This window comes from Aristolochia californica, unplaced genomic scaffold (assembly GCF_029961685.1).
Source record: "Aristolochia californica isolate CCGP_79_NKW_82.1479 unplaced genomic scaffold, dmAriCali1.0.hap1 SCAF_13, whole genome shotgun sequence".
Classification (NCBI taxonomy): Eukaryota; Viridiplantae; Streptophyta; class Magnoliopsida; order Piperales; family Aristolochiaceae; genus Aristolochia; species Aristolochia californica.
In genome coordinates, this window is record NW_027181804.1 from 24,719,117 (window position 1) to 24,848,994 (window position 129,878).

Sequence of the window (129,878 nt, forward strand, 5' to 3'; positions counted from 1 at the left end):
TCCTGATTATAAATAAGGTGGATAGGCCTTTCTAGCTCAGATACCAAGGCAGCAAAACTACCCCTCTTCCAAAACTCTGTTTCTTCTTCTATTTTCTCCACAAATCACATATTTTTCATGGTATCAGAGCAATAATGCAAGTCTTGGGCAGGTTTCTTTCAATTTTGTGGATCTTCTCTACATTTTCAGCAATCTCCTAGAAGGTTTTTTCCAGATTTCTGAATTGGTAGGGTAAAAATTTCAATTTTCCCCTTTTTTTGCCTATCTTAACCTATTGGCTAATGATTACTGCTTCTATTTGATTGATTGTTGGGACTTAGAAGTGTTTGATGATCCTAATTTGAGGAAATTTCTCAAATCTGCCTGCATCATCAACCCAATATTTGCGTCATCATCCATATAGCTTGCATCATCCGGGTTTCTTGCAATTAGGTCATTCTTTCATCGATTTATAGTCTCAATTGCTGGAATTGATCACAGTTGGTTTAAAATTGAGTGAATTGGGTGTTGAATTACCCTAATTGAATTCGGTGGGGGACCTACTTGACTGCGCAAGCATAGAAAATTGGGGAAAGTATTTCCCTTTGGTTAATTGACGGTCTAGTGTGCTGAGTTATGGTGTGTTTGGTGATATTTAATGGTTGATTCCAACACACGAGTTGTTGTCCAAATGACTACTGAGAGCTCAGATGTGAAATTCTCTCAGTTTATTCAGATAACTGCGATCCAGTTGAATGGATCAAATTATGTAAACTGATCCAAAACAGTTTTGATGTATTTAAAGAAGTACAAAATGGAAAACTTCTACCAACACAATCAAAGGAATACAAAATCATTCAACTTACTGGATGGAAGTTCAAAGAGTTGACTGAATATATTTCATTTCCTTCTCGGTGACATTTGAAAGTGAAATTTTTACTTTGTTGTGCATCATCTAAATGATGTACACCAACCCTCCCCTCAATGGATCCCACCTACAAGAGGACGCAACCACAGGGCTCAGAATCTCGAATAAATGTTTCAGCACGTCAATAAAGTCCTCAAAAGTAAATGGAATATTAATCACAAAGATACAGCAGAAAAACTACTAAAGGATTCACAATTTTGAAAGACAGAAAGGAGAACGTCTGAAGTCCCTCTAGTGTAATAAAGGAATTAGAAACAATATTTAAGTGATATCAAATGAAACAGATTACCAGAAAACCTTGCTGATCAGGAAATGCGGCAACACATCTTGTTTGATACTTGAGAGGTGAAGTAATTCTCTTAAACTCATTCTGAAAATTCAGGCACTGATTAGGTTATCATGAATTATACACATAAAAGGAATAGCAAAATAATGGAAATTAGTAAATGAAAGATGATTAAATCCTACTACAAATGAAGTATAAGAAATCAACTAGACAGTGGCAAGAGACTAGTTTCTAAGCAAGTTTGCATACTTACTTTATTCTGTCTAAATCTCAAAACCTAAAAATCTAAACCCCGTAGCATAAATTTCATTTTTATGTAAGTAAATTATATTAAAATTCCACAAATCATAATTACCTGAGGGTTTTGCAAATTATAAACTATCAAATTGCGATCTGCTGTACCAACAACCACAAGAGGATGCCGAACAGTTAAAGCATAACAGCGGTCTGGGAGTGGTTGAGTATGCACAGGATTTGGCTGCCTTGCATCCCAATACCTGATTACACAAAGACAAAGTAGTTATTGTATAGAGCTGTAATTTTCCAATGAATAAATCACCTTTTAAGCCAAATTACCAGGAAGAATGAAAAGACCTACACAGCCTGTGCAGGAACATACTAGCCAGAAAAGGAGGATTTAAAAGCCTCAAAAAGGTCATTAGCATGTCAAGAAGTTAAAAGACACTCGATAGAGGAAGAATGGAAAGGAACAAACTCCAAAAGTTGACATTCAACATGATATAAACTATTTTAAATTTGAAATAAGGAAGCTTCATGGATGAAACTCATGCATCAGTCCAAAATTTTGTTTCCAGATAACCTACTGTAAATAATAAATAAATAAAGTCTCAGTAGATACTGACCAAAACTGACTAGTTTTTCTTTTTTGAATAAATAAAGTAGTGACTCATAAAATGAAAAAGTAAAGAAAACAGATCCATTCAAAAAGGTGTATCCCCCAAATCAATAGAATAAAAAAAAAAACAGTAAAACACATTGAGGCTGCAGAAGATAAAGGAAAAACATCTATGGTAGCACCTCAAGGTCTTGTCCCAACTGCCTGTAACAAGTAGGTTCATTTCTGGAATCCAAGCAACCTCTTTGACAGGTGCATCATGCATGGCAACAGTTATAGCTTGCCCACCAGACATCAATGGCCACATTTTCACTTGCTTATCACACCCTCCTGAAAATACAGTTGCCCCATCATCCTTCCAAGTTGAACATAGAACCTAAAAGGATAAACACAAAACAAAATAAGAATCATTTGGCATGAATATGAGAAAATACAGCCAAGCACATCAGTCTCTATGTACCGGCTGATCATGAGATATAGACGCCTTAGGCACGCTATTTCCGGTCTGGAGAATCTCCCAACACCTAACCTATCATTATTAACAAAAAGAATTTGTAAGCAAAGGCTGCGGAAATAAATGTTACATCATAAACTTGGAAATTTGTGAACAGAGGCAAAATTTAACACAGTATCCCAATAAAAAGAACTTATTTTTCCTTCGTCGTAGAAAAACACGCTAGTTATCCATAATATGAGGAACAAACCTGGTTATCCCAAGAAGTGGCAACAAGGTAATTTCCCTTGGGACTAAAACTTAGGCTAGAAACAGAATCAGTTGGGGGCTGAACAACCTACAAAAAGAAAATTTGGTAACCAATCATCAACCAAGGAATTCAAAAAAAAATGATAAACATATACAACTTCCAGTACTAACAAGCATTATCACCATGATCTTCTGAGCTTTTGATTTAATAAAATTCAGCATCATTTCAAAAAAAAAAAGAAAACATCATCATCATTATCACTTCAAGAGATATAACAAACATGAGCAAACAAATTATAAATCAATTTGACAACAAGGAATCTATTCTGAAGATTTATGGCTATACTGCAAAATCTAGCAACACGATAAAAGGACATGGAACTGACACGGACAAGAAGTATTTGGCTTGGATCCTCAATATTAGAGATGTCAGTTCATTGAAGTACTTCTTAGGAATGGAAGCAGCTCGCTAGGATATCTATCTGTATAGAAGTATGCAACAGATTTCTTGACAAAGATTAGTTCTTTGGGAAAGTTACCACAAGAGACGACCAGATATCAGAGGCTTGTCGATATTTTATTTATCTCTGTGTCACTCCTTCTGGTGTCTCAAATGCAGTGTGAGTGTTGAGCAAATGCATTCAGCAACACCATAAGCACCACAATGAGGCAGTTCTTCACATCCATTGTAACCACAAAGAATGTCTTGCTAGAGACTATTGTTTCAACCACGTGGCTGTTAGCTGATTTCAGGTTTTGTGATGGAATTTGGTCGAGAACTACAAAACTCATCGGTCTACAGTGGACTGAGTCATTGTTGAAGGCACGTAGGATAATGGAAAAGCTCCAAGTACATAACAGTGGCTTGCTCTTTGCCTTCAGCTGAATATAGGAGGTTTTATATAGCTTCTTGTGATATGCAGTGGTTGCAAACTTTCTTCTCCAATTTGGGTTCTCAAATTTCCACTCTGATGCTGTTTCACTGTGATAATAAGGCAGCTATCTTATTGAAGCTAATTCTTTTGCACAGACAGAGCATCCCCAAGGTTTATTGAAACTTTGACAAAAACACGGTATTTCCCAAGTTTAATCTCTGAACCATTTATTCATTCCATGGTCACCAAAAGGAGTTGTTTCTTGACTGCTCAATAATAGATGCAAACAGTTTTTTTATATATATAAACATGAGGAGAGTGTTAAACAATGGTTAAGTTTCTATATTAAGCTGCTTATGTAGTAGGATTTGTAGCTAGAACTAAGAGCTTACACACAATGTGCGACGGCGAGGATAAGGTGACTTGGAGAGCTGCTGGCACCTAGAGTGGAAGTCGACGGCTGGCAACTTTGACGGCAACTAAGATGATGATCCGGCAAAGGTTTCTGCAGGAAAGAGGATCAACAGGGTGGAAGATGACGGGTCTCCCACCTCCATCTCGCACCGACCTAGTCGGAATGGTGGAGATGTCCATCGATTCGAGAAGGGCAAAGCTAGTTCAGGGGTCCCTTGTCCTGATGTCTCGATTCGGGATCACGCGACTGGAAAAGAGGTTTCTTTCAATGCACAGCAGCATGGCGACAACTACAGACGAACCATTCAGGGCAGAGAAAGCGACAGAAGTGATTGGAAGACAGTTCGAGCAAGGAAAACTAACAGAAGAGCAAGAAATGGGTTATCGAAAACGTCGTTTACGTTCGGTGACTCAACTTTATCAATCGGTCGCACTCGGGATCACACAAGACCTTCGATTCAAATTCACTAACTGCAACGCTAGGAAATGAGCTTTCATTTCCTTCCAGTTGATTGAATGTTCGACTTTCCTCAAACAATTTGACACTATTATCTCTAATGGAGGATGCAAAACACAGTCCAAGGACCTTCAAATTGGAAAGATAACTTTCAGTTTTTGCGTTTTTTGCAACCAGGAACAATGGGAATGCAAAATAGTTCAGAGCTGTGGAGAGTCGGTAAGGGCTAGGGTCTATATCCCATAACAGGCGGGATCCTTAAGTTGGTCGGCATTTCGGGCAGCACTCAAGGACTATATTCCAGCCGATAAGAGCCTCCAAGCAGCATCGTCTCCAACTAACCAGCACTTGCTGCCATTATCGACCCTTGTACCCATTCCAAACACTGCTCTACCACATCCCAACCCCACCCTAAATAAATAACCTTTCTTCACCGTCATCTCTGTCCCTAGAGGTCTTTCTCCCCTCGACTCCTTGTTGCGTTGGAGGTTACTTTGTGCTAATGATGCATTGGCCACCATGATCAACCCCAATTGGAACTCTACTAGCCTCGCAAATTGGTCCAGTGCTCAACTGCGACTGGGATATCTTCCGAAGGTCTCATACCTCCTCTAGTATGGCTAATCCCCTTCCTCTCCTGCAACGACAAAGCCACCACTCTGAATACCATATCTTGCCGTCAGACGCCTCTTGCCAGATTCACAGATTGGGACCCATCGACTCCTATCACCCAATATGGACAATGGATATTGATTTGGGGCATCCCAGTCAAAGTTTGGTCAGATAACACTCTTCATTGGATTGTGACTTCATTTAGAAGGCTTCTCTTTCAGGCGCCAAAATCTGCCTTGCTATCTCGCATGGATGTGGCGAGACTGTTTGTCATCCCAAAGCAGCATTGGAGTGGGTTCCATTATCCCAGGCTTTCGGTTGGCGAGGAATGTTTTTGGACAAAGGTTGTCTTTGATGATTTGTCCATTGTCAACAGTGTTAGCCACCGGCAAGGGGAACTGAGTCCCTCACTGTAGTAATTCTCCCCATTGATTCAGACTGACCGAATCATTGCCAAACCGAGTCATGCCCCTCAACCTAGTGTCTGGCCACCTAGCCCCAAGCCTATGACCTCTAGCCCTGTCACTGACGGTAACTTCAATTTTCCTTCATATCCACCCTTCCCCCTCACCTTCAATGAGTCAAGCGTCCCACCACAACCTACCACCACTACTCCCCCTCACAGACCCTCATCGACTCCACCTCTCCTACCTAACCCCCCTAGTACTTCAACCTTCTCCTTTCCTACAGACATTAATCACTCCCTTCAACCCAGTACTGGACAGCACCACTTTACAACTGCCAACCCCCAACCACCCAGAAACTCCCCCATTAGAAACATGGTTCCCTCAGTCCCCCCGAAGTGCCCTCCAGGACATTTCCTACATCCCTATAAACACCCCCCTTGGCTAAAGCACTCATCATCCCTCATCCAGTCCCTGTCCTCCCACCGAAATGCCCATACCGCTCTCCTCTCCAGCTTGGCCTCACCTTATCAAGATCTTTCAAATTCAAAGTCTACCACTGCAACATTTACTCAGCATGCTACTACAGTCCCCACCGCGAGACAGCTAGGGAGATCATCCACCCCTACTCTGGCCACCTATCAGAAGCATCATCAAGCTCCTGCTCAGGCATCCCTACAAGGGGAATCTATTGGCCGTCAATCTTGTCGGCCTGACCGCTCCCCAGTGCGCACTCAGCTTCCTCCTCCGATGCTCGTTAGGACCAGTTTATTGTCGCCCTTCAGTCAAAGAGGCACCACTACGACGAAGATACCTGGCAACATATGATAGCCAAACTTATGGGAGTCGTCTCCAAAGGTTATCTGCCTGGTGATGAGACTACAGGAGTTCGTAAACCACCCCAGAAATGATTGTAGTTTCTTGGAACATTTGAGGAGTTGGTACGCCTAAGGAAGAGCGTTGTAATTAGCCGTTTTCTCACTTCTTGTAAGCCCTCAACTGTTATCCTTCAAGAAAAGATGTGTCAAAATATGACTGCCTCCATTGCTCGTGAAATTTGGCCTTGTCCTACTTCAGATTGGCTTGCCATTGATGCGGTGGGCCACTCAGGTGGTCTGGTTACCCTCTGGAATTTCAGCAATGTGGACCTTCTTGACCTCTGCCTTGGCCAATTCTCTATTGGGCTGCAGTTCCATGACTGTTGTTGCAGTGGCATCTGGGGGCTGGCTGGGGTCTATGGTCAACGCAATTCCTTTTGGGAGGAGCTATATGATCTTCTCTAACTCTGGTCAGTGCCTTGGCTAATTGTGGGGGCTTTCAACGCAATCAGATTTTGTAATGAGAAATCCCCACCAACCACCCATATGTCTTTTTCCATGTGAAGATCTGCGGATTTCATTGAAAGTTGTGAACTTGTGGAGATTCCGATGTCAAGAAAGACCTTCACTTGGTAGAATGGGCAGAGGCAACCCATACTCTCAAAGCTTGATCGGTATCTTGCAAGTACAAATTGGCTTCAACTTTACGACAATGCATCAGGCAAGGTTCATAATCGTGTGGGATCTGATCATTGGCCAATCCTCCTCTACCTCTTTTGGAAGATGGGGACCAGATCCCTTCCCGTTATGAAAACTCATGGTTGTTGGATGTTGATTTTGATCGCCTTTTAGCAAAGTGGTGGTCAAGTTTTAATGTTGATGGTAGATCTAACTGGTTCCTCCATCAGAAGTTGAAACTCCAACTTGGGCTTCTAATCTGATCTCCACTTTTCGTACTGAGAAAGACTCCCTCCTTTCCCAGATCGATATATTGGACCAGACTGAAGAACAAAGACACCTCTCGAATGCTGAATTTTCTTCTCGAAATGACCTTCATATCCGCCTCCAAGCTATTCTTCACTTGAAGAAAGTGCGATGGTAGCAATGTGACCGTTTCCATTGGTTGATGGAAGGGGATGCCAATATGAAATTTTTTCATGTCGCGAGGTGAAGGACTAACCGAGTTACCTCATTATGCATTGACAATGAGGTTACCTCGGATAGATCCTCCATTACTGATGCTTTGATCAAGTTTTATGCAGATTTTTACACTGAGGAGTGCAAATGTAAACCAAGATTATAGCACCTCCACTTTGCCAAAATCTCCGTTGTTGTTGCTTACTTTCTCTCATATGGAGATTGAGAAGGTTGTTCTGGGTTTGGCATGTGACTATGCGCCTGGCCCCAATGGCTTTAATGGTGACTTCTACAGTAGAGCTTGGCCCACTATTAAGTAGGACATTACTGATATGGTTTGGGGCTTTCACAGAGAGGGCATTACATTCCGGAGCATGGGGGCCTCCTTTATAACCTTGGTCCAAAAGAACGCTAATGTTGAGCATTTGGGTGACTTCCGCCCCATTAGTCTCATCTCCAGTTCTTACAAAATTATTACTCCGCTCTTGGCTCGTCATCTGAAGACCTTCCTTTTGGTCATTCATCATGTTCAAAGTGCCTTCCTTAGGGGAAGAAATATTTTGGACTCCTCCATGGCGGCACGTGAACTTTTTGATCACTACTCCCGTTCCAGCACCCCTCGTTTTGTTTGAAGCTTGATCTAGAGAAGGCCTTTGATAGGGTTAATTGGGATCTCCCGGATGATCTATTGGGTCGGATGGGGTTTGGTGATCGATGGCGGCTTTGGATTATGAGTTGCATCTCTTTGGCCTCCTTCTCCCTCCTTATTAACGGGACTGTTTGAGGTATCTTTAAAGGGACCCAGGGAATAAGACAGGGACATCCGTTGTCCCCTCTTTTATTCAATATTATGGTTGAGCTCCTCTCATCTATGATCTAAAAGGCTAAGAAGGTTGGTTGGAGCCGATTAGCAACATTGACGCATTTCATGTTCCCCTCCTTCAATAATCCCTAGATTATATTATGAAGATCAAGGTTTTGCAGGGATTATTTGAAATTGCTTCGGGTCGCAATTAAATCCATAGACAAGCCATGCATGCATTAGCATTGTCATGGAATGACAGCATATTATTTATTATTTGGTAGCATAGACACTGTGTGCAAGCCTTTTAAAAGCAAGCAGCTAAACAGATACATTAAACTGCCTACGCACTGTTTGCCATGCAGGCATTAGCACCGCCATGGAATGACAGCAAATTATTTCTTGTTTTGTTGCATAGACACTTTGTGCAAGCCTGCTCTTTTAAGAGCCAGCAGCCAAGCAGATAGGTTAAACCGCTGTTTGTTCGGAGTTCCAATAGAGCAAGAGACCAGCTTATGCTTCATCTTTCAAGCTCACTAGAGAGTGAAATAACAGATTTGCAGATACACTTACCAAAGGTTGAAGAAGAATGCTGCAAGAATATGACAACTTTAATACCATCATACAAGTGTTGGTGATGCCTTATAATCGAATTAACCAATAAAATACACCATATGTTTATCATCTGATTTGCAAAAGGAATTATAGAAAAACGCAAAGGATGTTTTCGAAGCAAAATACGAAGCACAAAAAAAGTCCTCCCAAACTAAAATTCAAAAGTTTCACAGTGAATTACCTCAAAGGATTTGTTCGGATTTGGATTCGTGGAAAGTGTAGCCATTACTCTTCCCCGGAATATTCTTCCTATAAAACACAATGGATTAGATTATTAATTAGAGAACCCAGGCCTTGTACCTTCATTAGGCATGAAGGAGAGTCAGAAAATCAGATATACTAATAGAGAAAAACCCAAGCAAATGTGCTTCCTGTTTAAGTGCTTTTAACTGAGAAAACGGAAAGACAAAAAAAAAAAAAAAAACTTCGCAAAGATGCCTCGAGAAAGAGAGTCCTGTTATGATCATAGAAGTTGCGCAAGTGCAGCACCTTAATGGAGCTGAGCTCTGAGAGAAGTGTCAATGTAAAGCAGGGAGAGATGAAACGACTAGCCCGTGATGCTCTGTTGGCCTTACAGTCCTTGAAAATTAAAGCCCTCGTACAGCTTACGAGCTCAGTTTCTGCCACTTCGCGCATTAAAATTTAGAATTACCGAAGAGATCTTCGCCTCGCAGCCTTGCTCGAATGACTATTTGATGGGAAAACGTCAAGCGGTTTAAAAGGAAAAGACCGCTGCGATAAATTGAAAGATGAGCACGGGTCGGGTCGGGGACGGGTTTCTTAAAACTCAAACCCGAACTTGATCTCTGGACCCAAAAAAACGAACGGGGTTGGGAAACCAACTCCGTTCCCACCCGTTATGCCCATAAATAAGGCTTCGATTTCGAAGTCTAATTTTTTCTTCTTCAAATACTTTTAATTAAATTTTTTTATTCTGGGGGAAAATATTTAGTCTTTATTTTTAATAAAATGGTATAAACTTCCACGTGAAAATTATTTTGAAATATTTTTTTCTTAAATACCTCGACTAAAGTTAAGAAATTTTGTATCTTTTATTTATTAAACATCATGTTATTTTAAAATAAAAGAGGCACATTGCAGGTATAAATCTCTATGGGTTGCGTTCGAAGAAAACCGTTCGTGACACAAAACTCGATGAGGTTTATTTTTCATCCCCGACTGCACCCAACGGGTGAAAATGTAACCCCTTCCTCAGTTTTTTTGGGTTGAATTGGGTCGAACCTTTAAGATATGTTCAGCCATGAAACTACCTTGGAAAGTCCTTTTTTCAAGGATATTATACTACTTACAACTGCTAATGATCCTTGAAGCGGCAATAGGAAATAGTTTATTTGATACTAATTCCTTCTAAGCAATTGAAAATTAAATCTCTTTAGTTAGCAAAGCCTTAATGCCTATATATTCATAAATTGAGTTTTGTTACCTCCTATTGTACCACACTTAACCCACATAGACGTTTGGTTTGAGGTCCACTAGAAAGACATGAGGATCCTTTTTTGTCCTAATTCATTTCACAGCCACCTTCTAGCCTTCATGCTCTATAGGAACGTTCATACAAACTTACTTGGAGAGGCAAGCTAAATAGAGTTTTAAGTGTAACATCTAACCTTTGCATAAACATTCTCAAATAAGTATTTTATGTGACTTGTCTTCTTATTAGTACCAATCTTTCAATTCTAGTTTTGACATCTTGATTAGGCAACTCAGATTTTCATTTTCTTTGGTTGAGATTATGTCATTACCTCTTAATTTATGTTGGTAGTTTTTGTACACAAGCAAAAATAGCATCATACTCAATGATTTATGATGGAACTGCTAATGGTTTACCAAATGGCCAATGGTTTAGGAATTCGGCCTTATTTCATTTTGAACACCAATGGTGAAACAAGGTAAACCAATCAATTTTCTACACGAAATTTCTAATAGTCGATGATTATCTTTTAAATCGTTGGTGGTATTAGTCCCGTTGGCTTTAAGTTCATCTAAAAGTTGATGGTTTTGAATGGTTAAATCATACGCTTACATGAAGAAAATAATCTTTGACCCTCATTTTCAATTGACGATTTTTGTTGAAGGCGACTTTTTCTTCCATGATTTTCCTTCATTCATCTAGTAAGTCATCGCCAAATCAACTTCTATCATTAAAATCAAAACCTAACAAGGAAAAGATATAACAATGGTAGATTATCCTTCCTCCATCTTCTAATCCTAGATTTGTGCTTCACTTCAGTGGCAAAACAAGTTCTATTTTTGTTTTCTTTTATTTGGCATCAAATCGAATTTCCCCACTTTTTTTCATTTGTTGTCTCTAATTAGCCTCTCTTGAACCTCATATCTACTCCACTATCTACTTTTTTCGTATGTTTTGTTGTTTCTCTTTTATTGTATCCTCTTCTCTTATTCTTTTATTCCAAGCTCATCTTTGGTTCCATCTTTACCAGGTTTGTTTTTGGTTTACTAGGTTTGAGCAAGTAAGTCTCCTTCATCTTCCTTGTGTTTTCTTCTCCTTCCCTTCATTACCTTCACTCTTCCATTTTTTCCTCTTTATTTCTCTTTTTCTATAAATATTATTCTCACTTCTTCTTTCTTTCTTTTATTATTCTTTTTTCTTCTTTTTGTTTTGTCTTTCTATCCTCTCCATGTCTTGACAAGCCTCATCTCGAACTCAAGCCATAGAACTACGGTCGCACTCAAGCCATAGAACTAAGCCTGAGCTCATCACTACGAGGTTTATAACGAAGCCAAACTTAAGCCTACACATGTCTGACTCAATTCTACTCATTTACATCCCCTTATCAAAGAGTTGATAAATTAGATATTAGAAAATAAATTTTCAAAATAGTCAAACAAAAAAAGTTTTTAGAAAAGTCTTTCCATATCATGTAGAAAATACCTAGCACTTGTATCTTGAGTATTTAAATAAAATGCAAGCAACTACGAAGGGAAACTACGGGATACATACCAAATGAAATGAAAATTATATAACAATTATACCTAAGTCGGCTCACTCACGAGTGACTATTATAATAATCCATTATAAATTCTATAACTAAGCACACTTCCAATATATTTGAGGACAATGGAAGACTAAAACCAAATAATTACATGGTGACATATATTGGAGAACTAAGATCACTCTAGGTTTCTTGTATTCTCTTTGATTTCAGGTTTTGCTTAGTTTTTTATGCAGCCCATATGGAGAGCAGTCTTGTACTTTTAAATTCAAATGGATCTATAAATACACATAATGAGTTTGTAACTAAAACCCTAATTCCCTTTTCAACTTTCTTGCATGTCCACTTTTTTCCTTTACCTTCAACTCTTCACCTCTTTCCTTCTCTCTTTCTCAATTTTGTCTTCCACTATTTTCTCATGGTTTGACAAAGATTTCTTCAAGGTTAATCTTATAGAATCGTAGCACTTAACATGATATGAGAGCAATAGTTTAAGTATTCTTGTTTTTTAAAAAATTTGCTACTCGTTTCTTCCTAGCAATGCATGGTTTATGCGATCTGAGTACCTTAAAACATACAAGTTTCTTGTTGCTCGATTGGTTTTTTCCTCTTATTAGCCATAGTGAGCCCAGTTTTCTTTTAAATTGATATGTTTTGAACATATAACTAGGTTACATGAACTTCTTTGAAACCATAAAAAATAGTTTGTATACGTTGGTTTGTAATCCTTGCAACAACCAAAACTTTGAAATTCTCCATAACATCTTCTTGTTGAATTTTTTTTTTTTCCAAAATTGCATGCTCATGAAGTTTTTTTTATATATATATTTGAAAACTCATTTTCAAGGCTTGCATGAAGTTCTTACATGCATAAGTTACCCAGCCTCCACTACTCAAACTTGTGAATGCGGCAATGTTGTTTTCCTTCAATAATAGCTATTTTTTTCTTGATTGAAGTTTCACGTTTATGTTGGTATTTTTTCATGCCAACCGTATTGAGCATCCATGTTGGTTTGGACTCATATATTGAATTAAATTCGTGCTTTTTTTATCTGTCCTTGCATACAAGTTGCAATTTGAAAGGGACTATGGTGTTCTATTATTTATATTAAGTGGAATCCTAGATAGATTACTATCATTGAGTTTACTAGAAATTAGTTATGGTATTATGTGTTTCTATGTATCAGAGTGAGTATTATGGTAGAGGACGTTTCTACAAATTTGGTTGGCAAAATAGATTTCCACAAAATTACAATCGAATTATTTGACTTGGTCCCAATTAATTAAAAAACAATTTTTATTATTATAGATCTCTTATGGAGGATACCGTTGGAATAAGTTGGTTGATTTATAACACAAAAAAATATGTAGAAAATAATGTGGTTCACTTAGAAACTACTAAAATAATTTGGGATACATGTGCTAAACTTTATTCTAGTTTTGAAAATTTAAAGAAGTTTTATGGCATATTTAAGATAATGTAGACAAAGCAAATAGATAGTTTGCAAGAGTACTTCGTTTGGTTTATGGGGCTTATATGAGAAGGGAAATTGGTTCAACCTCACTTTAATTGACATTGTTATTCAAGAAAAAACAAAGAGAAGCCTTGGCAACCGCTATTTGCCTTGCTAATCTAAAGCCTTATCTAACTATTGCCAAAACATAGATTTTTAGTTCCACTGCACTACCTTCCTTTTAATGACATATGTGCCACTATGCTTCAAGGGTGTGAACCACCTACAATATCCTCATAGATATGTGGTATGTATTCCCTAAGGAAGTGGAAGTGATGGGGGTGCTTGTGGAAACGGAAGAAGTTAAAGAGGCAAAGGAAGAGGGAGAACTGGTAGTGGCAGTTTCCATCATACAAAATTTTATCCCCGACTATGCGCATATCGTGGTACAAAAAATCATGTGGTAAATGTTAAGTTGTGGAGCCTAATTAACGCCCTACGCTGAGTTGGTCATGGATCGACCTGCATGGTCAGGTCGTCGTGGGGGTTGGAAAGGGGAAGGAAGCCCCCCTTTCGGGGGGATAAGGGGCGGATCCCCCGGCCCGGTCCACAATGTATTAACTGTTATTTCATTAAGGGCAATTTGGAAATTTTACTCTTGTATCGTGGTTACCCTAATTTTTTCTTTACAATTGAGGGACGCCGCTATTAGGGTTTTATCATCTTAATCCGAGGAGCATCTCGAGTTGCAGCCCGAGAGGTTAGAGAGAAACACTTGTAAGTGTGAGACTTCTCTTGTAAACTATTTCATCTCCATAGTGGATTACTGCAGCGACAAAAGATAGGACACAATCTCATCTTGAGGCAAACCTGTATAATCTTATTGTGTTTTTTCGTTCTTGTTTTTTCCCTTATTCTTGTTTATTTTTATTGCTCTCGTTAGTTTGGAATTAGGGAATCTAATTCCTAATAAGTGGTATCAGAGTTTTGGTTCATGATTGAGAGCAATAGCCAGCAGAGAAGGATTGGCACTAGGGATCAACAAGTTTGATGGTATGGATTTTTCGTTCTAGAGGATACAAATTGAAGATTATTTGTATAGTAAAAAGCTGCACGCACCACTTCTGGATATGAAACCAGAAGGTCCGAAAGATGATGAATGGAATCTCCTCGATAGACAAGTGTTGGGAGTAGTCTGGTTAACATTATCGAAGAACGTTGCTCACAACATGGCATCGGAGAAAACCACAGTGGGGATGATGAAGATTATGTCTTATATGTATGAGAAGCCTTTCGCAAATAATAAGGTACATCTCATGAAAAAGTTCTTCAATTTAAAGATGACATAAAATACATCATTTGCATCACATTTGAATGAGTTTAACACGATTGTCAATCAATTGACATATATTCAAATTAAATTTGATGATGAGGTTCGTGCTTTAGTTCTTTTGGCGTCTCTGCCAAATTATTGGGAGGCTATGAGGGTTACGGTCAACAACTCTATAGGCGACAGGAAGTTGACCTTTAATGATGTTCAGGATACCATTCTCATGAAGGAATTTTGTAGAAAGGACTCCAGAGAATCGTCGACATCTAATTCTGCCCTAAGTGTCGAAACTAGGGGCAGGAACTTCGAGAGGAATTCCAACAAGGGCAATGGCAGAGGAAGTCAAGGAATGGTAGAAGCAAATCCAAATTTGGAAGAAATGTGGAATGCAAGAATTGTGGAAAGTCTTGTCACATAAAGAAGAACTACAGAGCACCAAAGAATGATGAAAAGAAAAACGATGTTGCAAATGCAGTGACTAAAGAGGTACAAGAAGTTTTACTCTTGTTGGTTGATAGCCCTATTGACTCTTAAGTGTTAGATTCAGGAGTTTCTTTTCACACCACCGCACATCGTGAGATCATGGAGAATTATGTTGTTGAAGATCATGGGAAGGTGTATATTGCTGATGGTGAACCTTTGGATATTGTCGGTATTGGTAATGTCAGTTTGAGGATGTCAAACGGGATAGTGTGGAAAATACAAAAGGTGAGACATGCACCAAAATTGATGCATAATCTGATCTCAGTAGGGCAACTTGATGAAGAAGGTCATAATGTGACTTTTAATGGTGCTTCTTGGAAAGTCACAAAGTGATCCATGGTTATTGCAGGAGGAGTTAAAATTGGAACACTTTACATCACTTCCAGTTGTAGAAACATGGTTGCAGTTGCTAACACTGTTACTGATTCTGATTTTTGACATTATAGGCTCGGTCACATGAGTGAGAAGGGAATGAAAGTGCTTCAGTCCAAAGGGAAGCTACTAGGGTTGAAAATTGTAAATAACAGTTTGTGTGAAGGCTATATTTTCAGCAAGAAGAAAAGGGTTAGTTTTTTTAAGGTTGGAAAGGAGAAAAAGACAACAAAACTGGAGTTAGTTCACACAGATGTGTGGGGGTATTCAACTGTTACCTCCCTTGGTAGTTCTAACTACTATGTGATATTAATTGATGATGCAAGCAGAAAGGTATGGGTTTATTTCCTGAAAAAGAAAAATGATGTCTTTGATACCTTCAAGAGATGGAGAACAATGGTTGAGAATGAGACAAATTTGAAGGTGAAGTGCTTGCAGTCAAACAATGGGAGAGAATATGTAGATGATGATTTCAAGCGGTACTATGCCGATAATGGAATCAAGATGAAGAAGCCCATTCCTAGAAAACCTCAACAGAATGGCGTGGCTGAGAGGATGAACAAAACTTTGAACAAGTGTGCTATTAGCATGAAATTACATGCGGGATTGCCAAAGATGTTCTAGTCTGAGGCTATTAGCTCTGCTGCCTATTTGATCAACAGAAGTCCCTCAACACCATTGGATTTCAAAATGCCAGAAGAGGTTTGGAGCGAAAAAGAGGTAAACTTTTCTTTCTTGAAAGTGTTTGGTTGTGTTTCTTATATTCACATTGATTCTACTGCTAGAAGTAAACTTGATGCCAAATCTAAATTATATTTCATTATTGGTTATGGTGGTATCGAGTTTGGTTATCACTTTTGGGATAACCAAAGTCATAAGGTTATCAGGAGCAAGGGTGTGATCTCCAATGAAGGTGCCTTGTATAAAGACAGGTTAAGAAAATAGTCTGAGAGCACAAGTGATGAAGCCAAGAAGTATGAAGTGATGCAGTTGAGAGATCTTCCAGCTATTGAGATGGAGAATATTGCTCAGAAAGACCAGGAGAACATAACCCTAGAAGTAAATCAGAACATTCCTATGAATGAACTCAGGAGATCTAGCAGAACTAGCAGACCACCATAGAGGTACTTCCTTGCATTTAATTATGTTTTGTTGACTGATAAAGGTGAACCATAGAGTTATGAGGAAGTCGTGCAAGTTGATGTATCAACCAAGTGGGAGTTGGCCATACAGGATGAGATGGATTCATTGTTATCCAATTAGACATGGCAGTTGATCGAGCTACCAAATGGAAAGAAAGCCTTGCATAATAAATGGGTGTACTAAATAAAGGTGAACATGATGGTATCAAACAGTACAAGGATTTCAACAAAAAGAAGGAATTGATTACACTGAGATTTTCTCTTCAGTAGTGAAATTGACTACTATTAGAACAATTCTTGGACTAGTGGCAAGTGAAGACTTGCACTTAGAGCAGTTGGATATAAAGAAAGATTTTCTTCATGATGATTTGGAGGAAGAAATTTACATGACAGGGTTTCAAAGCACAAGGAAAGGAGAAAATGGTGTGAAAACTTCAAAGGAACCTATATGGTCTTAAACAAGCTCATAACTCTCTGGTCTTAAAGTACAAGGCAGGAACTTCGAGAGGCAAGGAATTCCAACCAGGGGCAGAAACTTCGAGAGACATCTAATTCCAACTAGGGCAATGGCAGAGGGAAGTCAAGGAATGGTAGAAGCAAATCCAAATTTGGAAGGAATGTGGAATGTTGGAACTGTGGAAAGTCTTGTCACATAAAGAAGAATTGTAGAGCACCGAAGAAGGATGAAAAGAAAAATGATGTTGCAAAAGCAGTGACTAAAGAGGTACAAAATGCTTTACTCTTGTTGGTTGATAGCCCTATTGACTTTTGGGTGTTAGATTCAGGAGCTTCTTTTCACACCACCGCACATTGTGAGATCATGGAGAATTATGTTGTTGGAGATCATGGGAAGGTGTATCTTGTTGATGGAGAACCTTTGGATATTGTCGATATTGGTAATGTCAGTTTGAGGATGTCAAACGGGATAGTGTGAAAAATTCAAAAGGTGAGACATGCACCAAAATTGATGCATAATCTTATCTCAGTAGGGCAGTTTGATGATGAAGGTCATAATGTGACTTTTAATGGTGCTGCTTAGAAAGTCACAAAGTGATCCATGGTTGTTGTAGGAGGTGTTAAAACTGGAACACTTTACATCACTTCCAATTGTAGAGACATGGTTGCAGTTGCTGACACTGTTACTGATTCTGATTTTTGGCATTATAGGCTCGGTCACATGAGTGAGAAGGGAATGAAAGTGATTCAGTCCAAAGGGAAGCTACTAGGGTTGAAAATTGTAAATAACAGTTTGTGTGAAGGCTATATTTTCGGCAAGAAGAAAAGGGTTAGCTTTTCTAAGGCTAGAAAGGAGAAAAAGACAACAAAATTGGAGTTAGTTCACACAGATGTGTGGGGGTCTTCAATTGTTACCTCCCTTGGTGGTTCTAACTACTATGTGACTTTTATTTTTTATGCAAACAGAAAGGTATGTGTTTATTTCCAAAAAAAAAATGATGTCTTTGATACCTTCAAGTGATATCAAAGAAGAACTTATTATTTTACATTTCCACGTCTCCTAAGGTTGTCAGTGGTGAGGATTTTATTGAGGTAGGCATTCCATAAGAAGAACTTGACTTTATGAGGGGCCATAAGGCGCCAAATAATGGTGACATCGTGCTCACTACGAGGACCCGTCCATCCCATGATGTCTATATAAGTTGAAGACACCGAGAAACGTCCACTGGCTTCAGGCAGCCATATCATTTTATCTTGAGCATGAGACCTGATTTAAACCTTGTTGAGATACCTGTGGAGATGTAGATCCCAAGCCCACACTTCATCCACCATCAGATTATGTCAGGTAGTGAGTTGCTACAACATTTGAAATGAGGTAATAATGGGGCCATTTCTGCAACACCAGTGGGACTAGAAATTTAATGTGCAGCCATTACCCCTGAACAATCGGATTTTCAATCGAATTTTCAAGCGGAATATGCTGAGGAGGTTGAAGATAGATCTCCAAATCAAGGATATATGTTGTCATCATCAAGAATCCATGAAGACCCAAAAGGCCGAAGCTTTGAGAGAACCATGGGCTTCCAAATAGTAGCAAAAATAGAATTTTTCTTCCGTAGCCATTTGAGTAACATGGGCTGCCCCATATCCTTGGTTTGACAGACTCTGAGGCCACCACATATCGTGGGCATACAAAAATCTTTCCCCACTAGGTGACACTTGAATTCATTGTTGGTTCCTCTCCATAAAACCGCTTCTTTATAATATCAATGTGATGACAAAGGGAGGCATGACAAGGCAAAAAAGAGAGGAAATAGTTTGGGCAACCTCGAGTCTCCCTGCCTCAGATAAGAGTCTTCCACTCCAGGAGGACAAACGTCTTTCTATATACTCAATGACAAGAGCCTAGAGTTCCTTCCGTAGTGTACTGTCAATCAAAGGAAGCCCGAGGTAGGTAGTGGGGAGAGTGGCAATAAAGCATCCCAAGTGTTAGGCATAGTGTGAAGTACATCCGGGACAATATGATATCCAAGAATAGTGTTTTTTGTCCAATTAACTTTCTGCCCCAAAGCGAGCTCAAAGAGGCCAAGAAGAGCTTTGAACTGTAAGACTTGCTCAAGGGTAGACACGCCAAAGAAAATGGTGTCATTGGCAAACTGCAATACTGGTATGTCAAATTCCTCCTGATTGGCAGTCCCACTAATCCACCCCTCTTTTTGCATAATAGACTAGAGAGGATAAGTACTCAACAACGAAGTTAAAGAGAAGGGGTGAGAGCGGATCTCCCTGTCTGATGGCCTTAGTTTAACCCCAAACAATACCATTGAGAAAGAGGGAGTAGGAGGCAAAAGAGATGCAACTACGAATCCAAAAATTTCTATTTCGCTCCAAATCCCATATGTCATAATATTATCAAGGAGAGTCCAGTTAACTCGATTGAAAACCTTCTCAAGATCAAGCTTGAGAAAGAACCTAGGCAGCCCTGATTTCTTGAAGTAGTTAAGAATCTCATGGGTGACCATGGTGGAATCCAATATGTCGCATCCACAAACAAAAGCACATTGGCCACAAGGAATGACCACGACAAGGATGACCTTGAGTCTATGATTGAGAATCTGAGCAATGATCTTGTAGGAGCTAGAAACCAAGCCGATGGGTTTGAAATCTCTTGGAAGCTCAACACTTGTCTTCTTAGGGATAAGGGCAATGCAAGAGGCGGCCACACTTAAATGTAATACCACCATTTTAGAAGCCTCAAAATAGAGATATCATTGTTGGTACCCGACCAACATTGCTTATAGAACTCGCCATTAAAACCATCTAGTCTAGGGGCCCAATTAGTGGGGAGACCAAGAACTACCTCCTAAATCTCAACGTCGGAGAAAGGAAGCTCGAGCAAAGCAGCCAACGTAGGGGAGATTGATGGGAAGGGTAGGCCAAGGAGCTTCGGCCAAGTGTGGCATTCTTCCGTATTGAGAGATCTGCAAATTGATTAATGTGAATGGTACTGTGTCTGGATTTTTTAAAGGCACTTGGGCATTTGTCAGGAGGAGCCCCTGTCCCCTCTACTTTTTAATGTGGTGGCAGAATATCTCTCTTCTCTGATTTATTCGGCCAAGGATTTGGGGTGACTTCAACCCACAACAGATATTGAGGCTTTTGACATATCAATTCTTCAGTTTGCAGATGACACTATTTGCTTTGGTGTGGGCATCATGGATCAGTTTAAGAAGTTAGTTGTTCTTGGTCTTTTCGAGTTGGTTTTGGATGAGAAATATAATTAGAGAAAAACCACTCTACTGGGATATTATATAGATGGAACTGAGCTCAGAGGTATGGCTGGTTTCCTGGGATGCTCTCTGGAGAGTACGCCTGCGACATATTTGGGCTTCCCCCACTTTGAGACTCTCCCCACGGATGAGCTTTGGTCCCCCTTTATTGAGAAATTTGAGAGTCTTTGATTTTTCGATTTACATATTAGTCAATTTTTTTGGATTAGTCTCTTGGTAAATTTTGTGGTTAATTTTTCTACTTTCAAGATTTATAGATTTGCCATGTTTCTTGCACATATCTTTTGTAATTTTTTTTTGTCTCTCATTGGTCAACTAATTTGGTGTGTGCCTCCTTCTTGGTTTGAAAATTATGAGTGATGTTGCATTTAATGTACTTCATTGAGTTGTTGTGAAATCTGTAGTATTTCTTCAATTGGTCATATCTTTCATCATTTCCTAACAATGCCTATAGACCCTCTATTTGATAAGAACAGGAATGTGTCTAACATCTAGCTTGAGTCAAGTCGAGTTGGTTTTTTCTTCCCTCAAGTGGTGAAGTTTTTAGCCACATTTAAAAAGTGAGTTGACTCTTTCCTATACCCTTAAAAATGGCTTGTAGACCTTCAAAATTGAGTGGAGCTTTCCAACTAAGACCTATTTTTTTAATATTGGTGTATGGAATCTTGTTGTTTGGCTAGGAGTGATCTTTCTTTGCTCATATTAATTCTGACCAAGTTCAGCCTCTTGGAAAAAGAAAGAGTAATCTTCGGATAAGGGAGACAAATACAAAGGAAAAGGTGTTGAGGAGTTTACAACAAATAATTCCATGAGTTTTGCTAAAAGTTGTTGAATAGTGATCATTTTCAGGTTTTTAAAAGACATCCAAGGGGAGAATAAAATATGAAAATTTTGTAGCCAAAGGTGTTGAAAACAGAGGAAGATTGAAGATTGAAAATTGATAACAAATTATTTATTAATGTCAAACTCAAAAGTGAAAGATGACACAAGACACAAATTTTTGAAGGGTTTTGAACCCACATAAGCCACAGATTGTTTTGAAGAACATTCTATTTGTTGAAGACCTAATTTTTATTTTCTTTTTATACTAAAACTACATACTCCAATTTGAAGAAGAGTGTTACAACATTTAACAAGTTTTATTTATTTTCTAGGAAAGTGCTCTCCCTTAAAAGTTAGATTCCTTAGGTTTGCAAGTTGTAGGGAAATGGATGTAATTTTTTAAATTAAAATTATAAATAGTGAGAGAGGTAAAAAAAAAAAATCTAGCCTCTCTCATCTATTTTCTTTCAACAGTTTCAAAGTAAAACTGTGAAAATACTTCGACTCCATGTGTTTTGCCTATCTTGAAAGCCCAAATGCAATCTCCAAATTGATTTCAAAGTGCATGTGTTCTTGAAATGGTCATGGGAGCCTTAGGAGTCGAGCGGGAGATCATTTGAAGCAAAATCGACTTAAATAAAAAAGTTCTCAATGTTCAAAAATTGAATCATTGAGTTTGGAAACGTACCTTTGTCATTTTGTAAAACTCAACAAAATCTTGACTAAATATTTTGAAAAAATATTTAATTTTTTGTGATGAACTGCTAATTATATGAACCGATCAAACAGTCTTCATTGAACGCCTCGCTCTTCTCTTTAGGGTGCCCATGGCCATCCAAAAACTTTCATTAAACAACTGCTTCTAGCAACTTTTCTCTCTCCTGGCCATTCAAAAGTCTTATCCTGCTAGTTGACTTTCATAAATCTTTCCTTTTTTCTTTAATGTAGTCAATCAGGTGATCAAACTAGTACTTACAATACCTTTTGTCTCTCTTATATGGATTGAATGGTTAGATCAAGTTGCTCCCTTTTTGTATGGGTCATTTGGACAATGGTCCTTTGTCTGTCAAATAAATATGCTGCTAGAAATTTATTTTAGGGATTTTTTACATTACCAAATCATACTAAATGCACATCATTAGTAACTTAAATTTTGTTATCATCAAAATTATCTAAATTCACTGGGATCTTGAGACTAATATTTATTTTAATTTTTATTATTTACACACCAATAGAAAGACATCAATTGATAGTAAAAACATAATTGTGAAACATCAAGTCTACCTTGCTTCTTCAGTATTTTATTGAATTAAGTATTATAATACTTCAAATGAATTTTGAAATACTTTAATCACTTTTTTTTTCAATTGTAGTGTTTATTTTATCCTTTATTTCATATAAATATGTCATTCCTTTGTATTATTTTCATGTTTCACTATTTAATTATTTAATAAAATTAATATAATAGGTGGTTAATAATTTTAGTATCAATCAATGTTTTATTTATGTTATTTTAGAATCAAAATCGGAAGAGCATCTGTGGGCAAGAAAATAAAATCCCTTTGAAATCACTTTGATCCCACAAAGCAATACATAAGAATATAAGACCCTATTAAAGCACTCTCAGAGTAAGTGAAAGTACTTTCACTAGTGAAAATAACCCAAAAGTTATTACTCTTAATTTTATATATTTAATTAAATTAAAAACTCTTAATTTAATCTTTAATTATTTATTAATTTTAAAAAATTGAAATTTACCTTAGTTAATTAACAGAATAGTTAAATAAAATTATCTTATAAAAATTGAATCAATCTGAGTAATTTTATATAATATAATACCCTCTTTTTTACTTATATAAATTGATGATTTTAATATCATATTTTATTTCTAATTTAAGAGTGAGAATTTAAATATTAAAAAGTAAAAATTTGACTAAGTTTTTGGATATTATAAAACTCAGTATTTGTTTAATTATTTTTATATATTTAATAAAATAAATAATAATTTTTATTTTTAAATTTTTTATTATTTTAAAACAAGTTAAAATTTATTCTATTTTAGTCAAATAAAACTATCTAAAATAAAAGTTAAATCTATTAAAGTAATTTTATTTAATAAAATACATTTTTTTATATAAATTCCTTAATTTTAATATTATTCTTAATGACCATTTTAAGAGTGAGAAATTAGATATTGTAAAAGTAATAATTTCATTAACATTTGGATATTATAAAAGTAAGGGTTTTTAATCATTTTATTTTTTATATAATTTTTTTAAATTATATATTAATTTAAAAAAAGTTAAAATATATTTTAGTTTAGTTAAATAAAACTATCTTATAAAAATTGAATCCATAATATTAATTTTTATAATAAAATACCCTCTTTTTTATTTACATAAATTTATAATTTTAATATTATATCCAATTAATATTTTAAGAGTGAGAATTTAGATATTAAAAAGTAAAAATTTTATTAAACATTTGGATGTTATAAAATTAAAATTCGTTTAAGTATTTTATTTTTATATATTTAATCAAATAAATAAATATAATTTAATTTCTTTAACTATTTATTAATTCAGACAAGTTAATATCAGAAAAGTAAAATAAAAAAATATCTTATAAAATCTAAATCTATTAAATTATTTCCATTATATTTCGCTCCGTTGGATATCGTCGAAGGAAGTCGCGACCAGCAATAGCTCTTCCTATCTTCTACCTCCAAATACTTTCTTCAGAAGCATGATCCAGTAAAGAGATTCCACCATCCACTCGCTTTCTGCAATTCTTCAGTGGACAAGTAATCTTTCCGTTCACCTTTTTCCAGAGCGAATTCAAAAGTCATTCATTTCAAATCTTTGGCAATCGGTATCCCATCAACGTTTTATAATGAAAAAGACGAAGTACAAAAGGTGTATTTAAGTTTCCTGATTTTATTTATTATCAAAGATACTGAAAGTGTCATAATCATGGAAGTTGAATTGAAGGAGACGACACAAACCCATCTGGGATCAAATAGAAGACTTTTTCTCATACCCAAAACCTCAAATCTCACAGCTGTTTCTTCCTTTCTTCCTCAATCCGATCAACTCCTTGTTTTTAATCTAAAAAGGAAGGAGATATCTACAAGCAACAGTAATGGATAATAATCCATCAGGTTGTTTGTTGGTCGTACCTGCAAAGCACTTTACATTTGACGACGCTGTTGAAGACGAAGAACCCGGGTGCTACCATAACTCGCACCGTCGTGGGCATCAGCTTCTTCACCTTTTCCCCGACTATCATGTCCTCCATGTACACGCCATCGAACTCCGCACTCTTGTCTACTCGGAAGATTGGCAAGCTAGGGTGCACCGCGCAAGCCAGCAGGTGCACCAGCCACACGCTCTTTGCCGCCACGAAGAACGCCTGCAGCAGCGCCTCTGGCCACGCTCGGCTCCAACCCAACATCGCCACGATCTCGCTCATCTTCCGATCGCAGAATCTGCTTCGTTTTTTTTTTTTAAGTCCAAGTGAGAATTTGAGTCGATAATGGAAGATAACCATTGTGAAACGATGGATAATTGGATATAGAATCATAGTAATTGTTTAGAATGAGAATGGCGGACCTGCTGAATGTTTCACTGAAATGCCGGGTGCCTTTGTTCAAGACTTCGTCCCAGGTGAGCCCCTTGAGGGCAGTAAATGAAGAGAAATTCGCTTCACACTGTTCGATCGGGTTGAGGATCGAAGCCGAGCCGTTCCTCTGAAACCCTATGGACTCGAAATCCTCGTAGAAAGCTCGGTTGAGAAGGGCTTCCAAGTAGAAGAGCAGGCTCCTAGGGTTTCTAGAGATAGAGATTTTGATTTCGTAAGGCTGGAGAAGGGCAGTGATTCTTTCGAAAACCTTGCCGCCGGTCTGCCGAAGCTGAAGTGTGAGAAATCGGCTTAAATGCCGCACAGCGGTTCGAGCCTCGGCGACGGAGAGGAGGAACGGCTCGATGACCTGCTCCTTATTCTCGAGTCCCTTCGTCTTCGCTGGATTGTACGGTAATCGGTACGGGGAGGAGTTGCAAAGCTCAAGGCCAGATTTGAGATCGTCGCAGTAGATTTCAAGCTTGTTGAGCTTCTTCTCAAGCTCAGCCATGGAGTATTTCAACTTCGACGCTTCAAGCACCGCCTCGTCTCTCTTCCTCGTGGCCTGAAGAAGCTTGTGAGAGAGCTCCGTGACAGCCAGTTTCCACTGCTCCTCCCTCGCCGACGCCGCCGTCGGTGCCGTGGACGAAGTGACGCCGGATTTAGGACTTTTCCTAGTTAACGACGAGAAGATAGACTTAAAGAGCCCACTCGAAATCGGGCTCGAAATAGAAGAAACACGCTTCTGACCTCCGCTGCCGTCAACAGGCACGACCGAAATCTTCTCCCGCGTGTTAGGGCGGCACTTGTTACAGGAAACCACCCGGTCATCATAGACATCGTCATACGCATCCGAGGCCCGTCGAGAAGACGCATGAAGCGGCGTGGGATGGTGTTTCGAAGGCACCGCACTTCTCTCAACACTCGAACTCATCCTCCCAGCCTCTATTCCCCCTTCTTCTCTCATTCCGCACTGTCAACAATTGTAATTTGAACCATCAAGACAAAAAACAACGCAAGAACCGAAGAAGAAGAAGAAAAAAAACAAACCAATGGAGATTAACAAGAGAAGTACATAAGGCGACCGAGGCGAAGGCAGAGGAGGAAGAGGCGAAGAAGCTTTCGAAGACGAGGACGCCATCATGATTTGTTCAAAACGATTCACTGATTCATTATTTCCTGAGAGATTTCCAAAACCTGATATATGACAAACGTGGAAAATTTCCCTTTCATCTTCAGCAATTCCTTCCGCACTGCGGTTTTTCATCCGAAGATCATTTTGGGTTCAAAAACAGAAAAAACAATCCGAGTTTAATTTTGTCTTTTCCATGGCGTCTCTCTGACCCTCTGATATCAAGGCCATTTGACCTTCTCAGGCGAAAGCGAAAACCGCGAGGGTGGGGATCAGGCAATAAAGCAAGACTCGCATGGTATTTTGTCTTTTCCATGGCGTCTCTCTGACCCTCTGATATCAAGGCCATTTGACCTTCTCAGGCGAAAGCGAAAACCGCGAGGGTGGGGATCAGGCAATAAAGCAAGACTCGCATGGTATTTATGGTCCAGAGAGCTACCCAACCACCAAGATTTAATGTGTTCTGGACATGTGAAAGGATTTAATGAAGGGAGATGGAAAAGGAGAAGTGGGGCCCACTTTCTGAGTTGTCAAATTGTGACTCGTGTCTCGTGGCCTTCCAGTTCACGTGTTAGTGTTTGGATTCTCTGTATCATGGTCCACGTGGACGGTCGACATTTCGATACGGGATACCCGGAAGAGATCAGATCTGTGGCAAAGATTTCGGTTTATCCATACAGAACCCCCCTAAAGTGTATGAAATTACGTATATCTCCTCAAGAGGGTAAGTTGAATGTGAGGTCGAGTAAGTAGCCCAGATAAGACAAAATGAAGCAATTAATTACAGTTTTGACAAGATAGCTTTCGTAATTTTTAGACTTTAAATAAGGTTAATTAAGTCTAATTATGTGAACTGCAATGAAGTGGTTCGAGAGCTCATATTTAGATTGCTGTGGTGGTTAGAAATCGATGTCAACCATTGTTTTAAGGTCTTGTCAACCCATTATGATGTGGAAACGTTTCATATTTCTAAGGTTAGATGGCTTTTTAATCCATTGATGTCACGATTTTCAGGCAAGTTACGAAAAATAAAATCTTTTACGTGTCAACAAAATGTGAGTCACACATGACTCACATTAATTTTTTTTGAGGGAGATAGAAAAAGAGGTTTTGATTGGTCAATTAAGACATCTGATTGGTCCTTTGCCTGAAATGAGGTCAAAATCTAGTTAATTATGCCGAATTTGCCGGTTCAGTTAGTTGATTTTGGACTAGTCAGTTTGCTCATAGTAATTTGAGAGGAATTTTCCCCTATATTAAACATGCTTTAGAGAGGAATTTGATTGATCCCTCGCTTAAAATGAGGTCAAAATCCAATTAATTAGACCAAAATTTTTGGTTTGGTTGGTTGATTTTGGACTAGTCAGATTGCTTATTGTGGTCTACCAGTAATTCTCTCCTACATGTAAATATACTCTAGTGAGAAATTTGATTACTCCCTTGGTTGAAATGAGGTAAAAATCTAGTTAATTAGGCCGGATTTGTTAGTTTCGGTTAGTTGATTTTGGACTAGTTAGTTTGCTCATAGTGGTATGAGAGGAATTCTCCATTACATGTAAACATGCCCTAGTGAGGAATTTGATTGCTCCCTCGCCTGAAATGAGGTCAAAATCTAGTTAATTAGACCAAATTTGTTGGTTCAGTGGGTTGATTTTGAATTAATCTGTTGATTTTGGACTAGTCAGTTTGCTCATAGTGGTTCGAGATGAATTCTCCCCTACATTTAAACATGCTCTAGAGAGGAATTTGATTGGTCCCTTGCCTGTAATGAGGTTAAAATCCAGTTAATTAGGTCGAATTTGGTGGTTCAATCAATTGATTTTAAACTAGACAGTTTGTTCATAATGGTTTGAGAGGAATTCTCCCCTACATTATTTAAACATGTTCTAAAGAGGAATTTGATTGGTCCTTTGCATGAAATGAGGTCAAAATCCAGTTAATTAGGCCGGATTTGGTGGTTCAATCAGTTGATTTTGGACTAGTCAGTATGAATTTGATTAATCCGAGGTCAAAATTCAGTTAATTAGACCGAATTTGGTGGTTTAATCGGTGGATTTTAGACTAGTGAATTTACTCATAGAAATTCTCTCATACAAGATAAAGAAATAGGGAAGGGGGCAACTACCTTTCTCAGTCCATCTTTGCTAGAGAGGTAGGGAGACCTATACACCGATTGAGGACGACAAAAGGGGGCAGAGAAGAACAGTTCTCCTCCCTTCCCTCCCCCCTTCCCTTTTATTATTTTATACATGGCTTAGGAAGGGACAAGGAAACTAGTGAGAAAAGGAGGTGTGGCCTCGCCTCTTCTAGAATTTTTGCTACTTGTTTGTGGAAAAAGGAAGATCTTGATGTTTAATCCACAAATGGTGAGATCATTGCGGAAATCAGTTTCAAGATTTAAGAAATAATCGTGAACTTATCTAAAATTTCCTTTTTTCTTTATAATTCGATCATTTCGATGCCATATAATAAATATTGTTCATTAATAATCGGATTTCTGTCATTCCCAGTGAAGGATTTTTAACTGGTTTTTTATTCTTTTTTCTTACCAGCCATTTGTTGTTAATGAAGGATAAAGCCATGTCTCAGATGTTTATTTCAAAGCAAGGGGGTGGGGCGGTACAATCCTTCCCCCCTCCTCCTTCGATCGCTGACGTTTGAAGCGTCTGACTTTGCCCCGGGCCCCGCCTCCCCGGCAAGATGTAGTCGTTGGAATCTGGAAGCTTGGAATTTGGAAACGGTGAGCCGTGTACTTTGATTTCTCGATGGAAAGTTGTAACAGCAACGAGCATTTAATAAAGTTAAATATGTATCTCCTTTTCACTCTAATCTCATTTCTGCTTCTGCCTCGCTTCCTCGTTCTATCTTCATTTTTCCTTTTTTTGAGAAAAAAAAAAACAAAATCTATACATTAGGAAAATAATTTCTTCTCTTCTTCTCTTGCTCTATGTGAGAAGTGACACATTTCATTCGTTTGGAGCTTCTGGGAACGGAATTTCACACCCCCTGCGGGAATTTCCAGATTCCCAGGTGATCAAACCCTCCCCAAACCCCTAACCCTTGTTTCAGATAGGTTTAGGTACGCAGAGAACAAAAAGCACAATTTACTTCTTTCTTTCTCTCTTTTTTCTTCCCTTCATTTCAGTACACGATGCACAGATCCGGCGCCGTCATGGCGTGGAACGTCTTCAAATTCTGCACGGCCTTACGTGGTTTGGGCTCGATCATGATCCTCTTGGTTCTTGGTGTCGTCAGTGTTACGTACTACGCCGTGGTATTCACTAATTATGGGCCTCTGTTGTCGAACGGGGGTCTTGATTCTGTTTACGCCTTCGCCTTATTGCTTGCCTTCCATTGCTTGGTAAATTTGCCATTTCTTGTTGTGGTGTAAAGTACTTCTGGGTGGGTTGGGTTTTGGGTGAAGAGTTTCCTGAAATAGTGAATTTTGCAGTTGGTGATGTTACTGTGGAGCTACTTTTCGGTGGTTTTTACGGATCCAGGGGGTGTGCCTCCGAATTGGAGGCCCGTTTTGGATGAGGAGAGAAGTGAAACTGTTCCCTTGACGGGTCCGGAGTTTGCTGGGTCCCAGCCCGGAGCACCATTTCCGGACACTGCTAATCCGAGAATTAGGTACTGCAGAAAGTGTAACCAGTTGAAGCCTCCTCGTTGTCATCACTGTTCTGTTTGTAAGTTCATTTAGATAGTCACCCTTACTTTTTTAACTTGCTCTAAAATTTGTTGAGAAAGAATGAAAAGAGTGCATCATCTGATTGTAGGCCTTCTTGGTTGTAGGTGGGAGGTGTGTGCTCAAGATGGACCATCACTGTGTATGGGTTGTCAATTGTGTTGGGGCTTTGAATTACAAGTACTTTCTTCTTTTCCTGGTATATTCCTCTGGCACATAACCTGATATTTATAAATTCTTCAATTATTTTCATCTGGGTCAGTTGGATTAAGTTTATTATCTTTGGCATTTATGTTATTTACAAAATTTATAGTCGATTAGTTAAGTAGTTAATACACACAATGACATTGATGGCACACAAATTTTTTTATTTGTTTTTTAATTTTTATGTGTCCTTTTATACTGACTAAACAGGGTGTTTGTCAGGACAGATCCAAGACCAAAGTAATAGTGTGAAAGTTAACATATAAATTGAATATAGATTCTGAATTATCATTTGATGTAGGGAGATGGTATATTTGTTTTGTTGATTCCTTCTTTTAAATAACACACGATTTCTTGACATGAATAGAAAAATACATAACAATAGGCATTAAACCTGCGGAGAATTTCACATACTGGAGTAACAAAAAAAAGAAGAAGAAGAAACTAAAACAGATTTGGTGGATGGAAAGCTTCTGCAGCTACTATGGCACAATAGGGCAGTCAAATTTCACTTGCAAAATCTACATTGGATCTCAAAGTTCTTTTTATTTTACTGAGACAACCTGTACAATGTTTTTATATTTTTTGATATATTGTCTTTTGTGTTTAGACAACATGATTTGAAAGAGCAGAGAGCTTCAAGCAACTTAATTAAGAAATTGTTGCTTGAAAGATCTTGATTCAGAAAGACTTTTTCAAACTAATGAAAGGAAAATGAAATTTAATCAGTGCTCCGTTGCTTCTAAGTTTTTTTCCCAGTAAATCAATGTGAGGCTACAGTTATGAAGCAGCTGATACTACTGTTTTCATGCTACTTTAGCTCAGATAGATGCCAAGCATCGAAGTGGTTCCATTGTTTTAGCTTTAAGAAGAGATTCATCAGTGTTTTTTTTTTTTTTTTTTTTTTTTTTTTTTTTTTGTGAAATGATACTGAATTTTATTAAGAGAAGTTAAAATGAGCAGATTACAGGGGGGGTGTTGTGGAGGGGGAAGCCTTCCCAAACAATGAGAGATTGCTGGGAGGTTCCGATTTTTGCCAATTTATTAGCCAAAGAATTGACTGATCTAGAAACGAGGTTCCAATTACAATGAATGGATGACACAATGTTAGCAATACAATCAGCGATAGGCCAGTGGCACCAGGGGGGGCGCAAGTAAGTTTCAAGCAAGAGAAACCGAGATAAATTGCTTCAAAATATATTTTCAAAATAATGTTGGGCATTAAGAGTCTTAACATACTTCTACAAAAACATGCAGTACTCAAATATAATTAAATACCACTGCAGGCCATTAGGAGCCAAGTTTTGGGCCGTCAAAGCAAATAGCCAATACTGACTGGTGTGTCTCCTTGCTCCAAAAGATATGATTACAGCTGTAAACTGGGCATAGTTGGGGCATTGTATGAATGAAGCTAGCTTTGATTAGTATTAACTGACACTAGATCTAGGTCCATCTGAGATCAGATTTGAGGTTACAACTCCAAAACTATTTAATATTTAAATCTGTGTCCTTGTGGGATCCTCGGTTCAATCCTTGAAAAAAATTCAGAGAGATAAGAACATAGAATATAGAGTATAAACTGCAAATTGAATGCATTTTCATTTATCATCTCTCAATTGATGTTCTGATTTTTATTTTTTTTAACTAATTAAATAATCATGCAAGGCATCTTGAAACATTGTCCTGAGTCCTTGGGCTGGGATGCCTACAGATGTGTGGATTCTGAGTTTGGAATGATCCTACATCTGAGTTCCTGAATATATAAATATTACCTAGATAAACAAGATTAGTAGCATGGGTACCTCAGGATTAATGTGTGCCTAGTGTACAATAAAAATCAAGTGATGTGGTGTTCATTGTGTTGCTTGGTGTTTAACCACCAATTAATTTTGGAGCTTACTATGTTAAACACATAATTTCTGATTGGGAGTCTCAACAGTGATCGTATGGACAATTTCTTATGTCAAACACACCTTAAACCATTGCACATTTGGTGTTTCTCTTTTAGCCGTCTCATATTAGTATGGATGATCTAAATGTCTCATCTTAGTTTTTACTAAATTCAAAAACCTGATTCTTTTGGAGATAGGACCCAGTGAACCTCAGAAGGTTTATTCTTTCTTATCATTGAATAACCATTCCTGGAGGGACCATGACAATCTGTTTTTGGCTTTGCATCTATAGCTTCTTGCATTTGGCAGGAAGCAGCACTGACCACCAAGATTTAAGAATTAATAGGTTAATATACTCTTGTGTAAAGTGAGGGTCTTATGTCTACTTTTTTTATGTGGCCATTGTCATACTGTCTTATCACGGTTGTTCAGGCTGTTCTTTCTGTTAGCCAAGTTGAAGTTTGTGCTTCTACAATTGTCCTTCAGAGTTTCCCTCAATTTTTTTTTTTTTTTTATGTCTTGGCTGGAACCTTTCAGACCTGTAGTTATGTCATTTCTTGATTTATAGAAGCCCATGCTTTTGAATTAGACTCTCTTTATAAGTTGAATGGTCAGATATCTAAAGACACTGACATCTAGGACTTCCTCCAAATGTGAGTCACCAAAAGTGCCGCTCTTTTTTTATTCAGAAGTAGAGTGACTGATCAATGAGGAGCTCTAGAGAGGACCATAAATTGTGGCCAAATCTCATTAACTTTGAACTTTTGAATGGTATATATTTGTTTTTGTTCTGTTTTATGTCCTTTTCCTTTTCTTTCTTGATTTTCGGAAAAGAATGTGCTATTAGCTTGAAAAAGAAGGAAGTACCGGGAAATCTTGCCTCAAATAACTGACAAAGGATCATTTAGGAGCAAAGAAACCAAACAAATCTATAGCCAATGGTAAAGAAAAGATTTCTTTGTAATGTCCAACCATTAGCATGCAGGATGACCTGTTGAGAGATTTCATAGCTTAGGGGTTAGGATAGATGTAATGTGGTGTAATCTTTGGCCTTAGATGTCTCAAAGGGGCAGTGATTATTAAAAAATAGAAAAAATTATAATTTAATATGAGCCCAATTTAAAATGAATTGATTGAGCTAAAATCCTACTGGTGTGTATATTTCCTCTAGAAAAAGACAATTTCTTCTCAAGTACTGCCCGTTTTTCTAATTTGATGTTCACTACTGTCTTAGTTTTGTCTGATGGGGTTGTAGGATATAGAAATATGTAAGCATTGCTAGTGTGCAAATTGCTTTTCAGATACAGGTTCTGTTGGTCATGAGAGATTGTACGTTTTTTTTTTCTGCTTTATATCTGATATTATAGTTGCACATTTTTTTTTGAAATATTTGTTGTTGTTACCTGGATTGTTGATATATGTAATGAATAAACACAACAATGTGGCTATTGAATAAAAGGGAAACACAGAAAGAAAAAAGCATTTCCAGATGTTAGTTAAATGAGAGAGGGCTTCCGAGAGAAGATCATTTTTGCAGAGAAATTAGGTTATGCTTTGCTTCTCTGACACCTTTATTTACCATCAGCAAATACCTTTTCTTTCCTCATTCTCAACTTTTATATTTGAAAAGTCTTCTAATTCATCATGTTAGGAAATCAGTGAAAACTATTGTTTATTCTTGTCCTAATTAGGTGTATCATGTGTTTTTGTCTAAGATACTCTCTCTTGACTTGCATGCATCTGGGGTGGACCATCTTTGATTTTGCTTTTAGTGTTACTTTTCTGTGAATCCAAATATGTCCCTTTAGTGACTAGCGTGTATATAGGTACACAAATTCTGGCTAATGGTACATTTTTTAGTTTCTTTTGGCTTTGCATCATCTTCATTTTATCTTGAATTCAGTATCTTTTTTGATATTTGGTTTTTTTTTTTTTTCATCTCTTCATGGGACCACCATACAGTTTTACACATTTCTTGAGACGAGTCTTGTCACATTGTCGTTATTGCCACATTTTATAGCCTTCTTCAGCGATGGAGAGATCCCTGGAACTCCAGGAAGCCTTGCATCTACTTTTCTTGCATTTGGTAAGGATATCCTTTTCTCTTTATTTTATTTTAGTTGCTTTTATGACCATTCTTTTGCTATTTTAAAATTTTTGTTGATGTTGTCCAGTGCTAAACTTAGCATTTGCACTAAGTGTGATGGGGTTCCTCATCATGCATTGTTCATTGGTGGCTGGTAACACTACAACAATTGAAGTTAGTAATTTCTACTATTGACTTTTTCTTTCAAATCTTTTTGGTAGCTGTCAATTGTATTGCTTTAAAAGTAAGGATTGATGCAAAATCATTTCCATAGGCTTATGAAAAGAAGACTACACCGAAATGGCGGTACGACCTCGGTAGAAGAAAGAACTTTGAACAGGTTAGTGCATGCATCCAGTGCTCATGCAAATTGTGGTTATTTATATTGACATTTGACTCTTACTAATATCTTTATTTTTTCCTTTTGCCTTTTTCTTTAAATTAATTGGCTATTTGCTGAGCTTATAGCTTGCTTAAATGACTTCAATAATACTTGTTGATAGCCCATTGCTATAAACAGAATGTAAAATTCTCGTCTTTTATGCCTAGTACTAGTAATGAAACTGGTGTTGGATTTCCACCTTCCCTGCAATACCTAGGTTGTGTTTGGAACATAGAAAGTGGAGAAAAAAGAAAGAGAAAGAGAAAAAGAAGGAGAAAAGAAACTTGTTTGGATGCCTATAGAAAATGAGAGAGAAAGCGGAAGAGAAATATAATTTTTCTTGTTTGGATATACATGGAAAAAGAAAAAGAAAAAAAATTAGTAAATTTTAAACTTTTTATGATTAAAATTTTCACTCAAGTTTCTATTTCTTTTTTTTTTCTCCCCAAATTCCATCATTTTGTGAGAGAATTTATTAACTAGATTTTTTTCTTTTTTCTCGATGATTCTCAGCTGTTAAACAACAGAAAATACCCTTCTCTCCTATTTCTTTTTTTTTTTTCTTTTCCGTGGGTCCCTAACAGACCCCAATTGATGTATTTATTGTTGCCCCATTTTGATGTTTGAACTTTGTTGGCTTCTCTGAAGATTAACTGAGAGGTTTTACTTTACGAGGTTTCTGATTTTCATATATTGGGATACCAGGTTTTTGGAGCAGACAAGAGATACTGGTTCATCCCAGCGTATTCCGAAGAAGACCTGCGGAGAATGCCAGCACTACAGGGCCTTGAGTATCCGTCCAAGCCAGACTTGGATGCACAGGAGTTTTGACCGTCTCGTAACAGTAACTCCTTCACTCACAAAAGGGTCACATGAAAAAGCAAAACAATTCTACAAACTGACCATTTCCAGGATCGAGAAGAAACCGATGCTACTACAGCTTCTTAGCTCCTTTTAGTTGGAGAAGCTAAATAGCCCTGAAGAAATGAAAACTGGCGCAACTCATGGGAGCCTTTTTTTAACTGTTTTAACTTGGGAGCTGATTTTTGTTTCATATGTTGTTTGAATCATAGGGTGGGGGATTAGGAGAAATGACGATATCTGTATCATGGTAGTTTTGATTTCTCGGAAATTTGCTGGAGCCAGGTCTGTTCATAAATACACTGTAAAAGGTTAGTAATATACATCCAAAGACCATTTCTGAAGAAGCATTTCCTGAATCTCAAACAACCCAAGGCTAATTACTTTCACACGAACGAAAAGTCTCCTAATAATGTCTTACAGGTTAAAAAAAACCAGAAAAAAAAACTTCCGGGTAAGAGGCAAATGAAGACTAAGATCCCCACTCGACTTTCGCGCTTGCCTCTCGTCCCTGTTCTTTCTCTCTCTTCTCATTTCGCCTAATCGCTCCCATTTTGCCATTAACAACACATAAGCAAGATGACACGTGTGCTCCCGAGTTCCGCTGAAAACTAGAAAGGTCCCTCCCCTTCACTGCCGCTTACCCATCTCTCTCGCAGATATTTCCTCACCCGGGCGGTCGCCTTCTATTTGCTCCTGAGCCAAATTGGCAAACTTCTGCTACAGATAGAGGGTAACGCCGACGGTCAGGCTCCTATTTCTAAGCGCAGATCGTCCTTCTTGTTTGCGGAGGAAAAAAGAAAAGGTGCGATTTCCTGGCTGCATATTTTAAACTGAATTTGTGATAATTTTGTTGTAACCTTTTCCTTGGATCGGAATTTTCTTTTTTAAAATTATCTGATTGTTCTTTAGAATTGGATTTATGTTCTGTTTGTTTGTGATCTTGCCTGTTTTAGTTTGATTCTGGTTGATTAGATTTCTTTTTTTTTGTTGGCGAAAGGCGGTTAGTTTTGTGAATGTGCCTTTAACGTGTTAGGCCTTTGCTAGGGTTTCTTTTTTTTCTCTTGTCTTTTCCAGTTTGGATGACGTTGTTTTGTATGCGATCTTTGTTCATTTGGTACTGTATGGGTTCTTTCGTTGTCACGACGTATTTCTACTTCGTTAATTCCGACTTACTGATTGTTATGTTGATCACACGAAGCTTTCTTTCATGCATTTTATGTTCATCTCGGATTTTGTTCTGTTTTGACATGCCGCTCTTTCCTACATAGGAACTGAGATAAAATGCAAAGGGGCAGAGGAGGCAGAGGTCCTTTTTTTGATTTTGGTGACCCCTTCACTGGTTTTGGGGATCGCCGAAACCCAATGTCGAGCTTCTTCGGCGGAAGAGACCCTTTCGATGATCCTTTCTTTACACAACCCTTTGGAGGCATGTTAGGCTCTAGCATGTTCGGGCCTAGATTGTTTGGCAGTAGTTTGTTCAGCGATGGAGGAAGCTTCTTTGGTGAGCCGACTCCGTCTGGGCTGATTGAAGATCAGCCTCCTCCTAGATTGTTTGGCAGTAGTTTGTTCGGCGATGGAGGAAGCTTTTTTGGTGAGCCGACTCCGTCTGGGCTCATTGAAGATCAGCCTCCTCCTAGATTGTTTGGCAGTAGTTTGTTCGGCGATGGAGGAAGCTTTTTTGGTGAGCCGACTCCGTCTGGGCTCATTGAAGATCAGCCTCCTCCGTCCAATAACTCAAGAGGACCTATTATCGAGGAGATATCGTCTGATGATGAAGGAGACAAAGGCGACAACGAGAAGAAAGATAATCCTCGAAAGCATTCTAGGCCAAGTAAAGAACCTTTCGTTGAGGACCCAGATGACCTAAATGAAGGTAAATGATAGTCGATCATCTCGTGTCATGCTTCATTTCTTAATCCAACGATGTTGTTCTGAAAATTTCCTCTTTCCTTGCAGAAAAGAAGAGTAAGCACAGTGAGTTGAGACACGGTTATAATAGAAATGAAAAAGGACAGACTCAGCCACGGTCTTTCAGCTTCCAGAGCTCCACTGTGACTTATGGTGGTGTGAATGGAGCGTATTATACTTCCTCTTCAACCAGGAGGATGGGCGGTGACGGGGTAATTGGAGAGACTAGTTTGCTGGATAAGTTTCGTGTCTTGTTTGGCCTGGTTTTGTATTTTCATAGTACTCGTTTGGCTCTTGAGTAGGTTGTCATGGCGGAGAGCAAAGAAGCGGATACGACCACTGGGAAGGCAACACACAGGATCTCCAAAGGAATCCATGAAAAGGTAGCATGAACTTATGTCACTGTTGATCTGAATCCTCGCAGAAGTCCTTTATGTTATCCAGTAATTGATTGTGTATTTTCAGGGACATACGCTTACAAGGAAGCTAAATTCTGATGGGAGGGTGGATACAATGCAAGCGTTGCATAATCTGAATGAGGGTAGGTCCATGTTTCTAATCGAAATTAATGAGTTTTTCAGGGCCAATTGGACTGAGATGTAGTTTTTGTGTAGATGAACTTGATCGATTCGAGGAAACTTGGAGGGGGAATGCACAGAAGCATCTACCTGGTTGGGACCAAGGATTTGATATGAATCGCAATATGGGTAAGTGGGGGTTATTGGATTCGTACTCTGTCACCATGTTTTTTATTTGTTGGAATTTTTGGTCTTTTTCATCTGTCACTTCCACTATCTGCTACTATATAGCAGATGTAGTAGAGATAGCAGGTTTATGGGATTCCTGGGTGATCCGTGACATGCAATTCTGATAATTGTGGCTGTGGGGCAGGCGTTGGAGCGGGTTCCAGCAGGCAAAATAGGCAGGGTGGATGGGCTCTCCCTTCAACCACGAGAATGAATTCCAGGGTGCGAAGAATACCTGTTGAAGATGGTGGCCGTGCAGAGGAGGTGATAATATCCGATGGGCAATCGGAGTTGCGCAATTATGTCTGGGATCGTCAGTCAGGGTAGGCGCGATGCTTTCAAGGGGAGAGCGCGATTAAGAGATGGTCGCCTATGATTTAGTGACAAGTATGTGAAGCTGCGAAAAACAGAATCTTGATATCAATTCGTATGAGCAGAACCCCATTTGAAGCTGTCAAAAGTGAAAGATATATATATCAATAGTCTTGTGCTCTTGCATGTCATGTTTCCCGAGTATAGAAGGTGAATATCTTTCGAATATCTTTCTTGATTTATGTGATTTTCCTTCCAAGGGGTAGAAACCTCTATAAACGCTACAGATTGTGAGAGATAAAAACTAAGAAATTCTGAGTTTTGAAAGTCTTTTGAAAACAAGGGAAATGTTCTTCGTGTTCTTGAGAAGGTTCAAGTATTTTTAGAGAATATGAGGAAAAATTCTATATTCAATCCAGTTTGAGTAGTCAGAAAAAGTCATGTAGAGTTTGTGGGCCTATCTCATTAATATGCATGTCGAGGAGGGCAAAAGGGTTGTTGTATCTAACAACTCATTGAGTAAAACACTGAAACCCAATCCCATATATGGAAGAATGAAATATTGGTTAACAACTATAGAGTTGTTCTATGTAGTTGTGAATGAACCACTAGTTAGAATAGAAGCCCACAAGACCATGAACTAGAAAAATTAGGCACTAAATAAAAAAATTAAAAAAGATGATTATTTGTTTTGTGGATTGATTTAGAGCCTTTAACAACAGTTTATATGACATGTTTTGATGCTAAAACTTTGAGAGGTTTATAAAAACTTTGGACACAAAGTACGAGCAAGAAATTGAGTCTAAATAGAAGTTTTTTGTAGGAGACTATTTTACCTACATGATGGTAAATGGAAAAATAGTGATCGATTAAGTAAAGAATATTCAAAATATTATTGTTAAGATCATCACCAAGGGTATTCTTATAGATGACAAGAATCAAACTTCCACCATCATGGTCAAACTTCAAACTCTAGATGAAGCATAAAAGAAAACATCCTTCATTAGATGAAGTATTAGTTTTAATTCAGATTGACGAAAAATACGTAAAAAAACTTGGGTAATGGTTCACAAGTAGGTGGAAAAATAATTTGATAGAATCTAAGAAGACTACGAAAAGAAGAAACCCAAGAAACATCTTGGTAAACCTAAACAAAAGATTCAAAAGAAACAAAATAAGAGAGCCCGTTGTGTTTATGGAAAATCAGGTCACTTTAATCTAGCCATATGGTGGATTGACACGGGAGCAATTGTCCATTTTTTTAATGATATTTCCTCTTTTTTCTTCCTACCAGAAGGTCAAATGGAGAACTATGACAATGGGCAACTTCAGTGATGCTCAAGTGATCAGTAAATGAGAAATGCCGTTGAAGTTTACATCTAGGAACACTGTTACCCTCTACAATGTGCAGTACGTGCCAAATGTACTTGTTATCATTTTTCTTCTAAGTTAATTAGGCTACAAATTAGTGTTTGAGTCAGATAAGGTTGTAATTACCAAAGGTGGATCTTTTGTAGGGAAGGTTAAATGTAATTTCTACTAAGAGTAGTCATGAGAATAACATTTGTTCGTATGTCACGTTAGTTGATTCTTTTGACTTATGACATAGTAGACTTAGACACATAAATATAAACTCTTTAAAAAGAACGGTAAACTTAAATTTAATACCTAAAAATAATATAATTTAAAAAATAAATGTGAGATATGTGTCTAATAAAAACAACTTAGAAAGCCATTTAAGTCAACAAGTGAAGCATTTGATCTACTAGAGCTCATACATAGTGAGATAATTTGTCAGATATGTGAGATAAGTGGTAGTTTGATAACAGGAAGAAAATGTATTTTATTACCTTGATAGATGATATATCAACATATTGCTATATTGCTATCTTTATCTAATCAAGACTAAAGATGAATAGTTAGATACATTTAAAATTTCCAAATTAGAAGTTGAAAATCAAACACAAAAAATAATTAAAACACTTGGGCAAAAAAGAGGACAAGAATAATTTTATAGAATTTGGAAAATTTTGTGAGGAACATGGAATCATACATGAGATCACGACTCCTCTCCAGTCCAATGGAATTGCTGAAAAGGATTTTTTTTTTTTTTTTTTGACATGAATGACTTTATGTTGTCTAGTTCTTGTCTTCCCAACAATTTGTTGGGATAAGTTTTATTTTCAGCATATAAAATACTTAATTGTATACCATACAAGGATAATGGGGAAACACCATTTGAGTTATGGTAGGGTAGAAGACCTAGTTTTTTAAGTAATTTAAAGTTTGGGGTTTCCTTGCAAAAGTTAAAATTAATTTTAACAAGATGACGAAGCTCAATCCTAAAACTTACGATGCAACTTTCATATGATATACGAAAAACCACAATGCATATCGGTTCTTAGTAGTACATTCAGATTTACCTGAAATTTACATAAATACTATTAAAAATTCGATGATGTTGTGTTTTTTGGAAATGTATTTCTTATGAAAGAAAAGAGAAATTTTAAAGTAGGAGAAACTTCTAGACGCCATAATGCCACAAACTCAAGTTAGGCGAAACAAAAGACATAGGAGATGATTTTTATACATTCATCATAGAAATGATGAAATCTAGTGATGCATCATTGTGAGAGGAAACACTAAAAAGTGAAATGGATTCAATTTTGTCACACCACGTATGGGTATTGACAAACTTACCTCCAGAATCTAGACCAATCAAATGCAAATGGATTTTCAAAAGAAAATGTAATCTTGATTGGTCCATAGAAAAATGCAAAAGTATATTAGTTGTTAAAGTTTTAGTCAAAGAGAAGGAATTGACTTTTTTTATACTTATTCTCGAATTGCTAGGATAACTGCAGTTCAAGTCTTTATTGCATTGGTTGCATCATATAACCTCGAAATCCATCAAATGTATGTTAAAATTACCTTTTTAATGACAAATAGAGGAAGAAATTTAAATGGAGTAGCCAAAAAACTTTCTAGTTTCAAGTCAAGAGAATATGCTCTTAGGCAATGGTATGAAAATTTTGGTAGGATAATCCTTTCTTATGGTTTCAATATATGTAACTTTGACAAATGTGTGTATTGGAAATCATACGATTGGTCTTTCATTATTTTTTTATTTATATAAATGACATTTAAATTTTTGGAAATGAAAATGTCAAAATTCTAAAGGTAAAGAAATATCTTACTGATAATTTTGACGTGAAAGACTTAGGGTTAGCAAATATAATTTTAGGAATCAGAATAATAAAAAATAAAAATGATATTATTTTAAGTCAATCTCATTATGTGAAAAAGTTTTGAAATGATTCGGATATGAAAGTTGTAAACCAATTAGCACACCATATAATTTTAGTATAAGATTAAAGAAGAATGGTGGGGATTGTGTTTCTCAAATGAGGTACTCTCAAATCTTTAAAAGTCTAATGTATTTATCAAACTATATTAGACCAAATATTTCTTATTCCGTAGGAAGATTGAGTAGGTATACAAAAAACCTCGATAAAACTCATTAGGATGCTTTTGAAAGACTTCTTAAAAATTTGAAAGGTACCATTAATTATGGAATATACTATTATGGATTTCCTACTATACTAGAAGATTATAATGATGCTAATTGGATTTCTGATTCTGATAAGTGGTTTTTCTATTTACACTACGTGATGGTGTTGTCGTGTGAATATCCTCCAAGCAGACCTTGATTACCAGATCCACTAAGGAGGCCAACATGGTAGTCTTAGAATTGACTGACAAAGAAGCTAAATGACTTTTAGGGGTCTATTATCAGACATTTTTATGATGGATAAGCCAATTCCAACTATCCTAATTAATTGTGACAATCAAACGATTATAATGAAAATTAAAAATAAAAATCACAATTCAAAGTCATCTATGCATATTGAACTTCAATATAAAATTTTGAGGAAGCACACATCTGCTGAAGTTATAACCCTGAGGTATATTAAATCAATGGAAAACTTAGAAAATAATCTAACCAAGTGCTTATTGAGAGGACAAATATTGTATGCTTCAAGGGGGATGGGATTAAAGCTAATTATTTGAGTCTTCGTTAATGGCAACCCAACCCATATAATTGGAGATCTCAGGACAAAGGTTCAATGAGAAAAAATAAACTGAACAAGTGACTAGTAGGAATACCAAATTCAATGTACGTTCTATCTCTATGAAGTAGGTGCTCAACTGCACTGGATATGAGGTTGGTGTGTTACCGTAATGATATCGAGGCTAATATGAGGTTGGTGTGTTACCTTAATGATATCGAGGCTATTATACCAGAGTCTAGAGTTGCAGTATAACCTTGGAGATATCACTAATGTGACTATGATTGTGGGGTCAAAGTCTAAAAGACAATTAAGGTTTGTTTTCTAAAAGGCACTAAAAAAAATACCTACACATGGTCGTAATGTGCTACCTCGATGGAACCCACATACAAAATTAACCCTTAGTTGTTTGGTATTCCCAAAGCCTATACGTAAAAATGGTTAGTTAAATAAAATTCCCTAACATAAAAACCAAAGAAAGAAACCTTTGCCAAGGGGTGGGCATAGGGTCGGGTTTTACTGGAACCCCACCCGACCCAACCCGACCCAATTTATCAATCGGTTTGCCAGCGCAACTCACGTCGGTCAGGCTGGGTCGTCTTCCTCGCCATGCAATGAACGGGGCAGGAAGACGATTGGAAGATTACAAATTTTATGGTTTTATCTTATTATCATTTTTTATAAATTTTAAATTTGATCATATCTGAAGAGAACCAGTTTATCTTATTTATCTGTTACCGGTTTATCTTCCCATATTTGAAATTCCGATTTTTCCTCAAAAATCTTCTTATATCATATAGAGTCTTATCTAACCGGAGTGATGACTATCTATCACTTTTTCGAATTCGAAGTTGATTGAGCTGGCTTATATAAAGGGAAGGCGTTCATGAGCTCTGCACCCACCCTCTTTAGTTTTCTGCAATGGCGAGTCTCAAGTTTATTACTTTAGCTCTCGTCAGTTTCTGCTTCTTTACTCTTTCATGTGTGGCTACTGATGTTTCCTACGACGGTACTGCCATTTTGATCAACGGCGAGCGGCGTCTTCTTATCTCCGGTGCGATTCATTACCCAAGAAGCACACCAGAGGTATGGGTTGTTCTTAAATTCCGTCGATGAACTGCAAAACTTTTTGTGACGATCGAAATAAAAATTTGTTTGGTTGCTTTTCCAGATGTGGCCAGAGCTGATGCAGAAAGCTAAAGAGGGTGGTCTGAATACCATCGAGACCTACGTATTCTGGAATGCTCATGAGCCTCGTCGCCGTGAGGTATACTATATAGTACAGCACACACGAAACTTTTTTGATAAGCATCAATATGTGAATTAGTTGCTGAGAAAATGTTCTACTGGTTACAGTATAACTTCCAAGGCCACCTTGACTTGGTTCGCTTCATGAAGACCGTCCATGCAGCAGGGTTGTATGCTGTTCTTCGAATTGGTCCTTATGTTTGCGCAGAATGGAACTACGGGTAATTAACAGACCTTTAGTTGCTTCCTGACTTGCATTCACTTTCGTCCCATTCACTTTTTTTTTTTAAATAAAAATAAAAAAAAAATTGTCGTAAACGCAGAGGATTCCCTATTTGGCTGGAGCAGTTGCCCGGAGTTGAGCTTAGAACAGACAATGCCGTTTACAAGGTAATGTATTTTCTTTTGCTATTCGTTTTGATTAATGAAATGTGGTTAACAAAGATGTCTACTGTGTTTGGCAGAATGAAATGCAAAATTTCACGACTCTTATAGTGGAGACGATGAAGCAAGAGAAGCTGTTCGCACCTCAAGGAGGGCCAATCATTCTGGCTCAGGTCATAGTTTGCATCCATAAAAATTAGGGTTTAGAAGCTATTATGCATTGGAGATGACGGATGGGATTGTTTTTATTAATGGAACAGATTGAGAACGAATACGGAAACATCCAGTGGGCATTCGGAGATGCAGGTAAAAAATATGTAAAGTGGTGCGCTTCCCTTGCTGAATCCTACAACCTTGGTATCCCATGGATCATGTGTCAGCAGGACGATGCTCCAGCTCCACTAGTAAGTAAATTTTATGGTTTTTGTTTAGCTTTCTCCTCTTCCTGCAAACAGATAAGGGGTAGTTAATTTCCTCTTACTGGAAACAGATCAGTACATGCAATGGCTACTACTGTGATAACTGGACACCAAAGACTCCCAATATTCCAAAGATGTGGACTGAGAACTGGAGTGGCTGGTTAGTTAAAATTCTTCTTCATGAATCAGTTAAATTCAGGCACTGCTTCTACATGGTTTGATTCCACCATTTACATTTACAGGTACAAGAATTGGGGAGCAAGTGACCCACATAGGCCTGCAGAAGATGTGGCTTATGCTGTTGCCCGGTTTTTCCAGAGGAGTGGAACTTTCACTAATTATTACATGGTTAGTTTATGCACAACGATTACTAGTTGTGTACCACATTGATGCTATTGACATACTTTTTTTAATTCTCTCTAGTACCATGGTGGAACCAACTTTGGTCGCTCAAGTGGAGGTCCATACATCACAACAACTTATGATTACGACGCACCTCTCGACGAATACGGTAGGTTTAATTGTTTTCATCTTTTTTTATCTTAAATGGCTGCTAATAGTTTTTAATTGAATTATAGGCAATGTGAGGCAACCCAAATGGGGTCACTTGAAGCAACTCCATGAAGCTATCCTGTCCATGGAGAAACAAGTGACTTATGGCGTGAGGACAAGCTTTGACCATGGAAATGGTGTCTGGGTATGATAAGCTTTTGTTTGGCTATCACTTTTCAATAGAGATTGCTCATTTTTACTTGAAATTTTTTCTTTGGTTGGTTTTCTTCTAGGCCACCAAATATCAATACGAAGACACTGCTGGATGTTTCATTAGCAATGTAAACATGACCGATGCCACTGTCTACTTTGAAGGAAATGAGTATCATCTTCCTGGCTGGTCTGTTAGTGTTCTTCCTGACTGTAAGCAAGTAGTCCACAACACCGCAAAGATTACAACTCAATCATCCCTGATGGAGAAGAAAGCCAATAAGGCCGAAAATCAGCCTGAAGCTATCAAATGGGTATGGAAAGCTGAACAGTTCAAGGATGTGGCCACTGGAAAGAAGGTTGATCTTACTGCAAATAAACTCCTTGAGCAAGTTTCAACTACTATGGATGCTAGTGATTATTTGTGGTACACCACGAGGTAACTATTTCAAATTCCTTGTTTTTTTTTTTTTTTGTTAACTCTTTTCTGTACCGAGGAGGCAAATTGACATCCTTATATTTATTTGCAGTGTCGACATAGCAGAAGGTAGCCCACTACTCAGTCAGGATACCAAGGTTCATGTAAACACTACAGGACATGGTCTACATGCCTTTGTCAATGGAAGATTTGTAGGCACCCAGTATCGTCTCCGTGATTCCTTCGAATTTGTATTTGAAGCACCAGTTCAGCACCATTTGAAGAAAGGAAAGAATTACATTTCAATATTGAGTGCAACAGTTGGCTTACCGGTTCGTCGATTTAACCTTTTTTTTTTTATCTTGTTTTCAATTTTATTTTATACCAAATTCCTTGAAACTTTACATTCTTGGAGTAGAACTATGGTCCGAGGTTCGAAAAAGCCGTTGCTGGAATTGTTGGTGGCCCAGTTATGTTGATCAATGGGAACAACACCATAGACTTGTCATCAAACAAATGGTCTTACAAGGTATTTCCTTTTCCTTCTCAATGAGCATCTCTAATTTAGATAATTCAACTAAAATTTAGAGAATGCTAGATTGGTCTGGATGGTGAAGACAAGGAGCTCTACTCAGACACTGCTCCCATTGATAAATCATGGCACTCAGAGGATCTTCCCACAAATAGGTTGATGGTTTGGTATAAGGTATGACAGAATTACCACTTACAGTGATTGTCTACTCAGTAGGAAATATTTCGAGGGGTCTTCCTTCTTAAAGAGATTTTTGCTTCTAGGCTGCCTTCAAAGCTCCCTTGGGCACAGAGACAGTCGTTGTGGATTTGGGTAGCATGGGCAAGGGTGCCGCATGGATCAACGGCCACAGCATCGGAAGATATTGGGCCAACTTCTCTGTCCAAACCGATGGCTGCCCTGCCTGTGATTACAAGGGAAACTATGCAGCATGGAAATGCACAACTGGTTGTGGTGCTTCTTCTCAGCAATGGTAACAGTTCATGATCAACCCAGTTTTCTTCTTCGTTTACTAGTTTGATCTTCTAATTCCTGTATTGTCAAATTCTCGACCAGGTACCACGTCCCTCGTTCCTTCTTCAAAACAGATAACAACGTCATTACATTGTTTGAAGAATTTGGAGGCAACCCAGCAGAAGTGTCCTTCCGTACTGTCACTGTTGGCACTGCTTGTGCCTCTGTCCCTGAAGGGAAGACATTAGAGCTGTCCTGCACAGGAGGCCGCACCTTCTCTGAGATTCAGTTCGCCAGCTACGGGGATGCTTCTGGTTCATGTGGGTCATTCAGTGAAGTCACTTGCGCGTCGGAGACTGCTCTCTCTGCAGTACAAAAGGCAATGATATATCCTTACTGTTTCCTTCTATAAAAGTGGTTTTCTCTCCATTTTCTTTGACCAACCATGTTTTGTATAATGCAGGCTTGCCTTGGGAAGACGAGCTGCGCGATTGAAGTATCAGATGCAGTCTTGGGTGCTGGCACTTGCAGCAAAGATGTCTCTAAAAATCTGGTGGTTCAGGCTGCCTGCTAAGCACAGCTGAATCTGAAGGTTTTAAGCATAATTTGCAAAAGGGATTAGCAGTCCCATGTCTCTGTAAATGGCCTATATATGCCACTGTCCCCTATTTTTTAGTTGTAGGAAATCACAAATTTATTATGCATAATAAAAACGAGCAGTCTTCAATCTTTGTTTTTGCCATTGGATGATTTAATCTCTCATTTAGCTCAATTTTGATCGGATGCTTAAAATAATCTTTTCTCACTTAAAAAAACTGATCAAAACTCGATGACCTCCATTGGTTGCTTTACCTCGCTGGTTGAGAATCTTGGGGGAAGCTTCACAGTGAAGATGAGCAAGCACTGGCCTCACACCAGACCATAGCAGATATATGGTCTCCTGGATATTAAATCAGCTCCTGTCATGCTTTAATTCTTGTGAGCAACGCCTTCTAGCATTTGTTAATCTCCCTTGCTGCCATCTCTACTGTTTTTTTTCCGCTCTTCTTGTCGTCTCATTCTCCTTGGCCACTTTTGGCCTCATCTTCACTTTCTAGTTGACTTTAGAAATTGAAATGACATATCTAGGAGCCAAGGGAGTGTAGTGGGTACTTTGAGAGGAATTTTTCTATTGGGATCCAATCAAAAGACAATTTCCCGAGGACATTTTCATAAATATTTTGTTAAAAAAGTTTTTGAGTTGGTTATTTTCATAAATATTTTATTAAAAATGGTTAGTTAAATAAAATTTCCATTTTATTGTCAAACAAGTCCTTTTTTTAACTGAAGAAACATGTAAAAAATAGTATAAGCAGATAATAATAGTAAATTCCTATATTCTCATTGTACTTTATTTTAATTTTATATCATTTATTCATGATATATTATTTTTTTAAATATTTTTTTTTACAACATAATTATCATGCCTTTTTTTATTATTTGATTTATATTTTTAATTTTCTATAGCCATAAGCGTACTTTTTCATCTCCTATGCACATATTAAATTATCATTTTTTACATTTTTACTATAATATATTTATATAATATTATTTAAACGTTATTTTGTTTTCAGTTTTTTTATTTACAATATTATTTTGTTCACTTTTTTACATTTTATTTCAAAATTTTGATCATTAGCTTACAAAATAATGATCATTATATATACATATATATGTGTGTGTGTGTGTGTGTGTGTGTGTATGTGTGTGTGTGTGATTTTCATTATCTGCTATAATTTTTTGTTTTTTTGAAATTATTTTTTAATTTGTTTTACAAAATATTTTCTATTTTAATAACTTCTGATTTAGTTAAAAATTTCTTCCTACATGATATTTCAAATTTATCCTATCTTTTTCTTCTTATTATAGTTTAGTTAGTTTTTTTTAAAACTTTTGGTTTGTATAATGATGAGTTGTTCAAATATGAGTTACTGGATTCTTACGATTTGTACACATGGAAGAAGAAACATAATAAGGGAGTGAAGAACCAGCTCAAATATTGTTTGATGACTATGCAAGATGATTTGCAATTTAAAATTAATGTTGAAAGAAAAAAGCAAACAAATATGAACAACTTGTCATTACAACTTGGTATAGATAAGAATGCTTGAATTGGAAGGCAGAAAAGAGTTTCATTAAAAAGGAATATGAAATTATATCTAGGTCATTAAATGTTTAGATTTTACTTCTATGTTTAAAAAAATTAGTATTAAACTTTGATGTTTTTGGACAATACACTCCCAATTTACTTTTATATTTTATTTTATATTATTTACTATTTTGTTTCTTTTCGTTCTCAACATAAACTAGAAGTCTTGTAATCTTTCAACTTATGAGATAAGACAGCCTGCTTGTGGTAGTCCTACTTGATCTTAAACTCTTCCAACTCATGCCAACTCGTGTGATAACTCATCAAGTCATCCCTCATCCTCATGGTGGGTGGTCCCACCAGCTCGTGCAAGCTTGGTGGAACCTACCTTGTAACATTCCCCCTCAAGTGAGGGTGAGAAAACATCGTAATTCCGTAACAATCTTGTTGCAGATGGTGGACAAAATTTTATGAAATTTTTAGAGATAATATGCTTGTTTGAAATTTTTCTCGTATGAAGTGGCGGTCTATTTCAATGTATTTTGTTCTCTCATTGAAGACATAGATTTGATGTGATATGTATAGCCGCTTGATTATCGCAATATAGATCCATAAGAGCTTCTTTATCAAAACCCGGTTCAGTGAGATGAGATTTGATCCATAGAAGTTCACTAATTGTGTGTACCATGGCTCTGTATTCTACTTCTGCAATGGACTGCGCAACTATATTATGTTTCTTGCTTCTCTATGTAACCAAGTTCCCTCCAATCATAGTACAATATTCTGAAGTGGATTTTTTGTCATCCGGAGATCCGACCTAGTCTGTATTTGAGAATCCTTCTATGTTGAAGTGACCATGGTTCTTGTAAATAAACCCTCTTCCTGGAGCTCCTTTTAAATATCGCAATACCATTGGCTGATTTATTGTTTGTGCATGTCTTGATTCACCACACTTACTGCATATGATATATCTGGCCTTGTTACACAAAGATAAGTAAGTCTTCCCACAAGCCTTTGATATTTTCTAATATCCACATCTTCTCTAGTATCTGCACATTATTTTGTATTTGAGTCCATCAGGGAGTCTGCTAGTCTACACCCCATCATTCTTGTCTCTTCCAATAGATCAAAGACATACTTCCATTGAGATAGTACAAAGGTTGGTTTTACTCTGTTATAATGTGGGACCCACCATGGTGGCACAAGCTGGTGGGACCCACCATGAGACGTAGGCTGGATTTACTCTATTACAATGTGGGACCCACCATGGTTGGACGAGCTGGTGGGACCCACCATGGTTGGACGAGATGGTGGGACCCACCATGAGAACGTGGGATGCCAAGAAGAGTCCTCATGAGTCAGAATTTTAGTTATATTAGATCTCTAGTAGATTGTGTTATCTTTTCAGGATATGCTTATCTTAGAGAGATAGAGTTAGAGTTATGTTAGAATTCTAGTTTACATTGAGTTATCATATCATGTTAGGTTTATCTTTAAGAATTAGAGTTTGAATATAATTAGGACTCTACCATGTCCTCCACTATAAATAGAGGACCTGGTACACAGATTAAAGAAATTTTTTGACGATTATTGATATTGTAAGTTATTCACTTTTTCGAACTTATCAAGGTTTCCTTGTGGCATTCAAAACCGACTTATCAAACGGATTTTCCATCCCCATTTGTGGCTTCTTCACCATACCAAGGTTCTTGCTTTGCTAAGCAACGGATTGCGGTTTTTATGAAACTTGAAAGGTCTTGGGGTCAATTTCCATATTTGGTATCAGGTTTTGTCATGGGTTAACGTGGTTCGTATCAATTGGTATCAAAGCTTTGGTTCATTAGGTTTGCCTATCCTTTTTTTATTTTTATTTTTCTTCCTTGACAAAGTCGTTTGTTTTTTTTTTTTTTACAGCCAAAAAAAAAAAAAAAAGATGAACGACTTATTTAACCGTTGCCGAGGAGGAGAAAAAAAATTCCCAAAAAAAAGAAAGACGAACGACTGACGCTCGACTACTTACTCTGTTCGTCCCATTGTTGAAGAAGAAGCTCTGTTCGACGTCGTTGCCTAAGAAAAAAAAACACTCTCTGAGCTAGCCATGCTCTGTCCATGCCGTCTCCGAAGAAGAAGCTCTATTCAGCGCAGTTGTCAAAGAAGAAAAAAAATGAACGACCGCTTCCATGTTCGACGTCATTGCCAAAGAAGGAGAAGCCTTTTCGACGCCATTGCCGGAGAAGGAGTAGCTCTGTTCGACGCCGTTGCCGAAGAAGGTGAAGAAAAAAAATTTGCGCCGACGAAGACAACGGCCACTGAGCCCATCAGATTATCATCAAGCTCTCAGCCAGTTCTTCCGAGTAAGTCTGACGTTCCTTTATCCTCGGGAAACCACTGGGTTGTAGTCTCTAGTCTTGGTGCTGTGAGGAAGACGAAGACCATCTCCCGCTCTGTTCGGTGCCATGAGGAAGAAGAGGACCACTCTGTTCAATGCCATGAGGAAGACGACGACCGTCGCCTGCCATGTTCGGTGTCGTCAAGAAAACTACGTTGAAGGATCGTGGTCTCAACGATCGTTGCCCGCACTGTTCGGATTTGGAAACAAGGAAGAAGACGAGTGAGTGCTTCTGTTGCTTACCGAGTCAACCTAGGCCAACTCGGACCGGGTCAATTCACTGAGTCAACTCAGGTTAAAAAAAAGTATTCCCAAGCCAACTGGGACTGGGTCAACTCGGATAAAAAGAAGAAGAAGTATTCACTGGCCTACTTGGATTGGGTCAACTAAGTGAGTCAACTTGGATCAAAGCAAAAAAAAAAAACAAAAGAGTACTAGACCCATTCTCTTTTGCATATTATTCTAACCTTGTTTGCAAATTTTTAATCATGATCAAGAGATTCCATCATCTGGTGTTTCGAATATGCAAATGCAAGCATTAATGGGAGAGATGAGATGGATAACGAGGGCTGAGTTAGAAGATATACATGGGAGGTTGGATAGGGCACAAAAGGGAACACAATGGGGGCAACCATCATTTGTTCCGAACAACCCAAGGAGGAACAAGTTGCACCAAAGGGAAGTTGAGGATATGGATGAATTTGGTGATTTAGACGAGGAGTCTGATAGGATGTCAATGGGCAGCCATAGGAGGTATTTTCAGAGGTAGGTGGTTCCGTTAGGTTCCGTCCACCCCTGGTCCACCTCGATTAGGTATTTGGCTTTCCGCACTTGACCGACCAGTCTTTTGAGTTGCATTGGCTAGGAGTTTGACATGGTATCAGAGCTGGGCACCACGTTCCACGTTCGAATCCCAGCGGAAGTGGTAGAGAATGGGAATGATGGGTGTCAGAGCTAGGTGGTTTCGATCCACCTAGGTTAGGTTTCGTCCACCCCTAGTCCACTTGGGTTAGGTACTTGGCTTTCCGTACTAAATAGACCGATCTGTTGAGTTGCATTGGCTAAGCGTTTGACAGGTATGGCCAGGATAGAGAAGCTAGGAACCGAGTAGATAACAACTTGGGAAGTATCAAAATGAAAATTCCTGCGTTTCAAGGAAAAAGTGATCTTGAAGCATACCTCGGGTGGGAAAAGAAGATGGAGTTGGTTTTCAATTCTCACAACTACTCCGAATTCAAGAAGGAAAAAATCGCTGCAATTTAATTTACTGATTATGCTATTGTGTGGTAGGACCAGTTGTGCATCAACAGGAGGCGGAATGGAGAACATCCTATTGAAAATTGGGATGAGATGAAGAGAGTGATGAAACGACGATTTGTACCAAGTCATTACTATTAGGATCTATACCTCAAGCTGCAAGGTCTCTATCAAGGTAACCAAAGCGTTGATGATTATTATAAAGAGAAGGAGATGGCTATGATTAGAGCCAATGTGGAAGAGGATTGAGAGGCAACAATGGCAAGATTTTTGAATGGTTTAAACCGAGAGATTGCTAACACAATTCAGATACACCATTATGTGGAATTAGAGGATTTGGTGCATATGACAATCAAAGTTGAGAGACAACTCAAGCGGGGTGGTACACAGCTAAGACTAGAGAATTCAAGTATAACACCTTGGAGATCAAACTACCCAACGACGTAAGAACATCGATCCACCTTCAAGGCCAAACATGAGCCCAAAAGAATCACCATTACCATGGATTCTCAAGGTTAATCAACCCCTATTTTGACTCATTCTAGTAAGATTAAATGTTTCAAATGTCAGAGGAGAGGACACATAGCTAGCCAATGTCCAAACAAACGAGTTATGGTGATCCAAGAAAATGGTGAAATTGATTCTGAAGACGAAGCTGATCTAGATGACATACCACCATTGGAGGACACCCCCATCGGAGATGAGGAGTTCAGGGCAAATAATGGTGAGATGCTTGGACTAGTCGCACGACGTGCCTTAAGCTTGCCAACTAAAGAAGATGAAGTAGAAGTACAATGGGAGAATATTTTTCACACTCACTGCCACGTGAAAGACAAAGTATGTAGTGTTATTATCGATGGCTGTAGTTGCACTAATGTTGCTTGTACTTCCATGATTGAAAAGCTAGGTTTCACAACTCTTAAGCACCCTTGTCCATACAAGTTGCAGTGGTTGAATGATAGTGGTGAAGTAAGGGTTATGAAACAAGTTGTTGTACCGTTACAAATTGATAAATATGAGGAAGAGGTATTGTACGATATGGTACCAATGCAACCTGGACATCTCCTCTTAGGAAGACCGTGGAAATTTGACAGATGTGTGTAGCATGACGGCTTCACTAACAAGTACTCATTCACGCACTATCAACGAACAATCAATGTAGTTCTGATGACACCAAAAGAAATATAAGAGGACAAATCCTTCTCAAGAGGGGGGGATTGATGTTAAAAAAAATGGTTTTACTATGTTATATTATGGGACCCACCATGGTGGCACAAGCTGGTGGGACCCACCATGAGGACGTGGGTTGGATTTACTCTATTATAATGTGGGACCCACAATGGTTTCACGAGCTGGTGGGACCCACCATGAGAACGTGGGATGCCTAGAAGAGTCCTCATGAGTCAAGAATTTTAGTTATATTAGATTTGTAGCAGATTGTGTTATCTTTTTAGGATATGCTTATCTTAGACTGAGAGTTTGAGTTATGTTAGAATTCTAGTTTATGTTGAGTTGTCTTATCATGTTAGGTTTATTTTTAAGAATTAGAGTTTGAATGTAATTAGGACTCTATCACATCCTCCACTATAAATAGAGGACCATGTATGCAGATTAAAGAAAGTTTTTTATGATTATTGATATTGTGAGTTATTCACTTTTCCGAACTTATCAAGGTTTCCTTGTGGCGGTCAAAACCAACTTATCAAATGGATTTTCCATCCCCGTTTGTGGTGTCTTCACCATAATAAGGTTCTTGCTTTGGTAAGCAACTGGTCGGGATTTCCATCAAACTTGAAAGGTCTTGGGGTCGATTTCCAGATTTGGTATCGGGTTTCATCACGGGTTGATGTGGTTTGTATCATTTTGTCTTGAATTCTGCACACATCTTTTCTTTGGTTTCCTAGATGCCTTCTGGATCACTACTGGTTAAAATAATATCATCAACATATACTGCTAGGATCACCTTGCCCTTGGGTGTGTCTTTAAGAAATACAGAGTGATCTACCGAACATCTGTGAAATCCAACCAGTATGGGGGTTGGATAAAATTTTTAAATCACGCTCGAGGAGACTGTTTCAGACCATAAAGAGAACTCTTTAATCTACATACCGACTCCCCCTCAACCATATAACCAGGTAGTTGTTGCATATAAATCTCTTCTTTAATATACCCATTAAGAAACATATTTTTCACATCAAGTTAACATACCTGCCAGGAAGAATTAGCCTGGAGAGAAAGTTTCATCATAATCAATACCATAACACTATGTATAGCCTTTAGCAACAACGCGAGCTTTAAAACGATCAAAGGACATATTTGGATTATGTTTCACTGTAAAAACCCACTTGCAATCGACAGGTTTTTTTTCCCATGTCTGATTTTCATATAGTGCCTGCATTTCGTCGTCCATTGCCCCCTTCCACCCTGGATGTTTGAGAGCCTCCTGATAGGAATGTGGGACTGATATAGAGGACATAGATGAAAGAAATTGACAACATAAAGGTGATAAACGAAGGTGAGACACAAAATTTGAAATGGGGTGATAGGTGGAAGGTCTAGTGGAAGTTGTAGTTTTTTTTCTCAAGGCAATTGGACGAGTATCATATTAAGGGCCAAAAAAAAACTAAGGAAGTTGGACTTAGCTCAGTGGAATCCCCGAACTTGTAGGTGTGGTGTCAGCCAATGTGTCTGGGGGTTGAGTCGTTTCTGTATCAAGGGACACAATCAGTTGAGGAAAATCTGGTACTGTAGAGACCTGGAGGGGCACTATCAGAATAATATGAAGAGTCTTAAAAAAAGTGACATCCCTAAACACAAGTAAACGTTAGAGAGTAGGATTATAACAAACATAACCCTTTTGTGTGCGAGAATATCCCAAAAAAATACATTCGCTAGTTTTTGGATCGAGTTTACTATGTTGTGGGGAAGTAACATGAACAAAACATTGACACCTGAAGACTTTCAAGGGAAGTGCAAAAGTGTCATCATTTTGCAATAATTTCAAGTATGGGAATTTATTACCTAGAACGGAAGAAGGTAGCCTATTTATAAGAAAACATGTAGAGAATGGCATGAGGCCAATAAAAGTATGGAACTTTCATGGCATATAATAGACTGCGGGCTACCTTATGATGGTTCTTCCGTTTTGCTACACCATTTTGTTGAGGGGTGTAGGCACACGAAATCTTATGGATAATGCCATTTTCTTGACAAAAGGAATCAAGATCTCTGGAAGTATATTTTTTGGCATTATCAGACTGAAGTATTTTAATTTTTTTACCAAATTGAGTGAGTACCATGGCATGAAAAGACTTAAATATGGATGGTATTTCAGAACATTCTTTAAAAAGAAATACCCAAGTGGTACGAATAAAGTCATCTATAAATGTAATAACATACTTGACTTTGAAAATATTTGAGACACTCAAGGGTCCCCATACATCTGTATGAATCAATGAAAAAGGGGTAACACTTTTAAGTTCTGGATGCGGTAAATAGTTCTTTGGTATTTGCTCAGTTGTCAGACTTCACAATTTAATTCTGGCCTTACTTTAAGAGTGGGTAAAAGATGATGAAGAGATTCTGCGAATGGATGTCCCAACCGGTCGTGCCATAGACTTGTCTCGGTTTCACTAGTTGAAACAATATTTATTTGAGGCACATCTAGGTAGTAAAGCCCGCCTTGTTCATGACCTCCACCAATCACCTGCTTCGTTACAAGATCCTGAAAAACACAAGAAGTAGGTGAGAAGGTGATAGAGCAATTAAAAAAATTTGTGAGTTGACTAACAGATAAAAGGTTCAAGGGAAAAGTAAAAACAAATAGAATATATGTGAGCGGAAGTGATTGTATAATGGAAGTGGATCCTTTCTAGAACTTTAGTTTGAGAACCGTTAGCTATGATAACAAATTTTTGTGGAAGACAAGGAGACATTGAGTGTAGTAAATTTTTGTTACCTATGAGATGCTCGAAGGCCGCTGAGTCAATTATCCAAGATGAAGAGGAGATAGATAGCATACCCGAAGCAGTAGTGGCAACAACAGTGGTGGATAGACTAGAACCCAATAGTGTTTTCATTCTCTAGAATTACACTTACTCATCATCATTAAGGGTTTTCTTTTCTGTGGATTTGGTAGGTTATTCCTCCTTTGTAGCACTTAATAAGGCTTAATGAGCCTTCTTATAACACATCTCTGCAATGTGGCCATATCTTCTGCAAAAGGTGCATTCCTTGTCTGAATAGCACATATTTATAGTGTGGCCAATTTTCTCACACTTAGTGCATTCTTTCCAATCTATTCTGTCATAACCATTCCTTCCACCTCTACCTCGTCCTCCTCTAGAATTTCTGCCACAGTCAGATGATGGTCCCTTATGCTCGGAGTACATAGTGGATGACACTGTAGTAGTAGAGGAAGAAGTGTCTTGAATACAAAGTAATGTGGCACATACATCATCTAAAGTGGGAATAGCCGAAGTGCTAAGGAGTTGACTTTTATTAACTTCGAGATACGGCTTAATGTTTGCAAGGCATATGGTGGTGATTAAAGCTTCTTTTTGTTTGTCTTGGACAAAGACATCCGTGAAAGTAGGCTGAGCTATTTTCCATTCTTGAAGAAAGCCTCTAAAACTAGCCAAATATTCATGGATATTTTATCCTTGTTTAGTGGTAAACATTATTTGGAGAATATTGTATGGCCTGTGTAAGTTGTTGGAGCTGGAATACAGCTTAGCACATATATCCCAAATTTGTTTAGCAGTATCAAGATGAATAATATTGTTAGAGACATGTTCGTCCATGTTGTTTGTAATCTAACTAATAACCAACGTATTATTCCTCAACCACTTGTTATAAAAAAAAATCCTCTACATCAATAGGTGGTTCATGATTGGTGAGGTGACCAAGAAGGTTTTTTGTTATAAGAAACTGGCGAACCGATGTGTACCAGCTCAAGTAATTTGATACCCCTCACAAGGGTATAGTAGTAATTCTGAGTATATCATTCTTGTAGCTCATGTTGTCTTCAACCATAATAGGCAATTTAAAAAAAACTCCAATTAATAAAAAAATCAAATAGCATTCTTTAACTAACTCGGTTAATGGAGAGATTTAACATTGATGCTAAATTATCATTATTCTAACTTTTTTCTGAATAACCACTCAATAAGAATCTTCTATATCATGGAACTCTTGATCCTACGGAAAAAAAAAAAATCAATCATCTCCTTGTGAAATAGTCTCGATAAAAATAAAAATATTCCAAACTGACAAAACTGTTTTGATAGCTTCTTCTGGACAGAGAGGCATTCATATCCATAATTTGAAAAAGAAAAAATTCACATAATCATCTTCTAAATTTGGACTAGTAACATGAAATAATAAAAATAATGAACGAACTTATCTCACGCTTTTGATCTTCCTTCACAAGGAGCCTTCTATGAGTGGTTTTGATCATACCTGTTTAGATCATTCATTTTAACGTAGGGATCCTAAATTTTATGTTCTGATACCATATTGAACTTAGGTTCCCTTTTCTGAAATCATGAGCAACAAGAAAGACGGAGAAAAAAGAAAGAGGAGAGAGAGTGCTCTCGGGTAAGGAGGAGAAGAGAGAACACTGAAAAAGAAAAGAGAGAGGTTAAGCAAGAGAAGAGTTCTTCACGTGAAAGATAAAAATTTAAACTTCCTTTCTTAATTATAATCCGTGTAGGTCCTCTATTTATAGTAGAGGATGTGGTAGACTCCATGTATAATTACACTTTATTCTCCTAATTACAATCAATCTCTAACTCTTAAAGATAAGCCTATCATGATAAGCCTATAGTTATGTTTATTGTTTTACTTTTGTTTAATTTATGTGTTTTATGAAATTCGTTTAGATGGAGTTACACAATACTATATCATTTCCAAGAAATAATATCTAACTCTAAAGGAACCATAGACAACATTTATGCATATCTATATTATAAAAAAACAAATTAAAAAAATACTTTATTTCAAAGGCTTCATAAAACAGAATATAAAATTCGTATATTAATTATTTACTACCTTCTTTTTTATAATAACAGAATATAAAATTCGTATATTAATTATTTAAAAAATTATTCTTACCCATTTAACACCTTTCATTATTGATTTAAAATATTTTTATTGATAAAATTATTCTAGGGTTTAAAAGTATAATTTATCGGCACACTTTTATTAACTTATCTACAAAAATAAAATATAAAATAGGTATATTAATTTATTAAAAATCTTCATCAAATATGTTTAACCTATTTTTAACGATTTAAGAAATTTTCTAATTTATAAAATAAATAATAAATTTTTAAAAAAAATTTATGTGGTACATGATGATGTGGCATATAACATGGATAATGGCAAACATGTCTGATGACATGGCATCCTAAATGGATGATGATATGCTTGTTCAATGATGTGGCGGGTGATATATTATTTAGGCTCTTTGAGTGTTGTTGTGGTGTGATGATATGGTGCCATATAAGCGATCAAAGCTTACATGTCACTTTTGATTGTAAAATTGTACAATTGATTGGTCAAAGTTGGATATTTGTGATATTATTTAAAAAAATTGAATAATATAGTAAACTCCTTTTGTAATAGTTGATTTCCTACAACTAAAACATTAGAGACGGGCATATATAGGCCATTTACAGAGACTTGGGACTGCTAATCCCTTTCCAAATTAAGCTTGAAGCCTTCAGATTCCGCTGTGCTTAGCAGGCAGCCTGAACTACCAGATTTTTAGAGACATCTTTGCTGCAAGTGCCAGCACCCAAGACTGCATCTGATACTTCAATCGCGCAGCTCGTCTTCCCAAGGCAAGCCTGCATTATACAAAACATGGTTGGTCAAAGAAAATGGAGAGAAAACCTCTTGTATAGAAGGAAACAGTAAGAATATATCATTGCCTTTTGTACTGCAGAGAGAGCAGTCTCCGACGCGCAAGTGACTTCACTGAATGACCCACATGAACCAGCAGCATCCCCGTAGCTGGCGAACTGAATCTCAGAGAAGGTGCGGCCTCCTGTGCAGGACAGCTCTAATGTCTTCCCTTCAGGGACAGAGGCACAAGCAGTGCCAACAGTGACAGTACGGAAGGACACTTCTGCTGGGTTGCCTCCAAATTCTTCAAACAATGTAATGACGTTGTTATCTGTTTTGAAGAAGGAACGAGGGACGTGGTACCTGGTCGAGAATTTGACAATACAGGAATTAGAAGATCAAACTAGTAAACGAAGAAGAAAACTGGGTTGATCATGAACTGTTACCATTGCTGAGAAGAAGCACCACAACCAGTTGTGCATTTCCATGCTGCATAGTTTCCCTTGTAATCACAGGCAGGGCAGCCATCGGTTTGGACAGAGAAGTTGGCCCAATATCTTCCGATGCTGTGGCCGTTGATCCATGCGGCACCCTTGCCCATGCTACCCAAATCCACAACGACTGTCTCTGTGCCCAAGGGAGCTTTGAAGGCAGCCTAGAAGCAAAAATCTCTTTAAGAAGGAAGACCCCTCGAAATATTTCCTACTGAGTAGACAATCACTGTAAGTGGTAATTCTGTCATACCTTATACCAAACCATCAACCTATTTGTGGGAAGATCCTCTGAGTGCCATGATTTATCAATGGGAGCAGTGTCTGAGTAGAGCTCCTTGTCTTCACCATCCAGACCAATCTAGCATTCTCTAAATTTTAGTTGAATTATCTAAATTAGAGATGCTCATTGAGAAGGAAAAGGAAATACCTTGTAAGACCATTTGTTTGATGACAAGTCTATGGTGTTGTTCCCATTGATCAACATAACTGGGCCACCAACAATTCCAGCAACGGCTTTTTCGAACCTCGGACCATAGTTCTACTCCAAGAATGTAAAGTTTCAAGGAATTTGGTATAAAATAAAATTGAAAACAAGATAAAAAAAAAAAGGTTAAATCGACGAACCGGTAAGCCAACTGTTGCACTCAATATTGAAATGTAATTCTTTCCTTTCTTCAAATGGTGCTGAACTGGTGCTTCAAATACAAATTCGAAGGAATCACGGAGACGATACTGGGTGCCTACAAATCTTCCATTGACAAAGGCATGTAGACCATGTCCTGTAGTGTTTACATGAACCTTGGTATCCTGACTGAGTAGTGGGCTACCTTCTGCTATGTCGACACTGCAAATAAATATAAGGATGTCAATTTGCCTCCTCGGTACAGAAAAGAGTTAACAAAAAAAAAAAAAAACAAGGAATTTGAAATAGTTACCTCGTGGTGTACCACAAATAATCACTAGCATCCATAGTAGTTGAAACTTGCTCAAGGAGTTTATTTGCAGTAAGATCAACCTTCTTTCCAGTGGCCACATCCTTGAACTGTTCAGCTTTCCATACCCATTTGATAGCTTCAGGCTGATTTTCGGCCTTATTGGCTTTCTTCTCCATCAGGGATGATTGAGTTGTAATCTTTGCGGTGTTGTGGACTACTTGCTTACAGTCAGGAAGAACACTAACAGACCAGCCAGGAAGATGATACTCATTTCCTTCAAAGTAGACAGTGGCATCGGTCATGTTTACATTGCTAATGAAACATCCAGCAGTGTCTTCGTATTGATATTTGGTGGCCTAGAAGAAAACCAACCAAAGAAAAAATTTCAAGTAAAAATGAGCAATCTCTATTGAAAAGTGATAGCCAAACAAAAGCTTATCATACCCAGACACCATTTCCATGGTCAAAGCTTGTCCTCACGCCATAAGTCACTTGTTTCTCCATGGACAGGATAGCTTCATGGAGTTGCTTCAAGTGACCCCATTTGGGTTGCCTCACATTGCCTATAATTCAATTAAAAACTATTAGCAGCCATTTAAGATAAAAAAAGATGAAAACAATTAAACCTACCGTATTCGTCGAGAGGTGCGTCGTAATCATAAGTTGTTGTGATGTATGGACCTCCACTTGAGCGACCAAAGTTGGTTCCACCATGGTACTAGAGAGAATTAAAAAAAGTATGTCAATAGCATCAATGTGGTACACAACTAGTAATCGTTGTGCATAAACTAACCATGTAATAATTAGTGAAAGTTCCACTCCTCTGGAAAAACCGGGCAACAGCATAAGCCACATCTTCTGCAGGCCTATGTGGGTCACTTGCTCCCCAATTCTTGTACCTGTAAATGTAAATGGTGGAATCAAACCATGTAGAAGCAGTGCCTGAATTTAACTGATTCATGAAGAAGAATTTTAACTAACCAGCCACTCCAGTTCTCAGTCCACATCTTTGGAATATTGGGAGTCTTTGGAGTCCAGTTATCACAGTAGTAGCCATTGCATGTACTGATCTGTTTCCAGTAAGAGGAAATTAACTACCCCTTATCTGTTTGCAGGAAGAGGAGAAAGCTAAACAAAAACCATAAAATTTACTTACTAGTGGAGCTGGAGCATCGTCCTGCTGACACATGATCCATGGGATACCAAGGTTGTAGGATTCAGCAAGGGAAGCGCACCACTTTACATATTTTTTACCTGCATCTCCGAATGCCCACTGGATGTTTCCGTATTCGTTCTCAATCTGTTCCATTAATAAAAACAATCCCATCCGTCATCTCCAATGCATAATAGCTTCTAAACCCTAATTTTTATGGATGCAAACTATGACCTGAGCCAGAATGATTGGCCCTCCTTGAGGTGCGAACAGCTTCTCTTGCTTCATCGTCTCCACTATAAGAGTCGTGAAATTTTGCATTTCATTCTGCCAAACACAGTAGACATCTTTGTTAACCACATTTCACTAATCAACACGAATACCAAAAAAATATACATTACCTTGTAAACGGCATTGTCTGTTCTAAGCTCAACTCCGGGCAACTGCTCCAGCCAAATAGGGAATCCTCTGCGTTTACGACAAATTTATTTTTATTTTTATTTAAAAAAAAAAGTGATTGGGACGAAAGTGAATGCAAGTCAGGAAGCAACTAAAGGTCTGTTAATTACCCGTAGTTCCATTCTGCGCAAACATAAGGACCAATTCGAAGAACAGCATACAACCCTGCTGCATGGACGGTCTTCATGAAGCGAACCAAGTCAAGGTGGCCTTGGAAGTTATACTGTAACCAGTAGAACAGTTTCTCAGCAACTAATTCACATATTGATGCTTATAAAAAATGTTTCGTGTGTGCTGTACTATATAGTATACCTCACGGCGACGAGGCTCATGAGCATTCCAGAATACGTAGGTCTCGATGGTATTCAGACCACCCTCTTTAGCTTTCTGCATCAGCTCTGGCCACATCTGGAAAAGCAACCAAACAAATTTTTATTTCGATCGTCACAAAATTTTTTGCAGTTCATCGACGGAATTTAAGAACAACCCATACCTCTGGTGTGCTTCTTGGGTAATGAATCGCACCGGAGATAAGAAGACGCCGCTCGCCGTTGATCAAAATGGCAGTACCGTCGTAGGAAACATCAGTAGCCACACATGAAAGAGTAAAGAAGCAGAAACTGACGAAAGCTAAAGTAATAAACTTGAGAGTCGCCATGGCTGAAAACTAAAGAGGGTGGGTGCAAAGCTCATGAACGCCTTCCCTTTATATAACCCAGCTCAATCAACTTCGAATTCGAAAAAGTGATAGATAGTCATCACTCCGGTTAGATAAGACTCTATATGATATAAGAAGATTTTTGAGGAAAATTCGGAATTTCAAATATGGGAAGATAAACCGGTAACAGATAAATAAGATAAACTGGTTCTCTTCAGATATGATCAAATTTAAAATTTATAAAAAATGATAATAAGATAAAACCATAAAATTTGTAATCTTCCAATCGTCTTCCTGCCCCGTTCATTGTATGGCGAGGAAGACGACCCAGCCTGACTGACGCGAGTCGCGCTGGTAAACCGATTGATAAACTGCTTCACCGAAGAGAAAGTACGATTCACGCGAGTTCCGCTGGGCGCTGGCTAAGCAATTCTTATTTCGTTTTTTACTGTAGAATCATGTATAAAAAGTATAAAAAAATTAAAACAATTTTTTAATGTAATAAAAAAACCTGTGTGACTAGCGGCGAGTCATACTTGGGGGTAGGCATGGGTCGGATTGTGGCTGGGTTTTCACAAAAGCCGAACCTAATCTCTGACCTGGATACTCGAACCCAAAACCCCCCAAACAAAAAGACTCATCAAACTCGTAAACCTGAATTACACCCAACCCAATACCCGCCCCATTCCTATAAAACCCGAGCCGTCTAAACCTTGTTTTATATTTTTGTCTTATATGTTGGTCGGGTTTGAGTTGGGTTTTGGGAAAACCCGTTTTAGACCTGGATTTTTTTCTGCTCCATCCCCAACCCATTGGGTGAAATTCCAAATCCAAACCCATATTTTTTGGTCGGGTTCCATAAAACTCGACCGATTCTTTGGTTTTTATTTTAGGAATTTTTATTAAACTAACAATTTTAATAAAATATTAATGAAAATAATTAACTAAAAAACTTAATTTTAAAAATACTCAACCTTGATCGGTCTAATGCTAAGTATTTAATAAGTATACAAACTAAGTATTTCAAATACTTCACCATCAAGATATAGTGCATCTCAAAGTCTAATGCTTATGTTTGAAGATGGGTCTAAACCCATAAGATATAGACCCACCATGATCACACGAGCTGGTAGGATCCATTATGATCACGTGAGGTGGCATGATGAGTCCTACACAATAAGAAGTCTTACAAAACCAAAATTACTATAGAAGCTGATCTCATAGAGGAGTTTCAGTTTTAAGGTATTTTAGTCATGTTAGTCTTCTATTTTTAATTGGAAAGGCCTTTAACTAAGCTTATTAATGGAATTCCATTAGGAGAGGAAATGAGGGTGAGTGATTTGATGCTTCAATCGTCCTAGAATTTGAAAATTAACATTAATTTGAAACCTTAGGGGATGAGGAAATGGAGATGAGAATGCAGAAGTTGAGATCCCTATGATTGAACAACAAGATGAAGATGGGTTAGCATGGCAAGTGTTGTTTGTGCTTGATTTGCGGTTGGCACTATGCTAGCCAGAGACCAATAGCCTGGTTGCACTCAAAGGGTCAAATGTGCCCAAGGATATCGGCCTTAGGCCATTATAGCCCGAAATTTAGTTTGAGGGTTTTGTTGAATTCTGCCAGCTGAATTGAAGAAGTGCAGAAGTGTTGGAGGGTTTTGTTGCTCTTTTCTTCACGTCTTCTCAGAGTAATCCTTTCCCTGTGGCTAGGAATGCATCACGAAAACTCCACAAGAAACCAATCTGTCTTATCTTGCTCACCCATTGGTAGAAGACTGGGCGGGCATCCGAGAAACTCCAAAGTTAGCCGGTGGATCCTGTCGCCGGTTGGAGGCGTCAGAGCTCAAATCGAGATCCAGACGGTCCATCTCTTGTCGATTCATGCTATGCGTCTTCTCAGTTACCACCTCCTCTAGTATTACGTTTTTTTGAGCGAGGGGAGGCCGACGAATCTCCTTGAATGTAATGCAGAAAAACAACTCACGAAGGGCTAGAAGTTTGTCACGATAGGCAGTGGGCGACAGGAAGAACCCCGATTTGCTATTGCTTCGATCCTGAGTTGTTGAAGAGGTTACACGAGAGCCCACGATCAGGAAGCCATAAAGAAAGAATTGAAAATGCAAGAAATTGGGGTAGCAGAAGGTGACGGCTCTGGGATTCGCGTGTGAGTTGTTAGCGGGCATCAGAGACGCTTCTTGTCACCTATTAGTTGGCGTCGTCCACGGTTCTTGTCTGTTATTTCCTGTTCTTCTTTACTGGTTAGTGGTTTCTACAGTTTCAAATCACCTCACCGTTGCTTCTCGGATCGGGTTCGTCGGATTTTTCCAAAGCATAAACTATTGATTATTTATAAGATTTTCAATGAAATTTCCTGAGCTCTGAAATATCTCATTAATAAACCTAAGGAAAGGATTAATTGCAACCCAGGTTCAAAGCGTGAATTCGAAAGAATTGAGTCTGAAAGTGAATCCGGTGGGCAGAGCTAAAACCCGCTGCTGTTCTTACTCTTACTGAATAATTAACAAAAAACCATGTTAGCCGATGTTTCAGCTCAACAGAACAATGGCCCTGCTACCTTGGCCCGCAGGACTGCTTACGGATTAACAAATCTCTGTGTATTTATATGGTCTAACCCTGTGCGAGACATTACAGCTAAGAGGTGTTAAGCTAATGAGAGATTCAACGCCATGAGTGTCTTAAAAAACAACAGCAATCACACCAAAGAAGCAGCTAAGAAGTCGCATAGATGTTAATGAAGCATGTTCTAATCCTTGTTAGCGTTCCTTTTGAATAAAATAAAACGCAATTGCCACGAATTGACTTCTGAGATTACAAGAAATTCTAAAGTGTTTTTGTCTGTAATCACGTTCTTGTCAAGATTACCAGGCAACGATGTGGAGGAGCTGTTCATACAAATCTAAACAGTTGTGAGCAAACCGTACAGTTTGTGTTATTGACGCCTCGATTTGGTTTTTTCTTTGAGAATAAAGTTATTATTAAGGACTCCACTGGTTCTTTCCTTGATCCTGACATAGATGACGTTGGCTTGGCTCCGTCCTTTTAAATACAAGGAATTGGGAGCGAATGGCATCATAGAATCTCGGAAGTTGCAGAAAATTTTGCCTGGAGGAAGAAAGATATGGCGTGGTCAGCACAGAGTCCCACAAATGCTTATCTTCAGACACTCAAAATGGTAAGAACAGCAGATCTTCAACATACCCACGTAATCGAATTCTTGCCGATACGATTCTCCAGTTTCTGTACTCGTATGCGATACTATTTGGTTCTGCAGGGGAAGAAGTGTAAGGAGCCGGATGTTTCTGAGTTTATATCGGCCTTGGCCGCTGGGAATAGTGCACAACTGATGGTGGAGGCATGCGACGGCGCCGCGGGAGCTACAACTCTAGCCTTGGCAGCTGCGGCCCACGAAACGGGCGGCCGGGTTGTCTGCATCCTCCCTGGTTTCCATGAGCTACAACAATCAAAAGAGACTCTAGGTGCCGAGGCCACAGGAGTGGAATTCGTGGTGGGGGATGCTTCAACCCTGCTGCTAAGCGACTACTATGGAGCAGATTTGTGCTCATACACTGTGATTTGGACGAACACGAAGGGATCCTGGAAGCGGCCCAGCTAGGCCGCAAGCAGGAGGGTGTCGTCGTCGTCGGATACAACGCATTTCACAGTGGAAAATGGCGGAGTGGTAGGAAGTCGGTTCTCCTGCCGATTGGAGACGGCTTGCAGGTTGTAACGATTAAGCCGGCGGCAAGGAGGACGAACCTCCATGGTGGTGCGACAAGGAGCAGATGGGTGGTGAGGGTGGATACATACACCGGTGAAGAGCATCTGTATAGGAATACAAATCTCCACATGAGGGAACTCGAAGCATAGACTGTTTGAAGTACTAAAAAGAAAAAAAAAAACTCCGAACTGCTAATCTTGCAAAGCCTCAAAGAGGGATTTTGTTGTAAATGAGAAGAGAAATTGCAGCACCATCTTATGAATTCTTTTTGTTGTTTTTATGGGCTTGATGCTATTTCTATGATGATTCATTTTGATTAAGAAAACAAAGAAACTAATCGCATTTTAAAGTACTGTTCTTGAAGCATTTTAAGCAAATGATCTCTGTTTTTTATATTAAATATTTTCATTTAGATGTAAGCAACAGTGGAGAGTTGTAATAATAATCACAACGTCTCATCTTTTGATGAGAAAATAGTAATTGCTCTAAATTTTCATAGAGGAGCCTCCGATATCCGTTCTTAGAAAAACCTGAAGGGTGACCCACCGGTGTGGCTATGATAATGGTTGATATCTCGTGAAGGGTTTTCAAAACACAAACCTGCTATTCGTCACTTGTTTTTTGGTTGGCCTATACTTCACTCTATGTTTTTTAGGTGAATTAAAACAAAGGAGAAAGGGCTGGCAGTCCGCTCTGTTTTGGTTCTGTTCTGGTAGTTGGCTCTCTGGAGGCTGCTTACGGTGGCCTTGACAGAGATAGTTCTCTTCAGTTTCGGCCGGCGGAGACACTAACCCTTTTTCCGTTTTCTGAACCTTATACATCAGAAGCGAAGAATCGGGTTTTTTGCACAACCATGGCTGCTTTTAGAGCCAGTGGTCTCCTCAGAGAGTTTCTGTCGACTTCAAACTTTCTACTTTCAAGGTCTCGCTTGATTGTCCGGGCTCCGCCCCTGCAGGTCAATGCGTTTCGCTCCTACATGGGCTTCTCTGTTCGCTGCATGGCGTCGGAATCCAGCGGTGGCGGCAAAAAGTCATCTGCCCGTCTTTCTCAGGTGGAACAGCTTTTGCGAGAAGCAGAAGAGAGGGCTGCCTCTGCGGGCAATGAACCCGTCCCCAAGATCACTTTAGGTGCGATAACCTTCCGCACTGTGCTATCAATTTGCCATTTTTCTTATTCTTTTTTTTGTTATTTCCATTCATTTTTTCGTTTTCATCAGAACTAGATGAAATTGGTCATTTGGCACTTTCACAGAGGAACTATCAGATTTTGTTACTTTTCCTGTTCCTGAATTGCTCCTTCGAGTTTCTTCTTTCCTTTGAAATCTTAGTGACATTAGGAACCTCATATTGCAGCATATTTTAATTTGATACGCACCCTCGGGTGTATCCCTTCATAGTTTGACTGCGAGGATGAACTCATTCGATGGCCCCAATTTAACTACCTTAAGAGGTATTGTCTCTACCAGCTAAACTTGAATGATGGGTTGATAAGGGGATATGATTGCTTATTCTCTTTGTTCACAGATTAAAAAAAGAATGAAAAAAATGGTCCTTTGGCGCTTTCACCTAGGAACTCTCAAATTTTGTTACTTTTTCTGTTCCTGAATTGCTCCTTCGAGTTTCTTCTTTCCTTTGAAATGCTAGTGACATTAGGAACCTCATATTGCAGCACATTTTAATTTGATACGAACCCTCCAGGGTATCCCTTTGACTGCGAGATGAACTGGTTCGCTGGCCCCAATTTACATTCCTCTATCAGCAAAACTTGAAGGGCGGGCTGGGGGGAGTGATATTATCAATTCGCTTGATCATCGTTGAAAGAGTGGTATAAAATTTTTTGTTTTTTTGAAAATAAAGAGTGGTATAACAACCTAGAAGGTTAGTGTTAACTTGCAAATTGAGCAAACATTTGACTATTGTGAAGCTAGATATCTCGTAAGTCGTAGTACTCATGGACTAGCTTTTGTAATTTCCTCCTTGTCACTCTTAGCAAGTTCCAATAGATTTGTGATGCACTGGGTATCCTCATTTGAGACCGTGAATGTTCATATTCCTACAGTAAGGCTCCAACTAGTCTCTCCTCATTGCTACTTCATATTTATTTAGAAGAACTAATTGTCTTGCTGGAGGGAAACGATTTTTAAGCATGAAATTTTGTCAGATCAAGTCTGAGGATTTTTTAAGGAAAGTAATCAGGGTGATTCAAACATTTGATTAGATGGTTATCATGAATAGTCATGGCAATATACTATGCATCCAAAGGATCAAATGAATCTTCCTTTTGTAGAATGGAACATTTATTATACTTCTCCACGTATCATGGTTCAGTTTATAATCAGCAATTCTTCTTCTTATAGATTCCTTTCTATCTAATGGTGCAATCAGCAATGCTCTTGAAAATTAAGAGAGATTGAGAAATTGCAAATTTCTAGAAGTTGCTTGAGAAAGTTTCCAATATTAAGAATTTGCCAATAAATTAATGGTTATAGGCCTTTATAGTTTTCTAAGTGTTTCATCACTTGACAAAGGGATCATCTACTTCTTTTCCCATGATCTAGTTAATCTTCCAGTCTGCAATTCTGACTATGTCACTCTTGCAAGTGTCTCTTTCATGAAAGTAAGTCACGGTCGCCATGAATATGAGACTGTTGAGCTTAAAATCAAGACTGTTATAGAAGGTTAATAGACAAACTTATTTATGCCATAATAATGTTGTCAACCTTCACAAGAGAGACAACAACACCTTGCATACTATGCCCCTGCTGCAACTCCATTGAGGAAATGACCTTCCACCTTCTCTTACACTGTCACTTTGCTTGGTTAGTCTGGACTAACATTCTCCACCGAAATTAAACTTCGTCCACCTAGCAACTTCCTTGACACCTATAGAATCCTCATTGGCGCTCCCTTGCCTACCTTAGGCAAGCTCATCCTCTTTTCTTGTGCTGGCCACATCCCTTGGGCTCTATGGAGGGAAAAAAACAACAGGCACTTCAACTTCATATCCAACAGTGTTGATAATGTATCCAGCAGTATCATAGGACACATTGCAACATGGCTATCCACCAGGAAGAAATTCAGCATGGTCGGCTCTTCTCTACGCCTCAACTGGAATGCAACGGCCAGTACTTCCCTCCCCCCTCCCCCCCCCACCAACATCAATCTTGCTTGGATACCTCTTACTCTGGGTATCCTCAAATTGAATTTTGATGGTAGTGCCCGTGAGTGTCGGAGAATTGCCGGCTATGAGGCTGTCATACGCAATGCTGATGGTCAATCGCTCATCACTTATTCTGGCCTGATGGACCAGGCTAATTCCATTGAGGCCAAACTATTTGCCCTACTTCAGGAGCTCTCTATCTTCAGAGATCACCTTACCGGGCCTCCCTCCAATCTCTTGTTATAAGGAGAATGCTCCTTTAGTTTGGTTTGTATTCTTTCTCCTTTGAATAAAATTACCATTTCAATTAAAAAAAAAGAAATAGAACTTTGACCAGATATATCGTTTGTTATCAATGTGATTAGACAATTTATGGAGTACCCCAAGAAGATCCACTTAGAAGTTGCACTCAAAATATTATGGTATTTGAAGGATGTGTCGGGGAAGGGGTTGTTGTATGAGCCTCATAGTCACTTGTAGATTAGTGGATATTTTGATTATGATTATGCAGATCGGATAAGATACTTCAAGGTATTGTGTTTTTGTTGGTGGAAACTTAGACAATTGGAAGAGCAAGAAATAGAATGTTATAGTTCACTATAGTTAGAAGCTGAATATCGAGCAATGACTCACATAGTTAGTGAGCTTTTATGGGTGAAACTTAATATTAATAGAGTTAGGACTTCCTCCTGAAGAAGCTATGAAGATGTATTGTGGTATCTAGGCTGCAATTTTCATTGCTAGCGATTCAGTGTTCCATGAATGGACTGAACATGTAGAAGTTAATTGCCATTTTGTTTGTGATGTTGTAATGAGTGGAGCTGTGGTTAATCCTTTTGTCAAGTCTATGGATCAGCTTGGTGATGTTCTTACTAAAGCTTTAGGCAAAGAAGAATTTTTGAATTTTTGTAACAAGTTGGGGTTTCTTGATGTACTTGTTGGGACTTCTTGATATATGCGCTCCAACTGTATAGGGGTATTTTGGTTATTTACTATGACTTTATGTCCCTCATAGGATAATAATAAGTTGGTGAGATTTATGTTTCAATTTTCATTTTATTCCGAGTTGTACTTAGAGGTTATTATTATAATTTGATGTTCTTTTCACTGAATTGAATATATAATACAGAAAGGGGTCAGAAATCGACACCTAACGAGTGCCTTCACTCCCACACTCTTCTCTCTATGTATCTCTTGTGGACTTCTCTCTTCTCCTTTCTCTCATTTTTCTCTTTGTTATTATTATTTTCTACAAAGGACACAACGTTCTCAGAAAGAATGTTATTCTTTTGGTCAAAATTCTTGTCCTATGTTGAAGATTTGAGCATTATCCTCGGCTGCTCTTGAAAACAATAGCCTCTGAACAAAATCCTTCCGCTTATCATTTGACAGGACAATAACAAACAGTATGTATCAGTTATAACTTTAATGGGCTGAGTTATATATTTCTCTATGACCATCTGTGACCAAAGGAAAGCATCAAGAGGTCTGACAACTAGTTTATAGATTCACAAATACTTTTCTGGGCTTTTGTGGCATTGAGGTCATACCAGTTTAAATCCTGTATTTCTGGTTCTGAAAGACAACTTCATGTAACTGACCGTTTTTCTCTTTCTGTAATTCATTTTTATTATTCAAGTGGGGACACTCTTCATCTGGGTATGAGCTTGCAGTTAGGATCATATGTTATGAGGAAAGTTGCAAAAGGTGTTTGATGTATTTTTAATGTCATATTGGTTTCTGCATGACCTTTGCCATTTTCTTGCAGACCATGTGAGTGTTAGTTTTGCAAGGAGTGGTGGGCCAGGAGGTCAAAATGTGAACAAAGGTTAGTCAATTTTTTGCCTCACCTTTTCCTCAATGCCATGCTTTTGCTCATGTTCTCACAACTTCTGCCTTGCTGTAAAGCACAACGTTTTGCATTGGGGCTTTAATTAATAATTCAACATTTGATGTCTGGAATGAAAACCTGATGATCACAGTGAACACTAAGGTGGACATGCGTTTCAATGTAAAGAATGCTCATTGGCTGGGAGACAGGATTAAGGAAAGAATTATACAGCTGGTCAGTATCTTTTTCTAAGGTCATTGTTTCTTGTCTAAATCAATTTATTATTAGGTGGCCTTTGTTTGCATGACATTTATAGTTCCATGTTGTTGCTATTCAAAATATATATTGTATATGTGTGAGTGTGTTTATATGTAAGTAGCTGTGTATTTATAGCCAATTCTTGTTTAAAGGTTGTTACTCTAGACATGGTTGGACAACCTCATACCTCTATGGCTAGGAGTTGAAACTAAATGCTCATTTATATTCAATCTCTCCCCAGTGAGTTCTTCTGATAGATAGGTTGTCATGTTCATGTGGCCTTGCTAGGTTCAAAGAAGATCTTTTTCTAATTGTTTATGCTCCTTTTACACATCATAACTCTTTAATATGTTGTAAAGAACCAGTCAAAAAGAAGTTTTCAGATTCCTATTTGTTACTGTGTATTCTCATTTTAGCTCTTTAGTTTTCAGGTCCATCTTTTCCCTAGGTCTTCTGTTCAGTGTCACTGTTGTCTCTATAGCCTCTCTTCCAGTTATTTTAATGCACCTCTCCAATGACCAAAATAGAAAAAGGAGAAAAAAAATGGGCAGAGTAACAAAAATTAAAGAAAATTCAAATATGAGGTTAAAATGGGTTCCATATTTTTCCAAATAAGAATAAAAAAAAAAAGGGTTCCATATTTTATTTTTTTATTTTTGGAAAGGTGGGGACTGGTGGTAATCTGGTTAAAATGGCATATAAAAGATTAAATTCTCACTATCTGAGATGTTAACATTTATATTACCTTTGTCTGGTATGAGGTTAAACTAATGCTTGTTTGTCTCTTGGCAGGAAAAGAACAGGATTAACAAAGATGGGGAGATTGTCGTTTCTTCTACCAAGACTAGAACTCAGAAGTTAATTTATACCCACTCTTTGTTTTTTCAATCCATTTTTTGAAGTGTTTCATGCTCTTATTTTCATCTTAATTTCTTTTTCAGGGGTAACATTGAAGATGCTTTGTCAAAACTACAGGTACAAACAAATGCTCCCCTAAAAATAACACCAAATTGAAACATCTGAAAGTATCAGCTTCTTGACTTGTATGGAAGTTGAGTGACCTCCTGGTGATATTCTGTAGTCATGCTGTTTATTGAACAGGCAATCATCGATGCTGCTTCTTATGTACCACCACCACCTTCTGAAGAGCAGAAGAAAAAGATAGCTAAGCTGTATGTGTTTTATCAATTTCTTTTTTATCCACAACCTTTCTTCTGAAGTTAGTAGAAAAGAGGTTTTCACTTACTCTTGTTTTCCTTATTTTGGTAAGAGTAATATTCGTTTGCACCGTAATGAACCATGCTTTTGTCTCTAAGAATATGAACTAGGGTGATTGAGCCTTTGCCTGAATGGCCATGCTAGTTGTTCATTGCCATGGGTTCCTGTGCATAGTTCAACTTAGAAAAAAGAGCAATGAAGAGTCTTTCTGGGCAATGAAAATGTCGAATATAAACTTCCCTTTTGTTTCTAACATATTTATTTGAGACCTATCTGCTAACAGAGAGAGTTAATGTTGATTAGCGAAAAAAGGTTTGGAAATCTCTAACTTTCCATTCTGTGAACAAAGGGCTGCGATTGGGGAGCAGAAAAGACTACAGAGCAAGAAAGCACTCTCTCAGAAAAAGTCGATCAGGAGAACTAGAGACAGTTGGGATTGATCTTTGCAAGGAAGAAATTCATATCAGCCTGGATAAAATAATGTTAAATTGATCCATTCATGTGGACTTGTGTAAAACAAGGAAATGTATTATTCTGTGTTGATTTCTATTGAATGAAGATGCAATTTATACAAAAGTTTTACAATTTATAATCGCGATTCTCGTGATTTTATATAATCCATTTATAATGGTTGAGTTTATCGTTGGTTTCACTATGATTTTCTCAACACTCTCCCTCAAGTTGGAGAATGAATATAAAGAACTCCCAACTTGCGCATCATAGTTAAGAAGGCTTCTTTTCCCAACGGCTTAGTGAACACTTCTGCAAGTTGATTTGTCGAAGTAACATATTTGGTTACAATTGAACTACCTTGTATTTTGTCCTGAATAAAATGATAATTTATCTCTATATGTTTGGTTCTTTTATGAAAAACGAGATTGGCTGTTATGTGTAGGCAATTGTGTTATCACAATACAACAATATTGTCTTGAGATATAATATTTTCAATTTTATCAACCATGACTGTAACTGTAGCTAGGATAATTCACAACGTGTACCTATCATGACTCTATATTCGGTTTCTACCGAGGAGAGAGATACGGTTTTTTGCTTCTTTGTTTGCCAGGAAATAAGAGAATATCCCCAAAAAATACAATAACCCGTATTGGATCTACGAGATATTGGACAACCAGTCTAATCCAAATCAGAAAATACTCACAAGGATAAATCGTTTTGAGAAAGGAAAAACAAACTTTGTCTTGGACTACTTTTTAAATAACGCAACACACACAAAACAACTTCCATGTGTGGTTTGCGTGGTGCATGCATGAACTTCCTTAACACATGGACCGAATAGGTAATATCCGACTGGGTTATAGTCAAATAAATTAGGCATCCAACAAGTTGCCTATACTGAGATGGATCGTTAAGTAATTCTCCAGAATCTAAAAGCTTTATGTTTTGCTACATTGGAAAGTTCACAGGTTTAACACCCAAAAATCCACCATCTTTTAAAATGTCCAAAGTATATTTTCGTTGCGAGATGAAAATACCTTTCTTTGACTGAAAAATTTTGATACCTAGAAAATACTTCAAATCACCCAAATCTTTTATCTGAAAATAGCTATGCAGAAATTTTTCTAGCACTAATATGGCATTGACATCATTACCCATAATAAGAATGTCATCAACATATATCAACAAAGCTATAAAAGATTTTCCTTTCTGATATGTGAATAATGAGTAATTTGCTTTGGATTGAACATATCCAGCAACTTGGATAACTGTAGAGAATTTTGCAAACCATTGTCGGGAAGCTTGTTTTAAGCCATATAAAGAGAATATTTCCTTACATATAGCTCATATTGACAAGAAATTTTGCCCCTATGAAACTAGACTTCGGTAACTTTCATTAAAGTATAAATTTTATTCAAAAATATACTTATTTTGAGAGAAATAATTTGATATATTTTGGACTCTATAATTTGGCTGAACTAAGTATTGTTTCTACTTTGGCCATTGTGACTATTGACTCTTTTGATATTGATATCTCCCTCTAGAAAACTCAGTTTGAAAATTGGTTTAATAGGTAAGAAAATAGACTTAAATATCTATATTTTAAAATATAATTTTTTGTATAAGGTCTTGTTTTTAATGGCATAAAATACCTCAAAAGTTGAAGCTTTTTACTATTTCTTGAACCTCTTTTGTAGTCCGACTTTTACTGTTTCAGATATCAATTTCTCTCTGTAAAAAACTCCGATTTCCAAAATTCTTTTTAAATTAGAAAGTAGACTTGAAGATACTTCCATAAATATGTAATTTAAAAAATGGAAAAAATCAGTATGGAGATGAGAATGCAAAGAGAAAAATGAGTACTGAGATAGGAAAAAAAGAAAAAAAGATAGAATATGAATCTAAACTACTAGAGATGATAGATAAAAAAAAAGGATCACATTATTTATGTGGGTTGACAAAGTCAACTCACAGAATCCGCTCTGATACCATATTGAATTTATGAAAAAGTGAAAAACTTCATTGACTTTATGTTATTTAAGTACAATGAACATCTATATATAATAGATAAAACAAGTAAAATCTAATTACAATTAAACTACCATTATCCCAGTTGCACCCAAAGTTAAACACTAAAAGATAAGCCCTAGAACAATTGAACATCTAGACATAAATAGAAAATTAACATAACTAAAACACTTTTAACTAAGACTCTTCTATGAGACCTCCTCATGTGAGACTCTAGTAAGCACTTCACCATATTAATTCTGGCATTATGAGACTTCTTACTATGAGAGTCATGTAAGACTCTTCCATATCTATTCTTCAACATGCCTAAACTTTGATTTTTTTTTTAATTCAATTGATCATCTAAAAAATATAAACATGCATTGGCTTAACTAAAAAGGAAGTAAAAAATTAACGTTAAAGTTAACAAACCTATTCATACGGGCTAGATTTGTTACTCACTGGATCTAACAAAGTGGTATTAGAACAAGTATACTCTGAAAGTCTAGTATAAGGTTGAGTGTTAAAGATTCTAAGTGAGGATTAAAATAACAACACATTAGCCCATAGTACCTTAGGAGTGTTTAGATATAGCAATTTCTGAGAGTTTCACATTCATGGAAGGTCATGTACCATTTGCGTCTTCAGTATTTGATGGAACTCAACATCCATATCAGGGGTATAGAATGAAAGTATTCATTCAAACGGAGAGCCTAGACTTCAGGTAATTTATTTGTGAAGGACTCTATCTTCCATCTAAAAATTGAATGGGAAAATGATTCCCAAACCCGTAAGTGATTGGGATGAAAATGACATTACTAAAGTGATTGGCAATGCAATGACTATGCGACTATTGCTCAATGCCTTGAGCAACAATGTAGCTTATTAGGTTTCAACCTACAAAATAGCTAAAGAAATATGGAACAAACTAGAGTTGGAATACAATAAAAACATGAAGAATTGCTCCCACTTGAAGTGCTCATTGGGTACTTATGCTTAGTTATTAATATCATCTTCCATGCAAATGATGAATTTGGGAGTGAAGAGTAATTAGGAACCTACTTCGAAGAATTATTATCTTTAATAGATGATTTAAGGATTTCTATTAAATGGAAAGCCAAAAAAATAAGGAACTTGGTGTGCAACCCATTAAGTTGGAAGAGAAAATTATTTCCTTGAAATATGAGAGCTCCTCAAAATTGGAAGAATTAGAGAAAGAAAATGGCAAGCTCAATGCCAAATGTATAGAGCTATATGCCCAAGGAGTTTTGAGAGACAGATATGAAAATGCCCGTGAAGATACAATAGAGCTCCAAGAAGAGAATGAGCTCTTAAAGTCCCAAAAATTATTGGTTGAGAAAAAACCCATCAAGTTATCTCATGCCTTAGAGAAATATACTCTAAGGAAATCTAAATTGGAGAAAGATGAAACGAGAAAAAAGAGTGTGGGGGGTGTTGATGAAATGAATGTAACAAGGGCCTAAAAACACTCCTCTCATAGTAATTCATGTCACTATTGTGGTGGTCATGGTCACTAAGTATTTGAATGTTAAGTTAAAAACACTCCTCTCATAGTAATTCATGTCACTATTAGGATTGAGCTTGGTTCTATTCCACAATGACTAGTACCAACTATTTGGACAAATACAAATGAAGCGTAGATAGACAGGTATGGGCCAAAATCTAACTCTAATACCATGTTAAGATTAAACACATAAAATTAAGTTCGGTTCCATCCCAAATGATAACTATTTAAAAGGCCTATTATTTAACTCTTATAAGTCAATAGATACAAAAGCAATATTCCAATGTGGGACTAATACCCACACTAACTCCTACTATACTTATATCTTCCAAGTAATTATAGATCTTAATGGAAGTAACCATAATTTAAAATTTGGGGATGAGATTAAAACTCAAAATGAAAAACATATGCTTTCTCCTTATGTACAAGATGAAATAATTGGTTCTTGCCTCCATGGATCCGCCTCGACAACGTTCACAAGGATGTAGAATCCATATCATATATAGATAACATTATTGTTTAGATGTCTGAACAACAGATAAGGAGATGCCATGTCAAGACAATTTTATGTTTACTATTTTTAACAGAAAGAACAGACACGACGTTTAGTATTTCCAAATTAGTGATTTTCTATGAAATACAGTGATTTTTCTAGCCAAATTGATTTGTTTGGACAAGTAAAAAAAAAAATTCTAAGTCAAATCACTCAGTGAGTCACTACTTTTTTTTATGGGCAAATAATTGAATTTTCAGATGTTGATTTCTAAGGACAAGACATAAACACAAGAGATATCAACATAAGAAGATAAAAAAGAATTATAACTTTTGGGAGAGAGGAAAGAAGAAACCAAAAGAGAGAAGGAAGAGGAAAAGAAAGGTGTATGGACGAATTCAAGACAAGAGGAAGAGGTTTGAATGTTCTACCCCATGCTTTGATGTTGTATTTATAGTTGTTTGAAGGTGTTTATAATGACTATAATGCCCCTTATTAGTTATGTTACCCCTACACATTTGCGTCTCTTAATATCGAAAAAATCCTTGATTTGCATGTTAAATCAGTGATCTTTTATGAAAATAGTCATTTTCTCGTCAAATCATTGATTACTCTTAGCAAGCGAGACATTGTTTTTTCCAAGAAAAATCACTATTTTTTAAATCATTATTTTTATTTCAAAATATCTACTTTTTATTATATTCAAAATCGTTATTTTTATTAAAAAACATTTTTTTAAAAATTACAGTTTTTGAAAATTATTTTTTTTTTCAAAATCAAAGCAAAAAACAACAATAGTTTTAATTAATTTTCGTCCTAGGCTGAAGAATGATTTATGTATCGGACGTCCCAACAACCATGTGACAATGTGGTTTCGATACGATCCGTAAAGAGTAAATTTGACGAGTTAGAAAAGCTCCCTGATCATTCGTATTTGGAGTTCGGACAAGTGGTCTCCGAGGGAGTAGTCTAGGAACGGCCTCTGGAGCGAGAAACGCCTCCTGAGTTCCGACTGAAGTGGCAGAAAAAGGATCGACGAAGTTTCGGGTTTTTATCTCTACTCTCGTCTATATAATTTCTTACTTTAACCTTTTTAACAGCTTTAACAGTTTTCAACTTATTTTTTGAAATCTGAGGTTGAAATGAGCCACTTCTCTGCCCCTTATTCGTTCCTTTCTTGCAGAATTGAACACGCCTCTGTTATGCTTACGGCAGAAATTAATTGCCTTACCATCGATTTTTATTAAATTCTTTTTTAGTGTTGGAATTCTATTGTATCTTCTGAGACGTTATACTTTGCATGATCTTTTCGTTTTGGCTGTTCACATTGAATTAATGCTTAGCTAGATTATCTGATTCTATTTTCGTGCTCCCAGTTTTAGACTTTTCGTTTGGTCAAGTTCTTGGAAACAATGGCCTCGGTTGATTTTGTTGGGTGAGCAACACAGAGTAGTTACCCGGAGAAATCAACGTTGTGAAATTTATAGTGAAATTTCTTAATTCAGGACTGGAACATTGAAAAACATGGTTTTTCTATACTTTTTCAAATTTGTAGGTTATCGGCATTTTGGCCTCCAAATATGAGATGAATTTACTATTCTTAGCAGGCTCGTGCGTGGATGATGAGGTAGAAATAGTGGTATCATCATCTGTTCGTTATGCTTGAATCTTGTTTTGCATGAATTTTGAGCTTTAGTTTTCCATTCAACCCCTTTCATTGTTTAAGTAGAATCAGTCAATCAGCCTCTTTAATCTCTAAAATCTGTTTGTGGAGAAGCTATATTTCATAAACTAGTGACTCAGAAATGAGTCATAAATAATCATGAGTGTTACTAAGTTGTGGCATCTGCTTGACCTGAATTTGACCAGAATAATACATTATTTTATAGAAATTGACCGCCACCTTAGTCCAGCCTGAGTGAATTAATTTTCATACCCGTACTTTTCTGCCTTAGACTACTAATGTCGACTCATCTTTGTTTCTTTGCCATTTATTCTTCAGTGTTGACATGTTTAGAGATTCTTTCAAATTGTCTCATTTATGAAAGCAACTTCTTTGGACCATTCCTATTGGACATCCCTCAAGATTAAACGAGTGTCTTATATGTTCATGTGGCCTTCTTTTTTCTTCTGTTTCTTCTGTGCAGTTCTTTTGATGCAAAACTTGTTCTTTCTTGCCGTATGGGAAACCATGCTTGATTCTCCATAACAAAGAAAAACTATTCAATGTGCATTGCCTTCTCATTGCGTGAAGCGTTTCAACTGACACTGTCTAACCATCCACTTTTTCTTATAATAGTTTGACAGCTTGTAGGCACACGAAGTAAAGGTTGGACAATTTCACTATTCTCTTCATTTTCACTACTTCTCTAAAGCATTGAGCATAAATGGTATGTTGAGTTGACTCTGTCATGATTTTCTGTTTTCTTATTTTTTGCCAGCAACTTGTTGAAATCTCAATATTCGTTTCTTTTCTTCTTTCCTCCCAAGAGAGGAGTTTCTTGTGGTAGATTTTACTTAAACTATAGAAGAGAGAATGAATAAAGAATGTGCTAGTAAAAATGCTATGAAAAAAAGTAGTGTCATTTTAAGGCCATTTATTCTTGTAAATAATGTAGCTTTTCGAGGAAAGAGTTTGCTGCAATCAAGGCTGGGTGGACTTGAGTCCAGTCTCTTTTCCCTCTCCTTAATACTCATATTTTAATAATATATTTAAGACATTTAAGGAAAAGTAGCATCTACTGTATGAAAGTTTTTATGTTAGTTCTAGGATTTGATTATTCACAAAGGGGGTTAATGTGTTTAGGTAGCACTCTAATTCCTGCTTTACTGGAAATAAAATTCTATGATTTGAAATATCAAATAGACTACCCTGATAATTATTAAAAATTTATTGTCTAGTTCCTTACACTTTGGAAATGGTGAATAGAATGAGTTGTTTCAAGTGAACAGAGTTCCTAGTCTTTCAAGTTGATTTCTACAGAACAAAGAGAAATGCTGGATTGTACATAATCTACTAGTAGAAGGCAGAAATATACCAATACTATCAATATGGTGTTTCAGGACTAGATATTTTCTGGTCATCTATTCACATGTTTGTCATGGGTAACTTGGCATTTCACTTTGTCTGGAGCGTCTAAATAGAATGGAGAGCATTATTCTCTGGAAAACACCATTTATTAACATTACTCTGTTTGAATGATGAAATCATCAGTGGTAATCTCTGATGCGTTACAATGTCCCTGAGGTTGATGCTGATGTAAACATACACATTCAGTTACCTGCTTTTCACTTGATGTTGAAGTGGTTGCATATGTTACTGTGAGAATAAAAGTTGATCTTATGATGATCACATTCCTCAATAATTAACTTGGCTTGCACTTGCTGTCCTCATGTTCTGAGTTTGCTTGTATAATCAAGATTAAACATGCCTAAGTGTTTTTTGCAGGCTATGTATATTCGTGTGAAGCGCAATAAGACAACCTATTTTCTGCAATGTGATCCTACTGAGACTATTCTGGATATTAAGCAAAAGTTGCATACACTCATTGATCAACCTGTTAGTAGTCAGCAGTTAATTCTGGCAGGGAAAAATGAAGTCTTGGAGGGTTCAAAAACATTGGCTGAACAGAAGGTCGTTTTATGCTTTTAGGAAACTTTTCATGAGAATCTCTTAAGAGATACTTAAAGTTGATCGTAGCGATTGTTTATCTATAACATTGTTCGTAAAATGTGTTTACACTGTGAAAGTTTCCTAATTTTTTAACTTTATTTTACAGGTTGAGAATGACGCTGTGGTTGCATTGACCTTGAGAAAAGGTTGTCCTTTTATTGTATGATGTCACTTTTTCCCTTGATATTATGCTTTCAGCATGCTATTTACATGGTTTATTTGGCTGTTTGTGGGTAGTACAAGTTTTCTAGTTGCCTCGATCACTTGATCTTGTCTGACATACGGTATATTTAGGTTTTAATTGGCATGGAATTTAAAGGTCCGTTAATGTAGGTTGCATTAACTTAGAAAGTTGTGGCCCTCGAAATAGTTGTGATAAAAAGAAAATGGAAAAACTGATTTTATTTAGAAGCAAAGTTATAGGTGAACAAATCAAATTTGTAGTTGAATTTTTTAATTACAAATTGTCGGTTGGAAGCATACTTTCTCTCTCTCTCAGATGCTTCTCCTGGTTTGGAGCTCTATCACTTGTTTCTCGTTTCGATTTTTGGTTTCTGAGACCTTTCTTATATTAAAACAGAGAAGTCTTAGTTGAGCAATACCATGGCATAACACTCTGAAGAGATGCTAAAGAGTAACTCTCATTTTTTTATCTTTCAGCTTCCATGAGGACAGAGTAGATTTCAGCATTCTTTTCATTTTGTAGTTCTACAACCATGGTGCAAAACTGTCGTCTTTAAACTACCCTTCCTAGTTCTATATAATCTGCAAATGTGAAGGGTATTCACTTTGATAATATGTCACTCTTAACTTAGCTATTATCATTATCATTTGCTGCCACAGTTGAATGGCATCTTTATGATGTCAAGATAATGAATTCAACAGCACTTTAGATATTATCATTTGCTGCCATAGTTGTATGGCATCTTTATGATGTCAAGATAATGAATTCAACAACACTTTAGATATTAAAGTGGTAGTTGAAGGTCCATTTTGATTCTTATTGTTGGTATCAAGTGCTGTTGATGCATTAAAGATTCATTCTAGATGGAGATATCAGTGCTAAGATAAGCTTGTAAAACCCTATAGTCATTGCAAGAAAGATGCAGGAGTTCTTAAATCTTTCTGTCTTTGTCCAACTAATGTCATTTATATTATTCTCTTCATTTGGTTTTCTATTGTTTTCTTTGAAAATTTTCACTTTCTTTATTAGTTTCATTTCCTTGGTCATTTCATACATTCTTGCTTGCAATGAATATTTCTTTGGCATTTTTTTGCTGCTGATTAATCACTGGACTCCTTATATCTCATGTCCCGTGTCCTATATCCTTACTAAGATGTTATTTGTTCTTTTTTTCACATGCTGCATTGTATGTTTCTTTAAATCTTCCTGTTCTGTTGCACTACTGGGCAGATAGCTAAACACAGTTAGGTAAAGCAGTCAAAAACCAATTAATATCTACTTAGAAAAACTAAGAACTGAACTGTCTGAGCACTAAGGCATCCATTTGATAACATAGAATGCGATTTATGTTCAGTTTATGTAACACTGAGTACAGCTCTCAAAGTCTAGGCAACAAATGAATGGAAGAACGAGGCCTCTTTAAGTGAACTCGATGTAAACACATGTCATTTGGAACTTTTCATCAATGCATCCCTAGAATCAGTTTTTTCTTGAACAATCCAATCGTGCAGCTGCTTTTGTACAGCTTTAGATTCATTTTTTTCTTCAGAAGATTAGGTTCTGCAAGAAGATGGATGGGTCTTTCAGTCTGCTTGAATATTTTTCTTTTAAAAGAAAGACTAATACATACATAATCATTCAAACTTCTTGTTGGTTTTCCCAGATGACAATGAGTTTGAGGAGGTGAACATTGTCCGACCAGATGATTTTTATCAATCTCGTGAGGCAGATGGTGGCATGAATTGGTAAAGCTGGATTCGAACTATTTGACGAGGCTATGAATGTTACATTCAATCATATTTTGTTGTACAACCAACTTGTTTTTGTGCTGCAGAATCAACCTGCATTGGTTTTAATGCAGAATTCACGCCCCTTAATGTTTGTTGGATTAATTTAGTGTATCCTTTTAAGAACTCTTAGCCTAGCCTAAAAAGGAAGAAGAAATTGTTATCTTCTGTCTTCTCTATTGGAAATATACTGTACTTGTGTACATTGATCGAAGCCTAAAATTATTTGTGACAGTGCCCAGCAACTGAACCTTCTTGTTATGTGATTCATTAATGAGATGAACAAGGCAAATTTAGCGTATCCTTTCTTGTAAGCTGCCATTGTTATCATTTCACAAGCTGAACCAGTCCATCGTTGAACAGTTATAAGAATAAACAAGGACGAAGATAGAGTTGCCTCAAGAGAAGAATGGGCTTCCATGACAGGACATTTAACATGTGAAGAGCAAACAAAAATTGGAAAACTTCATAATGCCCTTTTAATGTTTTTTTTGGTAAGAGCAGGGTTATAGAACAGTACAAGCTTGCCATAGAAGCAGTAGATCCACCCTTGATGCACAAATTCTGTAAACTATTCCTCTAGAAATGCACTCAAATGTGCAGAGTTGATGGGAAAGACAAGGTGCCTACTGATGCATAGAGTTGAACAGGAACAACCAACAGCCAAGAAGTGCAACAGTTTTCAGAATCTCTCCTAATGCAGAGCCGAGGTCGTACTGAATTCCATATGACCGGCAAAATTAGAAAGAATTCCTCTAGACAGCCAGAAAATAAAACAACTACAATCCAAGAAACAGAAGCAAAGCCGACAACAGACCAATCATGAGCGTACTCGTGAAGAACTCAATAAAAACTGAAGCTACAGATGGACTAGTGAGTGTAAACAGAAGCAACTGCTCTTGAAGCTTGACTGAAGGGTATAAAAGAACTACAAAAAGAGGTAAAATGGCAAAACCTGCTCAGGCAGCTATTTCTCTCAGTAACCAGTCCAGTGTAGGATAAGAAAAATAGAGTACCAGGAAAGATGGGAAGGCAAACAGAAAAGTGAGCAGTAAGTAAACTGCAAGTATTGCTAAACTAGCAGGTATTATGTACAGAACAACAAAAAGAAATATGAGAACAACAGGGAACTTGGCAGTTAGGCATAGAACCATTTCCATCATTTTGCTGATCAGCACTTGAAACCGCCATCGCTCCCCATTATTAATAAGTCGATGAGGTAAATGTCCTCTGCGTTCTTGAGGACACTGCAAATTCCCTAAAGATGAGATTCCCTGATCACCATAAGCAGAGGAATTCCCTGATCTCATTTGGTCACCATTCACACTTTCCACCAACCATAGGAGGAAGTAATTTTTATGTGGGAAGTTAAGATTTCCCTTCCAAACTAGCCTAAAGGAGAGCATTTGGCACCAAGGACATGAAATAAAGAGCGGAAGTCGGATTAGATAGGCTTGGAATTTAACGGAGGCCCATTGAAGTGCTAAGGTGCAATTCTTGCAGATTGTGTGTCCACAACATAGGACATGGGGTATGTTCTCAACAAGGTTGAATGACTCCCAGCATATAGGGCACTCGAGCAAATCTTCCTTCTTTCTGGCCTTCAAATCTTGGGACATTGTGATACCTTGGACTCTTAGATGTTGATCTGAGAAAATCAATACAAAAAAAATCAACAATGTTAATCCAGTAAAACAACCACTTAATTAATCAGTAAGGATTATACCCCGAAAACTTTGGTCATCAAAAATTTTCTTTTAGGATCCAAAAAGAGAACAGGATACATTGATCTCCACATATATGCAAGCTCAAAAATCCATTCCTAACATCTAAAATGATAACAATCATTAACATCTTAAATTGTGATGAAGTAGAAAGTAATTAATTCAAATCAGGTTGGAAGATAGGTTATAAGAGGTCAGTCTATTTGGAAACTATCTCAACCACAAAGCACAATTGTAGCATCAAATCATTAAAAATCATGCAAAAGGAAGAAGTGTTGCATCTTCATAACAAACTAAAATTTCTTGTTGAATCGAACTAGTGCTATCGATCACAGTGAATTCGTATGCAGATTAGAAGCCAAACTAGTACATAGAAAGGGCATTTAGGAGTAACTATTACCATCATCATTGGCAAAGTAAATCCTCCAACTCCATTCTCCTTAATCTTTTAATGGTCACAAAATAGTAGATATGGATTCATGTTTTGAGGTATTGATAAATATTTATGACAGTTGAAAGCACAGTAACACAAAAAATCGAATTTAAAAAGGTTCTAAACTTCCATGTATCTGAGATTGATTCATCTATGTAGTAGCTTAAGACAGTAACTATGTTTAGACAAACCTGTACCCACAAGCAACGTAGAACATGTGAATTACATATTCACATCTATCTAGATTAATTCTTTTGTCTTCAGCAACTAAACTTGTAGCTGGAAAATGGATGAGCCATCAACAACCGGTCTAACACGAAATAACAGCCTTTACATCCATTTGTTTGAAGTTTATACGAATCCGAAGCCAATTCAATTAAGGGAAGAGAGAGTAAGAACGAAACAAGAACTGCAAAACCAAATATGAAGACAACAATGTGGCAAACTCGAGCTAAAGAACAGCTCCAGAAATCCTGGAAAGAAAATTACAACTTAAGACATGTAGTAAACTAGTAGAATTTAGGAAGAGAGAGAGAGAGAGAGAGAGAGAGAGAGAGAGGGTATAAACTGCTTCATTCACGTTGCAAGAGAAGAAAGGGGGCGAATTAGGAAAAATACCTTAGTAGAAGCCTCTCTGAGAATTTCTTCACATTCGAGTTTTCGGCAGCATATCAAAATAGGAAAAGAGAAATGAACAAGTGCGTTGAATATTCAGGGGAAAGGGTCTAAAATATACTGAAGAAAGACGAGAACTCTTTGTTTAAGAGGAAGGTAGTGACGAAAAACCCAAAGAGATGGATTTTTTGTTTTGTTTTGTTGTTTTGGGTGTCGATGAAAAACCCAGAAGCTAAACTGACAGGATAGGATCTCACAGAGAATAAACCTTATCTCCAGAAGAAACGGACCAACGGCCGCCTCCCAAGATAGTTTACCTAGATGGGGTGTTCAGGTAGATCTCCCTTTGGGGCTGCACGTACAAGGAAGATGAGGGAAGTAGCAGGCAACGCGACGTGGGGGGGCTCAAATTGAGCTTACAAGGATGGAACTGAGCCAGGAAAATGATGCGTTAGAGTCCTTCATCAACTTTGGGCCTCGAATCGAATTCGTACTAGGTGGTTCTACTCTCAATAATGATTTAAAATGGAGACAAGCATGTTGAACTTCTCCTCCCCCTGAAAAACACAGAAAAAGGAGGTTAGCTTAAATGATGATTTCAAATGGAAATGAAATTGAACAATGGAAACCCACTAACGTGAAACGTTCTCAATCATTGGTTTAAATAATTAATTAATGATTTTTTTTACTATTTTTCTCATAATTTAAAAATAATTCATTATTTATAAGAAATAGTACTTAACTTTTTCATTTCATTTAAATCACTTGTTTTCAGGAAATGTATGAAGACTGAAGAGCATGATTTCAATTTTAATGCTTCATGTTTACAAAAGTTTCTAATCAATTTTAATGCATTTTACAAAAGTTTATGTGGAGCCTGCCCTCCTCTCTCATGTAAAGGAGGCTGCCCCATTTCTCCAATATACATACATACATATTAATATGTATATATATTATTTTATTAAAATTATTTATCTTATGAATATTTTGATTTCTACAATAATTCTATAAGAATGTTTCATGTTATCCTTTTTATTAACCTATTTACCTGATTATTTGCAAGTAAATGGGTAAAAAATAGATAATGGAATAGCTTATTTTATTTTGGTCAAAATGGATAATAAAACAAGTATAACTTGACTGGAACATGTAATGGAAGACCTAATTCTAGACTCAACCCCCACCCTGACCTTGACTCTAACCCTGTTCCTACTCCCAATCCCCTTTTCCCTTAACCTTGTCTCCACATTATCCCTGCTTTGGCCCATGGTTATATAACACATAAACTTATCAAACAAAATACAAAGTATATAATGAAGGTGTATAACACATATAAATAATGTCATACAAAATATAAAGTATATAATGAAGGTATGTAACAACATACTAACCACATGGATGATGGAGAAAACATAATTAGAATCTTACAACAAAAAGAATAAAATCTAACATAATCATACTATACAACACTGTATTAAAAGAAAATATTCTATTTTTTATAAACATTAAAGTAATCATTCAATAGACTATATTATGGAGATTTGGGGAAGAAAATATTGGAGAGGATTTAGGACTTTTTTGCTGGCATAAGGAAGCAAAATAGAGTAGAAACAAAATAGCTTGGGTTTTCATTGAAAACCCTTTTTTATTTCAAAAATACCCTCTTAGTGAAGATATTAATTTTTTTTACTAAAAATTATGGACTATAATATCACAGAGAACAATATTTAAATTTGTTTTGTTTTCTTATATACCTCAATATAATTTCTAGATTTCTCTAACTTTACTTCTAAGCCTATATGTTTTTTGACTTTCTTGGGGGTTTATTCATCCTCATAGGTCGAATTCATGAAAACACATCCTTGCCTCGAAACTTGGTGGGTTTGTTTTTCTCTACCCCATCCCTATTGGGTGGTTTTTAGGTTAGATTTTCCATGACACTTGACCCAATGCTTATTTTTATATTTAACACTCTTCTTCATATATAGACCCTCTTTGTGGCTCTTATATATAAACAACTTGGTTGGAAAGATAGCAAACAGAGTTTTGCCAACATTTTCGTAAGGATTGGTTAAACTTCGCTCAATTCTTTATAGATTGTCAAAGACTTGCTGTTGAATTTGTTAAAAGATACCCTTGTGTGTAGGGGTGGCATGGTTGGTAAATAAGAAAAACTTTCATAGAGATGACATATAAGTTTAATTATGCAAGCTAGTGTATGTCCTATTACATATTTTTTCTTTTGAAACATGTAATCCTAAGGGCATTGTAGTTATTTTAAACACCTTCCCATAACTATAAATACAACCTCAAAGCATGGGGTAGAGCATTCAAGCCTCTTCATCTTGGCTAAAATTTATCCTTACACCCCTTTATCTTTTCCTCTTCTTTCTCTCTTGTGGTTTCGTCTCTCCTCTCTTCCAAGAGTTAGAGTCCTTCTCTTCTCTCCTTCCCTTGAGATCTCTTATGTTTATGTGTTAGCCCTTGAAATCAACATGGTGTCAAATTAGGTAAAGATTTGACTTAGAAAATGAGAAGAAGATGGAGAAGAAAGGGAGGAAGAAGAAAAAGGAAAAAAAAAAAAAAAGAGTTTCTCATTATTCCCTTTAGTCTTCTTTGTATATTCCCGTTTTTCTTGGTTTTCTCACTCTCTTAAGAGAAGTCTTTCCCTATATGAGTTTAGTTTCCTTTTTTACAAAGTCAGAAATTTTTAATTAGAAAGTTTTGTTTCCAAATATTAGGGCCCTAAATCTCCCTTATTCTATTTTTTGAATATTTTCTTTCCAAAATTTTCAAGTTGTGTTAAAAAGTAATTGCCTTGTATGAGAATATTTCTAGAAAATTTCCATTATTATGTTCCATCTAAAAAAATTTATTAGAGATTTTTTTTAAGTTTCCCCAGTCAACATGTTCATAGAGGAATTATTCTTTGAGGTCATACTTAGTTAAACTTATTTTTTATTTGCACAGTTCTACAGTTGAAGTCTCCTTCTAATTTTATTATTGTGTGTTTATTTTCTCTTCCTTTCATCCCTTGGTACCCTTTTAGTCGATTACCTTTCTCCTACCATCCTTTTTTACTATCGTTTAGCCTCTTAGGCCAACCCCATGGTGCGTTACTTTTTTTTTTTTTTTGTATGTCAGTGTTTTTAAGTCCATTGAGACTTTTGTATTGGTACCCTTTGGGTTTTATCATTCTCTTTTGAGTGATGGGCATTACCTTCTTTAGTGATCAATATCACTATTTTGTTCATAATCCTTTCAGGTTGGTTTTGACTCCTTACTTTTATCACTCATGTTTTTTAATTTTTGAGAGTCTATGTGTCTGATTGAGTACTTATCCTTGGGACACCTTGATGGAGGCGATAATTACTAAATATATATATATATATATATATATATATATATATATATATATATATATATATATATATATATATTTTTTTTTTTCAAGTTAGGAGCATTGCCATTAGCTCCCAGTTTGAGGGAGAGAACAAAAGGAGAATGATGAAGGATGGGGTAGGAGACAAAATCTGCCATGAAGGATTCAACAAGTTGAATCAAGTTAGGTCACACTCATTACTCTATTAATTTGATGTAGTCCTCTTATTTTCTTTGTAAGAATTCAGATTGGAAGTTGAGCGTTGTAGTGGTTGCGCCTTCCGAATGCCATGTTTAAGAAGAAGAAAAAAAGAAGAAGAAAAAGAAGTATAACCTATAATGAAGAATTCCACTTGTAGCGATAATCAAATTTTATGTGACTAGAATATCCAAGTAAGGGGAGAAAAAGATGAAGACTACAAGCAAGATGTGAACAAAAACAAGATGAATCAAAACAAGACAATCAAAATTCATTTTCAAGCCACACAAGACTAGAATTTCTTTTCAAGCACACAAATTTCTTGACTTAGATTATTTGCAAATTAAAGTTGCAAACACTACCTTGAGTGGAAGTGTTAAAAGACACCTAAGTATGTAGGGGTGGCATGGCTAGTAAATAAGGATAACTTTCATAGAGATGACATAGAATTATAATTATGCAAGTTGGTATATATCTTCTTATGTTCTTTTTTTTTCTTTTGAAGCATGTATCACTCAGGGCATTGTAGTCATTGTGAATATCTTTCCAAAACTATAAATAAAACCTCAAGGTATGGAGTAAAGCAATCAAGCCTCTTTCTCTTGGCTCAAATTCGTTCTTATACCTCTGTCTTTTCCTTTTCTTTCTTTCCTTTGGTCTATTCTCTCCTCTCTTCCAAGAGCTAGAGTTCCTCTCTTTTGTTTATGTGTTGGCCCTAGAAATCAACAAAATTCTTACCTTATCAATTACAAGATATTTTCTCAAGATTAGTTGTCTTGATTTGAGATTATTCTTGGTCAATTGATGGTACTTCACAATGTGGCAATGTAAGGTGTAGAAGCTAACATGGACAAATAGAGAGAGAAAGTTGATGAGGAAGTCATGCATGATACATAGCTAAGGTGGATATATGCTCATGGTAAAACTAAGGTGTGGTCGCTTGCTTTATCTTTAAGAGACTCCCATAAGTAGTCTTGTAATAAGAAAATTTAATGGATCATCTGAGGGAAGGGGGATAAAACTGTTGAGGTGAGAATAATTATTCGATTGAGATGATTTGTCAAGGTGACAATTGTAGTAGTAGTTTCGATGCTAAGATTTACAAATAATGTTGTGGAACTTATGGCTCTTAAACTAGCCTTAAATTTATTTGTTCTCATGGTTGTGAACAAACTCTAAGGAAGAGAATTTTGTTAGATGTTATCTGTTTAGGGTATGTTTGGAAGCCCATGGAAAAGAAGAGAAAAGAAAATAAAATGAGAATTTGACCATTTTTATTTCCAAAAATAATTAGTGAAAAGGAGAATTTGATCATTATCTCATTTCACTAATTTATTTTGGGAATAATAATGGTCAAATTCTTGTTTCGTTTTCTTTTCTTTTCTTTTCCATGTGGTTCCAAACAGACCCTTCGTGGTCCGACGTTTTCTCCATGTAGACTTCACTTACAGTTATATGGTTACAAAGTTATGCTTATTTGATGAAGAGAAGCATAAGATGTGGAAAAACATGTTGAGGGTCTATACTCTTCACTTCAGAGTTCACCTTGTCCATCATAGTGAAGTGATTAGAGTTAGAAATTCCACACAACTGGTTTTCACCATGGAAGGAGGTGTGGTAGATATATTTTCCAATTGATTGTAAGCATGTTTTTTATATATGATTCTACATACAGTGCCTGAACTTCAAAAGTTTTTATTGTAAATTTTATTTTATTTTTTGTCTATCGTCATTGAAAAATGTTGTTTTAAATTGTGCTGAATTTTATCATAGAAATAGAGAGAGGACTTTTGTTCAAGTCACAATCTACAGTCTGTGCTTGAGGAAAATGCACCATGTGTCATTACGCTTAAGTATGATGTTTATTAAATCCTGCATTATATCTAGCAATCATGGGTATATATCTGTATGTGAGCATGTCAAGGACTACATGAAGATAATTGATGAACACTTAAAGTCTTGAAATAAGGCACTCACAAGCACTTTAATGGCACAATTGCATCCACCAAGTTCACAAGCAATCAAGGTGAGCATGAGCATATCATGCACGTGAGGGACCTAATTGCACAACTCAAGGCTTTAGATATTGAGACTTTTGAATCCTTTTTAGTGCACCTCGTCCTAAACTCTTTCCCATTTTAATATGGCATTATAAAATTTCTTATTAAATACATAAAAAAAATTAGTCAATTTTATTTATGAAATGGATGAAAGTGCCTATTTGGTGACACATAGAAAGAGTAAGAACAAAAGGAAAGGCAAGGTACCTCTCCATAAATAGGAGGAGGATCCCAAGTGTTTCTTCTGCAAAAAAAAAAAAAAAAGGAGTCATAAGGAAGGAATTACCCAAATGCAAATCTTGGCTTGAAAAAAAAGGTATTCTCATTTCTTTCATGTGTTTTAGACCTAATATGGTTAAAATATCTCATAACACTTGGTAGATTAATTCTGGTCCTACAATCGATATTTCAATTGGGAAATCGAAGGTGTTCACATGTGGAACCCATTGGAACCTAGAACCTAGATACTCATTTTAAGTACTGGTTTCACATTCGATTTGGAACAAATCTTTTACATTCCTAGTTTTTCCCCATAATTTAATTTCTATTTTTAGATTTTTACCTTTTAACTTTTCAAAAACTTCTTTTACTTTATTGAATTTTTTTTGTTGTTGGTAGAGGTGAAACGATTTATAGTGGTTCATATTGATTATGAACTTTTGATACTTTTTGCACAAACACATCCAAAACACAGATTTTATAGTGGTTCATATTTAGTATTTCAAATTGTTACTCGAGGCCCAAGGAGCTCTTGCCAAACGATTTTTGTAGCTCACAATCTCAATGGTTCTATAATAGCATCTACCCAAACATCTTGAGACTTATGCTCAACAAAATCTCTTAAGTATAAACATAGAAAAATTACAGGTAGTTAATCTATTTAGAATGACCAAAGAACAAGGATTTCTTGCTTTACAGTTGGGCTCACAATTGCTTCTTAATAGGTTAATAAAAATTATTATAGCAACAAAAGTACTACAATGAAAAGACATTTGCCAAAGAATTTTTCGTTGGCAAAGTAAGAAATTCGTATACTTTTTCCAGGAAAAATTCAAAATTTGCTGGTATAGTTCAAAAGCTAAGCCAACAAATTTTTTTAGTTTGTTGATTGAGAATTTGAATATCTAACAATGAATTTTTGAATTCATTAAAAAAAAAATTCAATCTCTTCTATCAAAGTTTCCAATTCAGTGGAAGAGAATTGATTGAATTAGTAAATTCACTGGAAAAGATTGAATTTTCTTTGAGTCCACTTCTTATTTCATTGGTTAAAAGTCTATAGAAGTACAAAAATATAATTGTTTTCTTCTGCCAACAATTTTATAATTTTTCTAGCAAAAATTATTTCTAAATATTTATATAATTATTATTATTTTCTTTGTTAATATGAAAAAAACTTAAATAATGAGAATCGAGTTCAAGCTTTGGGTTCGTGCTCATTTAAGTAACTGAGTCGAAGTCGAGTGAACCGTGGTTCGGTTCGTGAGCTCGCAAGCTAGCTCGGTTACTAAATAAATCCCATTCAGGACTCCTCAACGACGAAGGCTATGAAGTAAAACAAGGTCTCTCTCACTATGCTTTCTATCCACAGATTCCCAAAGAAAGGGAGTGAACTTTAGGTTTTATGTGGAGTGGATAGAAAGAACACAGAGCGAGAGCAAAACCAACGAACTTTTTCCTCTAAAACCTCTCTTGGGTCTCCATTTTGAAGTGATTGCACGATGTTAAAATTTTCTATTTAACTTTATCTCAATTGTCTCTTGGGCGTTGTTTATTCGATTCCAGGCAGGCCTATCGAAATTTTTTTGCTCTCCATTCGGTTTTGGTCCTCCTTTATGGATTCTGAACGATCTGGACACCATGTTTACTAAAACCCCCTTCAATCCATTCAACTAGTAGCAATGTTTTTGCCCTTGCGTGTAAGGGGCCCGGACGGTTGAATTCCAGCTTTTGATTGCATGGGCGATCGCCAAATTTGGGACCCTCAACTGAATGGCTTCTTGAACAACATGTCCTCTTCCCATCCATTATCTTTGTCTTCATCTCCTTGCAACCCCTCTCTGTTTTCTATTGCTTCAGAATGCTTACAGAGAGGCGAAGAAATGACTTGTTAGATTTATCGAATTCAACCCACTGTTGTTTCTGAGCATACGAGAAAACATGTTGTACTACATTCAACGAGTCATAGGAGGGTGGGTTGGCTACGATGTGAGTTTTTATTTTTATATTTTATTTAATGAATTTTTTGCTTTCTTTTTTCAGTTCATGGGTTCAAATTTAATGCTTTCTTTTTTTTTCTTTTTTCTTTTTTATTTTTTAGTACTGTTTGCAAACTGTATAGCATGATTGTTTCCTTGATCCTGTGATTGTATTCCTTGATTTTAGGATCCAAATTGATCCTACAATCGGCTTGTAATGTATTATAAATAGCCCCCTAAACGGAGAAGAATACATCATCGAAAACTATTCTTTGAAGGTTTAGTTTTACACGGTATCAAAGCTGGAGTCCTTCTCCTTCTTGTCGCCAAAGAACAGAGCAGAAACTCTATTCCGTAGCTTCCATCGTCTGAAGAACAGAATAGAAGCTCTGTCCCATAGCTTCCCGTCATCGCCGATTATCTCCGTCGACATCCCACTCCAACGGAACCCCGATGATCACGGTCGAGCCACCGCTCGACCTTCCATTAGACAGCACCAAGCCTTATGTCGTCGAAGCCGACAAACTCTTTTTTTTCCTCTGCGACTGCCGACGGTCCCGTAGCCGAAACTTTGTCACCAACGAGCACCAACTATTGCTGACGACCGTTGATGACCACACCACCGGCCCCGCTATCGTTGCCGACCACCACCGTCGTCGAAGGAAGTCGAAGCTCTGTTGTCGTTGTCGAAGAAGAAAACTATTCTTCCTTTATTTCTCTATCAACCGAACCAACCCAAACCGATGGGTTAACTCAGCGCTCCTGAACCAGACCACAACTGGACCGGATCGAACCGAACCGGACCAGACCAGGATCGGACCAAACCGATCTGAACCAGACCAAATCGATCTGAGCCAAGCTACTAAACCGAACCGTACTACTTCCCGGATCGGACCCAAAATTCGAATCAACCTAGAGACAGATAATGGGGAGCTATCGTCCAATCTCTAGCAAAGCTAATAACCGGGTATGCACTCACTACGGGAAAAAAAGTCATTCGCAATAGCGTTATTATGAAATTATTGGTTACCCAGAGTGGTGGGAGTTCTCAAAAAAAGCTTGGGTTGCTGCCTACGGCAAATATTGCCCATTCAGGTACCTGCATATTCTAAGAATAGAACTTGGATTATTGATACAGGTGCATCAAATCACATGACGAAGGATTCCAGTCAGTTAACATTTGTCATACCTTCTCCTCAATCCGTTATTTCCATCACTAATGGTAGTACCTCTCCTATTACTAGGGAAGGGCTAGTTATCTTGTCGAATAATCTTACATTAGATATTGTCCTTGTTGTTCCATCTCTTGAATGCAATTTGTTGTCTGTTAGCCAAATTACTTCAACTCTTGATTGTACTGTAATTTTATGACCCTTCTTTTGTGTCTTTCAGGACATTCTAACCCGGAAGATTCTTGGTTATGGTGTTAGACGGGGCAAACTCTACTATTTGGAGTTAACATAGAATGGGGGATCGTAAATCAGTCAACCAAATCAAGCTAGTAGTGAAGAAAGTGCTCAAGCAACTATATGGTTATGGCACCGAAGAATCGGCCATCTTTCCTTTGGTTATCTTAAGAAATTGCGGCCACAACTTTTTTCAGGTTTGAATAATCTGGATTTTCATTGTGACACTTGTGAACTGGGTAAGAGCCACCGTATCTCTTATTTACTGAGTTTGAATAAGAGTTTTAAACCTTTTGAGGTTATTCATTCTAATGTTTAGGGTCCTGCAAAGGTTCCCTCTATTTCTTGAGCTCGGTATTTTGTGATATTTATTGATGAATGCGCTAGAATGACTTGGGTATCCCTGCTGATAAAAAAGAGTGACGTGTGTCTAGCTTTTCAGAAATTTTACCAAATGGTACACACTCAATACCATAAGCATATTCGTGTTTTGCAATCTGATAATGGTACTAATTTTGTCGATACATCTCTTGGTAATTTTCTGAACAATCATGGAATTCGTCATCAAACCTCATGCACCTATACTCCCCAAAAAAATGGATTGGCAGAGAGGAAGAATAGACAACTTTTGGAAGTAGCGCGTGCCTCTCTCTTTGGCCTGAACATGCCTCGATTTTATTGTGGTGAAGTTGTCAAATCTGCTGCCTACCTTATCAATCGAACACCTTCTCGAGTTATAGGCTTTCGAACTCCTCAACAAAAATTGCACTCCCTAATTTCCATTCCCCATCTTCCGAATCTGTTGTACTGTATATGTTCATATCCCAAAAGTCTTGCGAAATAAACATGATCCATGTGCCAAACGATGTGTTTTTGTTGGATATTCTGATTTTCAACAAGGATATCGGTGCTATGATCCACACACCCGAAAGCTCCATGTAACTCTAGATGCCTCGTTCCATGAATTACAACCTTATTACTCAGCGGGAGTCTCTCAGAATTCTCTTCAGGGGGAGAGCTCAAGTGAAGAGTATGTTCAATAAGAGAATAGGGGAGGGGTTGAGTTCACTGAGTTAGAAGCGATGAATGAATTTCTTAACCAACCAGGTCATCATGACTGTGCTCCCAACCATGAAGTCGAGAGTGAATCATTAATTTCTCCTAAAGAATCCTCAGAGTTGCCTCCGTCTACACCATCAACTGAAGAATCAACCCAGAATGTTCCTCCTCAGGTAAATACGAATCCTATGTTTGATGAATCTATTGAAACATGTGTTCCTACAAAAAAATATAACTCTAGATATCCACAAAGATTGAATAGGGGAGTTCCAAAGAAACAATATGAACATGATCTTGAAGCCAAGACCAAATACTCAATCAACAACTATGTGTACTCCCATAGGTTGACTAAATCGTATGCATTTACTGTTGATCAATTATCCAGGGTTTCTATTCCTAGTAATGTGCAGGATGCATTAGCTGATCCAAAATAGAAAAAAACAATGAACGAAGAGATGGAGGCTCTACAAAAGAACGCCACTTGGGAACTTGTTCCCCAACCTAAAGGATTAAAGATAGTAGGATGTCGATGGGTGTTCACATTGAAACTCAAATTGGATGGAAGTATTGACAGATATAAAGTTTGACTAGTTGCAAAGGGATATATGCAAAGGTATGGGATAGACTATCAGGATACTTTTGCACCAGTATCTAAGATCAACACAATTCGCATTCTTATATCTATAGTGGCAAATCAGGGTTGGCCTCTGCAAAAACGTTAAAAATGTTTTCATCAATGGAGACTTAGAAGAAGAAGTCTATGTAGAGCTATCACCCAGAGTTGAAAGTGGTTCTTTGTGTCAAGGTGAAGTCTGTAAATTGAAGAAGTCATTATACGGGCTGAAACAATCACCTAGAGCGTGGTTTGGGAGATTCTCGGCTACGATGAAGGAGTTTGGCTATAAGCAAAGTAACTTAGATCATACTTTGTTGGTCAAACACAAAGAAGGAAAAGTAACCGCTTTAATTGTATATGTTGATGATATGGTCGTGACAGGAGATGACCCATGTGAAATGCAAACATTACAGGAGTATTTAGTGTCTAAATTCGAAATGAAGGATCTTGGACAACTTAAATATTTTTTGGGAATTGAAGTTGCAAGATCGAAACATGGAGTCTTCCTTTCACAGCAAAAATATGTGTTGGATCTTCTAGCCGAAACCGGAATGCTTGATTGTAAACCGATAGAGACGCCCATGAAAATGAATCATAAGCTCTGAATTCTCCCAGATCAAACCCTAGCAAATAAAGGGCATTATCAGTGATTAGTTTGGATGATTAATCTACCTAGCACACACAAGGCCCAATGTAGCATATGCAATGAGCGTTGTGAGTCAGTTCATGCATGCACCAAGTGAAGAACATATGGAAGCAGTCTATCGGATCTTGAGATATTTAAAGAGTGCTCTAGGAAAAGGATTGTTATTCTCAAAAAATGGTATATCTAATTATTGAAGGATACACAGATTCTGATTAGGCAGGTAATCAGACAACCAGAAGATCTACGTCGGGTTACTTTACTTTTGTAGAAGGGAATCTTGTCACTTGGAAAAGAAAAAAATAGAAGATAGTATCAAGATCAAGTGTTGAAGCTGAATTTCGAGGTATGACTCATTGTGTATGCGAGTTGTTATGGATACAGAATATACTGAGGGATTTAGGGATTGAATACGACAAACCAATGAATCTCCACTGTGATAACAAGGCAACCATCTCAATTGCACAAAATTCGGTTCAACATGATCGCACTAAACATATTGAAGTTATTCGTCATTTCATCAAGGAGAACCTCGATGCAAAGATTATACAATTCCCATTTATTCAATCTGAGAGTTAGTTGGATGATATGCTCACGAAGGCAGTATCAGGGAAGGCATTTCATGGTATAATTGACAAGTTGGGCATGACCGATATCTATGTACCAACTTGAGGGGGAGTGTTTGCAAACCTATACTGAACTGTATAGCGTGATTGTTTCCTTGATCATGTGATTGTATTCCTTGATTTTATGATTTTATTCCTTGATTTTAGGATCTAAATTGATCCTAAAATTGGCTTGTAATGTATTATAAATAGCTTCCTAGACGGAGAAGAATACATCATTGAAAACTATTCTTTGAAGGTTCTGTTTTACAAGTACGCTAGCATTTATGGCAGTAACAAAAAGAACATAATATATATCAAAATATTATTTTTTTCTTTTCTTTTTTGAGATATTATTAAAAAGATAAAGTATGGATTTATATTTTTTTTGGGTGATGGTAAATTTGATTTTGATATTTCATTTAATTTTTTGTATTTGGTTATTGAATAAAGTTTATGCATAATATTATGTAGTATTTATGAATAATTTTATGTTGAGTGTATAAACAATTTTATGTAGAGTTTATGTATAGAGGTCATGCCCAATTTCATGTAGAGGTCATGCCCAATTTTATGTAAAGGTTATGCCTAAATTTATATAGAGGTACGTCTAATGTAAAGTAAAATTTATGCATAATTTTATGTACAGTTTATTTGACATATTTTTTATGCAAAGTTTTAAATAAGGTTGGAGCTTGAAACCAACTCGAACTCAAACTCGGTTAAAATTATTGGATTCGAGCTCGATTCCTATTTTTGGCTGGAGGCTGAGCTCAAGTTTGAAGTATTTAAATCAAATCTATCTCGAACATATGCAGGTTTGAGTTCGGCTCGACTCAATGCCACCCCTAACATGTTATACAAAAACATAAATGAAATGATTAAAACAAGGGAAAGAACAAGGATGATGAATGAAAAAAGGATTCCCTGCCTCCAACTACTAGCCATCCTCATTATGGGTTTTCCGACTACTATTGTTTAACAGATTCTAAGGTGTCATGGAACCATGAAATACCATTATAAAACTTTTATAAATTAAACTTTTCTTGCCTACATAATACATTATGCATAACTGATACACACACCATGTCTATAACAATTAATATGGTCAGTCGTTTTCTACATAGTAGACACTAAAGAAGCAAAATGTCTAAATCTAGGGATTCTTAAGTCATTATGGGTTAGAAAATATGTAACATTCAATACATCTCAATGTTTCAAATGTCATGTGTGACCTAACACATTATATGGCACGTCACCATGTAGAGTTATTGAATCAAGGGGTCTACCATAAGGTAATAACACACCATTTTATTTTATTTTTGCCTTTTTCGATACGACACACATAATCGATATGCCCACCTCGTCGGAAGGCCGGTCATTGTCTCTAAAGAAGATGCTAAAGAAGAAGAGAAATAGAGCTATAAGGGGATAAAACTTAGAATTAGAAAGAAGACATCTCAAGCCTCTACACATAGCTGACATTGCTCCCATATGTGTTTCCCATTAATTGAAATTTATTCAAATTGGCCCCATTAGCTGAGTAGTCCATATTGCACGGATTCATTCCACTTAGACTACGAGTACAGCTTCTTTTATAGGATGGTCTATCCATTGAAAGCCACCCGGTCCCCTCATATCACATCATTAGTTATGCTGACCCTTTATTGAATGGTCCCCAATGTACATTCATTGTGGTCTCACCTTATTTTGGTAGTGATGCCATGGGTCTTCATGACCCTTTACCCTGAATTTTTTTCTTATTTTTATTTAATTTTCATAATCGAATGAGATATTAATTATAATCTTATAAATTAACAATAAAAATAATAAATTAGAAAATATTATATAAAAAAAACTCGAAATGTGACCAAGTTGCATCATTACTAAAAGAAAAACTGCCACTTGCCAAAGTTTTATGTGAAGCCATTGGAAAAGATATTATTTAATTATAATTTTATTATTTTATACTTACATTTATAAACTTGTAGGTATCTCTTTTTTTTCTTCAAATTCTAAAGGAAAATGTTAACTTGACATTTATATGAATTTTTTAATTATTATAATAACCACTAAATTAGAAAAGTGCTATATTATTCAAGCTATTATAGAGACTTATTGATCTCTATACTACATATATTAAGGAAATATCTTTATGACCCATTACAAAATTATTTTTATAATATTTTTATTTTATTTTTAAAAAGGTAAAAATAAATTTAATATTAATAATTTTATTTTAAAATTTTAATAGAAGTTGTAAAAAATGAAGTGGTTTTAAATTTGAAAAATCTAGTTAAAAGAATAAAAATTGCAAAAAGTGGCACTGACTATTGGGCGATGAAGGAAGAAAGAAAAGGAAAGGGCAAAAGAGGAGATGACCAACGAAAAGCTACAAAGACAGAGAGAATCCAACAACCTAGAGCCTTTGGTAGTTGGCACTTGGAAGTTGAAACACAAGAAAGGAGCATTTTTTATGGTATTTCTGATTTTATCGACTCGGTCTTCTACTCATGTAAAATAAAAAAGGCAGTTTCTGAGAGCATTTGATGCCCAAACTCCCACCTAAAGGGCTAAGACTAAGACTGCTCGCTCTAAGTAATATTTTCTTTTCTCATTTTGCTTGGAACATGTGGACACTATGTACATCACATTTAGATTTTTTAATGAAGACTCCTTAACTTACTTGATTCCACCCTAGGGACCAGTGGTTGATTGTGTATATTGTTAAACCAATAGTGCAATCATATTGATATCTATTATTTTGATGATAACAAAATGGGTAGTTTGAAAGTGTTCTATTAATGGTATTGTCAATGCATTTTAAATACATGCCTTCTAACATGATATTATGAGGTCTATGGCAAAAAGTCAAGATAAAAGAACAAGTAATCAAGTTGCCAAGTCAAGACCTGAAGAAAATTTTTTGAAGATTGTTGCTGCAAAGAAAAACTTACACAAAAGAGATGAACAAATATTGGAATACAAAAGGTCGAGCATCATTAGAAAATCTTAAGAACTCTAGCTATGTAAGTGGATAGCCAACCAAACTTCAAACTTCTAAGAACAATTATGTTATGAAGCTTTAGTGCATGAATATTTCAAAACCATATGTAACCGAATGCATATAAATTTTTTACAATAGTAAATCCCTTCAAATGGCCTACATCATGCATAAATGTCAAACTAGTACACTAACATATTGCATGATTGATTAACCTACATGGGCTTTTCCAATCGTCCAAAATGCAGTCCAACATAATTTATAAAGTATGATTTGTCATTGACTCAAACATGATAGATCATACATGATATTGCCAGAAAGATGCCATAAAGTATGATTGATCATCCCCTATTACATGATCAATCATACAAAATTCTACATAGCTAGTTTTATAAAGCACAATCAATCATTTAATCAATCAACGAGTTTTATTAAATGTTGAAAACTCAATGATAGATGCCTTGACCGATCAATAGTTTTAGTCAATGTCATTAAACCTGACATTGTCACTAGCCCATCACGACCAGGTTTGATGGAACCAATGATGTTATAAATCAGTTTTAAATAAAAATTATTTTAAGAGAATAGAAGAAAGTCTCCCTCAATCTTGAGATCATGTTGATGGAGGGGAACAAATGTCCCTCTTATTTCCAACTCTATAGGTACTATTAAAGAGATATATTCTAATTGAACTTAGTTCAATTGTTAAAGAGTAGATATGGAATAGTCTTACATAACTCTCATAATAAGAAGTCTCATAAGGCCTAAATTAATATGGAGTCTCACAAGAGGAGGTCTCACAGAAGAGTCTCAGTTAAAAGTGTTTTAGTTATATTAGTCTTCTATTTATGTTCAATTCAGTTCAGTTGTTCAGTTATTCAATTGTTTTAGGACTTATCTTTGGGTGTAACTGAGATAAGAGTAGTTTAATTATAATTGGATTCTACTTGTTTCATCTATTATAAATAGAGGCTCATTGTACTCAAAGTACATCAAGTCAATGAAGTTTTTTACTTTTCCATATATTCAACATCAATCAACAAATTGTATTTAGGTTTGATAACACTAGTTTTAGTGTAATTAACATGATCCATCAAATAATTTATAGGAATATTAGTTAACAAAAGTTAATAAATAAATATGGTTATTATTAAAAATTTAAAATTATTAAAAACTACTTTATTTAATAAAAATATTTTTAAATAATTTAATATTAAAAATATGAATTTTATGAAATTAAAAATTATTATAATATATTAAATTTTAATAATATAGTAATTCATCATGTAAATTATCTAATTATATAAATTATATTAAAATTATTATATTATATTGACCTACATGAGACTGTTAATTTAAATTAAGCTAATATAATATATTTTAAAATTAGTTTGAAACTAATATATTCTGAAAATATAACTCAAGTATTTAATTAATCCATATAACTAATTCTAAAGTATTACTTCAATTATCATATTATAAAAGTTTACTTTTTTAAGTATATTTATTTTCATTTATTTTTTTTAAAAAAGGAGGGCCATTGCTTGCTCAAGTGAAGGGCAGTTGCACTACTCTTGTAATAAGATGGAGAGCGGCCACCCTCCACTTGTACTTGTCCTTCCACATTCAATCAAAAGAGGAAAATAACCCTTCTCCCTCGACGAGCAACCCTCCTAAAGGCGAAAATGAAAGGGTGGAAACAATAATGTTTTCGCCTCACCTTTACCCCTCCATTTTTTCTTTTAGAAGGAGGAAGCTTGTCAACTCTCGTCATGACCAAGGGAGTAAGGCTTGTTGGCCCAGGTGACTTCTCAAGGGGTGGGTGAATTGAGATTCTAAATTAAAAAAAAAAAAAAGTGTAGGGAGTGCTAAAATAAAGTATGACAAATAATAAAACAAGCAAACACCATAAATAGACAATGATTCTTTGTTCTCAAAGTTCCCCTAATGGTAGTTATTGCCCAAGAATCCATGTTCAAAAAAATTCCACTAATTTTCTCTATTAGCTGAAAATATAAAGCGATTTCAAGCTCTTTTTAAGCTAAGTATAATCCCCAATTACATAAATTGATCCCTTCTCAAGAGATTCAATACAAACTAGATTTCAGCTTTACTTGGCACTCCCTTTCTAGAATGCCAATTGTTCTACCATTAGGTCCTGGAGAACTTCTATAGAAGAAAGTATAAAATACAAATAAATAAACTTAAGCTTATAAGTTTATTTTCTGAGATATAGCCCTTCGCCAAATGAGATCCAAGCCTCCAAAATTTTAAGCACAAGAAATGAAAATGTATAGGAGCTTGATAGAATTTTTAATGCAAAGAATAAGAAGAGAGATTGGAAGACTTGGCAATTTTCTCTTCAAAAGGGTAAAATTAGAATATGAAGTTTAATTTTTTTTTCTGAGGTTTGGTATGCCAATATATGCTCAAGTCTTGATCCTCTACGAGTTTGGGGGATTATCTATGTGTTTTCCGGCCAAACTACTCATTTTTTGTTCATTACCAAAAAGCTACAAAAAGTGTCAATTGATCAACTATGATCGATCAACCATGTATAACGAATGTATTTTATGTCTTCTCTGAGCCTATTGATCGATCAAGGTATCAATCAATGAGTTTTCAACCTTTCAAACAACTCATTGATCCACAAATCCAATTGGATCGATCGATCACACTTTATAGAACTGGCTACGCAGAATTCTGTATGATCGATCATGTCACAAAGGATGATGGATCATGCTTGAATCATTGATCAATCATTCTTCGGGGGATGATAGATCAAGCCCATATAAGTTGATCAATCGTGTCATATGTCACTGTACTATTTTGACATTTAAGCATGATATTGGCTATTCTAAGGGATTTACTATTACAAAACTTTCATATGCATTCGGTTAAAACATGGTTGTGAAATATTTCACGGACTAGGGCTCCAAACATAAATGTGCTTAAGAATCAAAGTTTGGTGGCTCTCTACTTAAATAGCTATAGTTCTTGAAAATTTTTATTTGATTTTGATACTAGACTTCAAGTTTTCATTCTGTCTCTGTTGTATAATTTCTTCTTTAAAATAATAATCTTTAATGCATTTTTGCTTCAAGTCTTGACTTGGCAACTTGATTGATCATTCTTTTGTTTCAACTTTTTTCCATAGACCTCAGAATATTTGTGTCAAAAGGCTTGTGTTTAAGATACACTTATGACACCATTAGTTGCATACTTTGAACCTACCCAATTTGTTATAATCAAAATAACAAATTGAGATCAACAAGATTGTACCATTGGGTTAATATAGTTGTCCTCCTCCTCTAACTGAGATGATAGCCCTCCTCCTTAGACATGTGAGAAAAGAGGTGACCCTCCTCTCTTTTTTTTTTCTTCTTCTATTTTTTATTTTTCCTAACTAATTTGGAAATCATTTTTCTTAGGGAATTGGATTGGAATTCCTTAGTTATTTAAAAATCAGGTCTTCTAATAAATAATTTTGCAACTAATTTCACACACTATATCTCTAAAATCATCGTTGATATGGATTGAATTCAAATTCCAAAGGAATTTTAGATACATGAATCACTAACCTATAAAGGGTGCTACTCATTCTTACAAATCTCTTCTTGACCTGTCCACCAAAATAGAGTGGTTAAAGGGTAGATTCCTTTGTTTACTAATATGACATCAAAATGGGTCTCATAACTCAATACCTAAAGGGAGACATTGCAAACACTACTAAAGGGGGGTTAGTCCAAAATGAAGTGAGATGAATTACTCCCGCATTACTTAGTTTATTAGATTAAGGGGTTAATATAGAATGAATTACCCTTCAAGTGAATCACGTCAATTCATTCTCTCAGGCAAAAATCAAGGAATTTGGATTTAGTCCTATTTTCCGAATCAACCACTTGAAGTGTGGGAAGCGCGTTGCTTCTTCCACAACCCCCTCCCCCCCCCCCCTTCTGAAAGGAAAAAATTCTCGTCATTTCCCTTTCTCCTCTCCCTCTCCCTCGGCCTTTGTCTCCTGACGATTTTTTTCGCCCCATCTTCTTCCACTCGTCTTCGCTCTCTCTGCTTTCTCTCGTCATCTCTCATTTTCACTCTCTACTTTCTCTCGTCATCGCTCGATTTTTTTTGCCCCATCTTCTTCTTCTCTTCGCATCTCCTCTCCCCAAGGATGAGTTGAAGTTGAATCAATTCATTTAAGATGAATTGAGGGGGGCTTAGTCCACAATGAACTTGAATTGAAGTGAAAAAATTGAATTGATTCAACTTCAACTCATCTTTGGGTGTTAGTGTAGACGAGTTCAAGTGGCTGGAAAACAAATTCCAGTGTTAGTGCCCCCAAATGAAAAGTATGATATAAAGAAGATAATTAGTAACCTTTTATAATATACTAAATAGAACATATACCTAAACATATAATTAACCAAAATAAACATGGTTACTACACTTATAAGTGATTTAACGTGTAATCCACAATATATTAATATCCTAATTAATGAAAAATTATATTATATTACTTAATGATTATAGTTTATTATAAATTAAAACAATAATTACGTGTGACTAGAATAAATTAGACAAAATTAATTAAAAAATTAAAAAATAACATAAGAGAATATAATAAATAAACCTAATGGTTTAATTAATTATAGAAATTGGATAATTTAACCAATTAATTATTATAGTTTATTATAAATTAATATATTAATTATGTGTGACTAGAATAAATTATTTAAAATTAATAAAAAAGTTAAATATAACATAAGTGAATATAATAAAAAATAAATTATTTTGTAATAACATAAGATATAGTTTAAAATTAAAACTCACTATTTTAATACAAAATAAAAAATACATATATTTTATAATAAATAAATATATTAATTTATCAATAACATAATATATATTTTAAATATTATTAATTAATAATAAATTCACATAAAATGAAAAACTAATGGTTAAATTATGTGGATAATTAAACCAATTAATTTTTTTTACATATTAATAATTAATAAAATATTAACACGAAATGTAAAACCATTTGTTTAATTAATTATAGCAATTGGATAATTAAACTAATTAATTATTACAATTTATTATAAATTAATATACTAATTACGTATGACTAGAATAAATTGTAAACACGTGAAAAAAGTATAAAATAACAAAAACGAATATAATTAACGTAAATTATTTTTATCAACGAGTTCGTGCTTTTAACATCATCAACTTACTAGTTTAGTACATACGAACAACATCATACATGTTTAAATGCAATAAAGTACAACCACTAATAATCACTCCACATGTTAGTTGTTATGGCATCTCGAAATTGTGCAACTCTAGTGGATTCTAATGCACGACACCTCCGCATTGTTGTTGATAGGTTGCCCTCATCCTCAAGATCATCGCTATCATCGCTATCTTCATCCAAATTTTCACATGCTAATCGGACCTCATCACCTCCTCCACCTACCTCATCATCGGAATCATCATCTTCCAATTCAAACATATCATTGTAATCCTCTTTACGTATATAATTGTGCAATATGCAACAAGCTATTACAATTTTCATTTGGATCTTATAAGAAAACGGATGAGCGACTTTCAACATTTGGAATCGAGCTTTTAAAGCACCAAAATTTTGTTCAATAGTATTCCTCAAAGATGAGTGCCTTCGGTTGAATAGCTCTTTATCATTTCTAGGAAGGTTGTCTCCAAATTCTTATAGATGATAACGAGTTCCTCGATATGGAGCCAAAAATCCTGACATATTTGCATAACCAGCATCTACTAGATAATATTTACCTACAATACAAAATATTTTCCACATAAGATAATTGAAGATAAAATAGAAAAAAATTACTATATAAAAATATATTATTTACCTTCAGGTACACAAATTCTATTTCGGCGAGTCAATGCGTCCTTCAATACACGGGAATCAGATGTTGATCCCTCCCTTCCAACAAGTACATAAGTGAATTGCATATCAAATATACATGCTGCCATTACATTTTGTGAGAGATAGCCCTTTTTGTTCCAGAACCTTTGTTCTTCAAGTGAGATGTTTGCTTTGATATGAGTTCCATCAATAGCCCCAATACAATCCTAATTATATCATTTCAATTAATACAAGTAACTCTAAATATTAATCTAAAATTGTTCATTAGATGCCAAGTGATGTTACCTTAAAATACGGATTAAACATTGGATCGTTTAAAATCTTCTAGTGAGTCCGTTCTGAAGGTAGTTTGATGTAATCAGGCCAAAGTTTGATAATAGCATTCAACACCTTATTGAAATACCTACTTATAGTCCAGTTTGATCTATCAAACATCTCTACGGTGACACTATACGCTTGTCCTTGACCAACAGTTAGGAGAAAATATGCAAGTTGTTCTTCCACTGAGATGGTCTTTGTAGGTGATAAAAATCTTTTACTATAAAGTATCTCTGCCATTTTTTTAAACACAATTTGATTCATCCTGTAAACTTTTTGAAATTTAACAAGTGATTTCGCTAATGCCTTTTGCAAATAAATCGGACCACCAATCCCACGAGAACGTAGTGCACGTCTATACCTATGGTTGAGATAGTATCTTCCCATCATGTATATAAGACATGTCAATAAAATCATTCTTGTATTCTTATTTTTGTCTTCTATGGAAACATGCAAATACAATCACCACAACCACAATGACGACTACAACAATAATTCTTGTTTCTTCCTAAATGTCATAAACACAAAAACATACCCTTATCTTCATTCATAACCTATTTTCAATCACACCTATATAAATCTATCTCCAATCAAACACCCACAATATTCATCCACACAATAAGAACACAACAATCATGAAAACCCAAATCTTAACCATAATAACATTCATAATCTATCAATGATATGTCTTATAAAGTCATAATTAAAAAAACATAATTAAACTTCAAAACAATCGTCCCAAAATACATAGTGTACTTAAAACTATTGACAACATTTCACCAGCACAGTATTTAAGACAATTAAGTCGCTCTTCCACTGGCAGCTTCGTAAACATGTCCTTCTTCGTTGGTGTATCTAACAATAGAGGAACATGAAACTTCATCTCTACCGACAAGTCTGGGATTTCTGTGAGGGCTTCATACCAATTCTCTCCGGCGGTTTTATCATCTTTAGGTTGTAAAGATTGCAATAGGGTGGCAATTCTTGTCATTGTATCAATGAACATAATATTATCATCGGTGACCATTTGCGGTCTCTTTCTACGATGACTTGAAGTTGACGGGTTAATACTTGGAGACTGATCAGATGTCGACTCATTTTCTGTAAAGAATGGCAAAGGAATATCTCTACCTAAATCGACATCCTCGAGCATGTCCAAGCGTGAATTTTCTTCCTCATGTTGGACATCATTGCACATGTCTTCGTCATTTTGACTTGCTCTCTCCATGGCTATTGAGTTTCCAACTACCAAAGCCAATTTGTCATAAAGAGGGCAACCTTGTTGTCTATACTTTTCAGCTTCTTTATGCTCCTACAAGGATAAAACATCATTTAGATGACTTGGAATAGAGTTCTAGTAATGCGAAAAACATACAAATTTTTTTACAGTCAATCATAATTTACTGACCTTGATATAGTCTTGCCATACAGAATGACATGCAGTAATTGATGTGTGGTTGCATCCCAACCAAACCCACTAGTGTTGAGACAGCTTGTTACTGCTTGGTAAGTTTTCTTCCATGATCTTGTTCTATTCTTGAGCTACTCAACAATTTTTTTATTAGATATGTCTTCATTGAACCTATTCACACAATCCAAATACACTTCATGCTTCCAAACCCCATTGGGCATCCTGTTCCCCATATTGACTTGCTCAACCAAGAGATCGAGCATTTTGTTGTCATCATCGAAGGTCCAAATGTCATATGATCGATGAGTTTGTTGTCTTATGGTCCTCATGGAAATTTTTTTATCAAACAACCATTACCCGTCATAGTAACTAGGGACACACAGAAACACAACCAACAAATAACAAAATACCATGTGGTGGATATTTATAACACCAAAATCTCCTCACCACATGGCAAGAGCATTCCATAACACTTCAAACATATTCAACAACATTCTAAAATATTTTAAAATTAATCTAACTAATTTCATTGCAGATGACTAGAACAATACAAAAACAAACTCATGAAATCCAAATTCACCGAACATCCATGGTCCCATATGACTTCGCAATCACTACGAACCGTACATCGTCATTGATGGGGGTTAGGTTTCGTTGGCTAATGGACGCCTGTGTAGGCGACTCAGCCTTGTTTGAATTGGACCATGTGGTAGATATTTATAACTCCAAAATCTCATCACCATGTGGCAAAAACATTCCATAGCATTTCAAATATATTCAACAACATTCTAAAATATTTTAAAATTAATCGAACTAATTTCATTGTAAATTACTAGAACAATGCAAAAACTAACTCATCAAGTCCAAATTCACCGAACACCCCTGGTAGGGCCCCATATGACTTCGCAGTCACTACGAATTGTACATCCTCATTGATGGGGGTCGGGTTTCGTTGGCTAATGGACGCCCGTGTAGGCGACTCAGCCTTGTTTGAATTGGACCATGTGGTAGATATTTATTACTCCAAAATCTTCTCACCACATGGCAAAAATATTCCATAGCACTTCAAACAATATTCTAAAGCATTTCAAAATTAATCGAACTAATTTCATTGTAGATTACTAGAACAATGCAAAAACTAACTCATCAAGTCCAAATTCACTGAACACCCCTGGTAGAACCCCATATGACTTCGCAGTCAATATGAATCGTACATCCTCATTGATGGGGGTCGGGTTTCGTTGGCTAATGGACGCCTGTGTAGGCGACTCAGCCTTGTTTGAATTAGACCATGTGGTGGAAAGTCGATGAATCGCAAAAAAGGTAGGAATCAACTTTTTTCTGTTTTTGCCTGAGCAGATGAAATGGTGTAATCTCACTTCAATTCAAGTCTTTTTAAACTAACATCAGTTTTTTTATGAACTATGTAATGCGGGGGGAATTCATTCCAAGTCATTGTGGATTAACCCCCTCTGAATTCTTCACTTCATTTCAAGTTCATTGTGAACTAACTAAGAGTACGTGATGACAACCAAAATAGAGTGGTTAATAACTAAAGAGTATGTGATGACAACCAAAATAGAGTGGTTGAAGGGTAAATTCAACGAATTGGACCGGGTACCTAGAAAGCCCGTTATGACGTGACACGTGTGAGTGAAGATTTAAAAACAGAAAGCCGAGAGAAGGCGAAATATCTTCGAGCCAATAAATAAAGGTGCTCACTATTTGCATGTGCCACATAACTTTACAGGCTTACAGCGCGTCTTTAATTAATACCACCTTTTCTCCGGTTATCGCTCATCTCAGCCGTTAAATACAGGCCCACTAGCATCAACGGCTTTAAATAATCCCTCTTTTTATTTTTTTATTTTAAGAAAATTAAGTGAAAAGTGATTAAAAAAATAGAGAAGTAGTAATTAATGGCGTAGCGTGCAAATAATCCTCCACTAATGAGGCCATTTTCATTTGGTAATCGAAAACTACTTCTTTCAATTTTCCAACGATTGAGGTTGTCAGTCCTTTCTTCTCTCCTTTTTACTCTCTTTGTGAAGAATTTCTCTGCTTCCTCGTTCCTAATTTGAATGGCAGAACGTGGAACCGATCGCACCGTTTCTTTGACGATTTACTCCGTCCATGAAGATAGTTGCTGGCTGGGAAGGAGTTAATTTCTCGACTCTCCCTACCTTCTGGTGGTGGGTTGTGTCTCTTTCTTTCTGGTTTTGGTCGCTTTGTTTGTGAAATCGGCGGTCGAGATGTTTTGATGATTAAGCATCGGTGTTCGGCTGCGGACTTGACGGTTGGAGAGGTGTTTGGGTGGTTAAATCAGGATTCGGATGATTGATCTGTGAATTGTTGGAAGCTGTCAGGTTGGTCGCTCTGGTAGAACTGGCTCCAGAATGTGGACTGAACTTGGTTTTAGTTTTTATAGTTTTTTTTTTCCCTCAAATTTTCGAAAGTCCGTCCAACTCATAGTAGATTTGGGCTTATGCTGATGTTGGAGCCGCGGTTCTGCATCGGTTCTGCATCTGCAGCGAGTTTCTAAATTTCCATTTTGCTTCTTCGCAAAAGAAATGGGTTGCATTTGATGATTTTTATTACGCAAAGTGATTATTTGCTTTTTCAGTTTTGTGCTTTTCTTGTATGTAATGGATCGTTGTAACGGGTTTCGAGGATACCTTGAATGAGGAGACTTGCTGTAGGCTTTGTTTTTGGTTGTGATTCTTTTTATCTTTGTTTCTTCTTCTTCTTCTATTCACATTGTTTCGTTCAGTTTCCTTTCCCCTTCTGCGGACTCTGTCTTTCTTTTTTCTGAAATTTTCCTAGTTAATGCATCTGTTTAAACGAATCGATTATGAATTTTACTTCCATTTCGTAATCTCTCTCTGTCTCTCTCATCCTTCCTTTGCATGTGGTTGTATATTTCTGCACACATTTCTGTAGCCTAATTGTTAAACAAATACCAAAATAATCCGTAAACATAAATAAAAATTTCATCCTAACAATGTGCTCACTTAACGCATGGCAGAAGAGAGTGATGGGTAGAAATTCAGAAAGAAATAATTCAATTTTGGGTTGTGGAGATTCTTCAATGCAGGAACTGGACAAGCAGTGCTGACCATTCAACTGCTAGTTATACTTTTGAAGAAATTGGAAGTGTATTTTCTATGTGTAACATTAAAAAGTTTGAAGGTTTGAACGCAGACAGAACAAGGTATTGATAAGGTTCCTTTGGCTCTGGATTTTCTGATTATTACTAAATCTTACTGGGGCATAACATCAGCTTATGAATACTGGAGATTGGAAACTTGTAAATGCTGCAGGCAAGCCTTGATGTCTTCCTGTCATTTCTCTGTCAGCTGTTGGTGCCATTGATAGATTGGGAGGAAAAGTAGAGAGCCAAGAGAAGGCATCTTGCTCAGTAAAATGAAACCTGAGTTTTGTTGTTTTAAAATGATTCCTTTATGGAATTTAATATTTCGTTCACTCAGTTTCTGAGGTGAGGTGGGCAGTGCACAAAATTCCTGCCCTGCTAACCTTGCTACTTCCCTGGGAACAAAAACAGGGCTACAAGAGGAAAGTCTTTTCCTACATTTGTCTTGCTATTCTGCACACAATCTTCCCACTGGAGTAACTGGTTATAAGAATCTAAAATCACGTTATCCAATGCTTCCCTGTGTATTAAATGCTGCCGACAGATTATGTCCATTTAATGTATATAGATGACCTGTCCACCTTTTTGAGGCCTCGATTATGTCCCCCTTCTATGCGAGTCTGAATTCACTGACTTCATATTCTTGCAATATTCCGGTAGATTTGAGGTTTTGAGGCTACATTGATTAATTTCCTTGTACTCAGATCAAGCCCTCTGAAAAGCTGAATTTTTTTTCCTTTCTGATGACAAGCCTCTTTAATGTGGTTTGAATTTTCATCTCTTTGTCCAATGAATTTTCTTAACTCACTGTAAGTGTATCTGCCTTACAGATGCATACTAGAGAAGTTGATCTTCTTTGTCTGTATGGGAGGAGATATTGTTGATAGCAGCATGTGTGAATGCCTTCCGTGGATGCAATTTTGTGTGTGCAGCATTCAGTGGCCTGACTTGTGACGCTTGAATGGATGTGTGTGGAACAGAGGAGCTTCCAAGGTCACTGTTAAGACTATCAGAGAAGAACAATGTGGCCATCTCTCGCAAGCCCAGGGCGAAAGAAATTGCATCCAGGTATATGTCTGGTCTTACATCAACACCTCTCTCTGCACCTAGACGGTGCCCATCTCCCAGTGTCACTCGAGGTAGCACCACACCTGAACCCTCAGTGTCTAAACGGGCCCAATCGGCAGAAAGGAGACGGCCTTCAACACCTTCATCCCCTTCAAGGCCTTCAACTCCATCATCCCCTTCAAGGCCCACTACACCTGTAAAGGATTCAACAGCAGAGATGCAAATTTCTTCCAGGCGGTCAATCACAGGGCGGACACCAGAGGGCTTGTGGCCTTCCATGCGCAGTCTGAGTGTGTCATTCCAGTCAGATACTTTTTCTCTCCCTGTTGCAAAGAAAGAAAGACCAGCAAGTGATCATACATTGAGGTCTTCTGCAAATGTGGTTCATAGACAGGCTGAAAGCCCAGCTAGGAAGGCTACCCCTGAGAGGAAGAGTACACCACTGAGAGGGAAGAATGCCTCTGATCAATCAGAGAATTCAAAACCCATTGAGAATTCACAGAAGCTAGTAGATCAGCATAGGTGGCCAAGCAGATTGAATGGTATAGTCGGTGCGGGTGCCTTAACCCGAAGCATGGATCTCTCTGATAGAGCTTCCAGGAGTGCTTTGTCATTTTCAATGCGAGGGGCTTCACCAGTCAGGAGACCAGTTGCCTCAGATACTACAATCAGAAACTTACAGAAGTCTAGCCGGGAGGTATCAAGGCAGATATCCTTGGAAGGATGTAGAAGAATGGAATACGAAAGCAGTTCCATTGGTGATCCGTTCTCAAGAACATGCGGGCCCCACAAGTTCCTTCCATTAGGTTCATCAGAACTGAATTCTTCAACAATTCGGGCAACTCGCACCCAATCTTCTCAACTTCCTGTAATTCGTCACCCTTCTTCGCCAACTAAGGTCTCATTAACAGCTCCTACCATCTCTAGGGGCAACCTGAGCCCATGTAGGGCAAGGCCGTCCTTACCATTTACTTCAGCCAACTCCACAGTTGGTCGATCCATCAGTTCAGCATCTGTTTTAAACTTTTCAGCTGATGTTCTGAAAGGAAAAAGGGGGTCCAACCACATTGAAGATGCTCATCTGATGAGGTTATTGTACAACAGATACTTGCAATGGCGATTTGTTAATGAACGTGCAGAAACGACATTGACTATCCAGAGACTAATGGCAGAGGTAAGGTTCAGGCAACTTGTTTTATTTAAGTTTTAAATTTTTAAATATTTTTTATATATTTATGTCAGTTTCATCTTTGGTGCTGTTATAAAAGATCAGGAAAAAAGTTTCAAATTTGTAGATCTTTTCACATGATCCTTATGAAACAGGATCTTCTCTATAACGTGTGGAATGCTACTTCAGAATTACGAGATTCTGTCACCATGAAGAGGATCACCCTCCAGCAACTCAGGCAGGATATGAAGTTGGATTCACTACTTATAGAACAAGTAATACATTATTATACATTGCATGGATGTGCTTATTTCAAATTTATTCATTAGGTTTTCCACAATTTTTTATTAAAGAATGTGTTAGAATTATTGATGTTGTAAAAACTTGCTTACCACTTTTAAGCTACTTTTGTATCATAAATGCTTTAAAAGCTCTAAAGTCTTTAACACTTCTTTGATTCCATTAGATAACCTACCTTGATGATTGGGATGTAATGGATAGAGAGCATTCAATGTCTTTGGCTGGGGCTACGGAAGCATTGGAAGCATGCACTCTCCACCTTCCTGTCACTGATGGGGCGAGGGTGAGTGTTAATTGTTGACGATGGCACTAATGCTTTTTATGTTTATCTTTCTTTCAGTTAAAGAATGTCATATTGAAATATCTTATGTATTAATTCAAGACAACATACATGTGAAGAAAAAATTGATGCCTAGTTACCATGATTCTGCAGGCAGATGTACAGATGGTGAAGGATTCAATTAGTTCAGCTGTTGATGTTATGCAAGCCATGGGTTCCTCAATGTATCATTTACTGTCAAGGGTGAGATACTCATTTTCTTGTGGCTGAATTTTCATTCTGTTACATTTTCATTTTCATTTTGCGTGGTAGTGCAGCTGACATGATATGGGTGGCTGAGTTATAGTTTCAGTCTCTACATAATGTATCTATTGCTGATGGGCCAAGTATAAATTAATCTATTGGTTCTTCTTGGCACTCCTTAACATTTCCATTTATTGTTTACTGACATAATTGTTTCTGCATGTTTTTATCTATTTTAGATTTTATTCTCTCGAGCAAATGATTTACATTCTTTGCTCACCATGCCTGTTGAGAGTCATATCATCATAGGGGGCTTCAATCACTTCATTTTGGGTGTTACTTTCCTTCTATGGACCCTCAACTTACATTATCTATGTAGATGTCTCCATTAGTATTTATTTGGAGAACTAAATATTCATGTGCATTATGAAGCCAATGACTTGGTGGACAGTGTAAGCTCTATTTCATCTGGCCAAAGCTTAACTTTCATTTGCCATTTTGCACATTTCTCTTTTCTCTTGCCTTCTGGAGCATTTTCGTTTTTATCATGTTTCTCAACTGAAGAATCCTGTTAATGTAATATAACTTCTACAAAGGTTCTTGGTGCTCTAAAATCAGTTGATTAATTAGCGCTTGTTGATTCATCCTACTGAAATCTGAAAGAAATATTTTGTACAAGTCTGTTATCCAAAACAAGCTTTCCAAAGAAAAATGGGAAAAGTTTCAGACATGCTAGTTTGGCTTCTAGAATGAATTTGTGACTTTTACACTTGCCAGGTCGAGGAGATGAATTCTCTGGTGTCGGAACTTGCTACCGTAGCAGCACTGGAGAGAGTCATGCTTGACGAATGTGGAGACCTATTAGCTTCAACAGCAGCAATGCAGGTGAAACATGGAATAGTTTCATTCATAGAGATTGTAATCCTGCTCATGATAATAAATAACTAAAATAGAAAATAAGTACCATGCTTAATATGCAAGGTGTAGTGTTATTTTAAATCATTTTTTTAATTCATAAGTCTGTTCAAGAAAATATAAGAACGAATAGCAACTCTTGCTCCATTTACAGACATTTTATTTAGTAGAATGATTGGGAAAAGAAGGATCAATGGCATTTAAGACCTGTAGAAAAACTCTCCTTTTTTTCTTTGAAACGTACCATTCAGAAAATATTGTAATGAAATGTAAATGAAAAAACTGGATGAACATGAATATTGCTAGTTTTTGTGAAAGACCTAGTGCCTTACAGTGTTGAATATAATTAAATACTTGAGTTGTTAAGTTAGTCATAATTCTAGTTATTTGCCTGCCTGGTATGTCATTGGTCATGTATGGTGATTAAAGTAAATTTTACTTGTACATGCAAAATTTGCCACCCCTGAAAATTTCACATTAAGCATACACTGGTATTAATGGTTACAAATGCACATATTTTGTTTCTTTATAAAATTGAAATAAAAAATAAATGAAGAAAATAATTAAATTAGGATTTTCCTTTGAAATCTTCACTTTGTTATGCTGATTCAGTTGCAATTCAAAATGAGCAACTTGTCATGAAAGTGCAAAAAAAAAAAAAGCATTTTAATTTTACTTCAAAATCCTCATGTTGAAGTTATATAAATCCTATTATTCAACAAAACGAAGTTGGATGAGTGTTTCAGTGCAAGGAATTATAAAAACTTACTACATTAGCTTATGATTACCAAATATGGCTCTCTTAGTCATTTTTATTTTCCATAAAATTTGTTCTTCGGTGGCAGGGGTTCTATGTACTTAACATTATTTTAAAACTCTTGTAGTACCTCTTGTTTTAGCTTATGTACATTCTTCACAAAAATCTGCTGGAAGTCTGCAAGAAAATGATAGTAGGCAACAGGTTCTAGCAATTTTTTGAGATGTTTACTGAAGAGGTTACTTTCAATCAACTTAATGTGCTTAAAAGGTTCCATAAATTTAATGCTTTCACAGCTGAGCTTTTCAGTTCAATAGTAGTATATTCATAAATGGAGAACAGATAATGATGGATCCTAGTGGCTAAGAAAAATGTTCCATTGAAAAATGATCCTAGTGGTGATTTTCTTTGTTTTAGCCAAGCAGAGAGCTTCTTTGCAATCTCTTGTTGTTAGGAGTTAGTTCCTCCTTTTTTGGTTCTCTTAATAAAATCACCTTTCATCAAAAGAAGAATGTTCCATTTCTACTGGTAAGAAAGACGGGAAACAAAGAAACTGTTCCATTTCTTGATCAATGATCATAGATGTCTAAACTGAAGGACAAGAAGTGCACAGTTTCCATGTTGATCCTCATTACAAGGATTGTTATTCCTGCACCTTGACAGCATAGATACCAAATTACATCATTAGCATTGGTAGTATGTCTAACATTAGCCTTGGCCTCTTTTGCTGCTGCACGAGTAGATCTTTAAAAGAAATGCCTTTTCCCACATTAAGATTCAGAAGCTTCCAGGGTTGGATATGCTGACAATTGATGCTTTGAGTTGAAGAAGTGTTTGAAGCTAAAAACGATCATGTTTATACCTTAGCTATGCCCAAAAACAATGTCTGGAACTTTTTTGGCAACTCTTGAAACAGTCAGATTGGGCTACTGTATTTATGTTCGATATCATGCCAACACATTAATTATTCGAAGCTAAGGAAACATCACATTAATCTCTTTGACTGAATCAACTCTCAACCAACATGTGCATTTGAATTTCTTGGCATGTTTTTTATGCTGATCATGAGCTTAAATACAGGTAGAGGAAAGTAGCCTAAGAACACACCTTATACAACTCAAAACAAGCTATGCTTAACGGGATCTATCTATCTCAGCCACCGAATGCTTGTTTACCGGCCAGAAGATGCGCTGCTGCTGCTAACTACTACCATTTCTGACCATCTCTGGTGGAGGTAATGATGTGCCTGCTCTGCTTGGCTTGGTGACTGTAAATCTGTCTTCTACTGGTGGGTGTATCTACTTGTGGTTATCATCATCTTTTCCTTTATTATTATTGTTTTTGTTCTTTTTATTTAACTATTGTAACAAGGAGCTATCAGCTCTATCCAATTTCTATGTAATTTTTGTATCAATTGCATGAAAGGAAAACACAAAGGAAAGAGAGGATGGAAAGAATAAAGTGTTAAAGATTACAAATCGAATCTCTGGGTAGTTGTACTAACTCACCTAGGTAATGCATATATATAATGTTCTAACCATGAAAACATCCAAAATCCCATACTTATAAGATGCATTTAACATGCACAGAACTGTAGATGGCAGTGAAACACACAACCAAAGCTGATAAAATTAGGCTTGGTTTGCTATTACGGATCCATTTCTTCTCAGTGTTTGTTGGCTTCCTTGGCTGTTGATTGCAGTGTAGGCATCACTTTGTCAATGAGCTGAGGTTCTTTCGTTCGGAATTTGCAATCCCTTACTGGTAAGAAATTTTAATGTGTGGAAGCAGCAGCTGGTTATTAGGCTTTACTAACCATGCAGCTTACTAACCATTTCTTCCAGTCTCCTTATTTTATTGAGTTTGAACTTGTTTTTAACAACTGGCACATCTGTTTGTGGTTATCTTTGGACCTTCCTTTTTTTTATATATAATATGAAATGGCATTCATTTCCCATCTCATGTTTGTAACATTTGCGTAGAAAGAAAATGCAACAGAAAGAGAGGGTGGAAACAAGAACGCTTGATGGCAGGTTTTTGAGAAATCTAAAGAGATCTGTATGAACCCACCAAGCTAATTCATCATCAGGAACAGAACCTGCGGAAAGAGTTCTTCTGGAGAGAACGACCCATCTTGTCAATAGGTGTTATACAGTGAAATTTTATAATGATTGTGCTGCGTTACCATTAAGAAAGAAGAAAGATTAGAAAGATGAGAATAAAGCAGGCCTTGATCTACAGGCAGAAAAAAAGCTTCAAAATGGTTTAAAGCATGGGTTAGCCGCTAATATAAAGCTTCAGAAATTAAAGGGAGAAATTAAAGTATGAAATTTTATGCTTGTTTTTTCTTTTGATTGGTATTGATGCTGAAGGGAAAGCCTTTTAAGTGGGTTCTCAGTCTTCAGTCGCCGAGGGTCCTCTAATTGTCGCCGAAGTCCCTGTACTGACCGGCGACTTCGAATGCTCTCCTTAGCTCTTCTGCAATCGGTGATTTACAGAAGATTTCAGTCGAATAGCGGAAATTTAGTCATTTCCAAGAAAAAAAAATGAAAGGGGAGACTAGAGAAGTTAGAATAACTTACCAGATCGTCGGCGACCAATCGTGAACCATTATAAGTCACCGAGCAGCCGGAGTTAGATCTATGGAAGATGGTCGCCAGGAAGTTCCAGACTCTAGAGAAGGGAGGAGGCGACTGAGAACGACGACAACGACAATTTCAGATTTTTGGATATTATTCTACTCTAGATTAACCAAATGGACCTCGGTTAAAACATCAACGACCGCATAGCGCAGTGGATTAGCGCGTTTGACTTCGGATCAAAAGGTCGTGGGTTCGACTCCCACTGTGGTCGTCCTATGTTTTTTAAGTTACTTTATGATATTTTTATTTGCGGAAAATAATAAAAGGTTTTTACAAAATAAAGAAAATTTCTTGTTAAATTTAAAAAAAAATTAAAATGCTTTTTTATTATTTCTAAGTAAATGATAGAAAAGTCATATTTGGTGTATCGTTTAGTGTTGCTCATATAATCATGTATGTATAGGAGATTGAGGTGAGTGACATGATATGACACCGTTGGTCTCAAGATCTCCATTAGGTTAATTTTGATGATAACAAATTGTGAAGTTTGAGTCAGCTTAAATGGCGAGAAAAATCTCAAACAAAAATTTAGCATTATATCCTTTCCAGTAGACAAGAAACATTGGAAAAACTTGTAAACAAAGGCTAAATAATAGCTCAAGACCAAAGGTTGACCAGCTAAATGTGAACCTTTAGTCATTCGATTGATTAGGAGAGAGAAAACTCTTTGAAGTTTCGTTCAACTGTTTGAACATATAAGCGTCCAAAAAGGTAAGTCCAATAGAAAGAGAAGAAATTGTAAAAATCCATTTGACCAACTATCTGAACAACCAATTCAAAGAAGCTTGATGATTGAAGAAAGAGGACAGGCTGATCATAAAAGACCATTCAAATAGCCTAGATTGCATTCAACCGATGTGACCTAGAAGAGTTGTGGAAAGAGATTTTGAGCTTTGATTTGGTCAAGATAGGTCTTCAAAATTTTAAAGTAATCTATCTATGCGATTAACAACTCAAGAAGAAATTTCAATTTTCATCGAGACTTCATCAAATTCTGTAAAATGACAAATTTCCCTTTTTGTGCTGAATGATTCAATTTTCAACTGTTGAGAACTCATCTATTTAGAATATTTTTGCTCCAAACTACAAATATCTTGATTTTTAAGGCTTCCCCGATCACTCTTAAGGATTCTCACATTTTGAAATCAATTTTGGAGTTCAAATTTGAGTATTTGAAAAGTCATCCTCCTAGGAACTAAGTATATCTACACATTTACAAAACTTAGAAATATTTATTATTCTCTTAGATTTATCTTTGCTAGAATCTTTACACCAATGCTTCAAAATCCTATTAGTCATTCTAGCAAAAGGATTTGGTGTGGCATTGACAGGATTAATTGCTATTGTAGATAGATTTTTAAAATCTAAGGTTCTACATGCATTTGCTTTGAGATCATTTGATTGAACCTGGCCAAGAGAATTGAACAAGTGATCTGATTCTTTGAAATCATTTACAAAGTTCAGATTATCTCTTGTGGATGAGAATTTTGAAATTAATCTTTACATTTAGCTGCTTTGGTGTGCCATCTGATTTAAAAACTAGTTAAAATTTATTTTGAGATTTGAATTTTGAAATTAAGTCAATTAAGAACCTATTGAGCTGTTTCACAAGGATTGGTTTTATATTTTACTTGTGTTTATCATTTGAAAATCAATTTATTGAGAGGCATTGTATTTGGGCATAAGTGTAAGAAGGTAACCCTTTCAAGTATTTGGTCAAGCCTTATATAGGCAAGACCTCACTTCATCTCAATTTGTTAAGAAAAATTGTTGTGGTTGAAGAATGACAATTGATAAGGCCCTTGTGGGTATAAGATAGTGTGCCTAGTTGGTTGTTGATAAGCCCTTATATGGATCTAAGTGGAAGAGCCTAGTTGGATGTTGATAAACCTAGTGTCGGTCTTGGGTATTGAGCTCAATTTGCTGTTGAAATTCCCAAAGGGTTTAGGCAAGATTACCTAATTTGCTGCAAAAAATCCTGGTTTAAGGCAAGAGTGCCTAGTTAGCTACTGAAAATCCCTTTACTAGTCTAGGAAAGAGTGTTTAGATAGTTGCTAGAGAGCTTAATGCCTTATAATTTTGAAAAGGTGCGCATGTAAATTGATTGCTATGGTCAATGAATTGAAGTCCATATGTAGGAAATATTATAATTAGGGTTCTGCCCTTTAATAGTTGAACACAGTGAATTAACTCCGAGGTATAAACACCTTGGGAGTGGATTAACAATCCAACATATGATTATAAACCACTATAAAAATTGAAGTGTCCGTTGTGTGGCATGTAAGTGTTTCTCGTACATTGCGTTTTGAACTCTCAACTTACACCATATTAGCTCATAAGATTAAAATGACACAAGGGTTAGTAAAATGGGATTAATAATTCAAGGACACAAGATTTAGTCGATTAGACCTCATGTTATATAAAAATTTTGCTTCAACTAGTATCACTTCAATAAGTCAAGCAAACTTGATCAAAGTAAATCATTTTTTTTATTGAATCAACTCAAATTTTGATAGTCCAAAGATGCAATTTCAACCTACAAAATACCAATATAAAGCTTATTAAGAGTTAAATAATATATTTATTAAAAGTAGAATTTACTAAATAATTGTAATTAATATATAATAAATATCATTTTATAAAAATAAATAGTTTTCATATACATAATATAGAATATATAAAAATAAAATATATTTTAAAGTAGAATCATTTAATAAACTATTATAATATCTAAAATAGTGAAAATATAATAAATATTATTTAAAAAACTTTAAAATATTATATAAATATGAATTATTATATCATATTATGTTATTATTACATATAATAAATTATGTGTGATAATATATTATAGTTGTATATTTAAAATATAAATATATACTAACATATATAATTTATATAAAATATAAATATTTATTATGTACTATAGATTTATTTTAAAAATAAAAAAAGGTGGAGTCCTTTACCCTATGAATAGGAGGGGAGAGGGAGCTACCATTGATTATGCTCTAGTGGAGTGCTTCCAAGCAAGAGAAGTTGCAACATTGACCTCCCATGGCCACTTAGATTAGTGTGTGTGTGTTGTTGGAGGGGGGTAGGTGGGTGGAGGGGGTGGAGTGGATACTAACTAACCCTATGCCTCTTTTCTTATCTTTTGATTATTACTATGAAACATTGCAACAAGATCATGCAAATAAATGTACTTTGGAATTTGAATTAACATTTTTCCATTGTTGCTAGTACTACTAAATCTAGATGGAATCAACCAATTGAAATGAGTTCAATCTAACCCCCATCCCTCCATTGGGTATGATATAGCACATACTTGGGAACTAGTCAAAACCCGGCCAATCAATTGGGTTTTGATATTTACATGGATGAATAGACTAAGTCAACACATAACCAGATCGCAAAGGGGAAACCTTGCCATGCAACTAGCAGTGGAAGGGGTTCACCTAATGCCCTACCTTCTTTCCAATACCAATAGGGGTAACCAATCCAAGGTGGTTGGGGAGTTGGAGTGGAGAACAGGTTTAACAAGCAAATAGAAGGAATCTCCTTATAATTCTTTAGGCAGGGGGATGAGCCCCTTATTACCATAATGGCTCATGTTATACTTAACTCCTTCCGGCAAATGATTCCTCTAATAAGAGAAACAAAAGAACCATGGAAACTTCATAAAGCTATTTTATGAATGAAAAAATCAAAGAGAATAGATTTTGCAGAGAAGGAGATAAGCGAAATTAGAGAGTTATGAAGAAGTTCTAAGTTTTCCTAATTTTCATGTAAATGTAATATTTCTCTCTAAAAGTATTATTGAGCTTGTTTTCCATGTTTGATTGGACAAATCTAAGGAGAACATAGGTTTAGATTAAGAAGTTGTATGTTTTCTTATTTTTCATGTAAATTTTAGATTTCTCTCTGGAAGCTTTACTTAGTTTTCCATGTTTGATTGGACAAACCCAAGGAGAACATAGGTTTCAATTAACAAAAATGAACTTAAATCTTGAAAATACACATAATCAACCAAATGCACTTAATAGGTTGACTGGACGTAATCCAACAACTTGACATTTCTCCAATCCATTTGTTGCTTTTATATGACATACATATTTGTATTTACTACCCAGAATATTTGGAACGTTCGTAATGCCTAGCATTTTGATGAAGCACAAGTATGTTTCCTATATTTGTTTCCTCTTTGAATCTTCTCCAACTACGAAAATACAAGCGTATCAATTGACCTTTTTCATCTTATGAGTCTTGTTTGAGAAAATCAACCCTCTTACTTCAAATCTCTAGGGTGCATAATGTTGGAACTTCCTTTTGCCATATGCAGAAATTGTGCCTCCTTGTAATATCTCTTTGATGTATCATTCATTTTGAGCATCATCTTCTTAGCTTTGTGCCTCTTCGACCAAGGCTCCAGCAAAGCCATCCTCAACAACTTTTCTCATTTATAAACTTCTATATTATCATATATTATTTTTCTTAGTCAGCCCTAAGTTTTCTTATTGCCCTCATTTTTTGTTTTTCGTTGTTTTTCTTGGTTTGCCCTACATTTTCTTCACCTTCCAGGTGATACTTCCATCTCATAACCTCAATGAAAATTTTTAGCCAAGATCGAAAAATTGCAAGGTCTAAACTATGTTTTAACTCTTTGAGTTCTTCTTCATGCCCAATCCATGCATGTGTAGATTATCATATTAAAACAATCTATTATACGTTTTATCTTATCTTATCTTAGTTTGTTGATGTTGGCCTCACAAAGCTAAAATTTGGAATCACAAAGATGGTTAAAAATTTGACATTGAACCTTAAGATTAGTTCTTTTAGAGTGAGAAAATGCATAATCATTTTGTTGTCTATGATGGAGTTTAAAATTATTGTTTCATTGAAGAAAGTTTTTAGACAACTATATGTTAGTCTATTTATTACAGTTCTTTTTGTGGTTAGACTAACACAATGATCTTCAATTGGTATGTAATTCTTACCTTTTGGGACATGCTTGATAATGTTTGAAAACTATGGATGATTTTTGTTTTCTATTTTTATTTCTTCTTGAAGTTGGTTAAGGTTATTAGACCTATGGTAAAATTATGTTGATCTCTATTATTTTGATGATAACAAAATGAGTAGGTTGAAGTTAGTGTGCTATTAATAGTTTCATAGTGTATGCTAGACAAATGGCTATCGACACAAATACTATGAGGCCCACAACAAAAGCTCAAGACAAAAGAAAAATCAATCAAGTTGCCAAGTCAAGAGCCAAACCACAAACTCATTCAAGATTGCTATTGAGAAGAAGAATTTATATTAAGAAGAAGATTGAACATTTGAAGACTAGAGTCTAAACATCATTTAAAAAATCCCAAGAAGTCTAGCTATTTAAGAAGACAAGCATTCAAATTTCGATGCTCAAGCACAAGTAATCATTAGAGCATTAGAACGTTAATTTTTTTTCAAAAAATACTCAAAAATCATCATATTAATATAATAGAAGGTTTTGAATTTATAACATGAGATTTTACCAAATATAAACTTCACTTCAAATTCAAATCTCATGCTTTTGTATCATATCGATCTTTGAATTCAAGAGAAAACATTAGCACATGCAATGTTTTCTAAAACTAAGATTTTATGATGCATATAAATTATTTCAAAATTTTAAATCCCTTGGTAAGGGCATAAATCATGATTAGAGCTTAGTAGAATACACTACCAAGTGGCATAATTGATCAACTTTTGTAGGCATATGATCTTTCATATAAAATTATACATGTTGAATTTATGGAAAAGAGAAATACTTCATTGACTTCATTAACTTATTATGACAAGATTACATGAACCTCTATTTATAATAGAGGAAGGTAGTAGAGTCCAATTACAATAAAACTACCTTTGTCCCATTACACCCAAATTCTAACACTTAAAGATAAGTCGTAGCATAATTAAATTACTCAATATAGATAAAAGACCAACATAACTCAAACTAGAACTCTTCTAGGACATGACCATAAGATAAAGATGCCTTTGTAAGTCCTTTTTGATCTTCCAACTTATGTGATAAGGATGCCAACTCATGGTAATCATGGTGGGTCCTACTTCTTATGTGTTTGGGCCCATCTTATGGGCCTTATTTGGTTGTGTGGCCCATCTTATAATACTCTTAGATATGTGGGTCTTCCTTGGTCGTGTGGGTTTGGGCCTATCTTTCAACACTCCCCCTCAAACTGGGGTTGAGAGAACAATATGAACTCCCAGCATGCTGCAAATGATGTATAAAATTTTTTTGTGTAAAATGGCACATATTCCAATATGCCTTCATCTTCCAACACTCCACCTCATGCTGTTGCGCCCTTCCATGACACCCTGCTGGTATAATATAAGTGAGAGTAAAAACCACTCCTAATTGGTAAGACATTGCTCTATACTCCAGTCCTAATGTTGGATGTAGGGCACACTCCATCTTCTGTAGGTAGTGTGTTTATCAGCATTTCTCTTAAGTATCCACCACTATGTCCTTCCAAAGGACAACAACTCTCAAGTGGTTGGAGTAATAAAAAATATTAAAGGGAGAAGGGGGGGGGGGGGGGGGGGGGGGGGGGGGAGATAGTGGATTTATTTATAATGGTGTCCCAACCGTGATATTTTTTGGAATCAAATAAATTATGGTATGATAAAAGGTACTGAGGCCACCTCTTCTTCAATAATAATGTCTCATCCAATGAGACATAATAGTAAAAGTTGTAATGTAACACAACCATCTTCCAACACATATAACACAGACCAAAATATAAACCTTGTAGAAGGACCCATGAAATAATCATAATTCGATATAAATATTTTTTCTGAGATGCATAAGCTTTATCTTTTGTGTTCCCCCTTTCTTAAATATTTTGGTCACATAAATTTATCCACAACATATGGAATAAAATACCTTTTTTCTTGTACTTTTTCTATTTCTCTCCCTCAAGTTGGGGGGTAATGGTAGTGATCCAAGCTTGAACCAATGCAGCAATAAGCCCAAATAATATAGATGTAGTAAGAAGCCCTTAAAATAGGGAGAAGTGAGATATTTACCTGATATAGCAACTCAAACAATGATGCAAAACAAAGGACATAAATTTGGATTTTTCAATACGACAGAATACCAGCATGACCTTTGATTCTTCCAATGTCAATATATCTTTAAATATAGATCAAATTGACATGAAATTTTCTCCTTATAAAACTAGACTTAAATAAATTTTATCATAGTATAACTTCTCTTCATAAAATATTATTATTAGAAGATAAATAATCTGATAGATTTCGGTCTCTATAATTTGGCCGAACTAAGACCTATTTCTTTTTTTTTTTAGTATGACCATTGACTCTTCCAAGATCAGTATTTCCTTATAAAAAACTCAGATCAAGAATTGGTAGAAAATAGACTTACATATATTTTTTTTGATATATAATTCTCCATATAAAGTCTCCTTATTGATAGCATAAAATACCTCGGAAGTTTAAGCTTTCTGCTGTTGTTCGAACCTTTTTTTCAATCTAACCTTCGCTGCTTTAAATATTGATTTCTCTTTATAGATAAATCTGATTGAAAATTGGTTGAATATGTAAGAGAATATACTTATAGGTATTTATTTTGATATATATATCCATATAAAGTCTTGTTCTTGATAGCATAAAATACCTCAGAAGTTGAAGTTTTCTGCTGCTACTCGAACCTCTTTTGCAATCTGACCTTCTCTCATTCAAATATCGATTTATCTTTGTAGATATATCCGATTGGAAAAAAATGTTTTTATTTGGAAATTAGACTCAAATATCTTTCCGTCAATATATATTTTGCAATCTTAAAATCTCATTAAAGAGGTAAAAAATGCAAATCAAACTACAGAAGTAGGGACTGAAAAAAAAAACTATGAACCAAGACTTAGGGTTTATGGTTTAGAGTAAAGGATCTCATTATCTCTGTGGGTTAACCAAGTCAATTCACAGAACATGCTCTGATACCATGTTGAATTTATGTAAAAGAGAAATACTTCATTGACTTCATTAGCTTATTATAATCAGAGTACATGAACCTCTATTTATAATATAGGAAGGTAGTAGAGTCCAATTACAAGAAAACTACCTTTGTCCCAATTACACCCAAACTCTAATATTTAAAGATAAGTCCTAGCATAATTAAATAACTCAATATAGATAAAAGATAAACATAACTCAAACTAGAACTCTTCTAGGACGTGATCATAAGATAAAGATGCCTTTGTGAGTCCTTCTTGATCTTCCAACTTATGTGATAAGGATGCCAACTTGTGGTAATCATGGTGGGTTCTACTTCTTATGTGCTTGGACCCATCTTGTGGGTTTTCTTTGGTCGTGTAGCACATCTTATAATACTCTTAGATATGTGGGCCTTCCTTGATCATGTGGGTCTATCTTTCAACAATAAAGCATGATCGATCAATGTTACTATATTGATCCATCAACCAGAATGTTGCAAGGAAAAATTATAAAGCATATTCGATGAATTGAAAGAGATGACCAATCAAACTATTTTTTAAATGTTTTCAAAGTGGTTGATTGATGCCATGGTCGATCATAAAGCTAAAATTCTAGCCTTTGAGGCTCGATTGATCCATCATAGGCTCCCTATATCTTTTGTAAGCAACCAAATAACAATTATTTTGGCTAAGAAACTTATACATAAGCTCCCAAAATTGTAGATGAACATCGATTGCTCAAATTTTTTAGGCATATGATTGACCACACGAAATTATAAAGCATGATCGATCAATGTTACAATATTGATCCATCAACCAAAACATTGCAAGACAAAATTATAAAGCATAATCAATCAATTGAAATGATGACCGATCAACTTATTTTGAAAATATTTGTAAAGTAGTTGATGTCATGGATCTTAAAGTTAACATTATAGTCGTTGGGTTTGATTGATTGATCATTGGCTCCCTATATCTTTTGTAAATATCCAAATAATGACTACTTTGGCTAGAAAACTTATATATAAGCTCCCAAACTTGTAGATGGGCATTTATTAAGCATTTAGTGTCATACTAAACTTCTGAAAAAAATATTTTGTGCTTCAAATTTTGATTTTACCCTTTTGAAGAGAAAAAAATTTGGCTAAATCTTTCAACATTTATATACATTATTAGCATTCATAGTTCCATCAAGCTCCACACATTTTCCGTGTGCTTAAAGATTTGGAAGCTTTAATCCCACTAGGAGAAGGGTTACCTCTCTAAAATAATGGAGTAGGTTTCATTTTCTCTTTTATACTTTCTCTTTTCTTTAGAAGAGGAACTCTTGTAAGTTGAGAGCTAGAAGAATTTACATTCTAGAGCCTAGAATTTAGAAAAGGACTGCCCACTAGAACCAAAATCTAGTTTGCATGTGAATCTTGTGGAGAGAGATTCAGATAGTGTAATTGGGTATTATACATGGCTTCGAGAGAGCCAGAATCTCTTTGTACTTTTTCTACTAGAGCATATTAGTGAAAAAAATTTCAACAAAGGTTCTTGGGTGGCGATTACCACCAGGGGAACGTTGATAAGAAAAAATCTTTGACTCTTTGTGGTTGTGTGCATGTGCCTTCTATTTGCCTATCTATTTACTTTAATTTGCACCATAAACATTAAAAAATTTATTTTGTATATCAATTCAGCCCCTTCTTGAGATGCCACTTGAACCAACAAAAATATATTTAATTTTAGATTGATAAGTAAATTGAATTTTTGTACTAGCAACCATAGGTGCAACTTTAGTTGTGCCAAAGTTGTGTAACACCCTTGGGTCTCTATCAATGACTTTAGTTATTTAGACAATTTGGGAAGACCACAACGATAGGAATTTCAACAATAAAGCTTCATTGAAGGCAAACCATTACATTCTATCTTACTCTTTGTAAGACAAATTGATAAGAACCCACTTGTGAAAGGTCCTTATCTTTTCATTAAATTTCAACGAAGAGTTTAAAGAGAGAGGTTAAGAGGGTTAGAATAAGAGATAAGGGAAGAAGAGAGGAGTAAATAGAGGAAGAGATGGAGATAGAGAGATCTAGAAGGAAAAGAGAGAAGAAGAAGGGAGAAAAGAGAGGGTTCTAGGGCATGAATTTGAAAGGGAGAGGAGAGAGATTTGAAAAAGACTTGACTGATCTCTTCCTTCAGTCAACACTCCTATTTATAGCATTATTTTGGAAACTCCTTAATTAATTAGGATTACATAACTCAAGGAGAGATTCTATGAAATAGAGAGGATCACAACAATCTAAGAGAGATTCTAGGAATTGAAATATTACATAAATTAAAGATAAACTAATCTAGTAGGATCTTATCTTATCAAGAAGAGGGGGTATTTCCCCTTTTTTCCCACATGCCCTACACCCATTGTTTGTTGGAGGTAGCACTTTCTATTTTGTGGAGGCTGCTCTTTCTATTTTTTCGTCTTTTCTTCTTCTCTTCTACTCTTCTACTTTTCTTCTTGCCTTTATTCTTTGGGGACAATTTTGGGTTTCTATCATTCCTCCCCTCTTGAGTATCAACCTTGTCCTCAAGATTTAAAGTTGTGAAATTATAAAAGGAATTCATCCTTATGTGTCCAAAGTGGCGTCCCCTAGATTTTTTAGGAAACAAAATCAAATTGCTAATTTTACCCCTCCCCTAGCATGGTACATGTGTACTTTTACATAAATGTGAATTTTATCATTCCACCCCTCTTGGAAGATGAACCTTGCACTCAAGTTTAAAGTACTAAAAAAACATTGTAAGAACTTGTCTTCGATTTCTCAAGTTGTGTATTTTTTTATAAGCCTGTTTTGCTTTTGCTATTG

The 129,878-nt window shown here is 36.4% G+C and overlaps 11 protein-coding genes and 1 non-coding gene across 19 annotated transcripts in view; 8 read left to right on the forward strand and 4 right to left on the reverse strand.

The window, feature by feature from the left end:
* The window catches only part of LOC137948645 (protein RAE1-like), a 12,212-nt gene extending 2,673 nt beyond the window's left edge, over positions 1-9,539 (reverse strand). The window contains exons 1-8 of the mRNA XM_068794759.1: positions 9,376-9,539; positions 9,068-9,135; positions 2,754-2,840; positions 2,510-2,578; positions 2,232-2,425; positions 1,549-1,690; positions 1,197-1,277; positions 846-974 (exon numbers count right to left, since the gene is read on the reverse strand). Coding sequence (XP_068650860.1) covers positions 846-974; positions 1,197-1,277; positions 1,549-1,690; positions 2,232-2,425; positions 2,510-2,578; positions 2,754-2,840; positions 9,068-9,112 — 747 coding nt within the window. The 5' untranslated portion in view covers positions 9,113-9,135; positions 9,376-9,539. The remainder of the gene's footprint in view (positions 1-845; positions 975-1,196; positions 1,278-1,548; positions 1,691-2,231; positions 2,426-2,509; positions 2,579-2,753; positions 2,841-9,067; positions 9,136-9,375) is intronic.
* A 14,609-nt stretch (positions 9,540-24,148) lies between these two features.
* On the reverse strand, positions 24,149-26,260 carry LOC137948639 (IRK-interacting protein-like). Its single transcript, XM_068794753.1, has 3 exons — positions 25,904-26,260; positions 24,822-25,801; positions 24,149-24,697 (listed from the first exon to the last, which is right to left on the reverse strand). Exons 1-3 carry the CDS (start codon positions 26,093-26,095, stop codon positions 24,367-24,369), a joined length of 1,503 nt encoding a protein of 500 aa, XP_068650854.1. The 5' UTR covers positions 26,096-26,260; the 3' UTR covers positions 24,149-24,366.
* A 2,013-nt stretch (positions 26,261-28,273) lies between these two features.
* LOC137948031 (probable protein S-acyltransferase 14) lies at positions 28,274-35,368 on the forward strand. Of its 6 annotated transcripts, none has more exons than XM_068793939.1 (9): positions 28,274-28,326; positions 28,513-28,700; positions 29,106-29,321; positions 29,412-29,646; positions 29,753-29,844; positions 33,704-33,827; positions 33,916-34,001; positions 34,102-34,167; positions 34,915-35,368. In XM_068793939.1, the coding sequence occupies exons 3-9, from the start codon at positions 29,112-29,114 to the stop codon at positions 35,038-35,040; spliced, it is 939 nt and encodes a 312-aa protein (XP_068650040.1). In that variant the 5' UTR covers positions 28,274-28,326; positions 28,513-28,700; positions 29,106-29,111; the 3' UTR covers positions 35,041-35,368. The 6 variants fall into 6 exon arrangements, with proteins under 6 accessions (XP_068650040.1, XP_068650043.1, XP_068650041.1 ...); XM_068793942.1 differs by having other exon boundaries at positions 29,120-29,321; XM_068793940.1 differs by lacking the exons at positions 28,274-28,326; positions 28,513-28,700 and adding an exon at positions 28,761-28,990.
* Positions 35,369-35,623: 255 nt separating this feature from the next.
* On the forward strand, positions 35,624-38,378 carry LOC137948047 (uncharacterized). Its single transcript, XM_068793968.1, has 7 exons — positions 35,624-35,875; positions 36,342-36,946; positions 37,030-37,193; positions 37,284-37,364; positions 37,447-37,522; positions 37,596-37,688; positions 37,873-38,378. Exons 2-7 carry the CDS (start codon positions 36,355-36,357, stop codon positions 38,052-38,054), a joined length of 1,188 nt encoding a protein of 395 aa, XP_068650069.1. The 5' UTR covers positions 35,624-35,875; positions 36,342-36,354; the 3' UTR covers positions 38,055-38,378.
* Positions 38,379-43,030: 4,652 nt separating this feature from the next.
* Positions 43,031-46,839, forward strand: LOC137947731 (beta-galactosidase 15-like). Its single transcript, XM_068793501.1, has 17 exons — positions 43,031-43,195; positions 43,281-43,376; positions 43,466-43,578; positions 43,681-43,747; positions 43,822-43,914; positions 44,002-44,145; positions 44,232-44,320; positions 44,403-44,508; positions 44,584-44,671; positions 44,739-44,857; positions 44,946-45,301; positions 45,393-45,612; positions 45,699-45,809; positions 45,879-45,986; positions 46,076-46,284; positions 46,368-46,644; positions 46,729-46,839. Exons 1-17 carry the CDS (start codon positions 43,031-43,033, stop codon positions 46,837-46,839), a joined length of 2,472 nt encoding a protein of 823 aa, XP_068649602.1.
* Positions 46,840-58,779: 11,940 nt separating this feature from the next.
* On the reverse strand, positions 58,780-62,587 carry LOC137947732 (beta-galactosidase 15-like). Its single transcript, XM_068793502.1, has 17 exons — positions 62,423-62,587; positions 62,242-62,337; positions 62,040-62,152; positions 61,872-61,938; positions 61,705-61,797; positions 61,474-61,617; positions 61,299-61,387; positions 61,111-61,216; positions 60,948-61,035; positions 60,762-60,880; positions 60,318-60,673; positions 60,007-60,226; positions 59,810-59,920; positions 59,633-59,740; positions 59,335-59,543; positions 58,975-59,251; positions 58,780-58,890 (listed from the first exon to the last, which is right to left on the reverse strand). Exons 1-17 carry the CDS (start codon positions 62,585-62,587, stop codon positions 58,780-58,782), a joined length of 2,472 nt encoding a protein of 823 aa, XP_068649603.1.
* Positions 62,588-65,728: 3,141 nt separating this feature from the next.
* Positions 65,729-66,223, forward strand: LOC137947733 (uncharacterized). The gene is made up of 2 exons (XM_068793503.1): positions 65,729-65,782; positions 65,882-66,223. The coding sequence occupies exons 1-2, from the start codon at positions 65,729-65,731 to the stop codon at positions 66,221-66,223; spliced, it is 396 nt and encodes a 131-aa protein (XP_068649604.1).
* A 740-nt stretch (positions 66,224-66,963) lies between these two features.
* LOC137948938 (uncharacterized) lies at positions 66,964-73,350 on the forward strand. Its single transcript, XM_068795162.1, has 7 exons — positions 66,964-67,455; positions 71,256-71,315; positions 71,470-71,552; positions 72,369-72,433; positions 72,518-72,551; positions 72,678-72,748; positions 73,144-73,350. The coding sequence occupies exons 1-7, from the start codon at positions 67,182-67,184 to the stop codon at positions 73,232-73,234; spliced, it is 678 nt and encodes a 225-aa protein (XP_068651263.1). The 5' UTR covers positions 66,964-67,181; the 3' UTR covers positions 73,235-73,350.
* Positions 73,351-78,161: 4,811 nt separating this feature from the next.
* Positions 78,162-83,211, forward strand: LOC137948870 (uncharacterized). Of its 2 annotated transcripts, none has more exons than XM_068795060.1 (5): positions 78,162-78,322; positions 79,575-79,665; positions 80,724-80,909; positions 81,055-81,094; positions 82,796-83,211. In XM_068795060.1, exons 2-5 carry the CDS (start codon positions 79,663-79,665, stop codon positions 82,879-82,881), a joined length of 315 nt encoding a protein of 104 aa, XP_068651161.1. In that variant the 5' UTR covers positions 78,162-78,322; positions 79,575-79,662; the 3' UTR covers positions 82,882-83,211. The 2 variants fall into 2 exon arrangements, with proteins under 2 accessions (XP_068651161.1, XP_068651162.1); XM_068795061.1 differs by having other exon boundaries at positions 79,583-79,665.
* A 60-nt stretch (positions 83,212-83,271) lies between these two features.
* Positions 83,272-86,111, reverse strand: LOC137948888 (uncharacterized). Its single transcript, XM_068795090.1, has 2 exons — positions 85,695-86,111; positions 83,272-84,567 (listed from the first exon to the last, which is right to left on the reverse strand). The coding sequence occupies exon 2, from the start codon at positions 84,536-84,538 to the stop codon at positions 83,879-83,881; it is 660 nt and encodes a 219-aa protein (XP_068651191.1). The 5' UTR covers positions 84,539-84,567; positions 85,695-86,111; the 3' UTR covers positions 83,272-83,878.
* Positions 86,112-110,499: 24,388 nt separating this feature from the next.
* Positions 110,500-118,277, forward strand: LOC137948618 (AUGMIN subunit 8-like). Of its 2 annotated transcripts, XR_011111634.1 has the most exons (8): positions 110,500-110,862; positions 112,478-113,889; positions 114,039-114,158; positions 114,350-114,466; positions 114,617-114,706; positions 115,484-115,591; positions 117,459-117,666; positions 118,086-118,277. XR_011111634.1 is itself a non-coding variant. In XM_068794714.1 (7 exons), exons 2-7 carry the CDS (start codon positions 112,609-112,611, stop codon positions 117,513-117,515), a joined length of 1,773 nt encoding a protein of 590 aa, XP_068650815.1. In that variant the 5' UTR covers positions 110,500-110,862; positions 112,478-112,608; the 3' UTR covers positions 117,516-117,830. The 2 variants fall into 2 exon arrangements, 1 of the variants encoding a protein (XP_068650815.1); XM_068794714.1 differs by lacking the exon at positions 118,086-118,277 and having other exon boundaries at positions 117,459-117,830.
* Positions 118,278-119,157: 880 nt separating this feature from the next.
* On the forward strand, positions 119,158-119,231 carry TRNAR-UCG (transfer RNA arginine (anticodon UCG)). The gene has a single exon. It is a non-coding gene; the product is annotated as a tRNA-Arg (tRNA).
* The last annotated feature ends 10,647 nt before the right edge of the window (positions 119,232-129,878 follow it).

What these genes read in the sequence shown, in the direction of transcription:
- LOC137947731 (XM_068793501.1), top strand. Translation starts at nt 43,031, where the DNA reads ATGGCGAGTCTCAAGTTTATTACTTTAGCTCTCGTCAGTTTCTGCTTC. An exon ending in ATGAGCCTCGTCGCCGTGAG is followed by an intron (nt 43,377 to 43,465) that starts GTATACTATATA and finishes TACTGGTTACAG; the next exon opens with TATAACTTCCAAGGCCACCT. An exon ending in TATTTGTGGTACACCACGAG is followed by an intron (nt 45,302 to 45,392) that starts GTAACTATTTCA and finishes ATTTATTTGCAG; the next exon opens with TGTCGACATAGCAGAAGGTA.
- LOC137947732 (XM_068793502.1), bottom strand. Translation starts at nt 62,587, where the DNA reads ATGGCGACTCTCAAGTTTATTACTTTAGCTTTCGTCAGTTTCTGCTTC. An exon ending in ACCCAAGAAGCACACCAGAG is followed by an intron (nt 62,338 to 62,422) that starts GTATGGGTTGTT and finishes TTGCTTTTCCAG; the next exon opens with ATGTGGCCAGAGCTGATGCA. An exon ending in CAGACAATGCCGTTTACAAG is followed by an intron (nt 61,798 to 61,871) that starts GTAATGTATATT and finishes TGTGTTTGGCAG; the next exon opens with AATGAAATGCAAAATTTCAC.
- LOC137948618 (XM_068794714.1), top strand. Translation starts at nt 112,609, where the DNA reads ATGGATGTGTGTGGAACAGAGGAGCTTCCAAGGTCACTGTTAAGACTA. An exon ending in CTGTCACTGATGGGGCGAGG is followed by an intron (nt 114,467 to 114,616) that starts GTGAGTGTTAAT and finishes ATGATTCTGCAG; the next exon opens with GCAGATGTACAGATGGTGAA. An exon ending in CTTCAACAGCAGCAATGCAG is followed by an intron (nt 115,592 to 117,458) that starts GTGAAACATGGA and finishes GCTTAAATACAG; the next exon opens with GTAGAGGAAAGTAGCCTAAG.
- LOC137948938 (XM_068795162.1), top strand. Translation starts at nt 67,182, where the DNA reads ATGGCTGCTTTTAGAGCCAGTGGTCTCCTCAGAGAGTTTCTGTCGACT. An exon ending in AGGTCAAAATGTGAACAAAG is followed by an intron (nt 71,316 to 71,469) that starts GTTAGTCAATTT and finishes TGATGATCACAG; the next exon opens with TGAACACTAAGGTGGACATG. An exon ending in ATGCTTTGTCAAAACTACAG is followed by an intron (nt 72,552 to 72,677) that starts GTACAAACAAAT and finishes TTTATTGAACAG; the next exon opens with GCAATCATCGATGCTGCTTC.
- LOC137948888 (XM_068795090.1), bottom strand. Translation starts at nt 84,538, where the DNA reads ATGTCCCAAGATTTGAAGGCCAGAAAGAAGGAAGATTTGCTCGAGTGC.
- LOC137947733 (XM_068793503.1), top strand. Translation starts at nt 65,729, where the DNA reads ATGGCGTGGTCAGCACAGAGTCCCACAAATGCTTATCTTCAGACACTC. An exon ending in ATCTTCAGACACTCAAAATG is followed by an intron (nt 65,783 to 65,881) that starts GTAAGAACAGCA and finishes TTGGTTCTGCAG; the next exon opens with GGGAAGAAGTGTAAGGAGCC.
- LOC137948639 (XM_068794753.1), bottom strand. Translation starts at nt 26,095, where the DNA reads ATGAAAAACCGCAGTGCGGAAGGAATTGCTGAAGATGAAAGGGAAATT. An exon ending in CTTCGCCTCGGTCGCCTTAT is followed by an intron (nt 25,802 to 25,903) that starts GTACTTCTCTTG and finishes AATTGTTGACAG; the next exon opens with TGCGGAATGAGAGAAGAAGG. An exon ending in TTCAGTGAAACATTCAGCAG is followed by an intron (nt 24,698 to 24,821) that starts GTCCGCCATTCT and finishes AAAACGAAGCAG; the next exon opens with ATTCTGCGATCGGAAGATGA.
- LOC137948047 (XM_068793968.1), top strand. Translation starts at nt 36,355, where the DNA reads ATGCAAAGGGGCAGAGGAGGCAGAGGTCCTTTTTTTGATTTTGGTGAC. An exon ending in GTTGCATAATCTGAATGAGG is followed by an intron (nt 37,523 to 37,595) that starts GTAGGTCCATGT and finishes GTTTTTGTGTAG; the next exon opens with ATGAACTTGATCGATTCGAG. An exon ending in TGATATGAATCGCAATATGG is followed by an intron (nt 37,689 to 37,872) that starts GTAAGTGGGGGT and finishes GCTGTGGGGCAG; the next exon opens with GCGTTGGAGCGGGTTCCAGC.
- LOC137948031 (XM_068793939.1), top strand. Translation starts at nt 29,112, where the DNA reads ATGCACAGATCCGGCGCCGTCATGGCGTGGAACGTCTTCAAATTCTGC. An exon ending in TTGTCATCACTGTTCTGTTT is followed by an intron (nt 29,647 to 29,752) that starts GTAAGTTCATTT and finishes TCTTGGTTGTAG; the next exon opens with GTGGGAGGTGTGTGCTCAAG. An exon ending in GTAACACTACAACAATTGAA is followed by an intron (nt 34,002 to 34,101) that starts GTTAGTAATTTC and finishes TCATTTCCATAG; the next exon opens with GCTTATGAAAAGAAGACTAC.
- LOC137948870 (XM_068795060.1), top strand. An exon ending in AAACATTGGCTGAACAGAAG is followed by an intron (nt 80,910 to 81,054) that starts GTCGTTTTATGC and finishes TTTATTTTACAG; the next exon opens with GTTGAGAATGACGCTGTGGT. An exon ending in TGCATTGACCTTGAGAAAAG is followed by an intron (nt 81,095 to 82,795) that starts GTTGTCCTTTTA and finishes TGGTTTTCCCAG; the next exon opens with ATGACAATGAGTTTGAGGAG.